At 36.9% G+C, this 104,780-nt stretch overlaps 1 protein-coding gene and 2 pseudogenes across 4 annotated transcripts; 2 read left to right on the plus strand and 1 right to left on the minus strand.

The window, feature by feature from the left end:
- The first annotated feature begins 7,446 nt into the window (after positions 1–7,446).
- Positions 7,447–88,046, plus strand: QSER1 (glutamine and serine rich 1). Of its 4 annotated transcripts, XM_069471247.1 has the most exons (13): positions 7,447–7,967; positions 37,880–37,992; positions 38,378–38,539; positions 43,183–46,872; positions 62,355–62,677; positions 63,987–64,103; positions 64,745–64,878; positions 66,091–66,308; positions 74,289–74,426; positions 77,566–77,663; positions 81,035–81,187; positions 82,486–82,581; positions 84,063–88,046. In XM_069471247.1, exons 1-13 carry the CDS (start codon positions 7,771–7,773, stop codon positions 84,201–84,203), a joined length of 5,580 nt encoding a protein of 1,859 aa, XP_069327348.1. In that variant the 5' UTR covers positions 7,447–7,770; the 3' UTR covers positions 84,204–88,046. The 4 variants fall into 4 exon arrangements, with proteins under 4 accessions (XP_069327348.1, XP_069327350.1, XP_069327349.1 ...); XM_069471249.1 differs by lacking the exon at positions 81,035–81,187; XM_069471248.1 differs by lacking the exon at positions 74,289–74,426.
- A 4,821-nt stretch (positions 88,047–92,867) lies between these two features.
- Positions 92,868–92,957, minus strand: LOC138385483 (small nucleolar RNA U3; annotated as a pseudogene).
- A 2,216-nt stretch (positions 92,958–95,173) lies between these two features.
- On the plus strand, positions 95,174–97,258 carry LOC138384916 (TIMELESS-interacting protein pseudogene; annotated as a pseudogene).
- Positions 97,259–104,780: the final 7,522 nt, after the last annotated feature.

The raw sequence follows: 104,780 nt of genomic DNA on the forward strand, positions 1-104,780 counted from the left end.
AACATCTCTTTAATCCCTCCACCCCCACCTCTGATAACCGCATTTTACTCTCTGTTTCTATGAGTTTGAATTTTTTAGATTCCGCATATAAGTGAGATCATGTCAAATTTGTCTTTCTGTGCCTGGCTTATTTTACTTAACATAATGACCTCCAGTTCCATCCATGTTGCGGCAAATGACAGAATTTCATTCTTTTTATGGCTGAATAATATTCCATTGTGTATATATACAGTTTCTTTATCCATTCATCTGTTGATGGACATGATAGAAAACAATAACACTTAAAAGGAAAGTAGCAAGCACCTGCAGTTCCTTGCCACTTGGGCTTCGTCAGCATGCCCCTTACTTCATCAAGCCAGCAGAGAGATGTCTAGCATGTGCCTGCTAGCAAAATCAAGCCTTATATAACATCTTCACAAGAGTGACATCTCATCACTTTTGCTATATTGTATTCATTAGAAACAAGTCACGGGTTCTGCCCACACTCATGGGGAGGAAATTCCACCATGGAGTGAATACTGCAAGTGAGCAATCATTGAGGATCACTTTAGGTTCTGTCCAGCGTTAGCACCTATCCGTGTGCCGGTTCCTAGGCCAAATGCCTTCCATATGATCTTTCATTTCATATGAGCATATTGAAAAAGACTCTCAACTGCAAAATCATATGTAAATGTGAGTTAACATCTAATACAAATATTCTTGTTTCTTGAAAACTTTGTAATGTCTCACTAGTAATTATATTTACCTTGTACATTTTCATATAATTCCTAGCATTAAATCGCCTTAAACTGATTAAAGTGACTATATCAGAGACAATAAGACTGGGAGCAATTTGGGATATTGGTACTATTCTTTAGCTGACCAAGGCAGATTCACCCAGAAGGAAAGGAGCTGAAAAACAGCAGACAAAGTCCATAGTTCTTGCATGTCTCTGAAAGTCTTCTTCACACCACATTTGATTTATAATATGGCTATGTATAATGTTTTGGGTTAAAAATCATTTTCTTTGCCATTTTGTAGATATTGCTGTAATTTCTTCTGGTGTCTGATTGCTATCAAGAATTCTAACAGCATTCTGATTCCATGACTTTGCATATGATCTTTTATTTCGCTCTGGGAACTTTTCAAATCTTTTTATCCCTGGTGATCTCAAATGGATGATTCTGAGTCTTAGTGTAAGTTTTCATTTATTGTTCGTGGCATCCAATACTTCCTTTCACTCTAGAGATCTGTGTACCCCTATTCTAGGAAATTTTCTTGTAAAATTTTTCGCTATTTTCCTCGTCTCTGTTTTCTCTGCTTTTTCTGTTTCCTAACGGTCAACTATTGTGCTTCCTGGATTGATCCACTTTTCCACTTCCTTCTCTAATCTACTTTCTGTGTGAGTTATTATACTCCAACTCTGTTAAATTTTAATTTTTTTGTTATTATGTTTTTAATTTCTAAGAACACTTTCTCTTTTCTTTTTTTTAATTTTTTGGAGATAGAGTCTTGCTCTGTCGCCCAGGCTAGAGTGCAGTGGTGTCATCATAGCTCACCGCAATCTCAAACTCCTATGCTCAAGCGACCTTCCTGCCTCAGCCTCCTGAATAGCTGAGACTGCAGACACAGACCACCATACCCAGCTACCTCCCAGAGTGTTGGGATTACAGGCGTGAGCCACCATTCCTGGCCCAAGAGCACTTTTATATTCTCTGATTGTTCCTTTCATAATGTGGTGGTGAGGGGAAAACTTCCCCTTTCCCCCAAAAGTTCGCTGAAAGATCAACTCACAATTAAGGCAGATTAATAAGAGGAAGAAGTTTATTTACCCTGCTCATGGGGAGAACCACAGAGTGATAACCCAATATCCCAGTGAAGTCCAGACATTTTTATATCCTCCTTTTAGAGGGGAGGGGGAGATGGAGAATATAGGTAATTCTGTTTAGGGGCACTAAATGGTTGCTAGGGAGCATGAATGGATGGAGAAAACGGATTGACTTATAAATTAACCTGAGAGACAGGTATTATGTTTAAAATGATCTGGGCCAGGTCTGGTTGCTATTCTTGAACTTGTTTCCTGCAATATATTGAGATAACTGGGGGGAAGGGAAGTTGATTGTTCTTTTGATGTATCTGTCTGGTTTATGCAGATAGAGGGAAAGCCCCTTCCAAAGCCTGTTGATCTCTAAGGTCCTTTAATTCAAAATGCTCTTTATACCCAGGAGTCATATTTTGGGGTGAAGTTTCTTGAGCTCCTTCAATACTATCTTGTTCATTTTTTAATATTTACATTCACCTTTATTGGTGTATAATTTACATGTTACAAAATGAGGCCATCTTCAATGAACAATTCCATGAGTTTTAACAAATGTAGACATCCATGTAACAATCATTCAACTGCAAGAAGTTCCATTCTGTCCTTTTATTATCAATTTCCTGACCCCCCGCCTCAGGCTACTGATCAGCTCTCTGTCACTATAGATTAGTTTTGCCTATAGTAGAATTTTATATAAATCAAATCATATAACATGTACTCTTTAGTTTCTGGCCTCTTTTATTCAGCAGAATATTGTTGCCTGTATCAGTAGTTTGTTCCTTGTTATTGTTGAATAGCATTTCATTGTATTGATGACATACCACAATTTGTCCATTCACCTATTGGTGAGCATTTGTGAATAAAACTACTAAAAATATTTATTAATGTATACAAGTTTTTCTGTAGACATATGTTTTTAGTTCTCTTGGGTAAATATCTAGGAGTGGAATTTCTGGTAATAGGTATGTTTAAAATAAACTACCAAATTATTTTCCAAAGTTGTTGAACTATTTTACACTCCAAAAGGAGTGTGTGAGGGTTCCAGTGGTTCTACATCCATGTCAACACTTACTATTGCTGGCCTTTTAATGTTATCCACTCCAGTCATTGTGTAGTGGTATCTCATTGTGGTTTTAATTTCCATGTCCCTGATGGCTGATGGTGTTGAGTATCTTTTTTATATGCTTGTTAGCCATTAATGTGTCTTCTTTTGTCAAGTGTTTATTCAAATCTGTGACCCAATTTTTTCTTGGGTGGTTTATCTTCTAACTTTTGAGTTACAAGCGTTCTTTGTATACTCAGGATATAAGTCCTTTGTCAGGTATGAGTTTGGCAAATATTTTCTCCTCAGTAATGGCTTGCTTGCCTTTTCATTTTCTTAACAGTGTCTTTCAAAGAACAGAAGTTTAACATTTTAATGGAATCCAGTTTATCAGCTTTTCTTTTTATGTTCATTGTTCTTTGGGTCTTAGAAAGAAATAATTGTTTGCTCAAGGTTGTGAATTTTTTTATGTTTTCTTCTAGTCATTTTATAGTTTCAGCTTTTACATGCAAGTCTAATTTTTGTGTATATGAGGTAAAGATTGAAGTTCATTTTCTTCCATGTAACTGTGCAGTTACTTTAACAACATTTATTTAAAAGGCTGCTCTTTTCCCACTGAACTATCTTGGCACCTTTGTTGAAAATCAATTGATTATATATGGGGCTTTCTGTTCTGTTCCATTGATCTCTATTTATCCTTATGCCAATATCATAGTATCTTGCTAACTGTAGCTTTGTAATAAGTCTTAAAAACAAGTAGTGTGAGCCCTCAAACTTTGTTTTTTCCCAAAATTATTTTGGCCATTCAAGGCTATTTACATTTCCATAGAAATTTTGGAATTAGCTTGTCAATTTCTAAATCAAAGACTGCTGGAAATTTGACTAGTATTGCATTTAATTTATAGAAAAATTTAGACATGTTAAATAATCCATAATATGTTTTTTTCATGTATTGAGATCTTTTAAATTTTAAATTTCTCTTAGCAATGTCTATAGGTTTCAGTGTACAGGGGTTGCATATATTTTGTTAAATTCCTCCTTAAATAGTTCATGTCTTCTTATTTTTTAAAATTAAAATTGAAAAATTTAATTTTCCAGTTCCTAAGTATAAACCCAAGAGAATTAAAAACATATGTTCACATAAAAACTTGTACAGGAATGTTCATAGCAGCATTATTCGTAAGAGCCAAAAAGTAGAAACACCTAACTGTGCCTCCAATTTTGAATAAACAAAATGTAGTATATCCATAGAAGAGAATATTAATGTTAAACTATAAAAAGGAATGAAATACTGATACATACTATAACATTGGTGAACTTTTAAAACATTCTAATAAGAAAGAGGCCAGACAAAAAAGCCCACAAATATTGTATGATTCCATTTATATGAAATGTCCAGAATAGGAAAATCCATAAAAACAGAAAGTAAATAGTGGTTTTTGGGGATTTCAGGGAGGGGAGAATGAGGGATGACTGCCAGTAGATAAGAGGTTTCTTTTCAGGGTGATGTAAATGTTCTAGAATTAGATACTGGTGATGGTTGTACAATCTTATGAATACATTAAAAACCACAGAATTGTACATTTTAAAATGATGAATTTTATATTATATTATTATACCTCAATTTTCTTACATTTTATTTTCCAATCGTTTATTCTTAGTATATAGAAATGCAATTAATATTTGGTTATTGACCTTGTATCTTATGATCTTTCTAAATTCAATTAGTAATGCTATTGATCTCTAAGGGCCGTGATTCAAAATACCAAGGAGTCATATTTTGGTGTGGAATTTCCTGAGGTCCTTCAGGATCAACTGAAAAGTCCAAAGTCCAGAGTCTCATCTAAATCAGATATGGGTGAGGCTCAAGGCACAATTCATTCGGAAGCAAATTTCCTCCAGCCATTACCCTGTGAAAGTAAATAAGTTCCCCTAGGTGTTGCCCTAAGGGGGACTCTCTGTGGTAGCCTTCCTCTGGAGGTTCCACTAGGCATTACCCTCATGGGGACTCTGCAGTGGCTCCGCCCTTGTGACAAGTTTTTACCTGGGAGGCAGGCTGTCTGCAACATCCTTTGAAATGTAGGTGAAGGTTGCCATGGCTCCACAGCTTGTGTACTATGACATCCTCAGTCAGCACCACATCCATCGATACTGCCAAGATTTAGAGCTTTTGCCTTCAATGTGTCCCCCAAAAAGCAAAGTCATAAGGGCAAGGTATCCAGTGTGGCACCAGTGGGATATCAGTATTTGCTGACTCGCCTCACATCTCTGCTCCCTGAATTCCAGCACAGCACTCCTTGGCCTCCCCAGCCATGGCTCAAATGGGCCCAGATGTGGCATGTGCCACCACTCCAGAAGGCGAAAGCAAAGAATGAAATGGACGTGTTTATTTAAAACAACAGCAATACTCATTCTAGACTTTTGACATTGCCTAGATCCAACTTGAAGCAGCTTGACTGGGAATTATTTCAAAGAAATCATGAAAAATTAGCAGACTTGGAAGTATATTTTCAGTAGTGAAGAAGACATTCTTCAGATAGCATCATCAATTGTACCAAACTTAAAAAAAAATTTTTTATATATTTCAAACCATCACACTGTACCCCATAAATGTATGCATTATTTGTAAATTAAAATAATAATAATAAAAGATTTAATGATGCTATTAGTAGACATGTAACATTTGGAAATACATGTACTTGTATTGATTTAGGGGAAACTAAGGAAATTTCATTTAACAAAAAAGGAACATATAGTGACACAGTAATATTATTTAAAAATACTAAAATTTTCCTTTAATATCTTTTCTGATTTCTGTGACATAAAGAAACTACATAATGGTGTGAGGGATTATAAAGGTTTTATTGCCACTTGTTTAGTATTGCCTGCACAAGTCACTCTGAGTACCAGTTGTGGGTATCTCAAACCAAGTGTCATAAAATATTTATAGCACGACACTCCATTTCCTACACTTTTCATAGAGACAAAACTGTAGTGCTCACAAAAGTGCTTATAAATATAATAGCTGGTTGTGAAAACTTATTTTATTTAGATTCCAGATTTCCAGTCTGCAGGAAGAAAAATAAATGTTGTAATGAAGATTTATGTTACTTCTCTGCAGGATCTCAGATTATTTGGCGAATTCCTTCTCCAAAGAAAACCACTTTTCAAAGATATCCTCAGTAAATGCATTCTGTAATTAACATAAAATTGGCAAGGTCACTTGTGCCTCCACGTTTGAATTCATTTGTAAATAAGTACTACTCACTTCCTTTGCTTCCCCACCCGGGGACCAGGCTCCAAGCATCACAGGTGCAGAAAGACTTACAAAAAGGAATGAATAGGAACAAAAGGATGTAGGCGCCTGGAGAAAAACAGGATCTCCCAGAACAAAATTAATCTCGGAAGGAATAGCAGATCCAACACCAGGTATTATCGAAGTTTAAACTTTTTAAATGGTCATTGGAGATAGTGTATCAAGTTTATTAGGTCTTCCACTACGCCTGATTTGTTAAATCTTTATGTTTGGCTTATCTTGAGGGATAGATTTCTGTGCTAAGCACATAAAAGATGTTAAACCAATATTGATTTTTAAAGGGAGGTGGTCATTAAGTATAAACTTTACTGTTATTTTAACTTTTAATTTATGGCTTAAGGACCAAATGATTTCTATGACCCCCTAGTTTCACAACTCATGCGTTATTAGGAGATACACAACTCTGATACGCAACAGAGGAACCTCAAATAGTCATTAAATTACTCCACACCAAACAGCTTGGAGCAGATAGGAGATGTTTGGGTAGAGAGTCCTGCTGAAGTTCCAAGTCTCAATAGCGTGCATAGTGAGTTTAAACTTAAACTCATTGTAATTAAAGTCATCCAGATGGCAGTTGGATTAATCAATGGAGAGGCTGTATTTATTTTGGGATAGAAGATCCTGAAGTCTAGAGTGAGAAAATCCCCAAGGTGGGGGTGGGGACAGTTAATAAGAGCCCCTGGGAAAGGCTTTTTCAGCGAGAATTGGAAAATAATACGTTTGAATTTGAATCTCTTTGAATATGGATCTCCTCTAACAGCAGGAAAAGGGTCCTCTAGCCCAGCAAGCTCTCGGCAGGAAGGGAGTCAACGGAACTGTAAAACAGTCTGCTCAGCTTTTCTGGTTTGGAGCACAGAGAAAGAAAGCGCGATCAGGGAACTGATGGGAGTCCCTCAAAATAACCCGAAGGGTCAAATAACGAACTCCAGGCAAAGCGCTGACAAGCCTACCCCTTTGCAGCACCCTACGCTGCGTTTCCGCTCAATTTCCCCTCCCCAGCGCGGGGGGGATCGGGAGGCGCGGCCCCTTCCCACCCGGGGCGCGGCGAGCGCGGACAGCTCCCCTCGGAGCTTCAGAGGGCGGGAAGTCCGCGGTCCGCGAGCTCCGGCTGGCGGGCGCCCCTCCAGGTCCCCGGAGCCAGCTGGGTCGGGCAAGCTTCGCGCCTCCTCTGCGCTGGCTGTCCCTCGTGAGGCAGCCGGTAGCGGCGGAAGCCGGGTGGCCGCCCGCCGAACCCGCGAGCGGGGAGCGCGGGGCGCCGGGGGGAGGCGGGGCGGAGGGGGCGGGAGGTGCATCCTGGGAAATCCACCAACATGGGGCGAAGCGGCGGCCGCCGGCGCCGCCGCAAGTCCCAGCAGCGGGTGCCGCCGCTTCCCTGACGTGCAACTGGGGCCTTGCCGCCCGCCGCGGCCCGGGTTTCCGCGGCAAAGAGTCGCCAGCGCGCCCTTCTCCCGCCAGCCCGCCGGGGCCATGTGAGGGGGAAGCTCCCTCCGCCGCCGCCGCCGCCGCCGCCGCCTCCTCCTCCTCTTCCTCCCCCCGCCCTCCCTACTCGCCCCCCTTACACAGGGCCCTAGAGGAGCCCCCACTGCTGCCCGCCCTCCCTACGCAACCCCCACGATGGACAGGAACTACGCGACCTCGGGCTTCACCGACCCGCCGCCGCCGCCGCCCGTGCCCCACGCCGCCCCCGCCGCCGCCAGCGCCGCCACACAGCCCCCTGCCCCCGCCTGGGCCTACGAACCCCGAGCCTCAGCCGCAGCCGCAGCCGCCAGTAACAGCTGCAGCAGCGGCAGCAGCCCCAGCCTCAAGGCCAGGTAGGGAGGGTGGGCGGCGGGGTCGCGACGGACCAGGAAAGGCCGGGGATGCGTTTGGGGCCTTCGCTTGGGTGCAGCGCCGCCCAGGGGTCTGGGCCGGGCGGGGAGCCCTCCGTTCGCCCTCGCCCCCCTTGGGAGAGGCGTCTGATGACTCGTGTGGGATGGGTGGGGGCGCCCAGTGCAGGATTGTGCCTGGGGCTGGCCGGGCTCGGTGGGTGAAGGGAGAACTGGGGCTCCGTCACCTCCCGGGTCCTGGGCTCTCACATGGTGAAGTTTGGGCTCTTGGCTGAACTCGGGATCAGGAAGACCCGGGACTGGCTTCGGGGGGCCGAGGAGAGCGCCGGAGAGTTTGGGGCAGTGACAATCTATTGTATTGGAACCTGGTGGCCGGCAGTGTGGTCTTGGGGGCCCCCCGCGCTTTGAGGGTTAGGGAGGCGGGAGAGGAAGAAACGCGGAGCCGCGTCCCTGACACTGGGGGACCGGGAGGGCTAGCTACAGAACCCCTGGGGCGTGGGGCCGGAGAGGGGGCCCTGCGGGGCGCGAGCGCTGCGCGGGGGCTGGGTGACATATGTTTGCAGAGGTGGCCAAGATTAAGCTATTTCTCTTCCACGCGTTCAAAGTTGCTCTTGGGTTTCCTCGCCTTTTAACAACAGCAGGAAGTAAGGAATCTCTCTTTATTCTGGTGCCTTGAGGTGACTGAGAGTTGGGAAGAAATGGGGGTTGGGGGGAATCAGCGAAGGCCGTAAAGGTTGAAAGAACCGAAGCATGCCCATCTCGGCTCTCCCGGGTTCATTATGTAGCGCGGGGTTCAAGAGTTCATCTTTCCTGCAGCATGACCCAGGGAATCTAAAATGTTGACTCCTACTTGATATTTAAGCTCGCGGGAAATGTGTAGTTGTGCCACACTGTGAAACGGTCCCATTTGAATGATAACTGGAAGGCGTGGTCTGGTTTGGAGGCTTGGTGAGCGGGGTGTTTTAAAGCCACCTCTCCCGAACAATACGGAATCTGGTAGGTGCAGCTTCTGATTACAAGGACCAAGGAATCCTGGGTTGCTAATGACTTCATCCTCGGCTTCCAACAGGAAGCTTCGTGGCTTTATGATCTCATCAGCTTTCTTCATTATTTTCACGACAGAAGTGAACTTTTTTTTACTTTGTATGTTAGTGTTCTAGGTTTATCTTCTTTGTTTTTGTGAAAGTTCCACGTTCATGATTTGGAAAATATATGCAAAGAGTAGCTGGCCTTTGTCTTAGATTGTACCTTGGGGTGATTGTGAAAGAATGAGAAAAATTTGCTTCAAAAAGGGAAATAAGCTTTCTTAGAAAATTGTAGGCCCTTTGTTTACAAGACCTGGGAATTAAAATAATGTGATGTGCCAATTTGCTGCTAAATAATTAAATGCTGAAACCTTTTAGAAGTAGCCATAATTTTGTATTACATACAAGTAAGCCATTTTAAGGAGTTTTATGAAAGATATTTGGCACTTCTCCCATTATTTCTTTTTGGTGGTAATTTGACTATCATTTTTCAAGTAGCTTTTGCGTTGACTAGGATAATTTACAAATTAAAATTACTTTCTCTTCAGTGAACACCAGTGATAGGTATTTGTGCAGCATTTTTTATGTTTTAAATGAAAAATGTTTTATGAGGTAAATGAAACTGAAATGCTACCTAGTTATTTCTGTTATTTCTTTTAGCAGAATACTTCTGAGGAAAGAAACTAAAATCTACTTGTCATATTTTCCAAATGTTATTTATTAAAGTAACACAGAATGACTTCCCAAACATATTTGAAAACAGTAAGTAGATTTACTTGAAGCACATAATCTAAAGGAGATTTATTTCTGTTTATTGGAAGTTATTGATTCTTAAATGCTATGCCCCCCTCCAACGGCTTTTAAATTTTTTTTTTTTTTAAATAGAAAATGCAGGTCTGCCCCCCCACCCCCACCAACCTGCTTTGTTAACATCTTGTGTTAGGATCAGGCCATCTGTACAGGGCTGCACACACTTAATTGTACCTCATTTTATTCCTCAAACTGTGCAAATGTTCTCTTTGATTTCAGTTATATCAAAAATACTGAATCTGAAATAATGCCCTGTAAGTCTTTAAATATTCTCCATTTCAGAAGTTTATTCACATTTTTAAATGCTTTTTCATAATTCATTTTTCAGTTGGATGTTTTTATTCTCTTTTGTGGTAGTTTCTTCTGAAGGTGCAAATGAGTACTAGTTGTGATGATGTAGTGTAGATACTTATTCATGAAGAATTAGCTTGTCTGTCACCTTGTTTCCTGTAACCTATTCAGAAGCTGACAGATGGTAATGACATTAAGTTGTTACTGACATGGGCACTAACATCCCACTTTATGCCTTTGCTTGGTCCTGAAATGCAGCATTTTCATCAATTGATGGGAAAGTGCATGGTAAACAAATTTTCATGAGTTTGAAACGGTAATTTTTTTGAATACAACAGCTCCATCAGTTATTAGGTAGTTCTGTTGTTTTAAGAGTTGAAAAATAAAGAGTGGGAAACCCCAGCATTTTACATTAAATGGGGCTTATAGAAAGATTTCTGAATATTTCTAAAATAGTGTTTTCTGTGTACTTAGAAAGTTCAGGGATAAGAACTGGTCATATAAATAAATCTGCATTGATTTAGTTTTAGGAACCAAATGAGTGCATCCTTTGCTGATCACCATGCAGTTAGAAATACTTCTTGGGGGTGCAGTTTTGGATGCTGTAAATACCTTTGCATGGTTTTAGAAATAAGATGGTCATCAGAAACCTGCAGACCTGCTGCCTAGTTCTTTACATGATGTTAATATCTTGTGCAGAACAGGAAGAGGCAGGCTGTTTCATCACAGTGATGAGAGATGTTGTGTTTGTATTTGAATATACACCAGAAAGTGACCAAATGGAAATATTTTGTATTTAAGTAGATTTATGTTTGTTTCTTGCCTTTCCAACTTAAAAGCCTGGATTGTGTGTGGTGGTTTTGTTTTTTTTTTTGCCACTAGTTTTTAGAATTCCTAATGCATAAATTTTTTTCTGATTATAGTATTAATGTGTAATGAGTGTGATAGGTACTCCTCCAAAAAGACCAAAATAATGGTTAGCTTCTTTAAAATTGGTCAGCTTCTTGATAAAGGACATTCATTTGAATAAATTTTAAATCTAGAGTTTCCCTAAAGGTTTTTGGGAAAAGACCTTGTAGATCATAAATTATAAGGAGGGAAAATTATTTCAGACTGACTTCTGTTGTTAGAGTTTAGAAGGTTTTTTTGTATAGAAAAATGTTTCGTATACAACAATGTTGTAAGTAATTTGCCTCATGAGCAACTCGTTTGTGCTAGCTACTGTTGTAAGGCACATACCCACATATTAATTAATCCTTACAACTACCCTTTGAGGTAGATATTCTTTTTATCATCCTTTTATAGATGAGGAAACTGAGACATAGAGACATTAAGTAATAAACTTACAGCCACATAGCTAGTAAGTAGTGGAGCTGGGATTTAAAGCTGGACATTGTGGGTCTGGAGACTGCTTGTTCAAACACTGTATTGCACTGCTTCATGGTAAGATAAGGTAATGCTGAATGTGTCTACATTATCATTGAATGAGTTTTTGTGAGCTGGCCTGGAAACCTAAGCATCATTATTCTCCTTATTACAGTTTTCTTTGTCACTGTTGACCATTTCCTAATTGAAGTATAATTCTTTTTACTCTTCTTCTGTCTAATCTCTAATACATGTTATTATTTCCTGAAGGCTTGGGATTGATGATTTCTTGTCTGATCTGTGCTTTCTCCTGAGGACTTGCGTCCATGCCCATGTTTTTAAATACTATCTTGATGGAGATGCCCATATGTGTGTGTGAATCTCCTTGAGAAACCTTATTTATTTTGCTAAGTGTTGTATTTGTAGTACTTAGTACTTACTCTAGTGCCTGGCATATAGTTGGTGCTTAATACATACTTATAACATGAAAGCCAGATCTCTGCTTCAGCATGGGAATTAGAAGCCCCCCTTTCTTCCTTTTGTGGCCTCTAGTGCAAATCCCTCTGCACCCTATAGTAGAGACCAAAAGGCTTTAGGGTGTTTCTGATCGTCGTGGGTTAGAAGCGTGTAGATAAAGGCCACTGCGTGCTTTTCCTTGCTATGTTCTCTGGAACAATAAGTACTAAAATATGTCTGCCAACACAGTCCAAGTTTTTTCTTTCATTCATTCATTAAACTAGTATTTGAGTGCCTACCATATATGAGGCATTGTTGTCTTTATGCTCAAGTATTATATTTCTACATGAAAGCTTGAGAAATCAAATAGCAAAGAATCATTTACTCATTAAAATGTCCTGATCATCTGTTGAGTTTTGGTTTCTTAGGTAAGTTCTACAGGGTGCCACAAAAATGAAAAACACTGTCTTGCCTCTTGTGATCCAGAAAGGTAATGAAGTAATACATTTGCTGCTTCTCTGCTTGGTTTCTAAGTATTGAAGTGCCCAGGAGCTTGGAGTTCTATCCTTTTTTCCTTCTCTTTCCATTTACCCTAGGTGAAGTTGTTATATGTATGAAATGACTTTCAAATTTATTTATATCTTTGGATTCATATCTAGCATCTGACATCTCCATTTGGATATTGAATAGGTATTTCAAACATATTATGTTGAAAACATGATTATCACCCTAACCCTCAACCTGGTCCCTCTCTAATCTTCCCTACCTCAGTAAATCATACCACCATTTACTTTGTTGTTTGGGTCCAAAAGGTTGGAGCCATCTGTGATTCATTTTTGTCCTTCTTACATCTATTCCTTCAGCACATCCTGTTGGTTTGATCTCCATATCCATAATTTCCCACATGGACTATTACGGTTGTCTCCTGTTGCTTTCCTTGCTTCCACTTTAGGCCTTCTAAATTTTATTAAATATGCAACAGCCAGAATTAACTTTTCAAAATATAAATCAGATGATGTCATTACCCTGCTTAAAACCTTCCAGTGTTATTTAGAGTGAAACCCATGTCCTTATCATGGCCTACAAAGCCCTATAAGATCTGAGCCTCAGCCGGGCGCGGTGGCTCATGCCTGTAATCCTAGCACTCTGAGAGGCCAAGGTGGGCAGATCACTTGAGGTCAGGAGTTTGAGACCAGCCTGAACAAGAGTGAGACCCTGTCTCTACTAAAATAGAAAAAATTAGCTGAGCGTGGTGGTGCGCGCCTGTAGTCCCAGCTACTCAGGAGGCTGAGCCAGGAGGATCGCTTGAGCACAGGAGTTTGAGGTTGCTGTGAGCTAGGCTGATGCCATGGCACTCTAGCCTGGGCAACAGAGTGAGACTCTGTCTCAAAAAAAAAAAATCTGAGTCTCAGCTAATTCTCCAGCCCTATCTCATTCCACTCCCACCACCATCTTTCAGCCACACTGGCTTTATTTCTGTTCCGGAAACATGCTGAGATTATTTGTGTCTTAGAACTTTCCATATTGGCTAGTCTTTTTACCTGGAGTTCTCTTTCCAGGTCTTTGCTTTGTTGTTTCTGGACATTCAGGTCTTTTCCCAGATGTTACCTCTTCAGAAAGGCCTTCTCTGATAGCCTGTCTGTGACGTAACTTCTCATCACTATCTTATCATCGAGGTTTCTTCCCATCATAGCATTATCACTCTCTGGGAGTAATTTTGTTGTTTTACGTGCATCATTTTTTATATACCACCCTTTTCCCATGCCACTAACCACCATTAATAGAATGAATGTTCTGTGAGAGCAGTGTTTTTGTCTGTCTTGTTCACAGAGAGGAGATTATATAACTAACTGCCTATAGAGGGCAGTTTAGTATAAACTCTGGAGTCAGAATGTTTGGGTTTGTATTTTGACTTCACTACTTAAAGTATGATGTTAGATAAGTTTCTTAATCTCTCTATGCCTCAGTTTCCTTATGTAAAATGAGGATACTTTTTAGAAGTCTTGAGGATTAAATGAGATAACTTAGAAAAGTGTATAGAATGATGTCCAGCATATAGGCTAGCATGTACCACAGCATGTAGAATGTTAGCTTTATTGTCGGCACTTAGAACAATATATGACACGTTGTGTGAGTAAACATTCAGTGACTGAATTAATTAACTATGCTACTATTCTCTTTTGAGAGGTACAAAAATACTATGGGGACTTAGAGGTAAAAATGATATTAATATCTAGGTCAGGGGATCATGGAAGCATTTGTCAGATGCATATAAACTGATCTGAATTATTGTTAATGTTGCATAGTGGAATAAGGGATTAGCACAAAGAAAGAGCTTCCAAGAACAAGTGTTCCAAGAGGGAAGAAGTGGAATCTGCTAGGCCAGCCAGGTAAGGACTGGGCCTTGAACAGGCAAAGTATCTCTTCTGCCAGTCTGTTGGTCAAAGCAGTCCTAGTCTAGTGCAGAGTCATGGGAGGGAAGCTATACAAAGGTGTAGTTCATTGGGGAGCTCACCAGAGTATATTTGTACTAGATTTTAGAGGGCTTTTGATGTCTGGTCATGGAGTTTAGTCTCTACACTCTATAAAGGATAGGGATCTTTGAAAGGTTTTTGAATATAGTATGAAGATGTGAGCAAAAGAGTGTTTTAATAAGATCAATTTGGCAGTCAAGTAGAGTGGATTAGAAATGGCAGAGGTAGAAAACAGGATACCAAATGGAAGGCAGTTTACCATACCAGACAGGAGGTGGGTGATAGGAGATTGGTAGTAATATTGGTATAGAAAAGAGGGATGGATGTGAGAGACATTAAAGATCAAATTACTTGGGATTTGTTGGGATTGCTTGGGATTTGTAGGGTACGTGTTAAAGGGTAAGAAAAAGGTAAATTTTGAGCTGGGTAACTAGAAGAATGATGCTGTGAACAAAAATGGAAATTTTAAAAACATTTTTTTAATTGACAAAGGTAATATGTATTAATTGTGTACAACATGTTGTTTTGAAATATGTATACATTTCAAAAATAGAAATGCTAATTCATTTTGGTCAACTCAAATGCCATGCAACTCTCTAGGCACTGGAGATTCAGTGGCAATTTAAGACACCAAATCCCGGTCTTGGCCATGTGTGGTGGCTCATACCTATAGTCCCAACGCTTTTGGGAGGCCAAGGCAGGAAGATCACTTGAGGCCAGGAGTTTGAGACCAGCCTGGGCACCATAGGGAGACTCTGCCTCTAAAAACAAACAAACAAAAATTAGCCTGTAGTTCTAGCTTCTTGGGAGGCTGAGGCAGGAAGATCGCTTGAGCCCAGGAGTTCGAGGCTGCAGTGAGCTATGATCACGCCACTGTACTCCAGCTTCAGTGACCGAGTGAGACTCTGTCTCTATAAAACAAAACAAAACATAAAAACAACTCTGTTCTTATGGTGCTTACCTTCTTGGGCAGGGGAGTCAGGCAAGCAAATAAATAAGAAAGTTTTCTCCTTGAGGAAGTAGCATTTCCCTGAGATCTGAAGAAACAGCTTGGTTGGTTGCTGGGCCCAACTCCAGAGTTTCTGGGACCAATAGTTCTGGGGTGGAGCCTAAGAATTTGCATTTCTATAATAACAGGATCCTAGGTGATGCTAATGCTGCTTGACCAGGGACCACATTTTGAGAACCACTGACCTGGATCTTATCGTTGTTGGCTTCTTGACATTCTTCTCTGTTTAAATATCATCTCTTCGCAGAGGCATTGCCTAGTGTAGTGGTTATCACATTCATCTGACACAAAGGCCTTCCCTGACTACCAAATCCATCAGGTTTTCTTTATCCCAATACTTTTATTTTCTTCAAAGTATTTGTCCTTAGCTGACAAGACCAGGGAGGTGAGTTTAGGAGCCCGACTAGACATTGGCATAGAGATAATAGTGAAATTTCAGAGGTTAAGGGCTGAGAACTGAGCCTTAGCTGTTGATGGTGGTAGCATTTGTTAGATACCTACCATGTGACAGATACTGGTCTAATAATTTTATATGTGTTACCTTGTTTAACTCCTCACAAGAACTCTAGGGAGTCTAGGAGATAGGTACTATTGTTAGCCCATTTTACAGACAAGGAAACTCAAGCACAGTAATGTTAATTAACTTGTCCAACATCGTACTGCTAGTAAGTGGCAGAGGCAGGATTTGAACCCAGAAAGTGTGACTTCAGAGACTGATGTTAATCACAAGTTATTCTGGGTTTCAAGGAAAAATCTTTTGGAATTGAGGGTGTAGGATAATGCAGAATTGGCAAATGAAAGGAAGTCAGAGGAGTTAGTGATGGAAGACTTTAAAGAAGGATGTTGGGTCTTTTGGGACTCGCCATTTATGCTGGGAGGTTATACTTTCAATTATTTTAAAAATTAGAATCATTTTTCCCAGAGCATACTTTTGCGGAAAGTTTTTGGAGAAAACTTGGGGATATGGGCTTACACCAGATTGAATGGTTGCCATAAGTAAGGTAAGAGAAATTCAGAGAGGTTTACTGAGCACCTTTCATATTCTAGACACTGTTCTGGGAGTTTGGGATACATCAGTGAGCAAAAGCAAGATCCTTGCTTTGGTGAAACCTACACTGGGGTCTATGGGGTGAGACAGATGATAAATAAATGTAACTGTACATTATCTAATATATTGGGAGATGATAAAAGTAGGGTAAGGAAGAATGGAATGTGAATTGGGGGAGACATTGCAGATTTACAAACAAGATGGACTGGGCAAGCTTATTGAAATGACACGAGCAAGGACTTGGAAGTGGTAACTTGAAATGAGAAGAGAAAAATTTACATCAAGAAACAGGGTGTTTCAATAAGTTTCTTTTGGGCTTGGCATGGTAACTAACATGGTAATCCTAGTGCTTTGGGAGGCCGAGGTGGGAGGATTGCTTGAGCCCAGTAATTCAAGACTAGCCTGGGCAAGTAGTGATACCCTGTCTCTACAAAAAATTTCAAAAATTAGCCAGGTGTGGTGGTTTGCACATATGGTCCCAGTTACTTGGGAGGCTGAAGTGGGGAGGATCTCTTGAGCCCAGGAGTTTGAGGCTGCAGTGAGCTACGATCATGCCATTGCACTCTTTCCTGGGTGACAGAGTAAGACCCTTTCTCTTTAAAAAAATAAAAAAGTTTCTTTTGCCACTAATTCAAATGAAACTACAAGTTTTGTAAAAAAACAAATTGCCTGCTCCTTTGCTTAACTTGCTTACCAAAAAATCTTATTTCCTTGCTGTTGGTACTGCTGTTTTTAGCTAGGTGATTTATTTGTTACTGGGCTGTTACTGAACAGTTTACTAATTTTCACTCAGGCCAGTCTAGCTAGGGCTTTCCTTTCTAGGCCTTTCTGTACTCAATAGTAAGCACTTATTAATCAGTGTGCTGGCAGTGAATATGAATATATATGGAGGTGTTGTATAATATGAAGAGGTAAATAGGAGGATGTGGGCCTGGTTTCAGCGTATCCACTCATTTTCGTTTGGGTTTTTTGTTTGGTTTTTTGCAGGAACCATGATCACAGATTTTGCCTTTTCTTCTCTTTTGTTTGAGGACTGCTCTTATCTCAGGATCTTTGGGTTGTTTCCTCTGCCAGGACTACAATTCCTTCAAATAATCCCCACAGCGGCTTTCTCCCTTATGTCATTTAGTGGCCTCTCCTCAGTACCTTCAGTGGAATAGTTCCCCTTCCACTATCACTGTCAAGCCCTGCTTAAAGTTTCTTCATGGCACTTATCAATCGTTGTTATTAAAATTTTTCTCTTTTCTTGTTTATTGTTAGTCTCTGTCCTTTAGCTTAGGTGTTTCTTGACAGTAGAACTTCAGCTGTTCCCGCCCCCACCAACCTGGCATATAAGCGCTCAATAAATATTGATTTAATGAAGAATATACTTAATGTGCACATATTCTGCTTTGACTTGTCTAATATTTCATAGTTTGAATTTGGCTTCCATAAGTTAAAGGTTCTTTAGGGATCCTGGCCATATATTAATAGCTTGTCCTGTGTTGCTAGGCTTGTAGGCATTTATGGGGTGTAAATAAATGTAAAATAATGAAATTTTCATATGACCTAATGCCATCATTCTCATTACTGTGTGATCACTGATCCTATTGAAGTAACTTGAGACCAGATTTGTCTGACCCAGTGAAGCAAACACAAAAATGTGGATAAGCTAAATACTTTTGCTTGAATCTGCTTAAATTAGATGGCTTAACGTTTTAAAACGTTTCTCGTATTAAGCAAAACTGCAAGGTGAATGTTATTCTCATAAAGCAGCTGATACTATTCTCACTTAAACAGATATTAAACTTTTTAAAGACAGAGTTTGATTTGGCCAGAGCCACAAAAGGACTAGAAGCATGATGCCAAAATAAAAGTACGAACCATTTGGAAGAATGGGAACTAAGTGGAATTGTGCCTGTGCAAACCACCCCTCCCCTCAAAAACCCCCAAACCTACACATGGTCTTTTGTTATTGGTTAATACCTTTGTATTACTTTTTTTTAACATCAAGTTTTTGGCTCAAATCTGATCCTCTTTAACATGGTAATGATTAGAATTGCTTGTAAGACCATAAGTTGTGTTTTAATATAGCATAGGAGTTGATGGTTCTAGACTTGTTATTAAAAGCTAATCTAGTATACCAGCTAATTAACCTTGATCTTCTTTGCTTCCTATTAAGAAAGTCATGTTAGCATCAGCCTCATAGATATAAAGCATACTTTTGAGTGAATATGTCTATTTGAACTTAACAGACATGTTTATTAGAGAAAATTTAAAAGATAGTAAGCTTGTGTATAATGACATTTGAATACTATTTTAGGAAATATTTTTTAGTGGATAACTCTTGTTTCAAAATATATACCCCTTCTGTAAAATTCTTTATAATTTCTTCTGCGTTAACCTTTGTTGTGAATTAGTAATCCAGAACAAGAATTAGCCACCTAAAAGTTGATTTTTCTCTACTATAAAAACAACACTTTGGGTATATTTCAAATCAAACAACTTTAGAGAGAAAGGTATTATGAACTCCTATGTATCCATTATCCAGCTTCAACAATTTTAACACATGGTCAGTCTTCTTTCCTATGTATCTCTACTTACTTTCTCTCCCTACCCCCCATGTATTATTTTAAAGCAAATTTCAGGCCATATATGTATCTCTTTCAGCCATAGTATGAAAGATAGCTCTAAAAGATACAGACTTAAAACATTTTTTAATATAACCACAATATGTAGGATATGTTAAGGCAATCCATAAATATTCTATTATCTTTAGTACCCAAAATCAGTCTTTTTATTTTTTATTATTATGGGTACATAATAGTTATATATTTTTATAGGGTACATGTGATATTTTGATATAGGTATGCAATGTGAATTAAATCAATTACCCTCAAATCGGGATAATTGAGGTGTCCATCACCTCAGGCATTTATCATTTCTTTCTGTTAGGGACACTTCAATTCCACTGTTTTAGGTTTTTAATGTATACTCTAACTTGTTGTTATAGTCACTTTGTTGTGTTATCTAATATAACTCATTCAATCTAACTACATTGTTGTACCCATTAACCATCCCAACTTTATCGCCCCCTCCCCCCCACCCTTCCCATCGTCTGGTAACCATCAATTACTCTCTGTCTCTATGAGATCAATTGTTTTAATTTTTATCTCCCACATGTGAGTGAGAACATGTGAGATTTGTCTTTCTGTGCTTGGCTTATTTCACTTAATGTAATATTCTTCAATTCCATCCTTGTTGCAAATGGCAGGATTTCATTCTTTTTGTGGTTATATAATATTCCATTGTATAAATGTACCCCAGTTTCTTTATCCATTCATCTGTTAATGGACACTTAGGTTGATTCCAAATCTTGGCTATTGTGAATAGTACTACAATAAAGATGGGAATAGAGATATCTTTTCAATATACTGATTTCCCCTTCTTGGGATATATTCCCAGGAGTGAGATTGCTGGGTCATATAGTAGCTCTATTCAGCTTTTTGGGGAACCTCCATGCTGTTCTCCATGGTGGTAACACTAATTTACATTTCCACCAACAGTGTGTGAGGGTTCCCCTTTCTCCACATCCTCGCCAGCATTTGCTATTGCCTGATTTTTTTTTTTTTTTATAAAAGCCATTTTAACTGGGGTGAGATGATATCTCCTTGTAGTTTTGATTTGCATTTTTATGATGACTAATGATGTTGAACATTTTTTCGTATACCTGTTGGCCATTTGTATATCTTCTTTAGAGAAATGTCTATTCAGATTCTTAGCCCATTTTTTAATTGGATTATTTGATTGTTTTTCCTGTTGAATTGTTGGAGTTCTTTATATAGTCTAGTTATTAGTCCTTTGTCAGCTGGGTAGTTTGCAAATATTTTCTCCCATTCTGTGGGTTGTCTCTTCACTTTGTTGATCGTTTCCTTTGCTGTGCAGCAGCTTTTTAGCTTGATATGATCCCGTTTGTCCAATTTTGGTTTGGTTGCCTGTGCCTTGGGGCTATTACTCAAAAAGTCCTTGCCCAGACCAATGTCCTGAAGTGTTTCTCCAATATTTTCTCTTAGTATTTTCTTAATTTCAGGTCTTAGATTTAAGTGTTTAATCCATTTTGATTTGACTTTTATGTATGGTGAGAGATAAGTGTCTAGTTTCAATCTTCTGCATATGGATATCTGGTTTTCCCAGCACCATTTATTGAAGAGTCTGTCCTTTCCCCACTATATGTTCTTGGCACCTTTGTTGAAGATAAGTTCACTATTGATGTACGGATTTATTTCTAGATTCTCTGTTCTGTTCCATTGGTCTGTGTGTCTGTTTTTATGCCAGTACCGTGCTGTACCATGTTTGGTTACTACAGCTCTGAAGTATAACTTGAAGTCAAGTAATGTGATTCCTCCAGTGAGGCCAATCTTACAACTGTATATTACAACTAAAATAGTATGAATAGTATAGTACAATTATAATTATATAAAATACTAGTGGTTTTATTAATTATCAGTCTTTGTCTAATGAACTTATAAATTTCTGGAAATTTCCTTAGGAAAACAGAAGTATCAAACCTTGGAGCTTCTAGATCAGTGGTCCCCAATCTTTTTGGCACCAGGGACCAGTTTTCTGGAAGATAATTTTTTCACGGGAGGGGGGCTCTGTGGCCCTGTCCCTAACAGGCCAGGGAACTGGGGGTTGGGGACTATAGTTCTAGATAATTTCAGATTACTTTTCTAAAAATTTGTAGGGAAAGAATAGTACATTGAGTATTACAATGAATAGTATAACTTTGGATTTTGACTTACCTGGAAGTCTTTTTTTCTACCCTAAAAAGTTATTGAGGTGTTTTGTTTTGTTTTGTTTTGTTTTTTGTTTGGGACAGAGACTTGCTGTGCTGCCCTGGCTAGAGTACAGTGGCATCATCATAGCTCACCACAACCTCAAATTTTTGGGCTCAGGCGATCCTCCTGCCTCTGCCTCCTGAGTAGCTGGGACTATAGGTGAATGCCACCACACCTGGCTAATTTTTTCTTTTTTTTTTTTTTTTTTAAGTAGAGACAGGGTCTCACTCTTGCTCAAGCTGATCTTGATCTCCTGACCTCAAGCGATCCTCCTTTTTGTCCTTCCAGAGTGCAAAGTGGTAGGATTATAGGCATAAGCCACTACACCCAGTCTAAATTCTTATATTAAACCAAAGGTGTATAAATGTTTGTATATAAATCTAGTACCTATGCAAATGTGAATTATTGTGATTAATGTGTATTTTTATTTATTATTAATTTTTTTTAGAAACAGGTCTTGCTGTGTTCCCCAGGCTGGCCTTGAACTCCTGGGTTCAAGCGATCCTCCTGCCTCAGCCTCCCAAGTAGCTAAGACTATAGGTATGTACCACCATGCCCAGCTAATATGTATTTTTAGACAGACTTTCCTTATCTAATGCCAGAAATCTTAAACCTTGCTAATTAAAATAAATAAAATTGGCCGGGCACAGTGACTCATGCCTCTAATCCTGCCACTCTGGGAGGCCGAGGTGGAGGATCGCTCGAGGTCAGGAGTTCGAGACTAGCCTGAGCAACAGTGAGACCCCTGTCTCTACTAAAAATAGAAAGAAATTAGCTGGACAACTAAAAATATATAGAAAAAATTAGCCAGGCGTGGTGGTGCAGGTCTGTAGTCCTAGCTACTCAGGAGGCTGAGGCAGAAGGATTGCTTGAGCCCATGAGTCTGAGGTTGCTGTGAGCTGGGCTGACGCCACGGCACTCTAGCCAGGGCAAAAGAGTGACACTGTGTCTCCAAATAAAATAAAATAAAATAAAATTGTGATGTAGTAAAAAATATGGCTCTACTAGTTTTTCCAAAAAGGAAGAAAATTTAATTTGGTAAAGGAAAGACTAGGCCCCAAACAAAATGATACATTGAAGATGCTGAAATAATACATTTCATAGCACCCATACATTTTCATCATGGAAATATTAAATCTATTATGTGTTGTGAGAAGTGACTAGCTATGTATTAGTTCATTTTTAATAATTCCTTCATATCGCAAAACAAGAGATAATAATACACGTGTCTGGACATTACAGGAAGTTAATACATGTAACAATTTGAGCCACAAAATATTTGCTTTTTGACAGATGTATTTCTTATAAAAAAAAGCATTACAGAAAAATACCAACAGGGAAAGTAGGACCTGAAAATTTTGTCTTTATTCAGAAGAAAGATTGGTAATACAGGTGGTGACAGAAATAGAAAAGGAAGATGATGAAATGGAATTTTGGAATTGTGTCCAACCCAGGCCTTGGTGACTGTTATTGTGGATATAGCCAAGCATATGCCATATCCCCATCACATTTCATTATTTCCCGGTGAAACAACAGACGGAAACTCTTCGCTGCCTTGACTTTGGCAGTGTTTTTCTTGGACATCTGTTGCAAATGCCAAAATCTGTCTCTTTTTATTGTGAATACTGTTTGGAACTAAGTGGTTTTTGAGTATACTCTACTGCTCCACTAGACAGGAAATTCTACATTATTCTCTACATTTTACCTTGCTTAGTGAAAACAGAAACATCTGTTTAACCAACTTAAGCATATAATATATATCAATATATATACCAGATAAAATAGGATTTGGGGGGCAAAGATTATTAATGTGTATTTAACAGTTAAAAAAATTTATATCTCTCAAGACATTATACTTGATTTAACAATAACTTGGTACAAAGTACCCAATTGTATCTCCTTTACACCAGTTATCAGTTGGGGCCCCTGTATAGGAAACATTACTTTACTCAGATGATTCCTCTGAGGCCACTTAAATGAAGGGCCCGTTTTGATAGCTGAGGGCAAGGTTAAGGGGACCAAAAAGGGATATAGAGGCACTGAGAGTGGCTGCAGTAAGAAGCCTCTACTGGGCCCATGAAAGGGCAGTAGTTATTGGAGCCCAGCAAGAGCTATAGTTGTGGACGTATGCAGCATGGCCAAAACCTTGGTTGTGATGTAAGCAGGGAATGAACAAATGATACCCAGACCCCTTTCCTTCTGATCTTCTGCAGAGCCCAACTCTGATGGCCCCAAGAGAGCCTTAGTGATGCAGTCTATAGTAGTTCCTCTTTTCTGCCTTGGGGCAGTCTTACAGCCAAGCAAAGTTAAGACCCAAACAAGTATAAATTGCAGTGAATTCAGTGGGATTCAAATCCAGGCCTTTTTGAGTCTACTGTCACTTTTTTGTTTTTAACCTCCTCCTCCTCCCTCACTTTTTAAAAATAAGGGTTTCGGCCGGGCACAGTGGCTTATGCTTGTAATCCACTACGCCTGTAATCCTGGCACTCTGGGAGGCCAAGGAGGGCAGATCGCTTGAGCTCTGGAGTTTGAGACCAGCCTCAGCAAGAGCAAGACCCTGTCTCTACTAAAATTATAAAAATTAGCTGGGTGTTGTGGTATGCACCTGTAGTCCCAGCTACTTGGGAGGCTGAGGCAGGAGAATTGCTTAAGCCCAGGAGTTTGAGGTTGCTGTGAGCTAGGCTGATGCCACAGCACTCTACTCAGGACAACAGAGTGAGACTCTGTCTCAAAAAAAAAAAAAAAAAAAAAATTAAGGATTTTAGTGAGATTTAATTTACATACCATAAAATTTTCTCATTTTAAGTATACAATTTCCATGATTTTTAGTACATTTATTTATATCACCACAGTGTCACCAGTAAGAAACCTCATGTCCATTTACAGTCACTCATTCTCACCCCCAGCCCTAGGTAACCATTAATTCATTTTCTGTCTCTATAGATTTGCCTTTTCTGGGCATTCTTTTAAATGAAATTATAAAATGTGTGTTCATTTGTGTCTGGCTTTGAACGTAATGTTTTTGACATGGCATCCAGCTTGTAGCATGTGTCAGTATTTTATTATAAATACTTGTAAGTACTTAGATCCAAGTAGTATTCCATTATATAGGTATAACACATTTTGTTTATGCAAGTGGTTTTGATGGACATTTGAGTTATTTTCAGTTTTTAGCAATTGTGAATGCTGCTATGGACATTTGCATGTAAGTCTTTATATGAACATATGTGTCATTTTTTCTGGATGTATACCTAGGAGTGGAATTGTTGGGTAATATGGCAATTTTATAACATTTTGAGGAATTGCCAAATTCCTCTTTTCAAAGGAGCTGAACTGGCTGGATGTAGTGGCTCATGCCTGTAATCCCAACACTGGGAGGCTGAGACTGGAGGATTGCTTGAGGCCAGGAGTTTGAGACCAGCCTGGGCAACATAGCAAGAACCCTGTCTTTACAAAAAATAAGAAAAATTAGCTGGGTGTGGTGGCACATGCCTATAGTCCTGCCTACTCTGGAGGCTGAGGCAGGATCACTTGAGCTCAAGACTTCTAGCCTGAGCAACAGAGCAAGACTGTCTCTTTTTAAAAAATTAAATTAAATAAAAAATAAGGTCTCTGTACCATTTTACATCCCCACCAGAAATATATGAGGATTCTAATTTTTCCACACCACAATTGTGGTTGTCTTTTTTTTTTTTTTCTTTTTTTTTTTTGTTACTATGCCTGTTAATTTCCTGAAAATTTTACCGTGTTTGACTCATAGATCTGTGTCTTCTGTCGTGACTTTCTACAAAGTTGGGTTCAAGGGAAGGGAAGTATCTTTTATCATTAACACCTTTATTGATTTGGTATTTTCACTTTTCTTAATCTAAAAGACACTGATGTGAAATTACTCAGCAGTTGATAGCCAAGTTCATTAATCTCTAGATCCTTTTTTTTTATTTTATTTTTTTTGAGACAGAGTCTCACTCTGTTGCCCAGGCTAGAGAGAGTGCCATGGCGTCAGCCTAGCTCACAGCAACCTCAAACTCCTGAGCTCAAGCGATCCTCCTGTCTCAGCCTCCCGAGTAGCTGGGACTACAGGCATGCACCACCATGCCCGGCTAATTTTTTCTATATATATTTTTAGCTGTCCATATAATTTCTTTCTATTTTTAGTAGAGATGGGGTCTCGCTCTTGCTCAGGCTGGTCTTGAACTCCTGAGCTCAAACGATCCGCCCACCTCGGCCTCCCAGAGTGCTAGGATTACGGGCGTGAGCCACCACGCCCGGCCTCTAGATCCTTAAACAGAGTTACCTACATACATTTATTTATTTCAGAGACAGGATATTGCTCTGTTGCCCAGTGGCACAATCATAGTTCACTGCAGCCTCAAACTCCTAGGCTCAAGCAATCCTCCTGCCTCAGACTCCCAAGCAGCTGGGGCTTACAGGTACGCACCCCATGTCTGCTTAATTTAAAAAAAGTTGTTTTAGAGACATGGCCTCCGTGTGTTGCCCAAACTGGTCTCAAACTCCTGATCACACCTCAGCTTCCTCAGTAGCTGGGATTACAGATGCAAGCCACTGGACCCAGCTCTGAATGTTTATTTTAAAAGCAATTTTTGGTGAAATTTGGAGCTGCTTGGAGTGTATACGGGGATGTGGTTAGGACATTGAAAGATGTATTTGATTTTGGAATTCCCTTTGTACCAGTTGATTTTGGGAACTAAGTTAAATTTTGTAGCAGGTATGTTTAGAAAATGTCATTTAGTTACTCTCATGCTTAAAAATCTTTTGGTTGTTTTCCATTGCACTTGGAATGAAATCCAGATTCCTTTTGCCCACCAGGCTTTTCATGTCTGACCCCTTTTTACTGCCTCTCTGTGGGTCTTCTACCACTCCCCTTTCCCTCAGTATACGCTAAGCGTGTTAGGCTTTTAGCTTCTCTATGTTTAGTGCAGGCTTTTGCTGATCATTGTGTCCTCTTTCCCCATATTCTCTATCTTTGTACTTCTTTTTTTCTTCATTCATCTGATAGAGTTTGTAATTATTAATATTTTATTACTTTGTTTCCTTTTATTTGTAACCCTACCTCATAACTAAACTCTGAGCTCTTTGAATGCACTCATCTGTCTTTTTTTTTTTTTTTTTAAACTGTTGTGTTCCCAGTACCCTGTTTATTTCCTGGCATATAATGTTTAATATTTGTTGAATAAAGACATGAATTTGGATGGGCATGGTGGCTCACACCTGTAATCCCAGCATTTTGGGAGGCCAAGGCAGGAGGATCGCTTGAGACCAGGAGTTCGAGACCAGCCTAGGCAACATTAGCAAGGCATGTTGGCATGTGCCTGTAGTCTCAACTACTCAGAAGACTGAGGTGAGAGAATCACTTGAGCCCAGGAATTCAAGGCTGCATTGAGGTAAGATCATACCACTGTACACCAGCTTGGGCAACAGAGTGAGACTCTGCCTCTGAAAACAAAAAAGAAAAAAAAAAAAAAAAAAGAAATGCATTTACTCTCTTCTGCCTATATATTTGTTTTGTTTTATTTTATTTTATTTTATTTTATAAACTAGACACTTGTATGTTTTGTATGTTTAATCCCCCACTGTTACATAGGTCACGATGGCAGGAACTTTATCATGTATCATGTGTTTGTCTTACACTAGTACCTTTTATGTGTATACACTCAATAAATACATACAGACTGGAGTTCAAGTTTTCCCTTGAAGAAAATGTTAGGCATGCTGAAATGGGCACATTATAATAAGAGATTTTAAACAAAAATTTTAAGATCAAAGTAGAGTAAAAGTCAAAAAGGGCATTTTAAATACAGATCTAAATTATGATTTACATACAGTTTCTTCTCTTGTTTCCCACCCCTCCCTCATGCCATTATTATAACTGCTTTCTTGGTCCAGTGTGCTTTTTCTATTTTGATCCTAGCCTTTTGCTCTACAGAACTTCCTAGCCCTAGTGGGTAGGGCAGAAGATATTATAACGTAGTAATTATATAGGTAACATATATGTTATATGTGCATTACATGCTTGATTTATGATTACTGTTTCCTCAAACAATTTCTCTTCATGTCTGATCTCACTGTAGCATTTTAGTGCTCCTTTCCCAAAACTTAGAATTCCTTTGATTTTTGGAGATACCACTGCTGATTTTCCTCTCATGCTTTTAGTTAAGCTTTCTAATTCTCTTTTTTGGTTTCCTCTTCCTCCATCTGTCCCTTAAATCTGCACTTCAGGTAATTGACTCTAAAAGTACCAAGTTATGGGCTGGATGTGGTAGTTTACTCCTGTAATCCCAGTGCTTTTGGAGGCTGAAGCTGGAGGATCACTTGAGACCAGGAGTTTGAGGCAACATAGTGAGACCTCATCTATACAAAAATAAAAAATAAATTATCTAGGCGTGGTGGCATTCATCTATAGTCCCAGCTACTGTGGAGGCTGAGACCGGTTGATTGTTTTAGCCCAGGAGTTCGAGGTTACAGTGAGCTATGATTGTGCCACTATGTGGCAGCCTGGGTGGCAAAGCAAGACCCTGTCTGCAAAAAAAAAAAAAAAAAGGGGGGGGGTACCAAGTTATAAATGATAGCTCATTTTGTTAAGATAGTAGAGTTGATCCCTGTAATAGTTTTACTCATGTACTTTCTTCTGTGATATCTTAAGTGAAAGCGGGAAATGTCAGACTTTAGTTGAGTTTCAAGGAATTTTAAACTCTAGACAACATCTTTGAGAGGGGGAAGTTAATATCATAAGTCATATGTGTATAGTGGTATCCCCATAATTTCTGTCCTCAACCCACTTTTCACGTAACACGCCTCTTGGGGATTTTCACCCACTTCAGTGACTTCAAAGAACACCCAATATGTAATGGTTCCCAGTTTTTTATTTCCAGCTTGGATTTCTCTTCTTAGTCTTACATAGAAATGTTTATTAGCTCTCTTTTGATATTTCCCACAGTATCGCTTGGTAACATCTGAAACTCAATGCATCCAAAATTAAACCCTTCCAAATTTGTTCAGCTTTTGTGAGTAGTTCACCATTCATGATTCCTCCATCTTCCCCCACAAATCATTGTTGGCCAAGTCTTCACAATTGTATTTTTTCAGAGTTCTCAAACATATAACTATTGCCACTATTCTGCCCTTATAATTTCTTTTTTTTTTTTTTTCCCTTGAGACAGGGTCTTGCTCTGTTGCCTGGGCTAAAAGCAAAATGGCATCATCATAGCTCAAACTGGTGGGCTTAAGTGATCCTCCTGCCTCAGCCTCCCAAGTAGCTAGGGCTATGGGTGTGTGCCACCATGCCCAGTTAATTTTTAAAATTTTTATGTTGCCCAGGCTCGTCTTGAACTTCTGGCATCAAGCAATCCTCCTGCCTAGGCCTCCCACAGTGCTGGGATTATAGGAGTGAGCCACTGCACCTGGCCTAATGTGCCGTTGTATTTTTATTTCTAGATCTTTGTATATGCCATTTTATCTTCTTGGAACCTTCTTTTCATTTTCTTTCCTTGGATAATTTCTCCTGTTCCTTTGGAAACTCAGCTGTCATTTCCTAGAGGAAGTCTTCCCATACTGTGTTGTGTTTATTTACTTTTGGCTTTTTATTTCTGCCTGGCATAACACTTGGCAGTCAGTGAATGTCAGTTGTATAAATGCAGACCTCACCTTTAGGTGCAATAATAATAGCATTGACTGAGCATTCTTTGTGTGCCAAATGCAGTACTATTCTAGATGTTGTATACCACATATGCTTTATCATTCACTCTTAGCAACCTGATGAAGGTAGGTGTTACTATTACCCATGTTTTACTGATGCAGAAACTGAGACTTAGACTATGTAGTTAGCCTCAAGTCACAGACTTTGTACAGAACTAGATTTGTGTCCTGTAGCCTATTTTGTAGAGTCTGTTTCACTAGTTTATTTTTTCAAATTCACAATAATTTTTTAGTAAGGGCTGATTATTCTTGAGCAACTCGTTTTTGTTTTTAATTCTCAAACTGATTAGCTGAAATAAAATAAAGATTTATAAAATAGTTGGCATTTAGGTATGAGTGGAATATAGACATGTGCTAAAGTACCACACAGAGTTAATTCAGTGGACTTAGTGTTTACTTCTGTTCAGATTTTATACCAAAGAATACTGTATGATAGATGAAGTAAAAATATTTATCTTAACTCTGAATATTAGAACCACAAAGAACATTAAGCTTTATAAATAGGACAGCTAGTCCTGTGCAAGACTACGTGCTTTGCTCAAAGTCTTGTAGCATTTATTTACAAAATTGGGACTGGAATTTGAGGCTCCTAACTTCCAATCCAGGGTTTTTGTCTTTCTCAACTTTGAAAAGTTGATATATGAAAAGTTGATAAGACGATATTTTCAAAGCTTAAGGAGAATACTGTTTTTATTCTAGTTTTTAGTGGCCAAATTCTTTAACACAAAGAAAAGAAAGTGATATGACTACTTGAGGCAAAATCATTCGTTCAGTGCTTAATTACTTATTACTTGTGTGCAAGTACTGGCTTGTTTACCTGGGATTTAACATATTTCATGGAACTTTTGCTAATTGATTTTTAAACTTGGAATGTGTTTTATTTCTTAAGCATTAGAGACATAGGCTACTCCAAGGAATAGGTTTATATGTTATTAATATCTGGATATAAACCACAAGATAGCATATTCTTAATGTACTCAAAAGCATTTTTCTTATGATCATATACCATATTCACTGTATGAATTGCCATTTTAGATGAGGTTTTTTTGCTTGTTTTTTGTTTTGTTTGGAGACAGAGTCTTGCTCTGTAGTCTGGGCTAGAGTGCAGTGGCTTCATTGTGGTTCACTGCAACTCACCTAGGCTCAAGTGATCTGCCTGCCCTAGCCTCCCAAGTAGCTGGGACTACAGGCGCACACCACCATGCCTGGCTATTTTTTTTTTATTATTATTACTTTTTGTAGAGGTGGAATCTGGCTATGTTGCTGGCTGGTCTTCAACTGCTAGATTCAAGTGATCCTCCTGCCTCAGGCTTCCAGAGTGCTAGGATTACAGTCTTGAGCCATTGTGCCTGGCCTTGAGATTTTTGCCTCAGCATTCTAATGTACCTAAAACTTAATCTTCTTTGTTATAGTGAAATTGACTAAAAAAATGTTCATACTTAAAGTAACAAGGTAGAGAGTGGTAACTGAATCATCTTTTTTAGTTTGCTTTGATTTTTGAGGAAAAGTTCAATTTTTTTTATTTAAGTGACAACTGAAGGAAGATGATACTTACCCTTGCAAAATTCTCACCCTCCTTATCCTCAAGATTGAGTCCATCCTCCGCTCATGAGTGTGTGGGGAAAAAATGGAAGATTTAAGTTTTTTGCTGGGTTGAGAATATGAAGATTGAGATGAATCCCCTGGCTCATTCATCTTTTCTAGGCCATCTTTTCTAGCTTGGGTAATATTTAGAGTATGTAGAAGGATGGTAAAAGCCCACTGTTTCTCTCCCTACCACCCCTCCAGGGTTTGGGGGCTAGGAAGGGCTATGGTGGGCCACAGTAGATCCTCAGCCTCAACAAACCAGTGGCCATCAGGTTATTACAAGAGAAGAAGAAGGTTATTACCTTCTGAAATTAGTTTTAAAGCCACAAAGATATTATATATGTATTTAAAAAAATCATTATATGGTATGTAGAGATGGGCCAACCATAAGAGATTAAATGCATGCACGACAGCAAGGCTTATCTATAAACCACCTGCTTGTTTGATAATGTTGCACAGTTCATGAAAATTACCAATGATCACTAAGGTTGGATGACTAAAATTTTTATTGATATAATTCATATAATTGAAGCATACAATTCAGTAGTTTTTAGAATATTCACAAAGTTGTGCAACCATCCCCATTATCTAATTTTAGAGCATTTTCATCACTCCATAAAGAAACACATACCCATTAGCAGTCTCTTCCATTTTCCCCTGTCCCCAGTCCCTGGCAAGCACAGTAATGTTCTGTCTCTGTCGATTTGCTTCTTCAGGATATTTCATATACAGTCTTGCATTACTTAACGAAGGAGAAATATTCTGAGAAAGGCATCATTAGGTGATTTCTTTGAACATACTTACACAAACCTAAATGGTATAGCCTACTACACAGCTAGGCTAAATGGTACACCATGTTACTGTACTGAATACTTTAGGTAATTATAGTACTATGGTAAGTATTTGTGTATTTAAACATATCTAAACATAGCAAAGGTACAGTAAAAGTATGGTATTATAAGTCCCCTGTGTGGGCAAGGGCAATATACGTAATCTAAACATTTGTACCCCTATAATATGCTGAAATAAAAAAAAAATTAAAAAAATAAGTCCCCTGTATATGTGGTCTGTCATTGACTGAAACATTGTTGTGTAGGGCATGACTGTAAATGGAATTATATGTGTATTTTTGTGTTTGACCTCTTTCACTTAGCATATTTTCTAAGTTCATCCATGTTGTAGAATGTATCAGTATTTCATGCCTCTTACTGGCTGGATAACATTCCATTGTATGACTATATCACATTTTATTATCCATTATCCATTGCACATTTGGATTATTTCCACCTTTGACAGTTATGAATACTGCTGCTGGGAACATTCATGTACAAGTTTTTACGTGGACACCTAGGAATGGAATTGCGGGGCCATATCATAACTATGTTTAACTTTTTAAGGAAGATATGAGATTTTAATTGGTTTTCTTAATTCAAGGAACTACTGTTGCTTCATTCAAAGCTAATTTTATATCACATGTAATCTTCATCCCATTGTACTTATATTAAGTTGCCAAAAACCCTGTATTTTATACAATTGTCGAGAGGATATTGCTTGCTTTGTGACTAATGGTGTGGAACTCTCTTAATTTGGGCTTCAGTAATTAAAACCATTGGATGATGGCTCATGTAGGTCTCAGCTTATATGGAAAATCCTCATATAATGTCTAAAAATAAAAACCTTGGATTATTCAGTTTTGGTTTTTTTTTTTTTTTGTTTGTTTGTTTGTTTTGAGACAGAGTCTGGCTCTGTTGCCCACACTAGAGTGCCGTGGCATCAGCTAGCTTACAGCAACCTCAAACTTCTGGGCTCAAGCAGTCCTCCTGCCTCAGCCTCCTGAGTAGCTAGGACTACAGGTGTATGCCACCATGCCTGGCTATTTTTTTCTATGTATATTTTTAGTTGTCCAGATAATTTCTTTCTATTTTTAGTAGAAACGGGGTCTCGCTCTTGCTCAGACTGATCTCGAACTCCTGACCTTGAGCCATCCTCCTGCCTCAGCCCCCCAGAGTGCTAGGATTACAGGCATGAGGCACCGCACCCTGCCCGGATTATTCAGTTTTTAATTAGCATACACTGACCCGCTGGCTTAATCTTTCATTTTTGAGTCTCCAGTACTTAGCATGATGCATGCCAATCAAGTAGGCACTCAGTATGATGTTTGGGAGATAACTGAGCTCAATTTTTCTCTTCTGAAAGTGAAAATGAGTTTTAGTTATTTATGGGTACATACTGTGTGCCACATACTATTCTGGGTGCTGGGGATGTAACAGCGAATAAAGCGAAGACCCTGTCCTCATGGAGTTTGCATTTTAGTGGACAGTAAGCAAGCTAGCATACCATATATAGTAAATATATAATATGTTGAGTGTTTATTAGTTCATGGAGAAAAATCAAGAAGAGGGTTAGGGAAAGTGGAGAGAGAGAGGATAGAGTAAGGCTGTTATTCTTTATGAGCTAGTCAGGGAAGTCTTCTCTGAGGCGAAGTTTAAGCAGAGAAATGAAGTGAACCAGCTTTGTGAATTTGAGGGATGAGCCAGGAGACCTGTGTGGCTGGAGTAAAAAATAGGAGATAAAATCAGAGGCACAAGAGGGCAGCAACTGGATTACTTAGTGTATTGAGGATCATTGTAAGAACTTTGGCTTTTACTTGTTAGATGGGAAGCCATTGGAAAGGCCTGAGCAGAGGGGTTTCATGATTTGACTTTAGTTTTTAAGAGAATGACTCAGGCTGAGGATGAAGGGCAGGAGGGGCAAGAGCAGAAGCTAGGAGACCAGTTAAGAGATATGATAATTTCTTGCCTGTTAAATGATTGGAGTTAGCATAGATTTATAAGGAACGCCACCCACCCATCCCCAAAACTCCCCTGATACTTATAAATTAGATTGATCATTATTCTCACTCTTAGGAAGTTTTGTTTAGTATGGCTTACATTATGAGTTTTTTAAAGTAGACTTTATTTTTGAGAACTGTTACAGATTTATACAAAAATCGAGAAGATAGTTCCTGTATACCCCCTTCCCAGTTTTCTCTACATTTCTTACAATTAATAAACCAATATTGATACATTATTATTAACTAAAGTTGATAGTTTATTCAGATTTCCATAGTTCTTACTTAATATCTTTTTCTGTCTCTCCAGGGAAACCACATTACTTTTATTTATCTTGTTTCCTCTTGTCTGTGACAGTTTCTCAGGCTAACTTTGTCTTTGATGACCTTTACAGATTTGAGGAGTAATGGTTAGGTATTTTGTAGGATGCCCTTGTTTTGGAATTTGCTTGATGTTTTTCCTCATGATTAGAGTGGTATTATACATGGGTTTTGGGGAGGGAGACCACAGAAGCCAAGTGTCATTTTCATCACATCATATTAAGGATACATACTGTCAACATGATTTATCACTGTTAATAATGACCTTTATCCCCTGGTCGAGGTAATATTTGTCAGGTTTCTCCACTGTAAAGTTACTCTTTTTTTCCCCTTTCAATATTATACTCTTTGGAAGGACGTCACTCTCTACAGGCCAAATGTAAGGAGTGGGGAGTTATGGTTCCCCCTCCTCGAGGGTAGAGAATTTACATCTAAGTTACTTGAAATTCTTTAAGGGAGATTTGTCTCTTTCCTTCTATTTATTTATTTGTTCAGTTGTTTCGTTAATATCAGTACAGACTCATGGATATTTATACTTTAGGTTATAATCCAGTACTACTGTTTTGTTGCTTAAAATGTTCCAGCTGTGGTCATTAGGACCTTTTTCAATTAGCTTGTGTTCCTTTGACATAAATAGAGGATATTTTTCCCTCTTTCTTTCTCTCTCTCTCCCTCCCTTTCTTTCTTCTACCACTATCTTACTTTTCGGCACTGTAAGATACTTCAGGCTCATCTTGTATATTTTCTGCCCCAGTATTATAATCAGCCATTTCTCCAAGGAGCCCTGGTTCCTTTTTCTTAGAGAATAGTATTAGAAACCAAGATCTGGGCACTAGGTATACTTTTTGCTGCTAGGGTATCATTGCTTCTAGGCTCTGTCAGCCAGAGTAAGGACATATATTTGTGTAGATTGTTTTAATATAGAGAGTGATTGCTATGATAATTTGAAAAGCAGATAAAATGGTATGCGTATTTTGAAAATAACTGGCAAATGGTCAGTAAGCACATGCAAAGATGTTCAACATTATTAGTTATCATTGGTTAAGTGCAAATCAAAAACCACAATGAGATACCACTTTACCTACGAGGATATCTGTTATGTGTAATAAAAAATACTAACAATAAGAAGTATTGGTGAAAATATTGAGAAATGTTAACACTTAAACTTTGCTGGTGGGAGTGTAAAGTAGTACAGCCATTTTGGAAAACTGGCCATTCCTCAAAATATTAAACAAGGGGTTATCATATGACCCAGCAATTCCATTCCTGGGTATATATGTACCCAGAAGAAATAAAAACACCTACACAATTACTTGTACATGAATGTTCATAGCATCATTAGTCATAATACCCAAAAAGTAGAAATAACCCAAATGTCCGTCAACTGATGAACAGACAAACAAAACATGGTATTTCCATACAATAGAATATATTCGGCCCTACAAGGGAATGAGGTACAGATACGTTCATGTTGTAATATGGATGAACCTTGAGAACACATTAAGTTAAGCCAGTCACAAAAGGCCACATGTAATATGATTCATGTTTATGAAATATTTTGAATGGATAAATCCAGAGAGACAGAAAATAGTGATTGCCAGGGGCTGGGTGGGGGGTAATAAGAACTTACTTCTCATGGGTACATGTTTATTTTGGGGATGATAAAATATTCTAAAATTAAATTGTGGTAATAGTTGCACAACTCAGAATATTCTCAAAATCACTCATTAGCACACTTTAAAAGGGTAACCTTTATGGTATATGAATTGTATTTCAAAGCTGTTATTTTTACAAAAACATTTAGAACAAAATAACAAAAGTGAGATACTTAGGGATAAGTTTAGCAAAATATATGTAAGAATTGCATACTGAACACTGTAAAAGATTGCTGAGAACAATTAAAAACCTGAAACAAATAAATATACCATACTCATGGATTAGAAGATTCAACATTTTTTAAATGTTAGTTTTCCCCAAATTGATGTATAGATTAAATGCAATTTTTGTGTAGAAATTGACAAAGTGACTCTAAAATGTATGTAGAATACCTACCATAGCCAAAACAATTTTAAAAAAAAACAAAGTTGGGGTCAGGCAGGGTGGCTCACGCCTGTAATCCTAGCACTCTGGGAGGCCGAGGCGGGTGGATCGCTCGAGGTCAGGAGTTCGAGACCAGCCTGAGCAAGAGCGAGACCCCGTTTCTACTAAAAATAGAAAGAAATGATCTGGCCACCTAAAAATATATATAGAAAAAAATTAGCCGGGCATGGTGGCGCATGCCTGTAGTCCCAGCTACTGGGGAGGCTGAGGCAGTAGGATTGCTTAAGCCCAGGAGTTTGAGGTTGCTGTGAGCTAGGCTGACGCCACAGCACTCACTCTAGCCCGGGCAACAGAGCAAGACTCTGTCTAAAAAAAAAAAAAAGAAAGAAAGAAAGAAAGAAAAGAAAAAAGAACAAAGTTGGAAGATTTGCATTACTAAATTCAAGACTTAATATAAAGCTACAGTTACCAAGATTGTGTGTTATGAACAGACATTTTGGTTAATGTAACAGAATAGTCATGAAATGGAACCCCAATTATATGGTTAGTTGCTTTTTGACAGAGGTGCCAAGGCAATTCAACAGGTAAAGAATAATCTTTTCAGCTGGGCATGTGGCACACACCTGTAGTCCCAGCTACTCAGGTGGCTGAGGCAGGAGGATTGCTTGAGCCTAGGTGCCACTGCACTCTAGCCTGGGCAACAGAGCAAGGCCTTGTCCCGATTTATTTTTAAAAATTGGAAAAAAAGAGAATAATCTTTTCACTATATAGTGCTGGGACAATTGCATGTTCAAATGTTTTGAAAAATGAATTCAAACCCTTACTTCACACTATGTATAAAAAATTAACTCCAAATGGATCATAGACCTAAATGGAAAAGTCAGCAGTGTAAAACTTATAAGAGAAACACAAGAGAAGATCTCTGAGATCTTGGATTAGGCAAAGATATCTTAGCTACAACACTGAAAGTACAATTAATAAATTAAAAATTGATCAAAATTAAGAACTTTTCTTCTAAAGATAATATTATAAGAATGAAAGCCACAAGCTGGAAGAAAACATTTGCAAAATATATCTGGCCAAGAACTTGATTCCAGAATATAAAAGCAACTCCCAAAACTCAGTAATGGAAAACAAACAGCCCAATAAAAATGGGCAAAAGATTTGAGTAGATACTTTACTAAAGAAGATTTCTGCATGGCAGATGAGCAGTGATCCTCGGCATTGTTATTAAGAAATGCAAATTATCCCTGGTGTGGTCTAGTGGTTAGGAAAAAGAAAAAAAATGCGAATTAAAACCACAGTGAATCCTAGCACTCTGGGAGGCCGAAGTGAGAGCATTGCTTGAGCTCAGGAGTTCAAGACCAGCCTGAGCAACAGGAGACCCAGTCTCTACTAAAAATAGAAAAATTAGCTGGGCGTGGTGGCGCATACCTGTAGTCCCAGGTACTTGGGAGGGTGAGGCAGGAGGATCCCTTGAGTTTGAGGTTGCAGTGAGCTGTGATGACACCACTGCACTCTAGCCTGGGCAACTAAGTGAGACTCTGTCTCCAAAAAAGGGGGCGGGGGTGGGAAATACTTGTTCTGGGCTACTCTACAAATGTTTGAGCTTGACATTTCTGGGTGAGTTATTAGGAAGTAGTTTTAATTATTAATTTATTTGAATTAGCTAATATTCCACAGAATGTTAGAGAGGCTTCAGAAATTATTTTGTCTGGTTCCCTTTTCATACAGATGAGAAAATTATTCCAACAGTAACTGAGTCACTAATTTTAAATTTTACTGTAAGCCGGAAGTAGAGCTTGGGTGATGAATTCAGCTCGCCTCTTTTACAGGATAATACTGTTTCCACTGTACCATGTTACCTCTGCTAGTAAAAAGATTCTGTTGGAGGTAAAGTTAGATTAAGGGAAATAAAATATGTATCATTTTTTTCCTACTATGTCTTCAGTGTATTTTCCCCATTGTGACAGTATCATCAGATTGTGTTTGATCCACTGATCTACTGAGGTCAGGAATTTGGCCAAAGGTTGCTACTATTTTGATAGTTGTTCTTTGATCATATAGTTTGAGTTGTGTATTTTTAGTCATTGATTTTTAATATCCTCTAGTTTAAGCTATGAAGAAGGACATCCCTCACACTCTGAAACAGATCTTCTTCAGAGACAGACTTTTGCAGCCTCTCATCAGCTTCCTGGATATGCTCCCACACCTCAACCTACTGGTAACAGTTCTCTCGTGGATATACTACAAGTCTGGGTACATTTAGTGAATGAGAAGAAAAATTAATTTTCACATGTTGGGTTATGAATGTGTAGGACATAATTATGCCGTGGGAAATGTTAAAATGAAAATGAGATTAAAAGCCTTGATGTTTACTAATAGGGAATATCTATATAATTAATAAGTAAGAGACCTTCATACTTCTTTGGAGGTTTTAAATTATAAATATGTTTGGTGAAATTGATATTTATTTGCTATTTCAAAGTAAAACCATTTAGGGCTATCGAATTTTTTGGCCTCATTTTTCCTTTATAAAATAGAGTCAAGAATGTAATTTTATATAAGTATATATTTTTACTTTGGGGTATATTTTATCTTAAATGTAGGTCTTTCTGGAATATTTGATACTAGTGTGAACAGCGCCAGCGCTAACACTAAAGAATCTTCAGTGATGAATTTTCTCTCTGCTGTTGAATCCCGAACTGCCCAGGCTGCTTCTTCAGGAACTATTTTTTTACCACAATTCAGGGCTCCATCCTGGCAGACAGGTGATTCCTTGTTTTCAAAATTTTTAAGTCCTATAAAAATACTGATCAAAAATATACTTTTTATGGCCTTGTTATTATGGTAGTATGGCTGAGTGATTGTTAATTATTGATTTTCCAGGAACTTTAAAACCTAGAATTTTTTTACAGCTTTAAGGTGTATAAAATTTAAGAAATTGTTATTGGCAGAAATTCGGTTTTAGCACTCTGATGAAAACTAATAAGTTGGCATTGGGAGGGTAGATAATTATTAAAGATAAACCCTAATGTAAAATTTATACTGACAGTTTAAGTAGTTTTTTGTCTACCTGAGAGAAGCAAAGATTAAATTTCATTTATTTTAGTGACTTTAGGCTGGGTAGTTGGTATAGTAAAAAATAATCTTTGGACTCATTTTATCATTAGTGTTATATAAAGTTATCCTTAACTGAATAGATTAAATGAGTAATAAAAGCCATTACAGGTTACAATGTCTATAATGTGCTTTTCCATTATTTCATTTGTCTTTTTCTTTCTTTTTTTTTTTTTTTTTTTTTTTAAGACAGAGTCTGTTGCTGGGGCTAGAGTGCAGTGGCATCATCATAACTCACTGCAGCCTCAAACTCCTGGGCTCAAGTGATGCTCCAGCCTCAGCCTCCTGAATAGCTGGGACTATAGGGCTGTACCACCAACCCCGGCTAATTCTTAACTTTTTAATTTTTCTGTAGAAATGGAGCCTCAGGGTTTTGCTTTTGCCCAGTCTGGGCTCAAGCAATCCTCCCACCTTGGTCTCCTAAAATGCTGAGATTTCAGGTGTGAGTCACTATGCCCAACCTATTTCATTTTTCTTATTTCACTTTTCAACAGTTTTTTCTCAAAAATTATTTGCATATATTTCTGGGTTTTTTTTACAATACAAAGGTTTGTTTTGTTTTGTTTTGTCTTAAAGAAGAAATTTGAAAGAATTAGCTGTAGGAAATAGTATTTTATCATTTTGACCTAAATTCCATTAATAGAGCTTCTCGATATGCCTTAGCAACATTTTTTCCGCTTCTAAGGGAATAATTAATGCTTTAGTGTGAAATAAAACAATATTAAAAACATAGCTTCCTTTTTTACTTCCTGAAACAATTTTATCTTTCATATACTTAATTAGACTTTCTATCAGTTTATTCGTCCTGAAACTTAATATTAAGAATTGAAGGCTGGGCGCGGTGGCTCACGCCTGTAATCCTAGCACTCTGGGAGGCCGAGGCAGGAGGATTGCTTGAGCTCAGGAGTTCGAGACTGGCCTGAGCAAGAGCGAGACCTCGTCTCTACTAAAAACAGAAAGAAATTAGCCAAACAACTAAAAACAGAAAAAATTAGCCGGGCATGGTGGTGCGTGCCTATAGTCTCAGCTCTCGGGAGGCTGAGGGAGGAGGATTGCATGAGCCCAGGAGTTTGAGGTTGCTGTGGGCTAGGCTGATGCCCAGGCAAGAGAGTGAGACTGTCTCAAAAAAAAAGAATTGAAGAAGCTTTAAAATAAAACAATCTATTAATATTTTTGGCATATGTTTAAAGAAGGCAGGAAAGTATTTGACATCTAAGAGAGGCAGCACTTTCTGTAAAGTGTTTTTAATCTTATACAGTTTGTTTTTAAATTTTGTGTTTTTTTAGGTTTCCAATTTTAAAAATTCACTTTTTCAATTTATATCTGGCCCCATAATTGAATTGCATTCAGAAGGGCCTTGGACTCTCAGGTTAGTAAGGTAGAAGTTTTTTTATTTTTATTTTTTCCAGAGTACCACAGATTTTACTATGGTATGGCCACTTAAAAGAAACATTGATGGTTTTTGAGCACATTAACCTGGATCTAAACTAATATACTCCAAATGAGAAATAACAATGAAATTGAGACAAGAATATACACACATGAATACACCATTAGTTGGAAGGAGGTGTTAGTATGTTAGGATAAGGAGCATCTTCAGTTAGAATGTCTGAGATTAGAATATGAGCATTAGATGCATTACAACATATCTTCTTTTGGCATACGTGGTGAATTTGCTAGCCTCTGTGACTCCCTTCTACATTGATCTAATAAATTATACAGAAGTAAGTCAAGTGAGAAAGATCCTTTATCACCCCACTGGATAGAATAATTTCAAGTAGTAGAAGTTCCTTACCCACTGCTTTAAGCCCCAGATATTCTCTGGCTTCTCTAACTAGCCTCTTCCTCATTCTAGGCATAACTGTGACAGTGTCAGTCACCATGTAATTACAATTTGTTCTTTAAGGCCAGGCATGGTGGCTCACGCCTGTAATCCTAGCACTCTGGGAGGCCCAGGTGGGTGGATCGTTTTAGTTCAGGAGTTCGAGACCAGCCTGAGGAAGAGCGAGACCCCATCTCTACTAAAAATAGAAAGAAATGATCTGGACAACTAAAAATATATATAGAAAAAAATTAGCCGGGCATGGTGGTGCATGTCTGTAGTCCTTAGCTACTCAGGAGGCTGAGGCAGGAGGATGGCTCGAGCCCAGGAGTTTGAGGTTGCTGTGAGTTAGGCTGACTCCACGGCACTCTAGCCTGGGCAACAGAGTGAGACTCTCTCAAAAAAAAAAAAAAAAAAAAAAAAACAATTTGTTCTTTAGATATGATTTGATACATGTGGCATAAAACATGTCCTTGCGTTAGAATAATCATTATAATAGAATTCATTATTCATTTGTAACTTTACATTTAGTTAAATTCTTTATTGCTGTCTACTTTTTATATTTTAACCCCCACTTCCTGCAACACACACAAGTGGAACAAGAGGAGATACCTGGTAAGGAGCAGTAGAGTAAGTTGATTGGAGTCATGAGTGCTGCCTGACATTGGGCAAGTCACGTTACCTCCTTGGACCCCAGTTTCCCGATTACTAGCGTGAGGAGTTAAATTAGATTTTCTCAAAAGTCCATTCTAGTTTCTGTGACTGTATTATTTTAAACATTTCCAAGTGTTATTTATTCTTTCAGGTGCCACTAGATATTTTTTATTTTTATAGTATTATATAAAGCATTTAAACAGTAAAAAGGTGTATATAGTGGAAAATGTTAGTTCCTAACTATAGTCCTATTTTTTAGAGAAGAGTTAACAGTTTGGTATGTATTCTTCTTAGACATCTATGTATCCACTTAATGTTTATAGCAACATTATTATTAGGATATGCCATAATTATTTGATTGATCCTTATTGATGGACATCTTGGTTGTTTCTACTTGTTATAAATAATAACTATAATGAATATCTTGTACAAATATGTTTGTGTCCACTTATATCTACAGAATAAATTTCTAAAAATAGAACTTTTGGATCACAAGGATATACACATTTTTACTTTTGCTATATGTGGCTAGAGTGCTGTCCTGAAATGTTAGCAATGTCTTCTTGACAGTACTTTATTAATTTCTGATCAACCTTTCATGATAAGCATGCATCTATTGTTACTGGGAAGTTGTTCATAGGAAGTCAAAACTTGAAATGCAAGAGATTTTTTTTTTTTTTTTTTTTTGAGACAGAGTCTCACTCTGTTGCCCAGGCTAGAGTGAGTGCCGTGGCGTCAGCCTAGCTCATAGCAACCTCAAACTCCTGAGCTCAAGCGATCCTCCTGTCTCAGCCTCCCGAGTAGCTGGGACTACAGGCATGCACCACCATGCCCGGCTAATTTTTTCTATGTATATTTTTAGCTGTCCATATAATTTCTTTCTATTTTTAGTAGAGATGGGGTCTTGCTCTTGCTCAGGCTGGTCTCGAACTCCTGAGCTCAAACGATCCGCCCACCTCGGCCTCCCAGAGTGCTAGGATTACAGGCGTGAGCCACCACACCCGGCCACAAGAGATTTTTTAAATGAATATATTTTGGCGAAAGAAACTGTACAGTTTGCAGTTAACTCACTGGTATTTTTAGATTTATTTATCATGTTAGATGTAGGCAATTTAGTGTTGATGTTTCAATTTAAATGTTATATATTTTAGGTTGTCCATTAGTATTTTGCTTTGGGATTTCAGGGTAAATTAATCACTAGAGATTATATACATTTTTATTGGCTTCTTAATTTTCATATGGCCTTATCAAACTAATTATAAGCTCATTTATATATCAATTATAGATGTGAATTGTAACTTTGTTTTTACTTTAAGAAAGCTAGCTATTCTGAGGCCATAATCATACCTGTAATCCTAGCAATTTGGGAAACCAAGGCGAGAGAATTGCTTGAGCCCAAGGGTTCAAGATAAGTCCAGGAAACATAGTGAGACCCTGTCTCGACAAAAAATAAAAATAAAATTAGCTGGTGTTGGTGGTGTGTGCCTGTAGTCCCAGCTATTCAGGAGGCTGAGGCAAGAGGATCTCTTGAGCCCAGGAGTTTGAGGTTACAGTGAGCTATGATGATGCCACTGCACTTTAGCCTTGGCAACAGAGGAAGACCCTGTCTCAAAAAAACAAAATCAAAAGAAAAAAGAAAGCTGACTATTTTGAAATGTAATTTTCAAAATTTACTTGCAGAACTAATTTGTCAGGCTTTTAAGTCTTATAAACATTTTGACATGTTAGATAAGGGTTAGATAAGTCACTGCTATGGAAACATATATTTAAGTGTTTGTCCTGTGATTGCATAAAAATCTTTGTGCCTTTTCTTCATAGGCATGCATTCTTCAGCAGCAACTGAGCTGTTTGTTACTGGACCTTTGCCAAGCACTGGAACACTTCCACCATCTGCCCTCCCTGCGTATCAGCATCCCACCACCTTCAGCAATAGAAACTTTGCTACCACCTCACCTTTGGTGCTTCAGGACTCAACTTTTAACACTACATCAAATGGAATTTTAAATCCTCATGACCCTTTGCTACAAATCAAGACTTCCCAGGGAACTGTTCCAACTGCGTTAGCATTCGAGCGCCTGGGCAGTTCTGCATTAAGTAACAGCATACCACCTCAGTCTTCAACATATCGCTCAGCTCAAGAATCTGCTCCCCATCTTTTACAACCTCAGTTTAGTTTGTTGCCTTCAGCACTCGGGGGAGCCCAGCAAACTCCTCAAGCCTACAGTTCAACTCTCTTTACTAGTTCTACTGCTTCCATTGAAAGAGCTCTTCTTCGAGAATGTAGTGTTATTAAACACCATCAGCGGCCTTCAGGTACCCAGTCTATTCAGGCACAACTGACTGGTTCACATCACTCCTTACATAGTTATCTATCAAATGCAAGTGTAGTTAATTTTCAGGAAACAACCAGGCAGTCATCTTTATCCTGTAGCACAATTGGAGATTCCACTCAGGTGAGCAATGGAGGATTGCAACAGAAGACCTCCCAGGTCTCAGTGGAGCTTGCTCAGTCTTATTCATCTGTAATTCCATCATCAGGGTATCTTCCTTCTAGTACAAAAGTAAAAAGCTGTTCTATAGAACAACCACTAACATCAACTAAGAACCCCAAACCTCAAAATATAATTCCTCCTGTGCAAACACTAAGTTATTCAACACCTTTACATAACCAGAGTTCTGTAATATCGGGCCAAGCACAAATTTATTCTACAGCGCAGCTACCAAGCCTTTTATCAGTTAGTCAGTCCCAAAATTATGGTTTAGTACAGCCACATAATGTGCCATCTATTGTTCATTCACAGGTTTATAGGTCCAGCAAGGTTGAGAAATTGCCATCCTTATATAAAACATTGACTTTTTCTGGGTCATCTCAGTCTATAACTTCTGAAAATCAGACACTTAGTTATTCATCTAATCAGCAAGAGGTATTATCTTCAGTCACAAATGAGAATTTCCCTGCTCAAACAAGAGATCTGTCTTCAGTCAGTCAGTCTCAAAGTTATTCATCAGGTCACTCTCAGGGTTTATCACCAGTTAGCCAGACACAGGTTAGTTATTCATCTCAATCACAAGTTTTGTCAGTTGTTAGTCCTTCAGAAAGCTATGCTTCTGGGCAGTCCCTGACATTAACAGCCCCTTCTCTTTCTTATTCTTCTGCCTCTCGGTCTCAGAATTTGCCAGATTCTAGCCCAACCCAAAATTATATTTCTATGCATTCTTCCCAAAATGTTCAGACTCAAGAGTCATCATCTCCCCAGTCCCAGAAGTTTTTGCCTACTGTCCAGTCACCTTTTGCATCCTCTACTCATTGTCAGACGTTGCAGAATAACATACCTTCCCCTGATCCAAAGTCTTACGCTGACAGAAAACTTGATTCAGATGTGTATACATCTTCAAAGCAAGAAGATGATTTTCCAATGCAAGAGTTACAAATATTGCAGCCACAAGCATCTCTTGAGTCATCAACCCAGAGGCTGTCTGATGGGGAAATTAATGCTCAAGAATCAACTTACAAGGTGTCAAAAGCAGATGATAGATATTCTCAGAGTGTAATCAGAAGTAATTCCCATCTTGAAGATCAAGTTGTTGGGATTGCTCTACAAGGGTCAAAAAAAGAAGAAAGCATGGTTGGTTCAGTGACACAACTTAACCAACAAATTGGCCAAGTCAATAATGCAACCACCCTTGATCTTAAGAAAGCAACTAATTTAATACAAACTCCACAAGTAAGGTTGAATGCTAAAGACCTAAACCAGCAGCATTCTCTTATACATAAGGTGCATGAAACCGAGGTCCAGGAACAGCATGATCAAATTATTAATGCCTCATCTCAAATTCAAATTCCAAATCATGTTTTAGGACATGGCCATCAGACATCTCTTCCTAATACACAGGTCCTTTTAGATTCTGCCTGTGATTTACAAATTCTTCAGCAGTCAATGCTGCAGGCAGGTTTAGGACAAGTAAAGGCATCTTTACAAGCACAGCGTGTTCAAAGTCCTCAACAAATAGCACATCCTTTCCTTCAGATGGATGGTCACATTATTCAGAGCAATGGCGATCATTCTCAGCAGCAGCTCCATCCTCAAACTCCTGAAATTATGAAAATGGACCTCTCTGAGGCTTCAAAACAATTACAACAACATCTAACAACAAAGGGCCATTTTAGCGAAACAAATCAACATGATTCAAAAAATCAGTTTGTTTCTCTTGGATCAATATGTTTCCCAGAGGCAATGCTTCTCAGTGATGAAAGAAATATTTTGTCAAATGTAGATGATATTTTAGCAGCTACAGCAGCAGCTTGTGGGGTTACGCCTTCTGATTTTTCCAAGTCAACTTCAGATGAAACTATGCAGGCTGTTGAAGATGGTGACTCTAAATCTCATTTTCAGCAGTCATTAGATGTCAGTCATGTGACTTCCGATTTTAACTCTATAACAGCTACAGTTGGAAAGTCACAGAATATAAATGATATTTCCTTAAATGGAAATCAGGTTACTGTAAACCTTTCACCAGTCCCCACCCTTCAGTCAAAAATGACTCTTGAACAACAGCACATTGAAACACCTGGTCAAAATCTACCAACTAAAGTAACTTCAGCAGTGGTTGGACCAAGTCATGAAGTCCAAGAGCAAAGTTCTGGCCCATTCAAGAAACAGTCTGCTACCAATCATGAATCTGAAGAAGACAGCGAAGTTCCTGTTGATAGTACATTAAATAATAACAGAAACCAAGAGTTTGTTTCTAGTAGTCAAAGTATAAGTGGAGAGAGTGCTACATCAGAGAATGAATTTACCTTAGGGGGTGATGACAGTGGTGTGTCAATGAACCCAGTTAGGAGCACACTTGCACTGTTGGCCATGGCCCAACCTGGGGATGCAATCAGTGTCAAGATTGAAGAAGAAAACCAAGATTTAATGCATTTTAACCTTCAGAAGAAAACAGCTAAAGGAAAAGGACAAGTTAAAGAGGAAGACAACAGTAATCAGAAGCAGCTAAAAAGACCTGTCCAAGGCAAACGCCAGAATCCAAGGGGAACAGATATATATTTACCATATACTCCTCCTTCCTCGGAAAGCTGCCATGATGGTTATCAGCATCAAGAAAAAATGAGGCAGAAGATCAAAGAAGTGGAGGAAAAACAGCCAGAAGTCAAAACAGGATTTATTGCTTCTTTCTTAGATTTTCTGAAATCTGGGCCCAAGCAGCAGTTTTCCACTCTCGCTGTACGAATGCCTAACAGGACTAGACGGCCAGGGACCCAGATGGTTCGTACATTTTGTCCCCCACCACTTCCAAAGACTTCATCTACAACACCCACACCTTTAGTGTCTGAAAGTGGGGCTCCATCAGAAAAAGTTGATAATGAACTTAAAAATTTGGAACATTTATCTTCATTTTCTTCTGATGAAGATGATCCTGGAGTATGCAGTCATGATATTTATAAAAGCATCTCTACTCCTTTAACTGCTTTGGATGCTACTTCTGATAAAAAGAAGAAAACAGGTAAAGTTTTAAATTTTTGATGCCCAATTATGACTTTCTACTGTTATTTTTCTAACTATAGTCTGCATTTGAAGTCTTTTTAGCTTAAAGCAGGTCTACAAATCTTCAGGACAAAATACATAGGTAGGTATCTTATGGACTTTTTTTTTTTTTTTTTTTTAATTTTCCTTGCCCGTAGGATAGGTCTGGGTTTTAGGTTGAGTAGTTCTGGTTTCTCTTGGCTTTTTGACACAGGCAGCATAATTTATGCAGTATGCTATCCAGACTTCTCTAATCTAAGACATCTTGAAATAGTTTATGGATATGAGGCACTGTCTTGGGGGGTCCTGTTATAGTACAAACCTGTATGCCAATTTTACCTGAAGATGAACATTTTAGTGTTAAATATGGTTATGTCATATGCAATATGCATATTTTATAATTAAGATAAAATTTTAAAATTTTGTGCTGGCATCAAATTATATACCCAAATCTTTGGGTATGTGTTTCACTTTACTCTGTGGTTAAGGGAACTTGAGAGGAAATGTTTAAGAAGCAGTACCTTATGTAAAATAATTGACAGGTAAGTATAAAAGTTACTTTTTTAAGAAACATGCCAAAGAGAAATTTATAACAATAATTTAGCTACTAGCTACCAGGAACTAATAACAGTGTTGTGAGATATACATTGTTTCCTCTAGTACACAGATGATATAAACTGAGAGTAAATGAATTGTGTAGGTTGATACAGCTACTAAATCACAGAACTGGAATCTGAACCCAGGTTTGTCTGATTCTAGAGCCTGCCTTCCTGCTGAGCTATTAAGTACAAATAGGGTGGTGCTTTAAGAGTTAAACTTTGTTTAGTAATGTACTTCTCATCTTCTCTCTGGGTTTGAAACTACCTTTTATCTACTATGATGATATGAAACAACTGGTGTCTGATAATACGTTTCTAAAGAATTCTCATTTTGTTACACAGGGAAATTAGCATAATGGAAAGTCAGTCTTAGATTCAAAGACGTTACTATGGATGCGGCTAATCCTAGCTCCCCCCTTTCCCCAATTCAGAGTGCTTTGCAATTATTATATTCCCTCTTACATTCCTAGAGCAAACCTTTTGTAATCTCTGTTCTAAAATATGAGTCTAAAACTACTTTCTTCTAGACATCCATTATCTCATTTTAGTTAAAATTATCACTATCAACCCAGTCCTTAACTCTTAGGTCTTTGAAGTTCTCTTTTTACCATCTTTGTTGCCTAATCTGCAAGAACCCATCATCTCTTACTTTAACTATTACAACAGACTACAACATTCTACTTTCATTAGAATCTTCCTCATCATTCCATCCTCCACATTGTCATCAGATTTTATCTTTGTATAAAAGGAAAGCTGATTGTTACTTCTGCTTTGAAACACCTCTTTATGCTTCATGGGAAAAAAATAAAGATAATATGTAAAAGTTTTCCTTTTTCCATGTTTTTACTCTTTCCACTTTCCTTCTTCTGTAACTACTGATTTTCTCATTGTTTCTTGGACGTCTAACCGCCTTTCACGATTATGAGCCTTTGAACAGATTTTTCTCTACCTAGGCTGCTCTCTTCCCCATTTTTTAGTCCAGCAGATACTTAGTTGTCTTTCAAAATTATTTTCAGTCATTTTGTGGAAGCCACTCCAGGCAGAATTAGTGCTCTTATCCTTTGAATTCCCACAGCCCTTAATTGTCTATGAAAGCATTTACTTTTGTGTTTTAATTTGTTCTTTTACACTTCTATATATTTCATTAGTGTGAGTTCCTTTAGGCCAGTGAATGGTTATAGTTAAGAATTTAGGCTTTGTAGTTAAATCACCTTAGGTGCAAATCCTAGCTTAATAGTGGTGTGACTTTAGGGACGTGTTCCTCATCTGTAAAATGAGACTATAACATAGTATATCGTATCCTCCTCCTAGGGTTTTTGAAAGAATTCAGAGACATGAGATTTATAAATTTGGAAAGGAGAACTTTATTTCTTATGATGGGTTGCAGCCTGCATGCTGAGAAGCAGAACCTCCAGTTGAGACCTGAAAACAAGCAGGAAGGAAGGGTGAGACAGGAGTTTTATGCTAAACAGGTTGGCTAAACATACACATTTAATAGGTTATGGGAGACGCTGTGAAATTCATGAAAGGGGGTTGCACACATGTGTGATAGGTAAACATATCTTACATATATCCTGTGTTCACCTTGGGGGACAGAGTTAACATTAAAACTTAGGACACAAGGCACTTTGTGTGCAGCCTCCATAATCCAGCCAGAACCAGTCTAGGGTCAGTGGTCATTTATTAGGGAGGAATGCTTTGTAAGCTGGTCTACTGTCCTGTTGAAATTGCAATAAGAGAGGGGAATCTGGCTAAGGCACTAACCTGGTCGAATTTTAAGTCAGTGGAGGAGTCTTCTGTTCTTTTTATTTTTTCAGGGGTGGTTTCTGTTTAACTCTTAGGAGGAAGCATGACTGACCTCTCATCACCTCATGGCTGGGAAACTTAGTTTTTAAGTTTTTCTGTGGTCTCCTTGGCTAAGGGAGTCTGTTCAGTCAGGGGAGTTTAGGATTTTATTTTTATTCCACAATAGATACCCAATAAATGTTTGTTGAATGAATGAGGATATATAAAAGAAAAGTAGAACATTAAGGTAACCATGAGTTAAATAGTTGGGTTTTGCTTTTAATTTTGTGACTAGAAGTCTGAGTTTTGCACATATGTTGAACAATATCAGTTTAAATGAAGTCATAGGATATGATGGGCCTGTGGTACCCCGCATTTCATAATTCCATGGTAATTAAGTTAAAAGCAGGGAAGCCAATTTCTAAATATTTTCTGGAACATTTGGCTTGTTGCCAGTTTCTGTAGACTGCTGTAGCAATTCTGAGCATATGAAAATGTCATTAGTTACAGCTGTTTTCTCCTGTTTTGGACTTTAAATTATTTATATGCCTAACGGGCATGTTCCTTGCTGTAAAATAAGTGTTTTCTAGTAAAGTTTGTGATGAAATAATTGTCTGTAAAATAAAAATTACTGGATTAAGAAGAAAACACAATGAAACTTTATCTGGGATCAATGTACACTAAGTGCTAGGCTTTTTTAGGAAAGATGGTGCACAGTTGTCTAACTGATTTCTGTATTTGCATTGAAAAGACCAATGGGATATTAAGGGAAGAAAACCTGTTTGAATCCCAAAACTAGAGATGGGTACTGTTTTCACTGGTCCCTCCTCCCTTCAAATTGTATTCAAGTGCAGTAAAAAACTAGTTTTTGCACTACTAAAATGTTTCTGAATCTATATCAAGTAACTTTATTATTATCAAGCCAATGGAAGCATTGGCTAGTTATAATTTAATTTCATTGAAGGTGAGTGGCATATTTGCCTATGGATTTGCATAACTTATTCTAGGATTTTTTTTGTAGATTTCTTAGGATTTTCTGTGTAGAAATTTATGACAATTACGTCATCTGCATATAAGGACAGTTTTATTGCATCCTTTCTAATCGTAAGCCTTTTTCATTCTTGTTTTAATTCACAGGTTAGGACTTCAAGTATGTTTAATAAGAGTCTTGAGTATGGACATCCTAGTCATGTTCTCAATCTTTGGGGGATAGAATAAGTCTTTTACCATTAAGTATGATTTTAACTGTCAGTTTTTTGTAGATGCCTTTTGTCAGGATGTCCCCTGCTTTGCCTTGTTCGCTGACAGTTTTTGTAATGAATACAGGTTGAATTTTGTCAATGCTTTTTTCTTTGTTTAGATGATCATGCAGTTTTCTTATTTAGTCTGTCAATATGGCAGATTGCATTGATTGATTTTCTGGTTTATTTTCAGGCTTGCATTCTCTGGATAAACTCTACTGATTGTGATATGTTATCTTTTTTATACATTGATGGATACAATTGTCTAATATTTGGTGAGGATTTTTGCATCTATGTTCACAATGATTATTGTTCTGCAGTTTTCTTTTTGTAGTCCACTTTTCTGGTTTTGGTAAGAGGTAATTGCTAACCTCATAAATGAGTTGGATAGTGTTCCCTTCTTTTCTGTGTTCTGCAAGAGATTGAGTAGTCCTAGTTCTTCCAAAAGTGTTTGGTCAGATTTGGCAATGAAACCATCTGGACCTGGAGTTTTCTTTGTCAAAAAATTTTTCAGTAGGAATTCAATTCCTTTGATACAGAACTATTCAAATTTGTCTATTTCTTCTTGGCTGTGTTTTTTTTGTTTGTTTGTTTGTTTGTTTTGTTTTGTTTTTTTGAGACAGAGTCTCACTCTGTTGCCCAGGCTAGAGTGAGTGCCGTGGCATCAGCCTAGCTCACAGCAACCTCAGACTCCAGGGCTCAAGCAATCCTCCTGCTTCAGCCTCCCAAGTAGTTGGGACTACAGGCATGCACCACCATGCCTGGCTAATTTTTTCTATATATTTTTAGTTGTCCATATAATTTCTTTCTATTTTTAGTAGAGACGGGGTCTCGCTCTTGCTCAGGCTGGTCTCAAACTCCTGAGCTCAAACGATCCACCCGCCTCTACCTCCCAGAGTGCTAGGATTACAGGCGTGAGCCACCACGCCCAGCTCTTGGCCATGTTTTGTTAGTATCTTTGAAGAAATTGGCCCATTTCATCTAAGTTAATTAATTGCTATTAATAGTAGCATTCCCTCATTATCTTTTTAATGTCTGTAGCATCTGTAGTGATTTCTCCTCTTTTATTTCTGATGTCAGTAATTTGTATTTTCTCTCTGTTCATCTTGGTCAGTCTGGATAGAAGTTTATCAATTTTATTGATCTCTTTAAAAGATCAGCTTTTAGTTTCACTGCCCTTTCTCCTTTGTTGATAATTTCATTGATTTCTACTGTTCTTATTATTTAATTTTTTTTGCTTTGTTAAGGTTTATTTTGCTTTTCTTTTCCTAGTTTTTTTTTCTGGTAGAAACCTCTATTATTGATTTGAGACCTTTCTTTTCTACTGTAAGCATTTAATATTGTAAACTTGTCTCTAAGCACTGCTTTAGGTACATCCTGCAAATTTGGATGTGATTTACTTATTTTCTTTGAGTTCCAAAATTTGAGAAATTTCTTTTGATGCTGCCTTTTTAGTCCATGAGTTACCTTGTTTAATTTTCAAGTATGTGGGGATTTTCCTATATTGATTTCTAGTTGAAATCCACTGAGGACAGAGAATATACTTTGTGTGATTGTAATTCTTTTAAATTTGTTAAAGATTTGCTTTATGGCCCAGAATATGGTTGATCTTGGTGAGTAGATTGTCCTATAAATATCAGTTAAATCAAGTTGGTTTCAGTATTGTTCACCTTGCTGATTGTCTATCTTCTTGTTCTATTAAAAACTGAGAAAGGAGTGTTGAAGTATACAAGTATATTTATGGAATTGTCCATTTTTGCTTTCAGTCCAATCAATTATTACATCATGTATTTTGAGCTCTGTTTTTAGATTTGTACACAGTTAGGATTGTTAAGTCTTGCTGAATTGACTCTTTTGTGAGAATGCAATCTCTCTCTTTATCCCTGGTAATAATCCTCATTCTGAAGTCTACTTTGTCTGATGTCAGTATAGCCACTCCAGGTTTCTTTTGATGCATGTTTTATCTTTTTCCATCTTTTTACTTTTAACCTTTCGGTGATGTTATATTTAACATGGATATTTTGTAGATAATATATATTTCATTTTTGTCCTTTTTAAAAAAATGCAATCTGAAAATTTATGTTTCAGTTGGTATGTTTAGATCATTTACATCTAATGTAATTACTGATATGGTTGGATTTAGAACATCCATTTTACTGCTTTCAGTTTTTCACCTTTGATTTTTTTTCCTGTTTCCCTGTTTGTATCTTTTAAAAACTTCTTTGAATAAGTTTTAGTTTTTCACTTTAATTTATCTCTTTTTTTTGGCAGTATCTCTTTGTATCATTATATTTTTAGTGGTTGATCTAGGGATTACAACGTACATATCTAACTTTTCACAATCTACTTAGAGTTAATATTTTTACCATTTCAGGTAAAATGTAGAAGCCTAAAAACCACACAGTTCCCTTTATCCTCCCGTGTGTGTGTGTGTGTGTGTGTGTGTGTGTATGTATGTATGTGTATCCTATATATTAAATCTACCTATATTGAAAACCCTGATAATTAGAATAGTAATTTTTGTTGTCAACAGTTGTGTGTGTGTATAAATAACAAGAGGAGAAAAATTGTCTGCTATTCTTACCAAAATATATATCATTTCTGTTCTATTATTTTTACTCCTGATGTTGCAAGTTTTCCTCTGGTATCATTTCCCTTCAGCTCCAAGAACTTTTGTTTTTTAAAGACTTTTTCTTTGACTTTCAACAATGTAATTATGATTTGTCTGGGTATGGTTTATGCTGTTTGGACTTACTGAGCTTTCAAATCTGTAAATGTATGTTTTTCACCAAATTTGGGAAGTTTGGCAGGGTGGGGGGGGTCAAAATTTTTTAAAATATTTTTTTCTGCAGCGGTCTCTTTCTCTCCTTATGCAACTCCAGTGACATGATACTGTTCCATAGATTCTTGAATCCTGTTCATTTTTTCAATCTTTTTTAAAAGTTCTTCAGATTACATAATTTCTATGGATCTATCTTCAAGTTCACCAACTCTACAGCCTTCCCATTTTGCTGTTGAGGCTATACATTGAATTTTATACTTGATATTGTCATTTTCAATTCAAAAATTTCTATTTTGTTCTTTTTCTAGTTTTTCTCTTGAGAACTTACGTATTTCCATTAATTTCAAAAACATATTCATTTTACCTCATGGAGCTTGGTTATAAGAGCTGCTTTCAAGTCTTTGATAATTCTAACCTCTGAATCATCTTGCGGATGGGACATGTAGATTATCTTTTCCCTTTGAGAATTGGTCACATTTTCCTGGATCTTTGTATATTGAGTAATTTTGAATTACATCCTGAACATTTTTAGTACTATATTGTAAAACTCTGGGTTCTATTAAAATTCTCTGGAAAATGCTAATTTGTTTTGTTTTAGCAAGTAGTCAGACCATGAGTTCTGTCTCACCTGTGAATGGTGGTTCCAGTGTCAGTTCTGTTTTCAAAGCCTTTGCTTTGCTGCTTTGAATGTCTTTTAGCAGCTAGTCTGGAACTTGGATGGGTGGTAGACTATGTTGTACTTCAGATTTTAAAGACTTTCTTATGCTAGTAGTTTGGGTTTATCCCACACATGTGCATTTTAGGCATGAAAAATGGGATTTGTGTGGGATCAAACGTATTAATAGAATGAGAGGATCCGGTTATCCAGCTCTCTTTTTCCTGGAATTTTCCCCATACTACCCAGATCTCCGGCTCCTCTTTCCTAATCATTTGGCTAGAAAGCAGGGATTTTTCTTAGAGATTTAGCTGCCAGTGCTTTGACACCATTCAATGCAACTGGGACTGCCCCTGGGGCAATGCCATGAGAGGAAAGAAAGAACTGGGATTTCCCTTATACCTTTAACCTAGGGGCCTTGTTTCTAGGTTTCTCTGGCCAAAAAGCCCCTGGTTCTCTTAGGGTTTTAGATGCCCCACTGCATTGCAGCTCTGTGATAGGGTTTTTCTTGGAGTTTTATTGCTTGCACACTGTGTAGTTCTGCTTAGGGACTATCCTCGGGTTAATGCCAGGCTATAGGAGAGGAAAGAAATCCAGGAAACATTTCCATGTAAGGATTGTTATTAATATTTAAGTTTGGGTTTTCCTCCCAACCTGCGGGCTATTACTAACTTTTCAGAGTCTTCAGGTAGTTACATTTTATATTTTATCTGGAGTTTTTATTTGTAATCATTGGGTAATAATAGACTCTAGTGGAGTCATTTTGGTTGGCAGCAGAAACCTTTCAATGAATTTCTAAGAATTGATTGGCTTATCAATTATAGTCATTTCTGATGCTCAAATTCTCCTGTAATGGGCCAGTTGGGGTCCCTTCAGCATTTTAGGATTTTGATTGTGATTGCATTGGATTCCTAAATTAATTGTTAAGGGAAAATTGATATCTTTGTAATATTATCTTCTCCATAATTCATCCTCTTATGGAATATAGTGTTTTTTTTTTTTTTTTTTTTTTTTGAGACAGAGTCTCACTTTGTTGCCCAGGCTAGAGTGAGTGCCGTGGCGTCAGCCTAGCTCACAGCAACCTCAAACTCCTGAGCTCAAGAGATCCTCCTGTCTCAGCCTGCCGAGTAGTTGGGACTACAGGCATGCACCACCATGCCCGGCTAATTTTTTCTATATATATTTTTAGCTGTCCATATAATTTCTTTCTATTTTTAGTAGAGATGGGGTCTCGCTCTTGCTCAGGCTGGTCTCGAACTCCTGAGCTCAAACGATCCGCCCACCTCGGCCTCCCAGAGTGCTAGGATTACAGACGTGAGCCACCACGCCCGGCCTGGAATATAATGTTTTTCTCCTTATCCAGATCTTATTTTATGTCTGTTAGTATTATACCATTGTTTCCCACATGGATACATATTTTAGTTTTAGCAGTTCTTAAAATATAATTTCCCTACACTGTTCTATAATTGGTGACTGATTATATATGGCAATTATTGATTTTCCTATCTCCATCTTACATTTGGCATTTTTGTTGAATTCTCATTTTAATAGTTTTTTCCAACTGATTCTCTTGCATTTTTAGGTAGACAATTACGTCTTATAAAAACAAGGGTAGTTTTATCTCTCTCTCTCTTTTTTTTTTTTTTAAACTTACTCGTTCTGGCCTCTACTGGGTAATAGTAGCAGAGATAGCAAGCATCCTGGTTTCCTTTTTGATATTAAGTAAAATACATAATGTTTCACTATGAAATATATTTTTATTGGTTCCTGTTATACTATATTCCTTAAATTCAGAAAATTTCCTTCTAATTTGAGGTTCTTAAGTTTTTAAAAAATCAGTAATGGGTATTGAATTCTGTCACATGTCATTTTTGAGCTTTTCTAATAAATGCTTTTTTCACCATATTCATGTGTTACTGTGATAAGTTATTGCTTGATTTCTTAATGCCAAACATTTTTTTTAAAAATTTCTGCCATGAACGATTTGGTCATGGGTAATTATTTTAATCCTTTTCAAGATTTAACTTGCTAGTATTTTACTTGGTATTTTTACACTTAGGTTCATAAATAAGATTAGCTTATATTTTTTGTTGTAATCTTGTTCACTTTTGTATTCAGGATTATGTTGGTCTTACAAATTAATTGGGAAAGTTATGTTTGTCTAAGCTTTGAAACTTTGCCATATAAAATAGGGATTTGATAGAACTTTCTAAGAATAGATCTAACTGACCCTCTTTCCAAGTTTTTCCTGAGGTAGCTTGGTCTATCTAGGTCAATTTAAGAACGTTATATTTTCTAGGAAAATTGTTCCTTTTGTTTAGATTTTTAAATTTGTTGTTATAAAGTTGTACATAGTATTACCTCATAAGTTTTTAGTCTCTGCTGCTTCTGTAGTTATGGCCTCTGTCTTGCTCGAAATGATTATTTGCATCTTTTTCCTTATCAATCTATGAAAGGTTTTGCCTACTAAATGGTTCTTTTTGAAGAACCAGACTTCTTTTTTTTGCTCTTGTTGTCTTCTACTCACTTTTTCTTAATGTCTACTTTTATCTCGGTGCTTTTCCCCTGTCTTCCTTGGGTTTAATTTAATACTCTCTTTCTTCTGGCTTCTTGAGTTTAATACTTAGTTTATTTTTATATTTTCTATCTAATGAATGGCATTTAAGCTGTAAGATTTTTTTCTTTGTTCCACACTCTGGCCATATTCCACTAGTTTTAGTTTATAATGCTCTGTCTTTTCCAAATGGTTTATCGTTTCAGTTTTGATTTCCTTTTTAGCCCATGGTATGAAGATTGGTCAGGGGTTCTTTTTCTGATTCCGAGTAGTGTTTTTTTTTAATTATTAATTCATGACCCTGATTATGTTCACATTTTGGAATTTATGGATATTTTGTTAGTAAATGGTAAACTTTTATCAGTATTCCATGAATGCTAAGTGCTAATAGATTTTGTTTGGTAATATTATTCAAATCCTTTATATCTTTTAATTTTTGTTTAATATAATAGATGACATTAGGCTATGTAAGGAAAATGTATGTGTATATTTTGAAGGTAAATGACATGTCTGTCATTTGCCTTAAGGAATTTGCCTTAAAATACCCTAGCAAATACAAAAGGGATGATGGCCAGATGAAACAAGTATAGCAAAATGTTTGTGGTTCTTATGGCTGGGTTGTGGTACAGGAGGGTTTGTATTCTCCACTTTGGTGTATTCTTAAAATTTTATAATAATAAAAAGTTTTTAAAAACCCTCTCTGTCCTTATTTGTTTTTAGATTGCTCGATCTGTTGATTCCTGAGAAAGGTGTGTTAAAGTGTCCCAGTGTGTTGTATTGTTTTTCTAATACTGTTTACTTGATGTTTTGAATCCATGTAATTAGGTGCATAAAATTTTACTACAGTTAAATTTCCTTTTACCATAATAAAATCTCTTTTTCCCATTTAATGAATTCTGGTTTTAATATTACCATACTAATTTTGTTGTTGTTAGTATTATTTTAGTATATTTCCCATATCTATGTTTTCTTTTGGAACATTTTTTCTTAATGAAATATAACCCACATATATGGAAATGTAATGTACACAAAGAAGAATATGTAACAAAATTTCCATAAATTTGCAAATGCAGACATCATTCAAGCCATATTCCCTGGGCATAATGCAATAACTTTATAAAATAGCAGAGGAAAAAAAAAAAGAAAGGAACAAAGAATTAAAAACAACTCTGTTTAAAAAGGAAACCAAAACTGAAATGAAAAACTAATTGGAATGGACAGTGGAGCATTATATATTGAAACTAAATGTGGCCAGAGTGTGGTGCAAAGAAGAAAATTTATGGTGTTAAATGCCATTCATTGGAAAGCAAGAAAGTATAAAAATAGAGTATTAAACCCAACCAATAACTCCTAGAGCAAACCGCTAATTGACTTGGGTGGTAATCACTTCCTTGCTTTTTTTCTATAATTTTAATATTTGTATATTCATCTCTAAAGACTATACTTTTGTTTGGCTTATTTTAAAACTTCATATAAAGAGCATGTACATACAGCATTGATATACTTTCCTTCTGTTAATTTGGAAGCTATACATTCTTTTTTAATAAAAACATTTGCTTATCTTTTGTCATGGAAATTTCCAAATACATTAAAAAGTACAGAGATTGGCCTAATGAAACCCAATTCATGCATCATCAATTTCAGTAATCATTAATACTATGGTCAGTCTTGTTTCGTTAATATCTTTGTCTACCTGCCCATCCCCTGATTATTTTGATGAAATATTTCTGTTCCGTTATTGGTTATAATAGAAATTACAACATGTATTTTCAGCTTCTTGAAATCTGTCAGTATCTTACTTTTCTGGATAATACAGATTTTTGAACACTGGAACTCTGCTTAACCTCCTCCTAACTTAAATATTATCGTTACCATGTATTTTAATTCTATATATTTTTTTAATAATCAACAAGACATCATTAATAGTGTTTTAAATAGTCAGCATTTCTTTAGATTTACTTATATATTTACTACTTTAACCTTCATTCTTTTTTTTTTTTTTTTTGAGACAGAGTATCACTTTGTTGCCCTGGCTAGAGTGAGTACCGTGGCGTCAGCCTAGCTCACAGCAACCTCAAACTCCTGGGCTCAAGCGATCCTACTGCCTCAGCCTCCCGAGAAGCTGGGACTACAGGCACGCGCCACCATGCCCGGCTAATTTTTTCTATATATATTTTAGTTGGCCAGATAATTTCTTTCTATTTTTAGTAGAGACGGGGTCTCGCTCTTGCTCAGGCTGGTCTCGAACTCCTGACCTCGAGCGATCCACCCGCCTCGGCCTCCCAGAGTGCTAGGATTACAGGCGTGAGCCACCACGCCCGGCTAACCTTCATTCTTATACCTCATTTCTTCTTAGGATTATTTTGCATCTGACTAAAGCATGTCCTTTACAATTTCATTTTTCTGAGGGTCTGCTGGGTAGGAGTATTTCTGTTTTTGTTCACAAATGGCCATGTGATTTCTTTTGCCATATAACTTGGGAAGTATTTGCAAAATTCAGTGACATTACTATAACAAAATCCCTTTTATTCCTTCATTTTTCCATTATTTATATGAACATGGTTTCTCAGTTCTTATCAATAAAAATAAAAAGCAGAAATAAAATTGATTGTAAAATCTGTCTCAGTAAGTAATATTCACCCATGGATCCACTTACAAATAATTTTTATATGCCACATCCAACAGAAGCATTCTTTTTACATTTAATACTTACTAAAATTTGAAAAGTTATTAATTTGGATCAACTGCAATTATTACAATGTTAGAAATGTTTAATATTTAGAATTCTGGTCACAAGACAAATCAGTTTCCATTTATGTACATATTTTTATGACAGAAAAGTGTGACAGTATAGCTATAATATTATAGAAATATATTACTTTAGGGTAAAATTCTATACTATGGGCTCCTAACATGATTAGGTTATTCATCTGTTTTTCCTCAGCAGCCTTTTTCCCTTGATTGGGAAGAATCATATAAATATATGAGGGTAGCTTTAATTTGGTACAAGAACAGGCAGGCTAGCTGGTAACAATAAAGAGTGTTTTACTCCAGTTGTCAAACACTTAGTTCACTTATTCCATTGCCAGTCTTCATTTCCATTTCTTCTATGTGTCAGAGGTCTGGGTTTGCCTCAGGCTCTGCTTTGATTCTCTCTGGGCTTCACCACTATGCACAGGTAGAATTCACTTTTCTCAGGGTGCAGATTTTGCATGTTAGCCTATGGTCAAACACTCCTGCATATAGCTGAGTATAAGGAAGGGGATCACTGGCCTTCCTGTTTTTATTTACTTATTATTATTATATCTATGATTACTTAGTTCACCAAAATTTATTCAGAATTACCACTGGAACGCTACATGTTCATTTTATTTGTTCCTCAACCCAGAGATCCTCTGTTAGCTCTAGCCTTCATTATTTTTTATATGTATATCAGTAAACACTTTTATTTACTCAGACCTAAATTTATATAATTAAAAATATAGGAGAATTTGATCACAGTGAAAAAATCGTCTTTTGTAATCTCATGGTTGGTCACATATTTGTAGTTTTTAAAACCTCCCCCAGGTAATGCTAATAACAGTAAGGTGGAAGATCAGTGCTCTCAAGCATATTGGTCAATGATTCTCTAATGGCGGCATTTCTCTAGTCTTTAAAGTATTTGTTTTTAAAAGCTTTATTGAATTATAACTCATATATGATGACATCCATCCATTTAAAGTGTATAATTCAGTGGTTTCATAGAGTTGTGCAGCCATCACCATGGTCTAATTTTAGAACATTTTCCTCATTCAAAAAGAATCCCTGTACCCATTAGCAGTCAGTCCACACACTCACACCCAGCTATAGGCAACCACTAACCTACTTTTTTCTCTGTATATTTGCTTATTTTGGATGTTTCATGTAAAAGGAGCCCTATAATATGTGACCTTTTGTGACTGGCTTCTTTCATTTAGCATGTTTTCAGGGTTTGTCCATGTTGTAGCATGTATCAGTACCAAATTCCTGTTTATTCCCTAACAGTGTCGATATACCTTACTTTGTATATCTATCCATCTGTTGAGGGACATTTGGATTTTTTTCACTTTTTGGCTATTATGAATACATCTGCTGTGAACATTGATGTACAAGTGGGGGTTTTTGTTGTTGTTGTTTGTTTTGTTTTTTTTTGAGACAGTCTCGCTCTGTTGCCTGGGCTAGAGTGCCGTGGTGTCAGCCTAGCTCACAGCAACCTCAAACTCCTGGGCTTAAGCAATCCTTCTGCCTCAGCCTCCCCAGTAGCTGGGACTACAGGCATGTGCCACCATGCCTGGCTAATTTTTTTTCTATGTATGTTTTTAACTGTCCAGATCATTTCTTTCTATTTTTAGTAGAGACAGGGTCTCGCTCTTGCTCAGGCTGGTCTCGAACTCCTGACCTCGAGCGATCCTCCCGCCTCGGCTCCCAGAGTGCTAGGATTACGGGCGTGAGCCACTACACTCAGCCATCACATACAAGTTTTTATGTGGATGTTTTCTCTAGTGTGCACATCTAGAAGTGGAATTCCTCAGTCATATGATATCTCCATGCTTAATAGAGGAATAGCCAAACTGTTTTCCAATGTCACTGTACCATTTTACATTATACATGTGCAATGTATAAGGGTTCCATTTACTCCACATTCTTGTCAACACTTGTTACTGTCTGTGTTCTTAATTGTAGCCATTGTAGTAGGTGTATAGTTGTCTCTCATTTTGATTTGCATTTATCTAATGTCTAATGATGTTCAGCAGCCTTTATGTGCTTTCTGATCATTTTTTATATCATCTTTGGACAAATGTCTATTCGGGTCCTTTGCCCATTTTTGAAATTGGGTTATTATTGAGCTGTAAGAATTTTTAAATATATTCTGGATATAAGTCTGGGGCATATATATGATTTTTAAACATAATTTCCCATTCTGTGGGTTATCTTTTCACTGAGTTGATGGCATCAGATGCAGCATAAAATTTTTACATTTTAATGAGGTTTAATTTATTTTTTCTTTGGCCAGCTATGCTTTTGGTGGCTTATCTAAAGCCATACTCTAAGAGTATTATCGTTTCAGCTTTTACATTTAGGTCTACAATGCATTTTTGATTAATTTTTGTGTAAGGCATGAGGCAGAGGGCCAGTTTCATTTCTTTGTGTGCAGCTATCCAGTTGTCCTAGCACCATTTGCTGAAGAGACCATTCTTTCCCTATTGAATGGTTTTGCCACCTTTTTTGAAAATCATTTGGTCATAAATACAGAGTTGATTTCTGAAGTTTCATTCTGCTTCATTATGTGTATATATGTCTGTGTAATTTTTCATTTCTTCTTGAGTCCTTTCTAGGAATTTGTTCATTTCATCTACGTTATTTAATTTGTTGGCATATAGTTTTTTGTAGCATTCTTTATAATCCTTTTTATTTCAGTAGCTTCTAGTGCTGTTTCAAAGTATTTTGGGGTGTTTTCCTTTCCCATATACAGTTGGATTTTTATCTTGTAGGAATTTTCACAGCTTTGGTTGGCTGACCCTTCCTTATCTTTGATCACTTTCACATCTCTATTCTCTAAAAATATCTTTGCTTTACTTCAGTGGAATTGAGGAAAATGTAGGTAGATAGATGTAGGTTGGCAATCTGCTTGTCATCCAGATTCAATTCTCACATCTTTGATTCTTGGAAATTAACAACCATTTTTTAACTTACTGTGGTTTTGTTTCAGCCAATTGGATTGCAAAAATAATCAAGTCTTTCTTTTTAAACTGCTCAGATTTTACACAAAACATGTAAATGTTTAAATATTTGTAGTACTAATTGGCATTTGTTTGATTTAGTTTCAGAAGCCCTACAGGTGGCAACTACTGGCCCAACTGCCAATACTACTGGTACTGCTACTACTTCCTCCACCACTGTGGGTGCAGTTAATCAAGAAACTCTCCACTGTACATCATCTGCAGTAAATATCCCAGAAAATGTAAACTCTACAGAACCCCCAAAGCCCATTGAACTTGATGGTCTTCCTTCAGACCAATTTGCAAAAGGACAAGACACTGTTGCCATAGAAGGTCATACAGATGAGGAGAACACAGAAAGTGGAGGAGAAGGCCAATACAGAGAACGTGATGAATTTGTGGTAAAGATAGAAGACATAGAGACTTTTAAGGTGATGTGAACGTTTACTGGTGTAACGGTGATAGTTTAATTGGAGTGCCTATGATACCCTTCATAATGACTTCAATAACACGCATCTATCTTGAATAACAAAAAAATTATATTTCCATAATTATCTTATAAGTGTTTGATAAAATCAAACTAGTATATGTGAGATATTTTGAAAAAGAAAATCATTGAAAATAATTATAACTTTAACTTAGTTTCATATATTAATATATTTCTGACTAGTCAGTTACATTTCAGTACTGGTAATTATAGCAGTTTTGAAGTGTTAATTTTTTCCAAGGCTCCCAACTCATTATTTTATAGTAGTTTGGAGAAAATCATATTTATATGTTAATTTAACAGTTTAGAGAAAAATAACAGGACTGTCTGGGTGCGGTGGCTCACGCCTATAATCCTAGCACTCTGGGAGACTGAGGCAGGAGGATTGCTTGAGGTCAGTAGTTGAAGACCAGCCTGAGCTAGAGCGACACCCTGTCTCTACTAAAAATAGAAAAATTACCTGGGTGTCACGGTGTGTACCTATAGTCCCACCTACTTGGGAGGCTAAGGCAGGAAGATTGCTTAAGCCCAGGAGTTTGAAGTTGTAGTGAGCTATGGTAATGCCACTGCACTTTGGCCCAGGCCATAGAGCAAGACTCTGTCATAAAAAAGAAAAAGAAAATAACAGGACTATCATGTGAAAGTGGAACTAGACTGAATTTCATGATTTCAAGTTGTAGAACCATGAGTAGGATGTTACAATTTTATATAAGAATATTATAACTATGTGTAAGATAACATATTTTCAGGTTTTTGTTTCCTTGCTTTTGTCTTTTTTTAAAAGATGGAGGTGGACAGGAATGGCATTAAAAAGTATAATGAAAAACATAACATTCAAATCATCTGTATTCCTTTCATTCACAATTAACTACCATTAATATTTTAGCATATTTGTTTCTGTTCTTTTTAAAAATGCACATAGTGTTATAAAATTGCATAAATAATACATGGTAATGTCATTAGCAGAAAACTTTCCAATAACTTTAGCTATACAAAAGGGTAATAGGTTACTTTGTATGTTAGTGAGCTCCCTATTTCTGGGAGAATTTAAGCAGAGACTGAATAACCAAACCAGCTTATAATTTATTGCATAAATTTATGCATTAATTTATTGCATAAATATACTTATGCATAAATTCAGGTAGAGGTAAGAAATAAAAGGTTGAGCTAGGTAAGTCTTTAAGATCTAACGTTCTATAAATCTAAATTATGTTGCTACTTTTTATAAGTATAATCAATTGTGCTTAATACAGGAGGCATTAAAAACAGGAAAAGAACCCCCAGCTATTTGGAAAGTACAAAAAGCTTTATTGCAGAAATTTGTTCCTGAAATTCGAGATGGGCAAAGAGAATTTGCAGCTACAAATAGTGTAAGTAAAATGTGTGTTTACATTAGCCTTCCTATATTTTGTCAGTGATCCTGGGGAAAATATAGAATAACTTAAATTTAGATATATTTTATATTGAATATTTCTGATATAAAATAGCATATTCACTTGCATATGAATATAGTGAAAAAAGACAATTAAAATAGCATAAATTTTGAACTACATGATACTCTGATTCTCTAATTTAAAAATAAAACCAATGGGTAAATACGAACTATTTAAAATTAAATGACTTTATACTGTTGCTTAACTTTTTTGTTTTATAAAGGAAAGGAATTAGTGTTAGTATATAAAGCATTCAGATGGACTCAGGCTCTTACATTGATTATTCTATCAGTCAAATATCCTGATTTACCAGAAGACTGGCAAAAGTTATTTTTTTGTACTTAAGTAGCTGTTCAATAGCTTTGCATAAGTAAGCATCTGCCAAATGTGATTGCTCTTCTATATATGGGCTTGTAGTCATGAATGAGCCTGGAATCATTTTTACAGAGGGTGAAATTAGCCTGGCCAAAGGTGCATTTGGAAAACTTCAAGGATGGCTATGTGATAGTGAATAAAACCAACAAGTAATATTTATGTATAGATTACAATTGTGTAACTCAGTGTTTTTTTTTCCTTAGTACCTTGGTTATTTTGGAGATGCAAAGAGTAAATACAAAAGGATATATGTGAAGTTCATTGAAAATGCAAACAAAAAGGAGTATGTCAGAGTGTGTTCTAAAAAGCCAAGAAATAAGCCTTCACAAACTATCAGGTATTTGTTTTCTTATGTAATGTATTTGTCTGTATGTGTATGTGTGTACACATACAATAATAAGCCTAAGTATGTGTGTATACACACATACTTAGGCTTATTATTGATGCTATCATTGTACAAAGGAGTGTAACAATCAAAGAGATTGATTTTTTTTTTTCATTATATACTAGTTTGATGAAATAAGTGATTGCTTTGAAGAAATGAAAGGGGCACTATAAAGCTCATAGCTACCTGTGGTAGGTTGGGTGCCCCTGACCCTGTGGTTTGTATAAGAATGTATGACCCTGGCCGGGCGCGGTGGCTCACGCCTGTAATCCTAGCTCTCTGGGAGGCCGAGGTGGGCGGATCGTTTGAGCTCAGGAGTTCGAGACCAGCCTGAGCAAGAGCGAGACCCCATCTCTACTAAAAATAGAAAGAAATTATATGGACAGCTAAAAATATATATAGAAAAAATTAGCCGGGCATGGTGGTGCATGCCTGTAGTCCCAGCTACTCGGGAGGCTGAGACAGGAGGATCGCTTGAGCCCAGGAGTTTGAGGTTGCTGTGAGCTAGGCTGACGCTACGGCACTCACTCTAGCCTGGGCAACAGAGTGAGACTCTGTCTCAAAAAAAAAAAAAAAAAAGAATGTATGACCCTAGATATTCTCAATGTAGTATGAAACAGGTCTAGTTTAATTAAGATTCCCACCTCTTGGAAGCAGCTAACCTTATTTTTATGATGAAATTTTATCCACTCAAATCTCCAGACCCAGCATAGAGCAGATCTTGGGCCCCTCCAGGACAGATGCATTTGAGTTTCTATGTCAACACCTGGTACCAGCAGAGCCTATGAGTTTCTGAGGGCCAGTGCTAGATGTGGCTGTCAATGGTTTATCACTCATTACTTCCCCAAGGCCATTGATTATCTGTTGTACATCCCCATACTCTGGAAAATGAGTCCATAAAGGAAGGAGAGGAATGAAGAGAGAGATATTGGGGTTAAATTAATAGTCCCTTAATAACTGAATATTGAATGCCAGTGGTTGAATGTATTTAAAGAAAATTGTATAGAAATCACCACTGACATGTATAGGACTTGGATTTTATTTTGGAGATCTTGGGAGGGTAATTAGATAACCTTTTCCTCTCCTGTGATTTCTCTTTTTTTCTTATTTGATTTTAGTTTGACAAGATTTCTGTGTTAATAAAGTTTGTTTGTAATATTACAGAACTGTTCAAGCTAAGCCAAGTAGTAGCAGTAAAACTTCTGATACTCCAACATCAAAATCTACAACTACAAAAGCCGCTTCCGTGAAACCCAAAGTTAAACAACTAAAAGTAAAGGCTGAGCCACCACCAAAGAAACGGAAGAAGTGGAAAGAAGAATTTTCATCATCCCAATCTGACTCATCTCCTGAAATCCATTCTAGTAGTAGTGATGATGAGGGTGAGTTCTCCATGAAGTGGATACTTTGATAATTTTAGATTATCAGCATGAATGGAGAGGAGCAGTGATGCTAACAATACAAGATTCATTTTTCAGGAGATTTAGCTCCCTACTAAGTTCTGGTTAGGTTTGTCTTTTTTTGATTTTTTGAGACAGGGTCTCGCTTTGTTGCCCAGGCAACAAGTGGCATGATCATAGCTCACTGCTGTCTCCAACTCCTGGGCTCAAGAAATCCTCTGGCCTTAGCCTCTCAAGTAGCTGGGACTACAGGTGTGGGCCACCATGCCTGACTAATTTTATAAATTTTTTTGTGGAGATGGGGTCTCGATATGTTGCTCAGGCTGGTCTCAAACTCCTGGCCTCAAGCAATCCTCCTGCCTTGGCCTCTCAAAGTGCTGGGATTATAGGCATGACCCACCGTGCTCAGCCCTACTTAGGCTTTTATGAAATAAGTTCACATTCCCCAAACACACCAACTGACGCACAGTTGGCCCACACATGCAGCCTTGTAAAACAGAAAAAGCAAAACTCACCTTAATAATGCCAGTATCTCACCTTTTTGGATAGGATGGAGGATAGATCAGGTGGCTAAGTTTAATAAGAATCCTCTGCTTCTAAACTTCTGGGTCTATGTTTATGCTGTAAAAAAAAAAAAAAAAAAAGAATAAACAAGCCTAGGAAGGAGGAACTCAAACTATAATTAATACAATACAATAATGTACGTAATAATGTATAGTACTAATGTGTGTATTTTATATATGCATAGTACCGTATATCTGCCAATAGCCAACCATGTGCTCATGACTGAGGAAGGTATTCTCTCTGTGCCTTAGTTTTTCTTTTTTGTAAAATGAAAAAATTGAAATAGATGAGTTATCAAACTTCCTGACCTTAGAATTATTTTACATTTGTTTTTTTTATGTGTGTGATTTGCTTTGTTTTATTAGAAAAAATACTCAAGCAAGGTCTACAGTCATCGGTCAATTAAGAATGACTTACAAGAACATGAGGCAATAAAATAAAAATACAGGTACAAACTATATATCCAAAACCCTTATATTTGGTAATTTTATAACAAATCAAATTTTACAGAGAAGAAAGGAGATTGCATATTACTTCAAAGATACAGAATTAAGCAGTTAATGAAGTGCTTAAGCAAAAGAAAACAAAAGATAGTAAGAAAACACACTACTTTTCTTTTCTTCTTAAAAATAAATTACATTTGCTACAGATCACATGGATAATACAACCATTCCAGAATGTCTGGAATTAAATGGTTGTTTAATTTATTAAACAACCATTCCAGAATGTATTATAGTAGCAGTGCTTTTATTTGCAGTTCATTTAATTTTATAAGACTCATTTCAAGTATATAGCTCTTTACCCCATTGTTAAGGAATAAAGCTTCTCATCATTTTTATTATTTTTTAATTTTTTAAGGCAAATGAGAAATGATTTATGTATCATGGAACCTTTCCCATTTTCAAACCAAAAGTTTAATTCTCTAAGCTTGTCTATTCTTTGTTTAAAAATTTTGGTGTGAAAACTGCTTTTTATAGCACTATTGTAAAGTGACAACTCCTCAATTAGGAGTATTTTCTGCAGTTTGACTGCATGTAACCACATACTTTACAATATGACCCTCCAACAGTAAGGAGATAATTGATTTTATAATCACTATCAAAAATGAGTACCATCATTCTACTATGGTTATGGGCCCTCCCTCAAAGACTTCCTGAAAGGATGTTTAATGTGTTTTGTTCTTACAAGTATTAACAGTAATATGTAATCTCTTAAGTCTACAAAAGATATTTATTGTTAAAGAAGGTGCTTTATTAACAGTTCTTCTGGCAGCACTGAATTACAATATTCTTCAATATTACTTCTACCATAATATGTACATTTAACTTCCATGCCTCTAGAAAAACACCTGTAATACATTTTCAAAACATAAAAATATATTACAAATCTGAAGCAATGTCCTATCATCTCTATGCAACATTTCTTTGACACAATATTAACAAGTTACACATATTTCCATTTCTGTAAGTTTAAAAAAATCCATATGATTTCTTGCTTACCAAGCAAGAAAGTGATTTTATTTTCCACTTCAAAATCAACTGTGGTGTATAAAGGTTTTAGTTCAAAGATACTTTTAAAAGAATAGAATTTTTCTTAAATTAAAAAAAAAAAAACTCAAAAGGCAAATGCTTTCCTCAGGAAAAAAATTAGTCATGCTGGTTAAAAGAAAATAGGAAGATTATTCAAATAATTTGAAAGAGAGGTTTTTCAAAAGCCATTAACAGATTAGCTATATAGGTAAATATTAACATACTGTACTCCATGAGAAAGCCCTAGTCCAGAAAAGAGAGCCACCGGGCAGACTGGAGCACTCTTTAACAGTAACTTTTCAGCCCTAATTCAATAGATGAATTTTTAGTTGATTGCAAATGTCCTTCCCTGTTTGCTTAAATACAAATTGACCACTTCTCTTTCAACCTCTTCTGCTGCATTATTCTGTATATGTTTGGATCCAAAAGCAAGACTGTATCTTTGGGTAGCTTTGATAAGTAAACTACTTTAGTTTTTAATTGGTGTCACTTTTCATTCACCAACACATCAGGCAGAATGTCTTCAGGCATCCAGCAAAGCAAAAGTTTTATCTTTCTAGAATCTTCTTTTCTCTTAGCTATTATATTACTATGAAAAACTATTGAGGATCCTAAAGAGCTTGTATTTAGATAGTACTTGTTGCTATTTACCGTATTAGAAGTCAAAACTGAAATAGTTGTATAATACAAGAATACACCAGCACACATTCCATTAGCCATCAAAGCTTGTGATATATGCAAGAAATATCAAGCAGTTCAGTGCGTTATTGCAGAGGTTGCCAAATTATGGTCTGCGTACCAAATCTTACCCTCAGCCTGTTCTTGTAAATAAAGTTTTATGTTGGAACACTGCTGCACAGATTCATTTACATATGTATACAATTGCTTTCCCACTATGGTGACAGACTTGAGTAGTTGCTACAAGACTATATGAGAAATTCAGAGACTATTTGAGAAATTCAAAATATAATCTTGGCAGAACTTAAATGATGAATTACTTGTGGGTGTGGTTGAGGTTGATAATCAGTATCGTTTCTGACTTTACAAATATCATTGCTTGAGAGATGGTCTTGGAGATTATTTGATTAGAAATAAAATCATAATAAAAATTCTTCAGTCCTGAAGTCCAAGTCTACTGTTTTTTGTTTTTATTTGTTTGTTTTGTTTTGTTTTTGAGACAGACTCACTCTGTCACCCTGGCCACAGTGCAGTGATATCATGGTAGTTTACTGCAACCTCAAACTCCTGGGCTCAAGTGATCCTCCTACCTCAGCCTCCCAAGTAGCTGGGACTACAGTTCCTTGTCACCACGTTTGGCTAATTCTTTCTTTTTTTTTTTTGTAGAGACAGGGTCTTGCTCTTGCTCAGGCTCGTCTTGAACTCCTGGCCTCAAGCAGGCCTCCCAAGGGCGCGTTGGCCACCACACCCAGCCCCTGAAGTCTACTTTAAATGTTCTATTTTTTAACAGCTGTTTGTGGGCTAGGCATAGTGTGTATGCTCATTGTTCCAGCTACTCAGGAGGCTGAGGCGGGAGGATTGCTTGAAGAGTCCAGGCGTTTGAGACTAGTCCAGGCAACATTGTAAGACCTTGCCTCTGAAATATAAAAAAAATTCTTAAAAGGCAATTTGTGAATGGTTGTTTAGAAGTGTATACATCAGAATCTATAAGGAAGTTCAGTGTTTTGAGTATGTATTGAAGACATTAATACGTAACTTTTACAGTTAGCAGTCCTGTCTACTAGAATAGAGAAGTTTGGGTTCTGAATTTGCACTCACTATAGTTTCCTCCAATGACAATAAAGATAAATTTTTCTTTCATTGATAACTTGAGTGACCACTAGGTGTCACTAATAAGTAAGCAAACATTTTTAGTGCTTTTAAGTAGGAAATATTGATAAACAAATTGGCAGGCTGGTGATTTTCAAACTCTTGTTTCAGGAGGCCCTTTTAATCCTCAAATATATTGAGAATTCCAAATACTTTTATTTATGTGGGCCAAAGCTATTGATATTTACTAAATACCAATTAAAGCAGAAATGTAGAATATTTATTTAAAATGAATCCATTACTTATTAACGCAAGTTTTTTTTAACAAGTATATTTTCCAAAACAGTATTTATTAAGATGAGAGCATTTTCATATCTGTTCCTACATTGTTATTATATGTTATTTTGGTTAAAGTATATTAGGAAAATCCACATAGGTGTGTAGTTAAGAAAGAGGAGAATTTAGATTGCCTTTTCATATAATTATGGGGGGTTTTTTTGTTGTTTGTTTTTTTTGAGACAGAATCTCACTCTGTTTCCCTGAGTAGAGTGCCATGGCATCAGCCTAGCTCACAGCAACCTTAAACTTCTGGGCTCAAACAATCCTCCTGCCTCAGGCTCCCAGGTAGCTGGGACTACAGGCGTGCACCATGTCACCCAGCTAATTTTTCTATTTTTTTTAGTAGAGACGGGGGTCTCACTCTTGCTCAGGCTCAGGCTTGCTTGAACTCCTGAGTTCAAGCAACCCTCACACCTTCGCCTCCCAGAGTACTAGGATTACAGTCGTGAGCCACCGTGCCTAGCCTGATTTTCTTGATACTCAAAACTTGACAAGTAGTTGCTTCTTGAATTTTCATGGTCTGCTACATTAAAATCTGTTGGTTTTGCTCTTTCAATATCTCTCATCCACGCATGGTTTTATAATGTCATTCATTGGTCATGTGAAAACATTAGCTCAGTGATACAGATTTTCCAAAATTTTATACTTTTTTTCACATTTTAATAAATTTTGGCTAAATATATGTAACATAAAATTTGACATTTTAACCATTTTTAAGTGTATAATTCAGTAGCATTAATTATATTAACATTTTTTTTTTTTTTTTTTGGTTGAGACAGAGTCTCACTTTGTTGCCCAGGTTAGAGTGAGTGCCGTGGCGTCAGCTTAGCTCACAGCAACCTCAGACTCTTCGGCTTAAGCGATCCTACTGCCTCAGCCTCCCGAGTAGCTGGGACTACAGGCATGCGCCACTATGCCCGGCTAATTTTTTCTATATAGATTTTTAGTTGTCCATATAATTTCTTTCTATTTTTAGTAGAGACGGGGTCTTGCTCTTGCTCAGGCTGGTCTCGAACTCCTGACCTCAAGCGATCCACCCGCCTCGGCCTCCCAGAGAGCTAGGATTACAGGCGTGAGCCACCGCACCCGGCCACATTAATTATATTAACATTATTATACAGCCCTCAACACTACTTCTAAAACTTTATCACGCCAAACAAACTATATAATCATTAAGCAATAAACTCCCCGTTCTTCTCTTCTTCTCGCTGCTGGTAACCTCTAATCTATTATCTGTCTTTATAAATTTGCCTGCTCTAAATATCTCATGTAAGTGGAATCATATTTGTCCTTTTGTGTCTGGCTTCTTTCACTTAGCAAAATGTTTTCAAGGTTCATCCATGTTGTGGCATGTATCCGAACTTCCTTTTATGGCTGAATAATATTCCATTGTATGTTAATACCACATTTTATTTATCTTTTTGTCTATCGATGGACACTTAGGTCGTTTCCATCTTTGGCTAGTTGTAAGTAATTGCTGTAATGAACATTGGCATCAAGTATCTGAGTTCCTGGTTTTCAGTTCTTTCGGTAGTTGCACTATATTACTTTCTTACCAGGAAAACATGAGGGTTCTAATTTCTCCACATCCTTGCTAACACTTGTTATTTTCTGGTTTCTTTTTGTTTTTGTTCATTAAATCTATCCTAGAAAGTTTGAAGTAGTATCTCATAATGACTAATGATGTTGAGCATTTTTTCATGTGCTTATTGGCCATTTGTATATCTTCATTGGAGAAATGTCTATTCAAATCCATTGCCCGTTTTTTAACTGGGTTGTTTGGAGTTTTTTTTGTTACATTGTGAGTTCTTTATACATTTTGGATACTAAATTCCTATCAGAGATAATGAGCTGAAAATCTTTCTTGTTCTGTAGATTTTCTTTTTCACTTTTTTTTTTTTCTTTGTTTTTTAAGGCAGAGTCTTACTCTGTTGCCCTGGCTGAAGTATAATGGCATCATTGTAGCTCGCAGCAACCTCAAATTCCTGGGCTCAAATGATCCTCCTGCCTCAGCCTTCCAAGTAGCTGGGACTACAGGCATGCCATCATACCCAGATAATTTTTCTACTTTGTTAGAGATAGGGTTTTACTCAGACTGGTCTCAAATTCTTGACCTCCATTGATACTCCCACCGCAGCCTCCCAAAGTACTAGGATTACAGTTGTGAGCCACTTCAACAGGCCTAATTTTTTTCTATTTTTAATAGAGATGGGGTCTCGTTCTTGCTCAGGCTGGTCTTGAATTCCTGGCCTCAAAGAGGCCTCAAGCAGGCCTCTGCCTTCGCCTCCCAGAGTACTAGGATTACAGATGTGAGCCACCTTGCCCGGCCCCTACTTAATTTTTAATAACCAAGTCTGAATGGGCATAATGTGTCTATCAGTCATTCTTTCAAATAAAAGTGGTATTCCATGGGGGGAAAAGTATCTATTAATAGTTTATCTTGTAACTAAAATAACTGTATGGATGCTCTTCCTGGCAATAACCATCATAGAAGTGCTTTATGTGTACCTCCTATTTCATCACACAGAATATTAACAAGACATTTACTGAAGAGTAGAGATTTAATTAATAATTTTTACCGCTACATCAAGGACTATTCTTAAGTAAGACATGTTTTATTTTTCCCTGTAAATACATGGCAGTGACATGACAAAGTCATGGTGGAAAAGGTACATAATCTCTTCATATTATTATGAAAATAGTTTTGATATCAGAGACCACTGAAAGGGTCTTGGGAGCCTGCCAGGGGTCCATAGACCATACTCTAAGAACTATTAAAGGGTATGATTTGGTTATATATTTGAATGCAAAAAGTCAACATTGAGACAAATTTTTATTTTATTATTTATTATTTTTTTTCTTTTTTGAGACAGAGTCTCACTCTGTCACCTGGGCTGAAGTGCTGTGGTATCAGCCTAGCTGACAGCAACCTCAAACTCCTGGGCTCAAGTGATTCTCCTGTCTCAGCCTCCCAAGTAGCTGTAATTACAGGCACATGGCTAATTTTTTTCTACTTTTAGTAGAGACAGGGTATTGCTCTTGCTTGGGCTGGTCTCCAACTCCTGAGCTCAAGCAATCGTCCGGCCTCAGCCTCCTAGAGTGCTAGGATAACAGGCGTGAACCACCACACCCGGCTGAGACAAACCTTTATCTTGCTTTTCTTGCCATTGAATTCGAGCAAAATTTCCTCTGTGCACAGCTACATTTACATTACATTAAAGTTTTTAAAAATATGTCATGGACAAGAATTTTATGGTAATTTAAGTGTAGAAATGAAAAAGAAATCTATATGTTAGTTTGTACATTAAGTGTATTCTGGTTTCTTTACTACCTAACCATAGAGAAACAATCAAGATTAGAATAGAATTACCTGGCAGCAGATGTCTGTGGTAGGGCCCAGGCAAAGAGAAATATTAATAGGTTTTTACCCAGCCTACATTTCCATGTGCTGGGCTGGTATTGTGTTTCGGAATCACCCAGGAAGCTTTTTTTTAAGTATAATGTTTAAGCTTCATCAACACTACCAAAGATTCTGTTTTAGTAATTCTGGCAATCTGGTTTCTTGTTTTTTTAAAAAGCTCTCCAGTGGTTGTGATGTGCAAACCAGCTTTGACAGTCTCTTACCTGGGATATTTTTACAGGTAGAGTGAGAAAGCTTTGAATTTGAAGAAATTGTATCTACAGTCTTTCATCTACTTATAGGCTCTTGTTGTTAAAGTTGTCAGGAAGGAAAATTTAATATTTCATCTTTTCTCCCTCCCAGAATTTGATCCTCCAGCTCCCTTTGTCACTCGCTTTTTGAACACAAGAGCAATGAAGGAAACCTTTAAGAGCTACATGGAATTGCTTGTTAGCATTGCCTTGGACCCTGACACAATGCAAGCCTTAGAGAAGAGCAATGGTACAGTCTGCTAAGTAGTACTGTAGTGCTTTCTGGATGTTTTTTAAAAAATTCTTATCTGTTATATGTTTATGTATTGCTGCTGTAATATATACTTACAAATTGTCAGGTAAATACATAATATCTTAATTCTAAAAGATGATCATATCTTTTCATGCATTATCTAAATATTTGAATAACTTTATATTGAAAGTATTTTTATTGCTTTCTACTCATAGAAAAATTATATGGCTGCTCATCAGTTTCTTTCTGTTCTAGAATATGTCATCCTCATAGTATTACACTAACTATCTGTATTATATGGAAAATCTGTATGCCAATATATTCTGTTTTCCAGTAATTAGTAAGATGAGTCAGATGATAATGGTGTAAAAATTAAAATTGTATATTTGTATCTTTAGTAAAGGATAAATCACAGAGAAATTATTTTTTAATCCATTAGTATTAAAATAATATATGTATTGAATTATAGCAATTAATACTCCTTTTATTCTTTTATTAATTTTTTCTTATTGTAAAATAGGGATGAAATCAAATGAAATAAACTGGCACAATTCATAGATCTAACATTGCTCAGTAATATTTACCCTTCAGTTATTATATCATTCACCAAAGCCAAGTAAAAGAAGGAAAGGATTAATGAGCCAGTTTCCTTTAGTGTTTTTCTATCAAAATGAATTGTACAGGTATAAGATCAAAAAGTAGTAACAAAGAGTAGTCAGTAACGATATACTTCAACAGAATGCCTGATAATGTAATCATTCATCACTTAATGATGGGGATATATTCTGAGAAATGTGTCATGAGGTGATTTTTTGTTGTGCTAATATCATAGAATATACTTACACAAATCTAGATAGTATAGCCTACACATCTAGCCTCTGGCTCTTAGGCTACAAACCTATACAGCATGTAAATACTCCAGGCAACTTTAACACATGGTAAATATTAATCTATTTAACCATGTTTAAACATAGAAAAGTCATAGCATTCTGGAAGACCAAGGTGGGAGGATTGCTTGATGTCAGGAGTTGGAGACCAGCCTTAGCAAGAGTGAGACCCCATCTCTAGTAAAAATGGAAAAAATTAGCTGGGTGCAGTGGTATATGCCTGTAGTCCCAGCTACTCGGGAGACTGAGACAGGAGGATCGCTTGAGCCTTGGCGTTTGAGGTTGCTGTGAGCTAGGCTGACACCATGGGGCACTCCAGCCCGGGCAACAGAGTGAGATTCTGTCTCAAAAAAAAAAAAAAAAAAAGTTGGAAAAGGTACAGTACTGATGTGGTATTATAATCTCATGGGAACACTCATACTCGGGATCATTTGTTGCCTGAAATGAAATGTCATTATGCAGCCCATGACTATATACTGTTTTGTTATTTCCACATATTTATATACATATTATTCTATTTTAGCTTCAAATCAACTTGGCCATTTTATGGATAAAGACTGGCTCAGAAAGGCTAAGAGACTTGCTTAAGGGTTTACAACTTATAATTAGCAGAGATCTGGATTAAAATCCAAAGTCTTCTAATTTCTGGTCTGGTGCTTTTCTTACCATATAATCAGAGACAGTAATCTGTATCTCAATCATTTTAGAGTCATGTGGAGCTGGAAGGGACGTTAGAGATTACCTAGTCGAAAATATGTATTTTGTGGACTAAACTTCAAAAGAGATTAAGATTAGATGTATTTCTTAAAGTTAGAGAACAAGTTAGAGGTTGAAGAACCATGATTAAAACACAGTTATCCCAGGAAGAGGGGACCACCAGGTTGCCTAAGGAGCTATGAACCAGCCCATTTTGGAAATGGAGCAGGTCAAAACTCCCATGCTGATCAGTGGTGGGATCACACCTGCACTGCAGCTTGAACAACACATAGCGAGACCCCATCTTTTTAAAAAAAAAACAGTTAATCCCCCAGGTCAGCAGTTTTGCTATTAAGTGTTTTTTCTCTCAATCAGAACTCTTTGCATCATAAAATATATATCTCTTTGTAATTGTCATTTCTAGGTAGTTATATTTTGAAAATTTTTCTATTGCTTATCAGTATTTTCTGATTTTTCTCCATTTACTATAAGGGGAGGAAAGAAATTTAAAAGGTTATATTTAAATATAATTCACAAATATTTAAAACTTGTTTTTGTGAAATGTAAATGTAGTGTTTGAATAGATTTAATCACTACTAGACAGATAAAATTAAACTATCAGGTGTGTTGCAGCAACCTTAGAAAGTATTCCTAAGGACTTTTTCTTCCATTAGAAGTATTCTTTCCCAGGTTACTGTGCTTGTATTTGTATTGCAACAGTCATTTAGCTATGAAATTTGTAACCTAGATTCTGAAGATTATATGTTTTTTTTTTTCCCCAGAAAGGTTATTAAAGTCAATTAGCATTATGAAATATAAAATTATTCTGATAAATTGAGAAATAGTCTAATAATCTAAAATACATAATGCAGCACCAAAATTTATACTCTGAAAGTGCTTTTCTTAAAAGAGCTTAAATTTCAGACAGGTGAAGTAGGAAGCAAAAAGCTTTAAGTAGGAATCTTTGTTATAATTTTACTCTCCCCTCTTCTAAGAAAACTGTTTTCACTCTTACATTTTTAACACTGGGTTTTGATCATTTTTCTTCCCCTACATTTTCTTTGCTTCAAATTACAGTGAATTAAGAATATCCTTTGGTCGTCATACTCAGCGTTTTATAAAATTTGATATTGGATCAGTTTGTATTTTGTAATACTCTGAGTATTCAGTTTGTTCAGATGGTAAATGAGGTCTGGACAAATTAGGCTGTTTGCCTATTGATCACATAGCTGCCATTCATCAGTTCTAGTTCAGGTAAAATCCTAGTTCTAGTTCATCCGTCAGTTTCTAGTTCAGCTAAAACCCAGGACTTTTGACCCTAGTACAGAGCACATCGTATCATAATACTAAGCTGTCTTTTTCTCACTTGCTATTATAAACATACTTTTCAAGTTAGTCTTTCTTCAGAAAGCTTCATGTCCAATTTTTTTGCAAGTAATACTTTACATAAGCCAATGAATTTAATGTTTTTTAATATATATTTTGAGAAAAGTTGGATTTTTACAAGTTTTTATGTTGACAGTTTGTCCTATTAAATTATAATATTGTTTCAGATGAGCTACTTTTACCTCATATGAAAAAAATAGACGGCATGCTAAATGATAACCGAAAGAGACTTCTTTTGAATCTTCATTTGGATCAATCATTCAAGGTATTTCCTTCCATGATTTATTAGCAAAACTCAGTGACAGTCATAGTCTTAAGTATAATAGGAAGGAAAATTTATGAAAGTCATTTTTTTACAAAATTTTTTGCCTAATAAACATTTGGTTTTTATTCATTGTGAGTCTGTTTAGCTTGTCTTTTTAGTGCTAATCATTTGCTTTTCTCTTCTTAAATTCATTTTTAAAGCATTTATATGTATCTGTTATTCATTCTATAAAATAATTTCCAAATGCTTTCCAAAACTATCATATTCAAATCTTGTTTTTCTTTTAAATCTTTTCAAACTTTTCACATTTCATGTGTGATTAAAATTAGCCTTTTCTTAGTGCAGTTATTAAAATGCCCTTTACTTACCTGGTTTATGCAATAATTAAGGAAAAATTGATTTTCTTATAATGGTAGGAGGTATGTAAAATTTTGTGTTAATACATTTTGGCAGTATAAATTGGTTTTTGTATTATCAGAAATATACTAAAAAGGTTAATCAAAACTCAGAAAATTTATTATAGTAGCAACTTATTAGTCAAAAAATTTCTAGTTTTTCTTATTTAAAGTATTACATCACTACACCTAGAATCATTTGAGTTTATCTACTTTGAGTAATTTTTTTTTAATCACTTCTCGGCCCATTTGGCTAAGATCAAGTGTAATTAATGGTGACAATATTATAATTTGCATAGCTTTTTCGAATCTTATTTTATGTGAATTCCACATAAAAGTAAATATTGACTTCATTTAAATTAGGTGAAAATTGAGGTCAAAGTTAAATGACAGTAAACTGTGCTAGTAGTCATATATTCTTCACTGCCATGCACTTGATGGTAAAAAAATTTCAGAAGCTGGTAAAAAGTCTGGGACTAAGAATTTGGGTCTTCTGATTCTTCGTCTGGTATTTTTTTACCTAACTGCTGCCTTCAAATGAAATATTCTCTTGGGAAATACCATATTTTCTGGAGACGAGGGAACATTTTTAGATGTGTGTTTTCTAAAGATTTACTAAATCGTAAAAATTATCAGTTTTAGCTAATCATTTTAGAAATGTCAAGCCAGTTCTCCAATAACTTGTATTAAAATAACCTCACCAGTTGAAATTTAATAGGCTCAATAGATATTTAAAGCTTTTGCAATAGCTTATGATGAACAACAGAAAAATTAATTTTCATATAATTATTTTCACAGGAAAAAAGATTTCTAATTTTGTAAAATTATTAATTGTGATAGTTTCCATATAAAACAATTTGCCTTTCAAAGCCAAATTACATAGTATTAAATGTTAGAATAATTTGAAGTAAAGTATTACAAATAGTAGATTTTCTGTTCTTTAGAAATAATCGGCATGATTTCCCCTGATGATCTTGGTAATTTTAGGGGTGAGTCCTGAAGCCTTTTGAAGCTAACGATTCTCTGTCTTGTCTGAAATCCATGTACTTGAGATCATCTTAGGCATCCTGTGCTTATTGGAAAGGTTTAAATTTTCTCTTTTTGTCTCCACTGACCTAGGACATTCATTGTTTCCAAATTTAGAATCCATTTTTAGTGTTTTATATTCCATTTGTTGTAAATAGTAATTCCACATCCAAAATTTTCAAGCCTAGGCATGTAAAAAGCACAAATAATCTGAGAATGTTACGAAGCTAGAAATTGATGACACCTCACTCTGGTAGGAAATGCCAAAAGTTTTACTATTTCTATCAAATGAAATTTAGTTCCCTCCTATACTCATAGTAAGAAAAAATTAGGTTATCTATTTTTTAAAAATGTACTGTTTTCAGGCTTACAATACAGGTGCTTGGAAACAGTGTAAGAGTTTGACAAAAAGTGCCTTTAAAGGTTGTAACTATTTATAAAACAGTTGAGCTCATCAAATGAGTATTATATTCTGAATCATAAATGTGGGAGCATATCAACTCTTTTACTGTCAAAATAATAAATGATGTTAGCCAGCTGAATTTAATTTTATAAAGCTACAACCAAACTAGTTGTAGTTAACTATAGTTTTATTTATAGTTGTATTTAACTATAGTTAAATTAATAGTTGTATTATTTATTTATAGTTGTATTTAACTATAGTTAAATTTAGCTATATGTATCATTCAGTTATTTTTGTAACTTTTCATGTCAGGATGATTTGCCAGGTAGATAAGGGCATAAGTATGCCAATGGTTTTTAAACAATATAGTGGAATAGAAAAATTAGCCGGGCATGGTGACATGCACCTGTAGTCCCAGCTACTAGGAAGGCTGAGGCAGGATTTCTTGAGCCCAGGAGTTTGAGGTTGCCGTGAGCTAGGCTGACGCCACTGTACTCTGGCCCAGGCAACAGAGCGAGACCCTGTCTCAAAAAAAAGAAAAGAATGGAGTGGAATTGGTTTTGCCACATTGGTTTGGCCACTATATTGTCCGTGCTAACTATATTATTGTGAGAAAACTCAACAAGCTGTTTTCAGACCTTATCTCACAAGTATTTCTGCAGTCAAAAGAAGCAAGAGAGGCCGGGCACGGTGGCTCATACCTGTAATCCTAGCACTCTGGGAGGCTGAGGCGGGCGGATCGCTGGAGCTCAGGAGTTCGAGACCAGCCTGAGCAAGAACGAGACCCCTTCTCTACTAAAAATAGAAAGAAATTATCTGGCCAACTAAAAATATATATAGAAAAAATTAGCCAGGCATGGTGGCGCATGCCTGTAGTCCCAGCTACTCGGGAGGCTGAGCCAGGAGGATCGCTTCAGCCCAGGAGTTTGAGGTTGCTGTGAGCTAGGCTGACACCATGGCACTCACTCTAGCCCGGGCAACAGAGCAAGACTCTGTCTCAAAAAAAAAAAAAAAAAAAGAATGAAGAGAAGTGGTGCAGCCAGAGAAGCTTTGCAGTGCTTCTTCTTCTCCTCTGTCCCCATCTTCATCCAGGGTCAGATGACTTCTTCATAGCAGGGGTCAACCATATTTCAGGGGATCAGCAGTTGTTAAAGTGATTGAGCTTTGAAGAAACTTATATATTCTCTCTTTCCCCTGCTTTGAAGCCAGAGAGCCATTACTATTAATAGAAAGAACTCTCTTCCTTGTTCAGGATCTCTACAGTGTGGTGTGCTGTTGCTTAAATAAGCAGGTTAAAAGGTTAGCCCAGATTCAAGGGATGGGGAAATAGATTCCACATTCCACAGGAGTAGGTACAAAGAATTTGTACCTGTTTAACCCCCGAAACATGTGTATGTGTGTGTATATGTATATATTTACACATCTCATTATTACACACACACTCTGCATATATGTGTTTGTGTGCGTGTTTCTAAATTTTGAATAACTGGAAGTAGTTTAAGTTAGTTTTCTTCTAGTGTCAATTATTTTGCTTCATTGTTTTAAAGAATGCTTTGGAAAGTTTTCCTGAACTAACAATAATTACTCGAGACTCTAAAGCAAAAAGCGGAGGACCTGCTATTTCTAAAATCAAAATGAATGGCAAAGCTTATAACAAGAAAACCCTAAGGACTTCTAAAACAACCACTAAATCTGCACAAGTAAGTATATATTAATGTAATGATACCTTTTGTTAATGCAGTTCCTACTTAAAACATTGAAACGAGCAAATATTTTACTGTGTTGTCATTAAGTGTAAAGTGTTTTCAGGTAGGAAGAAACAGTTCTGGCTTGAGGAACAGAGACTCGGTGTTATTGTTTTTCTTCACTGCCTAACACAGTATCTGGCATATAAGTGGTCACAAATTTCTTAAATAGACTAATAGGAAGAAATCATCCAATGTTTGTGTTTGTATGTTTGTATATAGTTTTTTTAATTGACAAAAATTTTACTTATTATATATAAAATGTTGTTTTGAAATGTGTATACATTGTGGAATGGCTAACTCAAGCTAATTAAGATATACATTACCTGTATATATATTGTTGTAATTGCATACACATGCACACAGATATGTATTGAATCCATAAGAGGATTCAGTATTTATTTCATATCTGCAAAGTCATTAAAATTGGAGTTTGCTTATCTTCAAATGTAGTGTAAATTATGGAAAACAGTTTGGCTTCGTAGAAACTCCACATCAAAAATGTATTCTGTAGAAACACATACCCAAGTATATAAAAATGTATGCCTTTGGTCACTGCAGAATTGTTTGTAAGAGCCATCAAGTTATGTACCACCAGTATGAGGCTGGATATATAAAGAGCCACCCAGACAATGTAATACTATGTACTTTTTAAAAATATTTGTTCATTCTTTCCAGAAAAATTATTTGAGTGCCTAAAGTGTGCCAAGTACAGTTCTAAGTACTAGGGGTACAATAGCCAATACCAGTTAAAAGTCCTTACCCTCATATAATTTACATTCCAGGGTGAGGGAGGGACAGATGTATATAATAAATGGAAAGATAGCTTTTAGTTAGGTAAAAAGCAAGTTGGAAAAAGAAGAAAAGTTGCAGGACAAGCTGTATAGTATGATTCCCTTCCCATTATAAAATTAGTGTTATTAATATGTGATGCCTGGGGGAAAACATGAAAGAATATATAACATGCTGTTACCCTTGTCTATCTCTGAAGCAAGAGATTATAGGGATGTTTGTTTGAATTTTTCTATAATGTTTAAATTTTTTTCAAATAATGCATATTCATATTCAGGAAAAAGAATTAAAATTTTAAAATGCAATTTCAATTTTTATTTTCAATAAAAATATTAATACGACTTGATACCTACCCCTGTAAGTCATTTCCAAGATTGCCATTGAGATTTTTGATCTAGTGTAAAGTGTTCTTGGCTCAGATGTTCCATGAAATATATCTATAAACTTTTTTCTTTTTGTAGGAGTTTTCTGTTGATCCAGAGAAAATACAGTTGTATGCTTTGTATCATTCACTGCATCATTATAAATATCATGTTTATCTGATATGTAAGGATGAGGTAATTTCTTGTCATTTATTTAAAAGAGAAATGTATGTTTTTTTGAACTTAAAAGAGACTCTAGCTATAGTATTTTTGAATGTTTTTAAATATAATTGTAAAATATATGTGTATATATTTTGCCCATACAGTATTTTGTAAATAGTCTAGATGATTTATTGTTCTGAGTCTCCATGCTATGTTTTGTGCTCAGATTAATCCGAGACTCACAACCTCTTGTAGGAGCTATAATTGGTAATGTTTTTAAGCTCTTAGTGCTTGCTTTACATTGCCATAATAAATGATGTTTTATTGCATTTTGTTCTCTCATAATGTATAATGATCCTGCTTTAATTCAATTCAGTCGCTGTTTTCATATCTCACTGTCTTTCTTCTCACTAGAATGGCCTCATCTCACTTAATTGCAGAGAAATGGGGTTTTGTGCCTTGACATGGAAAAATGAAAGTTAAAATTTTATGTATGATAATACCACCTTGTGGTTGGGATATAAGGATTAATTTTCTCAGACAGGTTAAATGGTTGTAGGTAGTACTACTTTATTTGACTAGCACTATCACTTTAATTAAAAAGGATTAAGTTGGCTGGGCAAGGTGGCTCACACCTGTAATCCTAGCACTCTGGGAGGCTGAGGTGGGAGGATCGCTTGAGCTCAGGAATTCAAGACCAGCCTGAGCAAGAGTGAGACTCCATCTATACTAAAAAAGTAGAAAAAATTAGCCATATGTTGTGGCATGCTCCTGTAGTCCCAGCTACTTGGGAGGTGAGGCAGGAGGATTACTTGAGCCCAGGAATTTGAGATTGCTGTGAGCTAGGCTGGCGCCATGGCACTCAGCCTGGGCAACAGAGCGAGACTCTGTCTCAAAAAAAGAGAGGGTTAAGTTGGCCCAAGGCTATACCAAATGTGTTTGACAATAGTCTGGTATGGAAGGATGTTCATAAATCTAACTTTATGTAGCAAAGGAAGAATCAAAGATGGTGATGCAAAATATGTTGACTAACCAGGCACAGTGACTCGTGCCTATAGTCCTAGCTGCTTGGAAGGCTGAGGTGGAGGATTGCTTGAGCCCAAAAGTTGGAGACCAGACTGGGCAAAATAGCTAGACTGCATCACTACAAAGAAAAAACAGGAAAAAAAATTTTTGGACTATTTTTTACTATGCTCTGAAACGTAGAATTGACCCCCAAAGTTTGTCATTCAGCTTTTCACACAATTGGAAGAAATTGAGAAAATCTGAAGCACTTTTTCTAGCCTTCCTTTTTGCCCCTGTGGAGCCAATGATGAGAGGAGCAGATCTCACCCAAATTTATCTGAAGTAATCATTCTCCATGGATGGGATTAAGAAAAAAATAAAAGATCAGTACTTGTAGGTGAATTAATAAATCCTCTTTTCATTCAAGATATAGAAAGAGTAAGCTCTTGTGAAGAATTTCAGTATAAAGTGATAAGTATAAGCTAATATTGCGATTTTCTTTATTTTAGATTTCTTCAGTACAGAAAAAAAATGAAGATTTAGGACAGGAGGAAATTGTTCAACTTTGTATGAAAAATGTAAAATGGGTGGAGGACCTATTTGAAAAATTTGGAGAACTTCTAAATCATGTACAGCAGAGATGTTCCTAACGTTTCCACAAAAATCCCATCTTTTTTATAGCACTAATGAAATAGCGGATGAGGGGTGGTCAAAGATAATCAGATGTCAAGCAGTGGTCTGCCCAAGGCCTGCCTGCTTCCATCATGGAATCTTCATCATGACCTCTGCTAAAAGACAGTGGTGCTGCCAAGGAAGCCAGTCCTCTGGAAATGGACCTGAATCCCACCACATTTTCATCCTGATGAATGATTTTTCTATTTTGTAAACCATTGAGTAACTGAGTTTTATTTTCAGAAACGTTTTTTGACAAACGATGAAGCATGCACTAAATATAATTTTTCTTTATTGCTAGAGAAATAACACTTAAGTAACTTGATTATTTTTTTCTGACTCTGGCTACACACCAGAATGAAAGAGAGGTGGCAGAAAGCATATGTTTGTATTCCTGTCTGGCCACAGAACCGAAAGTATTGTATAATACATTATGTAAACAGATCTGGTGTGATGTGACATCCCGTATGAGAATATCATCAATTTAAAATATAAAATTCTGAAGCTGCATTCTGCTTTACGGACTCCTTTTACTCTTAACATGTTCAGGAAACTGGATGTGGAATTGGTGCAATTCTATGACTGCTTTTTGTGTCAAATTATATTGCGATGAAAAAAACAATGACATACTATTTTCCCTATCTCAAAGAAAAGTATTTTCGTTTATACTGTGTTTTTTCCTTTGGAAAATTTTCAATTGTACATTTTATTTCACTAATAGTTGTATTTTTCACAAGGGAAATGTGGTTATAATTATGTTTGATGTATCTGTACTTCACTTTTCATTATTTTCAGTAAATCTTGTTTAGTTATACGTTGAATTTCTATTGTGAATTCTATCTTGAGGTAACCATTTTTGTTCATACAGATTTGCTTCAGTGTTATCCAGAATATGCATTCAGTACTAGAATTAGTTTAGCTTTATAAGTGGGGCTGTGTTAAACACTGCAGTACTTTTCTAATTCATAAAATAGATTTCTTCCTATATTAGCACTTGATCAAGTGAATTGTCAAGGTAAAAATCTAACTACATTATACATTTTTGAAGAATAAAATTGATAATTAGACTATATGCAGTGTTAAACACAGCTTACTTAACTCTTAGAACTGGAAGTGGTAGAGCTCTCCTTTTGGTGCCTTTCCAACCTTTATACACACTATTGTAGCTTTCTTAAGTTTGATAGCTCACGTTTCAAGTAGTTTAGCTGAGACAGTGAATGTATTAGGTTCAACATGACCTTGTGGTTTATTTGCGTTTGCCAACAGGATGCCTTATTTGTTTGAGAAAAAGATTTACTAGTATCATTCTAAACTATCTCCTTTTTTAGGATTGTAAAGACGTGGTTAATCATCATACTTTTGTTTATTTTACCACCATTTAGTGCCTTATGTCCTATCAAGAAAGCAGTGTTACTGCTCAATTCCCAAATAAGACACACTTATGTAGATATTGCCATTGTCTTGATTCTCAGTTAACAGGCCAACTTCTTATACTTAAAACCTCAGTAAACTGGCAAAGAATTAAAGATAACACATGACTTGATTTGAGAATAAAACATGGTAGCATTGGGTGAAAAATGAGTATTTGAGTTAAGCTTACATATTTATTTCTGATGGTTATCTTATTTAAAGCAATAATCCTTAATACTGTACCTGCCATTAGACTAGGTACTCAATAATGGAAGTTTCTCTCAAGGGTTAAATGTCCCATTTCTGAAAGTTTTTTAAAACCTGTTTGGGCAGCTTATTTTAAAAACAAAAGTAACCTATTAGATTCATTTTGCCTAACTAATATGGGAGATGCAGAAATTATCAGCAGTGGGAGCATCATAAAATGAATTTTTATAAGAGTGGAGAAGAGTAGGAATCAGCCATATTTCTTTCTGATAGTATTGACTCTGGACAGAATTGGTATCTTTCATTTCCAAAATGCAGAGTAGGGAACTACATCTTCTAATGCAGTGCTGTAAGTATGTATCTTTATGTTATTCCCCCAGCTTACTTTCCTGAATCATTGATGGTTTAAATATTTTTAAAAGCTGCCTTACATTTAGGTAGCTCTTGAAGTAAATGTTTGAATTCACTAGCCACACTTTCTTCATGATAAGCCCCATGGAAAACAAAGATGTTTCCTTAAAGTGAATCTAATGTTTCCCATAGAAAATAACGCATTTCCTTTTGAACTGCAATTGCCCTCAAGCTGTTTGCAGTTGTAATCATTTTAGTTAGTAAAACAAGTGTTTTCATAATATGGGAGGCCAAATCTACAATATTGCCTCAGAGAGACCCTATTATTTAGATACATCATCTTCTCTCCTTTGGTCCATGTAACATAGGCGAAAACATCAACCCCAGGCCTTAGAGAAAAGTGGGAATATTATTATGAGAACCATACTTGAGTCCTCTCTTTGTATGAAGTTAAATACAGTCATGTGTCGCTTAATAACAGGGATACATTCTGAGAAATTCATCCCAAGGCAGTTTCATCGTTGTGCAAACATCACAGAGGGTAGTTAACAATCCTAGATGGTATAGCCTACTATACCCCTTGGCTAGCCTATTGCTCCTAGGTTACAACCCTGTACAGCATGTTACTTTACTGAATACTGTAGGCAATTGTAGCACAATGGCAAGTATTTGTGTATCTAAACATAGAAAGGGCACAGTAAAAATACAGTATTATAATCTTATGGGACCACATATACAGGTCTGTCACTGAAAAGTTGTTATGCGGCGCATGACTGTAAATACTTAGTGATTAGCATTTACATGCCTTGCCAGGGAGTTTGAAATTTATAATATAGAAATAACTTTAGGTTGTAGATAGAGTTAAAGAGGTAAAGCACATGTTGCCACAACCCAGGAGAATATGTTTAAGAAAGATTGGATTTTCTTACCTATAGAGATCTGGAAGTAATTTAATGTAAGAAATACTTCTGTGTTGGTTTGTATTACTAGTTCAGATGAGTGGTTGGAGAAGGGGCCTCCTTGTCACTTTCATTATAATCCAATTTCCACTTATTTGATCTTCTAATTAAGTCATAAATTATAATGATTTATGAATTATCACAGTAAGTCAACACTAGAAACTTCATTTTTCTGTTACACTATCAAATAGGAAACATTGGCAAGATTGAAAAAAATCTTATTTTAAAATGGCTTATGAAATTTTCAGATTACTTTTACAATTCTAAATTTTTTACATTTCTAAAACTTGAAAATATATAGATGGACTCATGCATTGGGACTGTTTTCAAAGCTTTCCTCATTTTTAGTCATAATTTTCCTTCTAACATACATATTTATTTCCTTTAATGCAGCTATGTTCCAACCCATGACTTTGGAGATATTCCTATAAAACTAGTATAGCAGCAGGGTTATTGAAGCAGCTTTCCCAAAAGTTGCTTCAAATGTGCAAGTTGCAAATTTCATTGTAATTGTAGAATACAATTTTTGTTTTAAACTGTATTTCCATTTGTTTCTCAAAAATACTTTTCAAAAAGAGCGAAATATCCAGAATAACTACTTCTGTGTCAGTGGACTTGGCACATAACTGCACAAATGAACAATGTACACTATTGGTTGTGCATTAACTTACATGTACAATTTTTGGCATCTGTGTTCACAAATGCATGTTTTCGCAAATCACCTTTATTTATAAGTGACAATTGAAGTTAAGGATATAAAGAAACCTGCATTTGTAGTCCAGAGTTTTCAATTGGTCCATAATACAATGTATGGAAATGTGAAAGACAATTTTGTATATTTGTTTGTTACTAACTCAGATCATTAAAATGAAAACAATTTTTTAAACAACAAAATCACAAGTTTGGGGTTTTTTTGGTTGCTCTTGTTTTTTTCCAGCATTGAAAACTGAGGTATTGTACAGCCAAATGCATCATCATGTTATAGATTCCTCACATGCCAACTTCATCTTATAACTAAACAAAGTTATAAGATATAAATGGTATAAGGCTCACCCATTATTGTCAGATGATTATTTTAAGTCAGTGTTTGTGTTATCTATTATAACTATTGAATAGGTTAAAAAAAAGTTTCCTGACTCATCCTTTAATTTTCTGAATAATATTCTGCCTTAACTTTCATATAATATTAGAAAATATTATTTCAAGTGAAGATAATATCAACATATTTGCTATCTTTTAGTTAGTTTTGATGGTAAAGGCCCTGACTTTTCATTCCTTTATTTTATACAGTTAGAAAGTAAATATTTAATGATCCATCAAAAATATTTTTCACTGCAGGGAAGTCTGAAAAAAAAATTTAAATTCTGTAACATCACTGTTTTCTCTATCAATTGCTGAAATTGCTTTTCATTTTAGTATTTTCCACAAAATAGTTTAGAAAATAGTCAGTATGCAAGTTATCTATATTGGAACCTAATTGATAGCACTTGTACTAAACTGCTTTGTTAATATTTTGTTACTGTCTGGTTCTGTTTTTTTAAATATATTTTGTATCTCAGAGAAGCTCTCTAAACTCAATAATTTAACCTTCTCCAGGAAGATGCCAAAAAGGATACTTCTACTCTTTTGTTTTCAAAATACAAATATTTTATTATGAGAAAAATAAGGTATTCATATTCGTTAGAAAAGTCAAAAAGTATGGGAAAATGTAAAGAAAAAGGTATAACCTACTCTCTACTAAGTCTTGATATTGGCCTAAAAACATGCTTTCAGTTCCAAGTATGGGATGGGTTGCAAGATTTAGTACTATGGATTGCCCCTTTTCTGTGGCTTAGCTTTAAGTGAATTCCTCGATTCCAGAGATACCCACGATTAAATAAAAATTAAAAGCACATTCCAAAGTAAGTCAAAATGATCTGGGTTATTGATCATTTTAGGTTATGTATGTATCTGTTCTTCAGCTAGGATGAATAATTTATAGCTGACTGGTTTCAAATTAAAGGAGGATACAATTACTAGTTGGTCTATTGTTAAACTGTATCCATTTTGTGATGTTAATCAGGAGTCAAGAAATTGCTTTACAAAAATGATTTGTATTTTACACAAAATCTACCTGTGATGCTTGATGAGTTTATTATTTTCACCCAAAGTAAATATTTTCCTTTAACTCCTTAAAGTATTTAGAATAAGACAACGAAAATCACTTAAGACATAGAATAAAATATAAAAGACATAGCAAAAATGTTTTTCTAAAATTTACTGCAACCAAAATTATATTTCCCCTGCCCTTCTTCCCTCATTGTGGCCCATACTTGAGGTCCATCTTTAAATTCCTTAAATACATACACTTTTTTCTTGCCTCCAATCTTTCATGTTCCCTCTGTTGAATTATTCTTCCCTCACCTCTTTATTCTTCAGATTTCACTTACCATCACTCCTACTGAGTCAGATCAGGCTTTAATCCTCTGGACCATATTAGGTGCCCTTGATTCCTCCAATGTAGCGTTCACCACACTTGGTTGTGGTTGCTTGATTGATGGTCTCTCTTCTGCTGGATCCTGTCATCTGATGATAGGACTCGTGAGTGTTGATCACCATTGCATTCCCAACATCTAGTGTATTACCCTGGAACACAATATAGTCTCATTAAATATTTGATGAATAACTGGATATGTGAAAGAAGTTACAGGGAATTTTAAAAAGGTAAAAACAGGAAAGTATTTTTTGGATTTTGCAACAAACACATAAATAAGCTTATCAGTAGTAATTGCAACATCAGGAAAAAATGACTACACCAAGAATGTGTATACTATCAAAAATTGCCAACATTTTATGAAAAAGTGAAATGCAGTGACCATAATTTTTTGACCTTTCATCTCTATATGCAGAGAAAGCTCAGAGACCAGGACATAGCTTTCGTCTATGTTTTTGGGCTTGAGATTCTCCAGATGGAACAATTAAGAAGAAAGTCCTAGTAAAGATTAAGAAATGTTTCTGTTAGATGGCACTCATCATGAATAAAATACTCTGGCAAGGGGAGTTCACTTTACTTGGGGAGAGTCAGGGAAGATATGGAAACGATTCAGCTGAGCCTCAGAGGTTGGGAAGACTTAACAGCTGGCTGAGAAAGAAGACATAGTAGTTTGTTTTCAGGAGAATGGTTTCTGCTTCAGTTCTGCCACTAAACAGGCTCTGTCCTCATCCATGCCCTGTGAAAACTAACCTGAATCTGTTTTTTCATCCTGAAAGTGAGGTAAGAGACAGGTCTTTTTAAGCTATTAATATTGTTTGATTCTAGATAGACCGGAATGTTGGGAGAAATGCAAAGTAGTTCAGGTTGGCATCACCAAAAGAGTAGAGGAGCAGAATGGTAAGAATGGAAAGGTCTTCAGCTAAGTGCTTTCACTGTGAATATAACTTTCTGTTTTGGGAGCTTCAACCTAGAGATATGTAACTAAATAGATGGAATAAACATCACACATGCTGATATGTAAATAAATGGAAAGGTCTTACTACATGTTTTACTATCTTGGAAGACATTTCAAAAGCATTAAGCAGCTATTTTACATACACATATACCTTAGCATTTAGTTCATCTTGTGACACTAGTGTAAAATTAATTAGAAACATCATGTCACCAGTTAATTATGAAGTGCTTAGGGTCTGTACCCACATAGTCTTCATCTTTATATCGCCAATGGTGCAAAGTATTTTACACCATAGGCACTTGATAGGTATGTGTTGTACTTAATAGTTATGTGTTGAATAGATTGGTGACTATATCAATGAGAGCTTATATATAATCAATTCAAAGAATTTTTAAGCTGACCTCTTAAAATAGTTCAAAATACCCAGTTGTCAGTGGTACATTTCTTGCTTTCCCTTTCTATCTTTAAAATAAAACATCTCTGCCGGGCGCCATGGCTCACGCCTGTAATCCTAGCACTCTGGGAGCTGAGGCGGGAGGATCGCTCGAGGTCAGGAGTTCGAGACCAGCGTGAGCAAGAGCGAGACCCCGTCTCTACTAAAAATAGAAAGAAATTAGCTGGACAACTAAAAATATATAGAACAAATTAGCCGGGCATGGTGGCACATGCCTATAGTCCCAGCTACTCGGGAGGCTGAGGCAGAAGGATTGCTTGAGCCCAGGAGCTTGAGGTTGCTATGAGCTAGGCTGACGCCATGGCACTCTAGCCCAGGCAACAAAGTGAGACTCTGTCTCAAAAATAAAAAAAAAATAAATAAAACATCTCAGCCAGGTGGGGTGGCTCACACCTGTAATCTTAGCACTTTGGGAGCCTGAGGCAACAGGATCAGTTGAGGCCAGGAGTTTGAGACTAGACTGAGCAACATAGCAAGATCCCATCTCTACAAAAAATATTAAAATTAGCTGGCTATGGTGGTGTTCACCTGTAGTCCCAGCTACTTGGGAGGCTGAGGCAGGAGGATTGCTTGAGCCCAGGAGTTTGAGGTTGCAGTGAACTATGATCATGCCACTGCACTCTAGCCCGGGGAACAAAGTGAGATTCAGTCTCAAAAAAAGGAAAAAAAAAAAAAAAGAAAGAAAAAGAAAATGTCTTGAACAGTACCCATCCTTCTCACGTATCACTCTTAGTTTTCCTCACTGTGCTTACTTCACAACAGACCAGAGTCTATTAATTCTTAAATTTAGTTTCTGTTTAATCCATGGAAGTGAGTGAGTGGGCTATCATAAGAAAGCAGGAATCTTCAAGCAGTGAAGCAAGAGAAGTCAAAACACTTGAAACAAGCTAACAGAAGAGTCTGGCTTTAGAATAAATTTTAATTAGCCGTCTTTACTTAAACTTTATCAATGGCTTAAAAACTGTTTATGGGCCACTCAGTGGAGAGTCTTTTCCATGCCAGTCCTCCGTTGAGTTTATTATAAGATAATGTTATTTGACTTAAGTAGAAGTCAGGAAGTTAGGGTTTTTTACAGCTGACGCTAAAGTGAATGCATTAACATTATCACAGGAGTTTGCAAACAATTCACTATCAAAAAGATTATATATTAAAGCACCATTCAAAAGCACTGCAAAGCAAAAACTTACCTTCTAACCATGCTCATACTGGTCATGAACAAATAATCTGCCATCCAAGTGAGAAATATGAAAAGTCATCATTATGACTGCTAGAGCTGAGCACCAGTATCTTAGTCTGCTTAGGCTGCCACAACAAAATACCACAGCCTGGGTGGCTTAAATAACAGAAATTTATTTTCTCAGATCTGGAGGCTAAACGTCCCAGATGAAGGCCAGCAGAGTCCATTTCTGGTGGGGGCTCCCGTCCTGGCTTCCAATCAGTTGCCTTCTCACTGTGCCCTCACATGGCAGAGAGAAGTCAAGCTCCTCTGGTGTCCCTTCTAATAAGGGAACTAATCCCGTCTTATTAGAATCAGCTTCAGATTTATATGAGCTTGATTCTGGTGATATATAGAAATGTTATTCTTGCATAGCTCTATTCCCTCCCCCCCCTTTTGTGATTTTATCATTATATTACATCTCTAGATATAACAAGCCCAAAAATACATCGTTATGATTATTACTATTACCTTACCATCTCTAGTCATATTCTTAGCCTAGTGTAGTTTTCCTGCCACATGCCTCTTTTGTGTTGTTAATGGCAAAGATATTACATATACGTTACATTTTGTATGATATAGGCCTAAGAATACATTATATACATTTTATCTTACACAATAGCTTTTTTTTTTTTTTGGTGCTCTACACATTCAGAGAAACTTCTCTAATAATGAACTATAGAAACGATCCCTGAAAGTATAGTCTTTACAATAGCTTTTTAAATCTTAATAGAAGAAAGGAGAAAAATGCATTGATACTGTCTTTTAAAATTACATAATTAACTACCTCTACTGGTGCTCTTTATTTTTTGGTGTGAATTTGAATTACCCTCTGGAGTCACTTGCTTTCAGCCTGAAGAACTTCCTTTAGAATTTCTTGTAAGGCAGGTCTGCTACCAATAATTTCTCTCAGTTTTTGTTTATGTAAGAAAATTTATTTCACCTTCATTTTTGAAAGATGGCTTTTCTGGATATAGCATTCTTGTTTGCCAGTTTTTATTTTTTTCCTTGAGTATTTTCAATATGTCGTCTCACTGCCTTCAGAAACAGTTGTTTCTGTTGAGAATTCAGCTGTTAATTTTATTGGCTTTCTCTTGGAAGTAATAAGTCATTTTTCTCTTGCTTTCAAGATTTTCTCCTTTTTAGCATATTTACTATGATATGTCTGCTTGTGGATCTCCTTTTGTTTATCCTACTTGGAGTTCATTGAGCTTCCTAGATGTATAGGTTACTTCTTTTTCCAATAAATTTAGTAAGTTTTCTGCATTATTTCTTCAAATAATTTTTCTGCTCCTTTCTCTCTATTCTTTCCTTCTGGTAATCTATTACATATATGTTGCTGTGCATGATAGTATCCCATATTTTTCTGAGGCTTTCATCTTTTTTTCCATTCTTTTTTCTCTCTGTTCTTCAGCTTGCATAATCTCTCTTGATCTATCTTCAAGTTCACTTATTCTTTCTTATATCAGTTCAAATATACTGCTAAGCCCCCTTGTGAGTTTGTTTTTCCAGTTGTCATATTTTTCAACCTTAGAATTTCCATTTGGTTCTTCTTTATAATTTCTATCTCCTTATTGATGTTCTATATTAGAAGAAATATTGTCATTATACCTTCCTTTACTTCCTCAATCATAACTTCCTTTGATATCATAACCATGTTTATGGTAGCTGCTTTGAAGTCTTTTTCTGCTAAAATGGACATCAGGTCACTCTTGGAGACAACTTCTGTTGCCTGCTTTTTTCCCAGGGTATGGATCATACTATCCTGCTTTTGGAATTTTGTTTTGTTTTTCTGTTTGCATTCTTCAAAACTTTTTGTTGAAAACCAGAGGTTTTAGATAACGTATTGCAGCTTGTAGTAACTCTGGATACTGGTCCCCACCCCCCTAAGGCTTGTCATTATTATTTGGTTACTGACTGGCTGTATTATTTTAGTGAAGTACTCTCCACCCTCACTCCAGCGTTGAGGCTCTGAAGTTGCTCTGCAAAGAAGTGCAGTTTTAGGTTTGCTCACAGTCACCCTGAGATGACAGGGGCTTTGGCAGGGCTCTTTGCCTCTCTTTCACTGACTACATCTGGTTGTTAAACTCCCCTAGTTACTACTAGCTGATTGCTCTATCATTTTCAACAATGGCCTGGGGCATAAATTGTTCTACAAATTAATCCAATCAATGCTCACTTGAAGAGATGATTTTTTTTTGTTTTTGAGACAGGGTCTCACTTTGTTGCCTAGGCTAGAGTACAGTGGCACAATCAGAGCTCACTGCAGCCTTGAACTCCTGGGTTCAAGTGATCTTCCTTCCTCACCCTCCTGAGTAGCTAGGACTACAGGCAGGCACCACTACGCCCAGTTGGTATTTCTTATTATTTTTTGTAGAGATGGCAGTCTCACTGTGTTGCCCAGGCTGGTCTTGGACCCATGGCCTCAAGTGAACCTCCCACCTCAGCCTCCCAAAGAGCTGGGATTACAGAGATAAGCCACTGCGCCTGGCCTGAAGGAACAATTTCTGATGTCACTGATATTTGTGGCAATGCCAGGTGGGCTTCTCCCAGCTGTCTTGTTTCCAGTTCTCTTCTGATTAGTTAGCCCCCACAGCTTAGCCTGTATCTTGAATGGCCTCCCAACTGCCTTTCACCACAACCTGCGCTATTCTTGTGAGTGCCCTTAGGCTTGATCTTCTCCGTGCTCTGTTGCAAATGAAGTCAGTTCTTTTCTGAAAAGATTAGTAATTGTTTTTCTTATAAGCTGCTTCTTCTACTAGGCAAAATCCCTGAGCCAGGCTCTGGAGCTGGATGTGCGAACCATGGCAAACTTCTGAGTGACATCCTCCCTCTAGGATCTGAGCATAGTTGGAGGAAGTAGCCTGTCTTCTAAGCTAGCCTCTCCTCGAATGGAACCACTGCTTTACAAGTCAGAGCAAGGATGTCCAGGGCCCCGTTATCCTCAGCTAGTTACACCCAAGGTAGAGCCTCCATTACATTGGTGGGGGTACAGCAGAAGGGAGCCCCCACCTCTCAACCATACTTACCCCAGACTTAGCTTCACAACAGATAGTTAGGGCTAGATGAGAAATGCTGATATTCTGCTCCTCCCAAGAATAAAGTCCTCCCACTAGGAGCTGGGGATTCCTCTGTTCTTGCATACAGCAGTGTGGAGTGGAGTCTGCCTTGCTGATTTGGGAGCAGGAGGTAAGGAGTGGTCTTGGTTCAATACCACAGACTGTAACCTTTCTTACCCAATTTTCATATATTTTCTTGAATAGATGTTTCTTCTCGTTGTTTGCTCTTAGGACCATTTTCAGAGGCCTTAAATTGTTGTTATTTAAAAATAATTTTTGTTAGTTTCACCAGGAACTGGGTCAGTGGAGCTCCTCACATTGGCATGATGGAAGTCAATCCCAAGCTGTTATGGTTTTAAAATATATATAAAAAAGAAAAATGCAATGGGCCAGGCGCAGTGGCTCACGCCTATAACTCTAGCACTCTGGGAGGCCGAGGTGGGAAGATTGCTTGAGCTCAGGAGTATAAGACCAGCCTGAGCGAGACCCCGTCTCTACTAAAAATAGAAAAATTATCCAGGTGTTGTGTCACATGCCTGTAGTCCCAGCTACTTAGGAGGCTGAGGCAGGAGAATCACTTGAGCCCAGGAATTAGAGGTTGCTGTGACCTATGATGATGCCACTATAGTCTAGCCTGGGCGACAGAGTGAGACTCTGTCTCAAAAAAAAAAAAAAAAAGAAAAAAACTGGGCCGGGCGCGGTGGCTCACGCCTGTAATCCTAGCACTCTGGGAGGCCGAGGTGGGCGGATCGTTTGAGCTCAGGAGTTCGAGACCAGCCTGAGCAAGAGCGAGACCCCATCTCTACTAAAAATAGAAAGAAATTATATGGACAGCTAAAAATATATATAGAAAAAATTAGCCGGGCATGGTGGTGCCTGCCTGTAGTCCCAGCTACTCGGGAGGCTGAGACAGGAGGATCCCTTGAGCTCAGGAGTTTGAGGTTGCTGTGAGCTAGGCTGATGCCACGGCACTCACTCTAGCCTGGGCAACAGAGTGAGACTCTGTCTAAAAAAAAAAAAAAAAAAAAGAAAAAAACTGCAATGGTCTATATCTGAAATAATTGTAAGGGTCTCTGTACCAAGTCTTCATGTGTAAAAATAATTATTATAATAAATATAATAATTATATTAATAGTACAATTAATATAAATAATAGTTTATATACTATTAGTAATAAAAAATAAATATAATATAAAAATATAATAATTATATAATGATTATAATAAATGTAATATAATATAAAATATAATAATTATATTAATAATATAATTAATATAAATAATAGTTTATATATGTAATAAAAATAATTGCATTTTATATTTGGGGTTTTGGTGACCTTATATATAAAATAACAGAAAATACATTTTTATTTTAGACTTGAAGACAGTAATCAGGCACATGGAGCACTGGGCACTATCATAAGCTATTCCCTGAACTGCAGTTTGAGGATTTTAGTGACAGAATTGAATACCTGGGAAATAAAAAGCAAGTTCAGACCTGTTTAAAAGAAATTCATCTTGATCTCTGTTTTTTACATGAAGATTTTGTTACTAATGATGATGACGTAGGGGAAAATAATGGCCATGATGTAACTGCTACTAAATTAGATTCCTTTTTGACAAACTCATCTGAAAGTGAGAAGTTTGCTTCTAAGTCAAGTAGAAGCCTAACAGAAAAACAACAACAAAGAATTGAGAGAAATAAACAACTGGCCTTGGAAAGAAGGCAGGCAAAGCTGCTGAGCAATAGTCCCTAGGAAATGACGTGTTAATGAACACACCCAGGGCACAGATAGCTGAAGGGTTCACACTGGTGAGGATCAAAAGGAGGAGTCAAATGGACTAAACAAAGACATTCTGGACAGTCCACATAATGATGCTCCTGCTAATGCTTTAAATGAAGAGGAGGAATTTAAATGGGAGGAAACTCAACTGGACCAATCCTTTTAAAATATGCAATTGTAATTTTATGTTTCATCCAAAAATGTTACTGAGGTTAGTTAGATGGTCCTCCACTAAGAGAAAATGTACCTTTTAATTCACTACCTTGCAAAGTTGGGATTACTATGCATTTTGTCTACTTTGAGTGAAAATCCTTAGGTAGTAAAGCTTTTTGCAGATTCCTGTTTGAAATCTGGTATGTATGTATGTATTTTTTCTTTCTTTCTTTCTTTCTTTCTTTCTTTCTTTCTTTCTTTCTTTCTTTCTGAGACAGAGTCTCACTCTGTTGCCCTAAGTAGAGTGCTGTGGCATCAGCCTAGCTCACAGCAACCTCAAACTCCTGGGCTCAAGCTATCCTCCTGCCTTAGCCTCCTGATTAGCTGGGACTATAGGCGCACACCATGACAACCCTTTTCTATTTTTAGTAGAGATGGGGTCTCACTCTTGCTCAGGCTAGTCTCAAACTCCTGAGCTCAAGCAATCTTCCCACCTCGGTCTCCCAGAGTGCTAGGATAAAATCTGTTATTTATTTATAATTATGCTTGTCACTTATTAACTTCAGTTAAGTCTATTTATTTTCTTTAGTGTTTATTTTCATATAGATATGACTTCATAAAATAATTAGTAGTTAATAAACAGCTTCTGTTGCTACTGTGCCACTGAATGCCTTGTTTTCACTAAGCTGGGAATGTTTTAAGATGTAAGTATATATTGAATGTTAATGCCCATTTTTAAAAAGTAAAAATAAAAATTGTCTTACAAACTAAAAACAAATTTTTTTTTAATTTTAAAAAACCCTAAAAAATGCCTCAAATGTTAATAATGGTTGTTTCTAGATGGTGGGATTTTTCTTTATACATTTCTTTCATTTCAAATATATTATAATATGCAATTATTTCTGTTCTAAGCAATGAAAGGTAAACTTTGCTTAAAACACAACTCCTTTCCTTTCCCAACTTGGAATCATAATGCTAGCTAAAGAGAATATTTTCCAAGTCACTGTTAATGTCAGAGACAGGACTAGAAACAGATGTTCCTACCTTCAAGTCCTCATACTTCTCTGACTAGAAAGAGCAAGGTTTTTGTGCCCATTGGTGTTTCCAGGTTGCTGGCTTCTTCAGCTCAAAGCCTGGGATATGTGAGGTAAAAACAAAACTTCGCCATGTCATTCCTGGGTTCCAAGGCCTCTAGTCTGTCTGCTTTCTTTTCTCCACCTTTCTGAGTCTAGGTATGTTTGGTTTACATATAGTATCTAGGGTTTTTTATTGTACTTAGTAGAAGGAATGGGGAAATGTACCCCTCTTCCCTCTTCCCAGAAAGAGAAGTCTGTACCTAATTTTCAATTTGTACTTTTGTTGCTGTTGCCACCACTGTCATTGTCATTATTGTTGTCATAGCTCCCCTCCCCCACCTCCTTTCCCCCTTCTCACTTCTCTTTCTGCTCCTCTTTTTTTTAATTAATTATTTATTTATTTGTTTGTTTGTTTATTGGAGACAGAGTCTCTGTTGCCTGGGCTAGAGTGAGTGCCGCGGCGTCAGCCTACTCACAGGAACCTCAAACTCCTGGGCTCAAGTGATCTTGCCTCAGCTTCCCAAGTAGCTGGAATTACAGGAGTGCGCCACCATGCCCAGCTAATTTTTTCTATTTTTGATAGAGACTGGGGTCTCATTCTTGCTCACGCCAGTCTCGAACTCCTGAGCTCCAGCGATTCTCCCACCTCAGCCTCCCAGAGTGCTAGCATTACAAATGTGAGCCACTGTGCCCAGCCTTGCTCCTGCCTTTTTTTTAAAAGAGGGCCCACAAATTTGTAGGACATTTCAAGCCTCACAGAACCCAAAGCTACCTCTGGTAATTGGCACACTTTTTAGATTAATAAATATTTTTGAGTGGATTAATGATTGGATTCCACAATAAAGATCTCATGAAATTATGGTACTGGACATTGAATCCTAGAAAGAATGGTTCCCTTGAAACACTGGAAAATTATAAGGAAAAAAATCTAAATTGAAGCACCTCTCAAGCAGCAATAACAGGGTATCTGTAGTACCTTGAAAATTTGAGTAATGCCTTTCAGATTTGAGGGGAAAAAAAAACTTCCAGAAAAAAAAGCAGCTAAGTGGCAACCAATTGAGGCTGCTGCTTGAGGGCTCTCAGGTGTATACACGTATTGTCAGCACAAGAGTTCACCTTTCCTCTACAGCTTAAATGTAGGCCTACCGGTCACCCATTCCAGCAGCCCCAAATCTGCCTGCACACTAGGGAGCTTATTCCTAACTGCAGAAGAGATGGAAAATTTTTGTACACATCCTACCAGTAATTATTAAATTATATACTTTTTGGATTTCCAAGCACCAATTTATAATTGGCCCCTGCTAAACTACAACTAAAAAGACCAAAAGAACTTATAAACGGGGGTGGGGGGGTGGATCTGCCTCAATAAGCAGGGTATGATCCAAATGCTCTAAACTTTAAACATGTCTCTAAACAGAGTATTGAATTAGACCAGATTGAAGAAAGACACCAGAGCTGATGTTTAACTTCTCTTCCAAAGCAAGCAGGATATTGGTATGGTAAGTAGAGGAGATTTGGCAAACTCCAACTCTCAACCCCTAATTTAGAAGAATAAGGAGTGGCAGAAAGGATAGTCACAAGATTTTACTCACAGGAGTTGGAAGGCCTCAGGGCAAGCATGCCCACATCAAACACCAGCCAGCAAGTGACAGGGTTCTTCCCCACCCAGGAGGAAGTTGCAATAGGAAAGACACTGAAGACAACAAGTACATTAAGTAGAAGCTGGACTGCAGAAAGTTGGAATGCTTATCCTGGCACAGAAATTTCACCAAACATAAAAAAGAAACTCTCAGGATGTTGGACCGTAGACCTGGTCACGCAAACTTATACCAATGAGCTCTCCTGCTAAAGATCCAAGAGAAGGTACTCAACAATACAGCAATATATAATGTGGAGACCCAAGGAGGATCTCTGTCCCCTGTTTTGTTTTTGTTTTTTTTGAGACAGAGTCTCACTGGGGCCAGGGTGCAGTGGTGTCATCGTAGCTCACACCAACCTCAAACTCCTGGGCTCAAGCAATCCTCCTGCCTTAGCCTCCCAAGTAGCTGGGACTACAGCCATGCCATCCTAACCAGCTAATTTTTTCTATTTTTAGTAGAGATGGGGGTCTCACTCTTGTTCAGGCTGGTCTTGAACTTCTGAACTCAAGCCATCCTCCTGCCTCGGCCTCCCAGAGTGCTAGGATTACAGGAATGAGCCACCATGCCTGGCCTCTTTCCCCTGATTTAAAGCAAAATTAGGCTTGAATAGACTTCTCTTTCAAGAAAGAAAAAAACTGAAAAAACTCAAAACAGAACCTGTTGGACAATTCTGCAATGTAAGTAAGAAAACCTGGTAGGAAGAGTAAAATAATCTACTTTTCATTACTTATTCATAAAAGAGTGCCTACTGCATGCCAGGTACTATTCTAGGTGCTTGAGATATTATCAATGAATCTTGACCACATGGAGATTATAATGGCGGGGGGAGGTGGAAGAAGACAAACAATAGATATCACTTTTTAGGGAGTCAGTATTTGTAATAGAAAGGAATAAGAAATTTGGAAAAGAGAAAAAAAATTGGGCCAAGGGGGACCTGGAATGCTGAGGGGTAGCTCTGGGGGGGTGGGATCATGACTGCAATATTTAAGTAGAATGGTTAAAGAAGTCTTTTCATTGAGAAAGTGACATTTGAACCAAGACGTGAAGAACATGAGAGAGTTAGCCACATGTTTATTTGGGAAAAGAGCATTTAAGGCAGTGTGAACAGCTGGACAGAGGCCCTAAGGTACGAATGTGTTAACTGACAGCAGGGAAGCGAGTGTGGCTAGAATGGGACGTTGGAAAGGTAGAGTGGTAGGCAGCCTTTGCCAGGTTTTGAGGCAAACAGCACCGTATTCTGACTTATGTTTTCAGGATTACTCTTGCTACTTTGTTAAAAGACTAAAAAGTGTGGGGCCAAAGAAAAAAGCAAGAAGACCAGTTAGGAAGCTACTGGACTAATCTAGGTAAGAGGTGATAGTGACTCAGGCCATGGTTGTAGGAATGGGGGTAGTGGGACAAGGATGGATTCTGGCTATAAAGGAATTTGAAAATAGAGCCAACAGATTTCCTCATGAATTGGGTGCAGGGTGTGAGAGAAAGAGAGGAGTCAAGGATGATTCCAAGATTTTTGGCCTGAGCTACTGGAGTTGAAATTGCCATTAACTGAACTGGAGAAAATTTTGTGTGGAGAGCAGATTTAGAGAAGGAAGATCAGGAATTCAGTTTTGGACATGTTAAGTTTGGGATGCCTAATGGACATCCAAGAGGAGATGAGGAGTTGGCAGCAGGATAAATAAGGCTGAAGTTTAAAGACAGGTTTAGAGTAGAAATATAATTTTTTTTTTTTTTTTTTTTGAGACAGAGTCTCACTCTGTTGCCCAGGCTAAAGTGAGTGCCGTGGCGTCAGCCTAGCTCACAGCAACCTCAAACTCCTGGGCTCAAGCGATCCTCCTGTCTCAGCCTCCCGAGTAGCTGGGACTACAGGCATGCACCACCATGCCCGGCTAATTTTTTTCTATATATATATATTTTTTAGCTGTCCATATAATTTCTTTCTATTTTTAGTAGAGATGGGGTCTCGCTCTTGCTCAGGCTGGTCTCGAACTCCTGAGCTCAAACGATCCGCCCACCTCGGCCTCCCAGAGTGCTAGGATTACAGGCGTGAGCCACCACACCCGGCCAAGAGTAGAAATATAATTTTGGGAGTCCTCAAATAGTTTTTAAAACCCTAAGACTGAATGAGATCACTGAGGGAATGAATAATAGAGGACACAGGACCAAACACGGGGACACTTCGACATTACTAGGCAGGGAGAAGAGGAGATACCAGAGGAAAGGAGATCAAGGAATAACAACCAGTAAGGTAGAAGAAATATTCAGCGCCATGTTCTGGAAGCCAAGTACTCACCTTTGTGTTTTGTGGCAATCAACTAACGCTATTCTTGACTGGATATTGGCTATTTGGGTTAAATATTAACATTAACTCAAACTCTTCTTTTTGTTTTCAATTAGAGAAGTTAAATGCTTAAGAATCTGAAAATGTTTGTAGCTTTAAATATTCAGTGGTAAATTTTTAGACTTTGCACATATTACTTCAGGAAAAAAAATAAAGCTATATCCATTTTGGCTAGATGGGGGAAAAGAAACTCCATCTGTAAAAGAGAAAACGGTTGATCTAAGCCAAATTCTGGGTACCTCCATAAAATTACAATGGTCATCTAGCTCTTACTTCACATGCCAAGGGGAAAAAATTAGAACATAGTTTATGTCTATTTCTTGGTTTACCAGCCTAAAATTGTCACACAACTTTACTGCAGACATTATTATGTTGTAAATATTGGTTATCATATATGTTAGCTTTTAATTAATTGAAACTTGTATAGAACAAAAGAGTAAAACAATCCTTTAATGTATTTCACTATTCCATGAGAAGGATCATTGTTGATTTATGATTTATATGAAGGACAATGTGGGTGGGCTATGGATAACTGGAATATTTCTATAAAATGCTTACGGTAAATATGATTCTATTTATTCTAATTCTTCCATAGCACCCCATAGCCTCTAACTGATAAGAAAGCTTAAAAAGTCCTGTATTTGAAATCTCACAAAGAGCAATTCATTGTTAACACAAATTTATTCTTCAGTCTTCTATGATTTAAATATCCAAGTAAAAATATACAGAAATTTACATTAAAATTTTTATGCTTTTAAAAAAATTTAGTATATACCATGATGTCAAGTGTACTATGTACAGTATAAAGAAAATTATATATTTGGAATGTATTTTTTATTGAGACTTATTGTATCCAAAATAAATACTTTATTTATTCAGGCATTCATAAAAATTATTGAGAAGCAAATATGAACGAGATTCTGAACTAAGTGCTACGGATATAGCAGTGAAGAGAAAGACAGAAATCCCTGCCATCATGGAACTTACATTCTGTGAAAAAAGGTCTTATTCAAAAAGAAACTTGATGAGGTATTAGGAGTATTTTTCAAAATGTGGTTCTCTGACATTCTTCAGTGTAATCTGCGGTGTAGATTAAAAATGATGGAGATTTGTGTATTTTACCACACTGAAAAAAAAAATGATGCAGATTCTCAGGGATTCCACCCCAGCAGTAGTAAATCAGAACGCGGGGTGGAGGACAGGAACCTTCATTTTTAATGGTTTCTACACACACACTATCATTAGAAAACTTTTTTTTTTTTTTGGTAGAGACGGGGTCTACTTTATGTTGCCCAGGTTGGCCTTGAACTCCTGGCCTCAAGCAATCCTCCCGCCTCAGCCTCCCAAAGTTCTGGGATTACAGGCATCAGCCACTACGCCTGGCCCTAGAAAACTTATTTAAATGTGTCTTTTAGAGTATTTTTAAAATCCTCACAGACCTAGCATCTTTGAGTGCTTCTAAAAGGTCATTATGAGGACATGCAAATCTAAATTATATCTTCTAAATTGTGATCAGATGGATTTAAACCTGTTGAAATGCACTCATTTGGACAGACATTAATCTGTATCAAATAGTGCAAACTATCTCTGAGAAAAATCTTTCTTAAGGGACAATGAGGGTATTTTTGATGTTGTATATATTTAATCTTTAAGCTTTCAAGACTTTGTAATAGCCTAAATAAATTCTAAGTCTATTTTTTTCTATAATAACCAATCATCATTTTAAAAAGTCAGCCTCAAGGCTGTCTAATATCAAGCCTTCTCTTGTCTTCTCAAATATGTCCCTCATGTAATGTACTATTGCTCAAAATTTCTTTAATAGAGGACAATCTTGCTATACTCTATAAAAATTAAGATTAAAATTGAAAGAACCCTGGGAAAGGTAACTAATTTCTTTTCACACCAAAGTTATACATTATGTATTAGATCTTTTCCAGAAAACAGGTTTTTATTTTGATTTTTTATTTTTTTGAGACAGAGTCTCACTCTATTGCCCAGGCTAGAGTGCCTTGGGGTCAGCCTAGCTCACAGCAACCTCAAACTCCCGCGCTCAAGCCATACTCCTGCTTCAGCCTCCTGAGTAGCTGGGACTACAGGCACACGCCACTGCACCCAGCTAATTATTTCTGTTTTTAGTAGAGACAGGGGTCTCACTCTTGCTCAGGCTGGTCTCAAACTCCTGACCTCAAGCAATCCTCCCGCCTCGGCCTTCCAAAGTGCTAGGATTACAGGCGTGAGCCACCACGCCTGACCCAGAAAACAGGTTTTAATTCCCTTCAGTTTTCAGTGCACTCCTGCTCCACTATTTGGCACCATAATGACACTCGTATATGAGAGGAGTAAGTTTCCTAAACACACATAGTCTACTATGGCAATTTTTGATAAGGTGACCCTTGATTAGTGTATGAGCCTGCAATTTGAGTTAGCAAAAACTTGCAGTAGAATTTTAAAGATTACACTTCCAGTGTTTTAATATTGAAA

This window comes from Eulemur rufifrons, chromosome 6, assembly GCF_041146395.1.
Source record: "Eulemur rufifrons isolate Redbay chromosome 6, OSU_ERuf_1, whole genome shotgun sequence".
Taxonomy (NCBI): domain Eukaryota; kingdom Metazoa; phylum Chordata; class Mammalia; order Primates; family Lemuridae; genus Eulemur; species Eulemur rufifrons.

Bases quoted from the DNA above. Each gene is read 5' to 3' on its own strand.
- QSER1 (XM_069471247.1), top strand. From the start codon at position 7,771: ATGGACAGGAACTACGCGACCTCGGGCTTCACCGACCCGCCGCCGCCG. The intron at 7,968-37,879 runs GTAGGGAGGGTG...AATATCCTCTAG, and splicing joins AGCCCCAGCCTCAAGGCCAG to TTTAAGCTATGAAGAAGGAC. The intron at 82,582-84,062 runs GTAATTTCTTGT...TCTTTATTTTAG, and splicing joins ATCTGATATGTAAGGATGAG to ATTTCTTCAGTACAGAAAAA.